The following is a 111,669-nucleotide window of genomic DNA, read 5'->3' as shown; positions in this document are numbered from 1 at the left end:
AGCAACCTATGGTCATCTGGGATAATGTTAACTTTACCTTTATCTATTATCCTTAATGGTCGCACTCTCAAATTCTTTCTGGAAATCCATTTAAGCGGCATGCATAATCCTGTCTAATACGTAATGGCAGTATGAAGGTCTGGTAAATTCGCCATAGTCCCAGATGATCATAGGCTGCTTTCTCCTTTGAGGGGGAGGGCTGATTGGTGATGATTTAACATGAGGATCACCACATCTCGGGTGAGGGGCAAGGTTGAGAAGGTGGAGCCTTCATGAATAACCTACACTGGTACAGGAAGTTAACCTGTGCAGTTGGCTTTGCTCTGCATCACGAACCAACTATAGCCAATGGAGCTACACTGGCCCCCAATAGGTATGCCATTTGATTCATTGTACCTGTTCTATATCAGTCAAAAAGATCATGACCCATCCGATTGTGTCCTTGACTCCCCTTTCTTGCCTACCTCCCAAAATCCTTGTCAAATCAAAAACCTAACCGAATATATTCAATGAGCACTCCATTTTCACCCTCAGAAATTTCTTTTAATTGGGAGATGACTTATTTTGAAACTCTCCTCGTTCTAGATTCTCCTCTAAAGGAAAATATCCTCTCGGTAACAACCCTGTCAAACCCCCTCAATCTTGTGTTTCAATAAGATCACCTCCAGTTCTTTTAGCAGGCCCAACCTGCTTAACCTTAGACAACCCAGGAATCGGACGAGTAAACCTCTGAACTTCTTCCAATGGAAGTATAACCCTCTTGTAAGAGGACCAAAACTAAACTGACCTTTTGTTGTGATTTCACCAATGCCCTGTACAGTTAGAGCCATGACTTACCTACTTTTATACTCCACTCTCTTTGCAATAAAGGTTAACGTTCCATCTCTTGCTATGACAACCTGGTCAATTGGTGATGAGTCTGCTCGGGAACAACTGTTCATCATCGCATCATAGTCAGACCTGAAACTAAAGTCAAGACTCGTCTGACTCTTCGTACCAGCACTCTTGCAACAGCTATTTATCAGTACCTCAAAATAACCGAAGTCAAGACCCTTGTCTAATTCCTCCTCCTTATGGCTACCTTCGGTCTGAAAATGCTCAGGGTCACTTGAAATGTGGGCAGTGGACAGGCAGGAGGAGGAGGACATTGAACTTTGGAGGAGGTGTTCTTTATTGTTCCTTTTTTCTTTTTCTCTGAGGGCCATTGTCCTGTGTTCCTCTGGGGGATGGGTGGTTGCTCTTTGGTTTTGGTTTTTGAATGTTGGTGTTTGCGCTGGGATAGTGTTTGGGCGGGGTGGGGAATCAGTGGGGGGTAGGATGCTAGGCAGCATAGGCGGGCTAGTCAACGGAAGCGCAGTGAGGGGTGAGCAGGTTAGTGTTGATGGGGGTTGCGATTGTTACTTTATGGGGGAGGAGGAGGACTGCTGACAGCCGAGGGGCGTTTGAAATGTGGTATGGGGAGGGTTGATGACGGTGGATATCTGAGGCAGGCCTGCGGGGTCCCCTGACCAGGCTGTTCACATGGAATGTGAGAGGGTTGAATGGGCCGGTCAAGAGCGTTTGCATGTTCGCACACTTGGAGTCTAAAGGTGGGCGTGGCACTTCTGCAAGAAAAGCATTTGAAGATTGGGGATCAAACTAGGCTTAGGAAAGGGTGGGTAGGGCAGGTATTTCATTCTGGATTGGACTTGAAGACGGGGGGTAGCAGTATTCATAAATAAATGGGTAGCTTTTGAAGTGGGGAGCATAATGGCAGACTCTGGAGGGAGGTAATTTATGGTGAGTGCGAAATGTTGGTGAATATTTATGCCCTGAACTGGGATGATGTAGAGTTCATGAGGGGGTGTTGTGGAAGATCCCAAACCTGGACTAGCTCCGGTTGATAATGGGAGGAGGGGAATTTTAACAGTTTTGGATCCAAAGTTGGATTGGTCGAGTCCAAGGTCGGTGGCGAAGGAACTGAGGGAGTTTATGGAGCGCATGGGAGGGGTGGATCCGTGAAGGTTTGACAGGCCAGGTGCAAAGGAATTTTTGTTTCTACCCCACGTGCACAGGGTGTACTCCCGAATTGACTATTTTGTGTTGGATTGGATGTTGCTGGCGGGGATGTTCGGTTCGGAGTACTCGGCTGGTGTACAGAGAAAAGAAGGGCGCTCTGCGGGACCTGCAACTTGTCGGGTCCCGGGGCACGTATGTGAGGTTGCGGATCCAGATCCTTATGTACGTGGACCGCAGCTCCCCCGTCTTCTACTCACTGGAAAAAAGGCGTGGGGTCTGTCAGCAGCTCCTTACACTGCTGACCGACGATGGGTCCCTTGTCTCGGATCCGGAGGAGGTTCGGGCCCAAATCCGAAGCTTCTATAGCGCCCTCTCCCCTCTGGATCCGTCCAGCGAGGATGCTTGCAGAGTTTTATGGGAGGACCTGCAGCAGGTCGGCCCGGAGGGCGCCTTGAGGCTTGATACCCCTATAAGCCTAGGGGAGCTGACCGGCGCCCTTGACGGCCTGTCAAGGGGCAAACCCCCAGGGCTGGACGGGCTGACTGTGGAATTCTTCAGGGCGTCCTGAGACATCCTGGAGAGCAACTATTCGGGGTCCAGGGGGAAGTATCGCGACCGGGGAGAAGCCCCTCTCATGGCGCAGAGCCACCATTACCTTGCTGCCAAAGAGGGGGGAATCTCCTGTTCATAGACCTGCAGGGTCTTTGTTAACCTCTGCAGGCACTGCCCGTATTTTACTATGGCCTGCTCAAAGTCTGGAACATTGTCGCCTCGCGCCGCAGCTCCCCCCCGTCAGGAGTGGTGGCTGCCGTCAGGAGTGGTGGCTGCCGTCAGGGAGCCGCTACTCATGAATCCGCACCTCCACCAATACCATTTCGAGTGGCTGGTAGAGGAGCGAGCTGTGGCTGTCGCGGGTGACCAGGATGGGGGACGTACTAGGTGGTGGAGGAGTGGGCTGGATGACACCCCACGGGTTAGCACAACATGCGGCGGTGGACGTCCGGCTCACGGCCAATGCCATCCGAGACCTCAAAACGGTTGTGCTCGGACCCGATGGCACTCGATGGCACTCGTGGTTTGGAGGACGCCCAGGCGTGTGATGGTATCCCATCTGGGCGAACCCCTGCCCGGACGGAATTCCACATTGGCCCCAGGCCTGAAATCTCCCTCGGAGGCTGGTGCCCTACAATCCTAGCCGCCTCGTGGAAATACCCTCGGTGCCTATTCGCACTGCGCAGAGGGGTTTCCTGTACAGGCTGCTGCTGCACGCCCTTCACCTCCTTACCCTCGCCCGTTGCCCGGACGTGCCTTGTTGCTGTCCGGCGGCAGAGGTCCCCAATAGAGGTCCCGCTATGGAGGAGTCCTCCCCCTCAATCTTGGAAACCTGAGATGGAGGCTGTTGCATGCAGCAGTGCCGTACAATCACCGATTGCACCGGTTGTCATGTGAGAGTACCTTTAAGAAATGGGTGTTTATAAATAGGTGTGTATATAAATATCTGTAGTGAGAGTACCTTTCAGAAATGGGTGTTTATAAATGGGTGTGTATATAAATATCTGTATACACAGATATTTAAGAAATGAGTGTTTACTACTGCAGTGATGTCAGAGAGTGGGTGGAGCTGAGCTGTCTGTCAGCTTTTTACTTTCGTTTTTGACATGCTGCAGGGTGTGTTTTAGTTTCGTTTTCAGAACTGGATAGCTGCAGTCACTGCCAGAAGGTGTATGAATCTCTCTCTGTAATCTAAAGACTAAATCGATTCTGGTGATTTAAAACTAATAACAATAGTGACTTTAACCTGACGTGCTTCTGGTAAAAGGTGTTTTAAGTCATATGAATGTTAATAGGAAAGCTTAAAGGATTACTTAGTGTTGTAGTCTTTGGGGCTTGTATTTGAATTAATGGTTGCTAAGATGTTCACTGTATGTTTTAAAAATGTTAACTTGAGTTCATAGAATAAACATTGTTTTGCTTTTAAAAAATACTTTTCCATTTCTGCTGTACCACACCTGTAGAGTGGGCCGTGTGCTCCCCATACCACAATCTATTAAAAGTTGTGAGTTAGGTGAACTCCATGATACACTTTGGGGTTCTCTAAACCCTGGCCCATAACAAACTGGGGGCTCGAGGGGGATAAAAGTCTATCTATTGGATTGGCTTAGTAAACTTAAAGACAGTGAGGGGTGAGCATACTGTGGTTGCTTTTCAGGTGCGGTATTCCAGTTTAAGTGGAGAGTGTGTTGTGGACAATGGCTCTTTCAGAGGCTCTGACGTTTTTGGGGGTGGAGACGGTCACACGCAGAACCTTACGGACAGAGACTAAAAGCAGACTGTCAGATTTGGCAAAAACATTACAGGCAACATTACCTGACAAAATGCGAAAAGATGAGGTAATAATGGCGGTGGCTAAGCATTAAAAGTTGCCTGAGATACAGTTTGACTCATTGGAAATGGCGAAAATTCAGTTACAACTTAAACAAATGGAACATGAGAAAGAATTAAAGCAGCTTGAATACGCAAGAGATAGAGAGGAAAAAGAAAGAGAGAGAGAAGAAAGAAGAAACAAAAGAAGAGCCCTAGCAGAACAAAAAGAAAGAGAAAGGGAGATACAGATCAGGGAGAAAGATAAAGAGAGAGAATTTGAACTTCAGAAAATGGCCATGAAACATGACAGTCAGTTAAAATTGGCGGACATAAAGGGAAACGTACAATTGGATGATAGTTGTTATAAGCGAGGCATTTTCAGAACCCCAAAATGTATCATGGAGTTCAACCAACCTCTCCCTTTAATGGATTTGTTGCTTTTCCGAGCACGCAGCTTTTCCCCTAGGTGTGGGATTACAATTATGGACATGTGGGGTTTTAAACACAAAACACTGTTTATTTCATGAACTCAACTTAACATCTTAAATAAACATTGGATCTCTTAACACCCCTTACTTCAAAGATAACTCAGAAAATATTGCAACAGTAAATACTTCCTTAAAATGTTCCTTCAAACTTCCAAGAGACTTAACACCTTTAAACAATAGCACATCAGGTTAAAGGATATATATAGTTTCTGTAGAATGGCAGAGATATATTAGCTTGGTTGATTTCAGCTCCAGCACCTTGCTTTTCTTCATTCAGCTCTCTGGAAACCCACAGACACACACAAACTGCTTTCTCAAACCTGGCTTTCTACTTTTTAATCAGCTCACAGCAAAACAGCCAGGCACTTTTAAACTGGCCTCAGCAAAACCAGCCAGGTTCTTTTTTTAGCTGCTCTCAGCAAAACTAGCCAGGTTCTTTTCAAAACTGAAACTAAAAACCTGCAAAACACAGACTGCAAAATGGCTGAATTGAGCTGAGTCCCACCCACTCTCTGACATTACTGTTTTCTTAAAGGTACATTGCTTAAACATCCATGTCTTAAAAGTACTCTCACATGACACCTCCCCCCAAGAAAAACCCTCCCAACTTCAAGATGGTTTCATTTTTCACATTTGCACCATTCACTAAGAAATGCACACAGTAACTATACATTTTCAATTAAAGAAAACAACACACGCAAACGGGTATAATAATATAGTCCATTTTTCTTTGTTCTTCTTCCTCCAACCGAAATACGTTTTGATTGATAACATTCGTGACAAAGCATCGGCTATCACATTTTCCCGTCCTGCCACATGTACTAATTTTAAATGAAATGGCTGTAACAACAAACTCCAGCGAAACAGCCTTGCATTGTTATTCCGGAATCGCTCCAAAAACGTCAAAGGATTATGATCCGTATATATAATGGTGTCAGATGGATTGCTGGTCACATAAATGTGAAAATGTTGTAAAGCCAGCACCAAACTCAAAGTCTCCTTTTCAATCGTCGAATATATTTTCTGGTGAGAATTCAATTTCTTTGAAAAATAACCAACAGGCCGCTCTAGCTCTTCGTCGTCGTCTTGTAGAAGCACCGCACCTACGCCCACATTGCTCGCATCAACAGCCACTTTGAAGGGTTTGGTATAATCTGGGATGACTAACACAGGAGCAGTGGTTAACACAGCCTTCAGGCCGTCAAATGCCTGTTGACACTCCGCTGTCCACTGGAATTTGTTACGCTTCTTGAGCAAGTCCGTCAGTGGAGCGACCACACTGCTAAAATTTGGCACAAATGTCCGGTAAAATCCACTCATACCAAGAAATTGCATTATTTCCCGTCGTGTCGAGGGTATCGGAAACTCACCAATAACTTTTGTTTTCACATCCCGTGTGGCCAGTCGACCCTGTCGATTGTATGGCCAAGGAAAGTGACTTGGGCTTTGCCAAATTCACTTTTGGCTAGGTTTATCACCAAACCCACCTCCTGAAGTCAATCGAATAACTCCCTCAGATGTTTTAAATGTTCTTTCCATGTCTGGCTGAAAACTACCAGATCGTCGATGTATACCGCACAATTGGGTAATCCTGAAACAACTGTATTAGTTAACCGTTGAAATTTTGCTGGGGCATTTTTCATGCCAAATGGCATAACTTTGGCCTGGTATATACCACCTGGAGTCACAAAAGCTGAAATCTCCTTCACCCTTTCCGATAAAGGTACTTGCCAGTAACCTTTCAGTAAATCCTATTTGGAAATAAAAGTGGATTGTCCCATTTTCTCCATGCAATCCTCCAAACGTGGGATTGGATAAAAGTCCGTTCTTGTAACTGCATTCACATTTCGATAGTCCACACACAACCATTGGGTACCATCTGGTTTAGGTACCATCACTATGGGTGAGCTCCATTGGCTGCAACCCACTTCAATTATGCCATTCTTCAGCATACTCTCAATCTCTCTGTTAACCTGTGCCAATTTTAAAGGATTAAGTCTGTATGGATGTTGTTTGATAGGAACAGCATAGCCCACATCTACATCATGTATAGCCATTTTAGTACTTCCCAATTTATCTCTACAAACTTGCCCATGTGATATCAATAACTCTTTCAGGTCAGTTTGTTTTTCGTCTGGAAGGTGACTTAACAATTCATCCCAACTTTTAAGAACATCCTCATTTACCAATTTAATTTGAGGTATGTCAAATTCACAGTCATCTGGATTTGATTCGTCACTTTGAGTTAGAATCATTAAAACCTCCTTTTTCTCTCCTTCCCTTTCAAAGTACCTTTTAAGCATATTCACGTGACACACTCGGTGAGTCTTCCTTCTATCTGGTGTTTTTACCACATAATTCACCTCACTTAATTTCCTTTCAATCTGATACGGTCCACAAAACCTCGCTTTTAAAGGCTCACCTACCACTGGTAAGAACACTAAAACTTTATCCCCACTGGCAAAACTACACACTTTGGATTTCTTGTCCGCTACCCGTTTCATCACATTTTGTGCAACTTTCAAATGTTGTCTAGCCAATTTGCCTGCTCTATTTAATCGTTCCCTAAAATTTGACACGTAATCCAATAGTGTAATTTCCGATTTCTCACCACCAATTTTTCCTTAATCAATTTAAGTGGTCCTCTTACCTCATGACCAAAAATTAGTTCAAAAGGACTAAATTTGGTAGATTCATTAGGTGCATCCCTAATTGCAAACAAGACAAATGGGATTCCTTTATCCCATTCCTCTGGATAATCTTGACAATACGCCCTCAACATTGTCTTTAATGTCTGATGCCACCTTTCTAACGCTCCCTGCGATTCTGGATGGTACGCAGTTGATTTAAATTGTTTTATTCCTAAGCTATCCATAACTTCTTTGAATAACTTTGAAGTAAAATTCGATCCTTGATCCGATTGTATTTCTGTGGGTAGTCCATATCTAGTAAAGAATTTAAGTAACTCCTCCACAATCCTTTTAGCTGTAATGTTATGTACTGGAATGGCCTCTGGAAACCTAGTAGACACATCCATTACAGTCAAAAGATATTGATTCCCACTTTTGGTTTTAGGAAGTGGTAACTCCTCCACAATCCTTTTAGCTGTAATGTTATGTACTGGAATGGCCTCTGGAAACCTAGTAGACACATCCATTACAGTCAAAAGATATTGATTCCCACTTTTGGTTTTAGGAAGTGGTCCTACACAATCAATTAGGACCCTCGTAAAAGGTTCCTGAAATGCTGGAATGGGTATTAAGGACGCTGGTTTTATCACTGCTTGAGGTTTCCCTATCACTTGTCATGTGTGACATGATTGACAATATTTAACTACATCTTTATGTACTCCAGGCCAATAAAAATGTTTCTGGATTTTAGCTTGAGTTTTCCTTATTCCCAAATGACCTGGTACCACATGTGCAAATCGCAACACCTCCTTTCTATACCCTACCAGCAATACGACTTGATGAACTTCCGCCCACTTTTCATCCGCCTGCATATGTACAGGTCTCCATTTTCTCATCAAGCCATCATTTTTACGGTAATAACACTCTGGTATACTCTCAGATTCCTCTTCCGTATATGCTTTCTGATATATCCGTTTTATTTCTACATCTTTCTGTTGTAACTCCGCCAATTTTCCTGAACTAAAAATATCCGCCTCATCCTCCACCTGTTCTTGTTCTTTTTCAACCATTTGATCAAAAATCGTTTCTGATAATTGCACTTCAACTTCACCTTCACTCTTTGATTTCTCCTCTTGTCTTAACTTGTGACTTTGCGACCTTGTTACTACACAATCCGGATAAATCCCAGGATATTTGTCCTTCAACACTTCAGTTGACTGATTTTCCACTGGCTTATCAACCACAGTAGGCATCACTCCCACCTGCGATCCAGCTATATCATTACCCAAGATAAACTGTATTCCTGGACAAGATAGTTTCTCTATTACTCATACTACCACTTCACCACTCTTCATTGGACTTTCCAACCTTACCTTATATAATGGAACGCTACTCCTCTCACCCTGAATTCCACATATCACCACCTTTTCTGGCAACATTCTTCCCAAACTACATAATTCCTCATCTCTTACCATTAAAGATTGACTAGCCCCTGTATCACTTAAAATTGTGACTTTATTACCTGCCACTCCTGATACACACGATTAAACGTTACCCACACAAGTAAATTCTTTAAATACATCTGGCACCTTCTTATCAATTACTTCTTGAACAGGCTGTACAATCGTTTGCACCTCCTTCGCTTCCCTTGGGCCTTCCTTTACCACTCTAACAATCCCCACTGTCTTTTCCTGTTTTACCACATCAGCCTTCCCAGTGCTTTTCTTCAACCACCAACACTGTGACTTTACATGGCCTAGTTCATTACAGTGAAAACATTTGAAACTTTTCATTTCTTTTCCACCCTCCTGGATTTCTTTTTTAATCTGAGGTACACTCTGTTTATTGTCTCCCATCAGATCACCTTTACCTTTACCACTTGAGTATTTCTCATGTCCAAAGTTTCTATCCCTCACCAGCTGAAACTGATGTCGGAAACCAATCTTTGATTTATGAACTAATTCATAATCATCTGCCATTTCCACTGCTAATCTCGCAGTTTTAACCCTTTGTTCTTCCACCTGAGTTCTCACTACATCAGGAATTGAATTTTTAAACTCATCCAAAAGTATAATTTCTCTGAGAGCTTCATATGTTTGGTCTATTTTCAAAGCCCTTATCCACCTATCAAAATTACTCTGTTTGAGCCTTTCAAACTCCATGTATGTTTGACCAAATTCTTTCCTTAAATTTCTAAACCTTTGTCTGTAAGCTTCAGGCACTAGCTCATATGCACTTAAGATGGATTTCTTCACCTCCTCATACGTTCCAGATACCTCCTCCAGTAGTGATGCAAACACTTCACTAGCTCTACCTACCAGCTTTGTTTGAATCAGTAACACCCACATGTACTGTGGCCATTTCATTTGTTTAGCTCCCTTCTCAAATGAAATGAAAAAGGCTTCCACTTCCTTCTCATCAAACCTTGGAAATGCTTGGACATATTTAAATAGATTCCCACCAAGCCTTCAACTATGATGCTCTTTCTCACTATCTCCCTTGCCGGTCTTTTGTGCCTTAGCCTTTTGATGTGATGCGTCCTGAAGACCGGTATCCTTGCTGTCACCTACTTCTTTCGTGTCTTTACGTAATGTTTTTTGCTACTGCGTCGTTGTGTATTCTCTGGCCTGTTGGCCACATTGTCATCAGTGGGACTCACTTGCTTGGTGTCATCAGTGGGACTCACTCTCCTTCTCTTCCTATTTTTTGTTATGAGATCGATTTTGTGATTGCTCCTTGTTTTTCGCTTGGGCTTGGTAGCACCCATCTTGCCACTGGCCTGCTCCACGGGAGCAGTAGTTTATGGATCATCTGCTGAGATGTCTCATGTTGGCGCGCTTCTGAGGGACTGTGCAGTGGTGGTCAAGTCTGCACCTTCAATGGGTTGCACTCTGGTGTCTGGGTTAGATCCACATCCCTAACGTTGGGTGCTGTCCCTACATCCTGTGTTTGAGCCCCACGTGATGGCTCCTTATCACTCAAAATTACAATGCTTATGTTGGCTGGTCCTGAATAACCAAGTAATGGCTCATCCTCATCTTGTGAAAAATACTTTTCACGGTACATGTGACAATAAATCAATTATTCAATCAATCAATATAGATATCATCAGTTGTCGTAGAACTACATAGCGATATAGCCATCTGCTCCTCGAACTCACCTTTCGGTGGAGTGGCCTCGCACACAGGGAAGTCCACTAGCGGAACCATTTCAGAGGCCTGAGACGACTCACCATATGCCTCTGGAGCCAGTTTCTCCAGAATTGGTGTTATATCTTCTGTTATAAGTTTGTTCGCAGCTGAGTCTTTTTTCTCCGAGGTGCCTGCCTCTGCAATCTCACTTTCCATCTCTGTGTACGCCATCTCAGAGCTTTCACACTTCTCAGTGTCCTGCGCAGACTGGGTATCCTTTGTGACCACATCGTCATTCCTGCCAAACCACAGAAGTAGTGCTTCAAGGGCTTCCTCATCTAGCTTACCATCACTAACATGAAACAACCTTACTAGCATTGCATTGTCGTCTTCATCTGGCTCACCCTCCGAGTCTTTACTTTCTTCATCATATTCATGGTCTTCGTAGATATCATCGTAGTATTCATCATCGGAGTCAGTATCACCTGCAAAGATTTCTCCTGCACAGGGAATTATGTGTTCGCACAGGAGGTGACCGATTTCAAAGTCAGCAGCAAGTTTTGCTGCAGAACTTTTATTTAACACTCCAATCCGTGGAACTCCAGGAGGACTGAAGAAATTGAAGAATTAGTCATTTGGTGCAGTTTTTGTAACTATTTTACGAGTACACCGACCCTTCTGCTTCGGCTTCATTTTAATGGTTTGTCAGTGTGGAATTTTTTCCTTTCTTCCAGGCGATGTGGCACCCTGTGCATCCTGTGATTTCTGGTTTGTCAAAGAATGAGAATTCACACTCATCAGGCCACGATTCCAGCTGGTACACTTTTGTAATGACCTCATACGTAAAGTACTCATTTTGCCCATACAAACTCCAGAGTGAAGTTCATTGGCTGTTCAAGCTCTGAACATTTAACGTTCACATCTTGTAGCTGCTTTAATATGGGCTCATTATGTTCCTGTATCATACCATTGAGCACATACACCTTTTTGAAGATTGTTAACCAGACGTCTGGAATTCCCTTTGGCTCTTCCATCTCTTCATCTGATTTGTTGTCCTCCGCCTGGACTTTCGTTTGTTTCTCATTGAATGACTGCACCAGCATATCTCGTTGAGATTTGTAGTATTTGTCTGGCCATTCGCTGTCTAGAATGTACAGTCGCTCAGCTACGTTCAGGGCCTCACACGCACCCGCTCCTGTGATGGACTTGATTTTCATGTCCACAATGGAAAATGGTAACATATACATTGTGTCGTGCACGCTTAATTCAAGCTCACATTCACCCAACATCTCAATCTCCTTCCTACCGTAGTGTATCGGCAGTCTCGGTTGACCGACAACTTTCAGCATAATGTGCAGCCTGTACAAATCGGACAAGCTGAGAAGGTTGTCCCTCGTTCCCATGTCCAGGTCGCATTTTACCAATGTGTTCATTCACACTAAAGTTTTCTATCTGGTTTCGATGGCATCAGGTTTGTCCACTATCATCACGACTTTTCAGAAGGCATTCTTCACTTTTATTGGTCGGACTCTTCTGGTCTTTGGTTGAAATGAGATCAGTGAAGAACTTTTCGCATCTCATCAACTGCGTTAACTGATCTGATTTGGTCCACTGTAGGATGTGAAAAATATTGTTTCGCAAAATGATTTATACGGTCAGACCTGGAACATACTTTTCCGTACGCTGAACATTGCCGTGGGCCATGTCGGTTGCCACATTTCTGGGATAGGATGGCAGCTCCTGTCGGCTGCTTAAAATGGCCGCCTGCACTGAGACCACGGTGAAGAGTGGGAGAAGGTGCTTTTTCCCGACTGTTTTGTTCTCTCTCTTTCTTCGGGCCTAATTTTGGAAGCCGTTCGGAGGAGGAGGAGCAGTCTCTGTGAGTATAAAAACCTAACGGTAACTTCCTGTTTTCCCCCAAAAGTGACGTCAAAGGGAAGCTGTGATCTGATTGGTTGATAGCAAATCTGCCCCAAATTTAGAAAAAACACAGCTAAACTCGTAAACTTAAATTAAACTAATTAATTAATTAGTGATGGCTGGTCAGGTGTTGTGCTTGAGCTGCTTGATGTGGGAGCTGGTAGATCCCATTGCGAGCTGCAGCGACCACATCTGCAGTAAGTGTTGGCTGCTCGAAGAGCTCCGGCTCAGAGTTGATGAGCTGGAGTCTGAGCTTCAAACACTGAGGCACATCCGGGAGGGGGAGACTTACCTGGACACTGTGTTTCAGGAGGCAGTCACACCTGTCAGAGTAAGCAGTTTAAATCCTGCCAGTGGCCAGGGACAGCAGGGTGTGACTGCAAGTCAGGCAGGTAAAGGGAACCAGCAGTCAGGAACTCAGGAGCCTCAGCCCTTGACCCTGTCCAACAGATATGAGGCACTTGCTCCCCGTGTGGATGGCGAACAGGGCTGCAGGAAGGATGAGTCAGCTGACCAAGGCACCATGGTTCAGCAGGCCATTCAAGGGGAGGGAGTAAATAGGCAAGTTGTAATTGTAGGGGATTCTATTATCAGGGGGATAGATAGTATCCTTTGTGAGCAGGATAAAGAGTCCCGCATGGTATGTTGCCTGCCCGGTGCTAGGGTGCGGGACATCTCTGACCGGCTTGAAAGGCTACTGGAGAGGGAGGGTGAGGATCCAGTTGTTGTGGTCCATGTCGGTACCAACAACATAGGCAAGTCTAGGAAAGAGGACCTGTTTAGAGATTATAAAGAGCTAGGATTCAAATTAAAAAACAGGTCCTCAAGGGTCATAATCTCCGGATTACTGCCCGAGCCACGTACAAATTGGCATAGGGAGGCAAGAATAAGTGAAGTTAACACGTGGCTGAAAGAGTGGTGTGGGAAAGAGGGGTTCCTTTTCATGGGACACTGGCATCAGTTTTGGGACAGGGGGGACCTATACCGTTGGGATGGTCTCCACCTGAACCGAGCTGGGACCAGTGTTCTGGTGAAAAGAGTAAATAGGGTGGTCAATAGGACTTGAAACTAGAGGTTGGGGGGAAGGGAAAGTCAGGGAACCAAGAGGTGAAGTAATCAGTGGGAAGCGTAGCTGCTTAGGAATATAAAAAAGCACGAAAAGACAGAACTCAGGAGAGGTTACGATAGTCCCCATCCCACAAAATATGACACAGTGTATGGAAAGGCTCAGTAAACCAAGGTCCACCACACTAAGAAATTCTTGGAAGTGCAGGGTTGGATTAGGACAAGTCAGCATGGATTTAGTAAGGGAGGTCGTGCCTGACAAACCTGTTAAAGTTCTTTGAAGAGATAACAAATAGGTTGGACCAAGGAGAGCCAATGGATGTTATCTATCTTGACTTCCAAAAGGCCTTTGATAAGGTACCTCACGGGAGACTGCTGAGTAAAATAAGGGCCCATGGTATTCGAGGCAAGGTACTAACATGGATTGACGATTGGCTATCAGGCAGAAGGCAGAGAGTTGGGATAAAAGGTTCTTTTTCGGAATGGCAACCGGTGACGAGTGGTGTCCCGCAGGGTTCAGTGTTGGGGCCACAGCTATTCTCTTTATATATTAACGATCTAGATGACGGGACTGGGGGCATTCTGGCTAAGTTTGCCGATGATACAAAGATAGGTGGAGGGGCAGGTAGTATGGAGGAGGTGGGGAGGCTGCAGAAAGATTTAGACAGTTTAGGAGAGTGGTCCAAGAAATGGCTGATGAAATTCAACGTGGGCAAGTGCGAGGTCTTGCACTTTGGAAAAAAGAATAGAGGCATGGACTATTTTCTAAACGGTGATGAAATTCATAATGCTGAAGTGCAAAGGGACTTGGGAGTCCTAGTCCAGGATTCTCTAAAGGTAAACTTGCAGGTTGAGTCCGTAATTAAGAAAGCAAATGCAATGTTGTCATTTATCTCAAGAGGCTTGGAATATAAAAGCAGGGATGTACTTCTGAAGCTTTATAAAGCATTAGTTAGGCCCCATTTAGAATACTGTGAGCAATTTTGGGCCCCACACCTCAGGAAGGACATACTGGCACTGGAGCGGGTCCAGCGGAGATTCACACGGATGATCCCAGGAATGGTAGGCCTAACATACGATGAACGTCTGAGGATCCTGGGATTATATTTATTGGAGTTTAGGAGGTTGAGGGGAGATCTAATAGAAACTTACAAGATAATGAATGGCTTAGATAGGGTGGATGTAGGGAAGTTGTTTCAATTAGCAGGGGAGACTAGGACCCGGGGGCACAGCCTTAGAATAAAAGGGAGTCACTTTAGAACAGAGATGTGGAGAACTTTCTTCAGCCAGAGAGTGGTGGGTCTGTGGAATTCATTGCCACAGAGGGCGGTGGAGGCCGGGACGTTGAGTGTCTTTAAGACAGAAGTTGATAAATTCTTGATTTCTCGAGGAATTAAGGGCTATGGAGAGAGAGCGGGTAAATGGAGTTGAAATCAGCCATGATTGAATGGTGGAGTGGACTCGATGGGCCGAATGGCCTTACTTCCGCTCCTATGTCTTATGGTCTTACGGTCTTATTGAACTGCGTCACAGTGCTGATGGTGCTGGTGTCTTCCTCCATGTTGGCGCCAAGATGTTTCAAAGTGAGTGTACTGATTTGCTGTGCAGCCAACTCACTCGAATGGCAAATCTTAATCGCAATCTCCAATTTCAGGTCTTATTCCCGTAACAATCTCTCACAGAGCTTATCATTCGATATGCCAAATACTATTTGGTCGCGAATCATCAATGATTTTAGATTACTGAAATTGCAAGACTGGGCCTCCAGTCGTTTCAAAACTGTCGAAAGATTCACTGGTTTCTGGGTACCTGTACGAAAAATCTATCTTTCAGATGTTTCATTTCTTTTCGGAGAGCAATGCTGATCAAAGTACTCTATCACTTGATCGTATCTCTTGCTTACCTCTTCGCTATCAAAAGCGAAGGTATTGTAGATTTCAATTGCTTGTGCAGGTGCCACCGTGAGCAGCAACACAATGCGCCTGCAGGTCAAGGGCTGAAACATAAAGCTTAAGCTGCTGTTTGAAAACCCACCAGTTTCCGTCTACGTTAGCCGAGACTTGAAGCTGGTGGGGTGCCTTTAAATCTTCCATCTCAAATTTCACCGTCATTTGTTGCATTGAGTCGCCAATGCCCGTAGTTCACCAGGTCGGTGGAAGAATAGTCTCTTTTTTGTTCTTCAGCAGGTTTCGCTTTGTCTTTTCTGCTGTTGTCTTTAAACGGTCAACACTCCTGGTGTACTGTGTGACCTTGCCGTTGCAATGATGTACACAGAACGGCTGGTTACTTAACTAGAATGATTATTCTTTAAAAAAACATATTTTTATTAGGGTATTTGCAATTTTTTATAACAATAACAATAACAGCGACATAAACATGGTACAATAAACATTTCCACCCCATCACAATCTTCACACCCGCCAACAATAAAACAACAGTCTGGCCTTCCCCGTTCCCCCCCCCACTTTTTTGAATTCTGCTTCTGCTGACATTTTAATTTTCCCCGAGAAAGTTGACGAACGGCTGCCACCTCGAGGTGAACCCAACCATTGACCTTCTTAAGGCGAACTTTATTTTCTCGAGACTGAGAAACCCAGCCATGTCACTAACCCAGGTCTCTACACTCGGGGGTTTTGAGTCCCTCCACATCAATAAGATTAGTCTCCGGGCTACCAGGGAGGCAAAGGCCAAAACATCAGCCTCTTTCACCCCCTAAACTCCCGGCTCTTCTAACATTCCAAAGATCGCCACCTCCGGACTCGGCACCACCCGTGTTTTGAGTACCGTGGACATTGTCTTAGCGAAACCCTGCCAAAACCCTCTAAGCTCCAGGCATGCCCAAAACATGTGGACATGATTTGCTGGACTTCCCACGCACCTCGCACACCTGTCCTCTACCCCGAAAAACTTGCTCATCCAGGCCACCGTCTTGTGTGCTCGGTGGACTACCTTGAATTGTATCAGGCTAAGCCTCGCACATGATGAGGATGTGTTAATCCTGCTTAGGGTATCCGCCCACAGACCCGCTTCTATCTCTCCCCCCAGCTCGTCTTCCCACTTGCCCTTTAGCTCCTCCACCGGAGTTTCCTCCGATTCCATAAGTGCTTGGTAAATATCTGATACCTTCCCCTCTCCCACCCAGGTATTGGAGACCACTCTGTCCTGTTTCCCCCCGCGGCGGCAGCAGAGGAAAGGCCGGAACCTGCCTTCTCAAAAAGTCTCGCACCTGCAGATACCTAAATCCATTCCCTGCTGGCAATTCAAATTCATCCTCCAAGGCTTTCAATCTGGGGAAGCTCCCGTCGATAAATAGATCCCCCATCCTCCTAATTCCTGCCGTTTGCCATCTCCGGAACCCACCATCCAAGCCGATGGTTATTATAAATCGGGGTCCAAACTGTTGCTCCTTCCACTCTCTTATATCTCCTCCACTGCCCCCAGTTTCTCAGAGCTGCCACCACCACCGGACTTGTGGAGTATCAGGCCGGCAAGAACGGGAGAGGTGCCGGTATCACAAACTTGTGTCTTTACATGACGCCGCCTCCATTCGCCCCCACACCGACCCCTCCCCCACTACCCACTTGCTAATCATGGCTATATTTGCCGCCCAGTAGTAATTACAAATGTTCGGCAGCGCCAACCCACCCTCCTCCCGACTGCGCTCCAGCAACACTTCCTTCACTCGTGGGGTTTTACCTAAAAAAAGACCCTCGGGATGAAGATGGGGAGGCACTGAAAGATAAACAGAAATCTGGTGAGGACCGTCATTTTCACGGTCTGTACCCTCCCCGCCAGTGATAGCAGGAGCATGACCCATCTCTTAAAGTCCTCTTCATTTGTTCTATAAGCTGGGATAGGTTTAACTTGTGCAGTGCCTCCCATTCCCTAGCCACCTGGATTCCCAAATATCGAAAGCTCCTTCCTACCATTCCAAACGGCAGCTCTCCCAGTCTCTTCTCCTGCCCTCTCGCCTGGATCACGAACATCTCGCTTTTCCCCATGTTCAATTTATACCCCGGAAAATTACCAAATTCCCCTAAGATCCACATAACTTCCCCCATCCCCTCCAACAGGTCTGAGATATACAAGAGCAGGTCATCTGCGTAAAGCAAAATCCGGTGCGCCACCACCCCCCACCACCCTCCCCCCGAACCAGCCCTTTCCAGTACCTAAAGGCTCTTAACGCCACGGCCAATGGCTCTAGGGCCCGCGCAAACAGTAGCGGGGAGAGGGGCCACCCTTGCCTCGTCCCTCGGTGTAGTTTAAAATAACCCGACCTCAACTGGTTCGTACGCACACTAGCTACTGCTGCCTGATAGAGCAACCGCACCCAGTGAATGTAGCCCTCACCAAACCCAAACCTTCCCAGCACCTCCCACAGGTAATCCCACTCCACCCAATCAAAAGCCTTCTCTGCATCCATTGCGACCACCACCTTCATCTCCCCTCCTTCTGAGGGCATCATAATAACATTTAGGAGCCTTCGAACATTGGCCGTGAGTTGCCTGCCCTTTACAAATCCCACCTGGTCTTCCTCTATCACCCCGGGACACAATCCTCTATCCTTGTGGCCAATATCTTAGCCAGCAGTTTGGCATCCACATTCAGTAGCGAAATTGGCCCGCATTGTTCCGAATCCTTCTCCCGTTTCAGGATCAATGAAATTGAGGCCTGCAACATTGTTGGGGGGAGGACTCCCTTCTCTCTTGCTTCATTAAATGCCCTCACCAGCAGTGGGCTCAATATCTCTGAAAACCTCTTATAGAATTCCACCGGGTAGCTGTCCAACCCCGGGGCCTTGCCAGATTTCATGCCCTCCATTATTTTTTCAATTTCAAGTGGGGCTCCCACCCGATCCTCATCCAATCCTCGGGAACCTCAACTGATCCAAGAACTGCCTCATCCCCTCTACCCCAGCCGGGGGTTCCGACTCATATAATTTGCTGTAAAGGTCCTTGAACACCTCATTCACCCCCACTGGGTCTAGGACCGTGATCCCACCTCTACTCTTTACTCTCCCTATCTCCCTGGCCGCCTCCCTTTTTCTGAGTTGGTGAGCTAACATTCTGCTTGCCTTTTTCCCATACTCATAGATCGCCCCCCTTGCCTTCCTCAGCTATTCCACCGCTTTCCCTGTATTCAACAGCTCAAACTCGGCCTGTAACCTTTGCCGCTCCTTTGGTAGTCCCGCGTCCGGGGCCTCCGAGTGTCTCCTGTCCGCCTGGAGTATCTCCCCAACTAACATATCCCTCTCAGCTCATTCCACCTTTTCTCTGTGGGCCCGTATCGAGATTAGTTCCCTCTGACCACTGCCTTCAAAGCTTCCCAAACCGTTGCTGCAGAGACCTCCCCGTATCATTTGTTTCCAGGTAGTTCTGGATGGACTTGTTCACCCGCCCACAGACCGCTTTGCCTGCTAACAACCGCACATCCAGCCTCCATAGCAGGTATTGCCCTCTCTCCAAACTAACCCGTAGATCCCAATGTGGGACATGATCCGATACTGCGATTGCCGAGTACTCAGTATCCGCCACCCCCGGTAGTAGAGCCCTGCTCAGAACAAAAAAAGTTGATCCGCGAGTATACCTTGTGGACATGGGAGAAAAAAGAAAACTCCCTCGCTCTTGGCCGTCCAAACCTCCATGGGTCTACTCCCCCCCTTCAATTCCTTTGCCGCGGCTGGCACCCTCCCTGTCCTGGATTTTGAGCAGTCCAATTCCGAATTAATGACTGTGTTAAAATCTCCTCCCATAATCAGGTTATGTGACTCTAAGTCTGGGATCTTACCCAACACCCGCCTCATAAATTCCACATCATCCCAATTCGCAGCAGATACGTTCACGAGTACCACCCGCACCCCCTTCAGCTTCCCACCCACCATTATGTACCTGCCCCCCATGTCTGATATGATTCTCCCTGCCTCGAATGCTACCCATTTATTAATCAGAATCGCTACCCCCCCTGGTCTTTGAGTCCAGCCCTGAGTGGAATACTTGGCCAACCCACCCCTTCCTCAATCTAGTCTGGTCTGTAACCTTTAGGTGTGTCTCTTGTAGCATTGCCACGTCCGCCTTCAGCCCCCTCAGATGCACGAACACGCGAGCCCACTTGACCAGCCCATTCAGCCCTCTAACGTTCCATGTAATCAGCTGGTCAGGGGACTCGATGCTCCCCCGCCCCTGCCGACCAGCCATCACTCTTTTTAGGCCAGCCTCCAGCTTGCGCCCCCGGCCTCCTCAAGCCCGCCCTCGGACATCCGCTGTCTCCAACCTCCCATTTGTCCCCTAGTAGTAGTTCCTCCCCTGTCAGCAAGGCAGCTCCCCCCCTTCCCACCCCCTGGTAACAGCACCAGAACCCCCCCCCCCCATATCAAGCTCCAGCTCATCACATGCTCGCCCCCACTGTGCTTCCGTGAGCCAGCTGACCTAGCTGACCTGATATCTCCCGCCCATGTCACCAACTGACTGTCTCTCCATTGTTCTCGCTCCTTCCCCCCCACTTGGACATACATATTCAAAGCATCACTTTCCCCAGTAAACAAACAGTAGAAAAAACAGTGGAAAAACAACCACAGAAACCTGCCCCCCCCACCTCCATCCAGCTCCCAGTAAAACAAAGTTAACTTTAGACCTCAAAACAGCCCCATATTGCACATGACACTACTTATTCAAACCAGTACAAAAGTGATTATCAACAAATCGCCACTGTAATACTCTCCCCAAGGCTCCAGTGTCTTTCGTTCACATCCAGTCTTTTTTCCCTGATGAAAGTCAATGCATCGTCCGGTGTTTCAAAGTAGAATTCCCGGTCCTCATATGTGACCCACAGACGCGCTGGGTACAGCATCCCGAACTTCACCCCTTTCTTAAAGAGGGACGGTTTTGCCCGATTAAACCCAGCTCGCCTCTTGGCCAAATCCGCGCCCAGGTCCTGATAAATGCGCAGCTCGCAATTCTCCCACCTGCTGCTCTGCTCTTTCTTGGCCCACCACAGAATGTATTCCGTGTCCAGGAACCGGTGCATACGTACCACCATCGCCCTCGGCGGCTCGTTCACTCAGGGCTTCTTCGCGAGGGCTCTGTGCGCTCTATCCCCCTTCAGGGGCTGAGGGAACGCCTCAGCCCCCATCAACTTCTCCAACATGTCCATCACATAGGCCCTCACATCCGATCCCTCATTGCCCTCTGGGAGGCCGACAATTCTCAGGTTCTGCCTCCTGGACCTGTTCTCCACGTCCTCCAGCTTCTCCTGCATTCTTTTCTGGCGGTCATTCATAATCTCCACCTTGGTTAAAACACGGTTATGTATTCCTCGGACACCTTTTTCTTCACCTCCTGGATCGCACGTCCATGAATTTCTTGATTTTGCACCACCTGATCAATCGAAGCCTTGATCGGTTCCAGCGTGTCCTTCTTAAGCTTGGCGAAACATTCTTCAAAAAACTTCACCTGCTGCTCCGTCGACCACTGTGCCACTCCCACGGCCCTGCTTCTCTGCCATGTCTTCCCGCGTTGCCGGCTCTGCTTGTGTCTTTCTTGTAAAACTTTGTCTTCTCACATGGCCATACACTGGAGGGGGATTTCTCCTCACTGTCTCACTCTCCACCAACTCATCCAATGAAATCCGGAAAAAAACGGGAGAAAATGGTCCAAAAGTCCATCACAGGCGGGAGCTATCAAATGTGCGACCTACTCCTCCATGACCGCCACCGGAAGTCTAGAATGATGATTCTTGATTAACACGTGGAAAGATAACAAACAGAATGCTATACAGACTTGGTTGCTATTTGAGTTTTGTGAACTCTACTGGAACTACCCTATGTGCGACTGACCTGTTGTACGCCTTACTACCAACTGGCTAGAGTGGATGTCACATAACCAATATCTGATGCCACCAGCTGGTTGGAGGTTGCATTGCTAACTATGTACAATATTATTCACAGGCATATCACCACAGATAGGACATAAGAAAATTGAGCAGTCAATATAAAGGAAATCATAATGAACTTTTACAAGCCCATAATTACCAGGATAGTCGAAGTGTGAGATCAATGACAGACAAAGGGCGATATTGCACATTTAAGAGTATTAGAATGGCAGAGATACTTTAAAAAAAATAATAATTTAGAGTACCCAATTCATTGTTTCCAATTCAGGGCAATTTAGCGTGGCCAATCCACCTGTCCTGCACATCTTTTGGGTTGTGGTGGAGAAACCCACCCAAACACGGGGAGCATGTGCAAACTGCATGCGGACAGTGACCCAGGGCCGGGATCGAACCTGGGACCTCAGCGCAGTGAGGCAGCAGTGCTAATCACTGCGCCACTGTGTTGCCCTAAATGGCAGAGATATTTAATATGCACTTTAACATTGTATACAGAGGAATGTGAGACAATTACACTATATGAGTGTTGTAGGTGTGTGGGACAATCATTACAGGAGATGAATACATCAAAGGTAGAAAAATCACTGAAAATAGAAGGTCTGATCCCAGAGTACTGAAGGAGAGTGATACGTCAGATTCCAGGGGAATTAAATCTATTTTTCTCCGTCTTTTGAAATGGAAATTTTGCAAATGTACAGTGACCTGACAGAAAGAGGAATAAACTTACAGCCATGAACTTACTTTTTATGGTGGTATACAATTCTGCTGTTGGTGGCTCACAGCAAGCACCTAATAAACGTCCACTTTTGGGCTGCTAGATCTGATTTTTCAAAAAAGTTTAGAGTACCCAATTTTTTCCAAAAAAGGGGCAATTTAGCATGGACAATCCACCTACCCGGCACATCTTTGGGTTGTGGGGGCTACACTCACGCACACATGGGGAGAATGTGAAAACTCCACACGGACAGTGATCCAGGGCCGGGATCGAACCTGGGACTCGGCGCTGTGAGGCAGCAGTGCTAATCACTGCTCCACCACCCTGGCCCTGGGGGCTGCTAGATCTGTCTGATGCACTCTACACGACAATCGTGCCATGTTGCACAATGTGGGGAGCCTTCACTGTGAAGAGGAGACTTTCTTTCACAAGGACTATGTGGTGCCACTCCTGTTAATGTTATCATGAACAGTTTTATCTTTAACAGGTGGGTTAGTGACACCATGTCCATTGTTGGTTTACACACCATCTGATGCAAAATTCATGTGAAGCTATGTCCATCAGGATTTGGCCACTGAGTATGCACATGAGCCACTAAAGTCCCCAAATAGAGAAAATGTTTTCCTCTTCCCTCTCTCAGTGCTTTTTCCCATATAGTGTGCAGCATAGTGAATACTACTTTAGTCAGTTGGGGAGAGGTTAGGAAGAGGAAGCAGTAGGTAGAAAGCATTTTGTGACCTTAAGTCATAAGAAATTGGAGAAAGCAGAGGTCACTTAGGATAACACTCACCTGACCTTTATATGGGGTCTACTTGACCGATGGGTCAGGACACACTCAAGGATGGTACTGGAGGAGGAGTCTTGGATGTTAGCTCAAATATAGTACAAGGGCATGTCTTTTCTGGTCTCTCAATTGGACATCAGACCCCAGAGATTCGTGAGGAGAACTAGCGAGGATCAACTCTGTCTAATCCCACCTCTGGGTCATTGAAGTTGTTTTACATTAGAGTGGGCTGGTAAGCCACCATGGAATACATTAAAAGTCAACCACATACCAGACCAGGTAAAGGTGGCAGAACATGCTAGCTTGCATGTTCACAGTTATTGACCCCTTCCTTTCTGAGGTACACTTGCCATGGGGGGAGTGCAGTGAAGGTTCACAAGACTGATTCCTGGAATGGCAGGGCTGTCATATAAGGAGAGATTTGGGTAAACTCAGCCTGCATTCCTAGGGTTTAGGAGATCGAGAGGGTGGATCTCATCAAAGCGCACACAATTTTGACGGCTGGACAGATTGGATGCAGGGATGATGTTTCCAATGGCTGGGGGTGGTGGGAGCGGGGTAGGTTTCAGGATACAGAGCAGGCCATTTAGGACTGAGATGAGGAGAAACCTCTTCACTCAAGAGGGTGGTGAGCCTGTGGAATTCTCTACCATGTAAGGCTGTGGAGCCCTAAGTCATTAAATGCATTTAAGAAACAAAGAGATATGTTTCAAGACTCTAAAGGTGTGAAAGGGTACCGGGAGAAAGCAGGTGTATGGTGTTGAGATAGAGGAGCAGTCGTGATCATACTGACTGGTGGAGCAGGCTCAATGGTCCGAATAGCCTCCTCCTGCTCTCTATGTTTCTATTGTTGCAAACTGCCGCCGCCCCCCCCATTAAACCCCCATCACTGACCTCCCTTTCCCCACCAAAGTCCTCAAACATATTGTGCTAAAAGGTCACTGACCTAAAATGTTAACTGTTTTTTCTTTCTTTCTACATCATCTTTCTATGACCATCATCCCTGTACCAAAAAAAAGTCAAGCAGCGTGCCTTAATGACTATCGTCCAGTGGCTCTGACATCCATCATTATGAAGTGCTTCAAAAGGTTAGTCATGGCACGAATCAAATCCAGCCTCCCGTATTGCCTTGATCCATTACAGTTCGCCTACCGCTGCAACCGGTCCACAGCAGACGCCATCTCCATGGCCCTGCATTCTACCCTGGAACACCTAGATAACAAAGACACCTATGTCAGACTCCTACTTATCGACTACAGCTCAGCCTTCAACACCATCATTCCTACGAAACTCATCTCCAAACTCTGAGGCCTTGGCCTCGGCTCCTCCCTCTGCGACTGGATCCTGAACTTTCTAAACCACAGGCCACAATCAGTAAGGATAGGCAACAACACCTCCTCCACGATCATCCTCAACACCGATGCCCCACAAGGCTGTGTCCTCAGCCCCCACCATACTCCTTATACACCTATGACTGTGTAGCCAAATTCCCCTCCAACTCAATTTTCAAATTTGCTGATGACACCACCATAGTGGGTTGGATTTCAAACAATGACGAGACAGAGTACAGGAATGAGATAGAGAATCTGGTGAACCGATGCGACGACAATAATCTCTCCCTCAATGTCAACAAAACGAAGGAGATTGTCATCGACTTCAGGAAGCGTAGTGGAGAACATGCCCATGTCTACATCAATGGTAATGAAGTAGAAAGGGTCGAGAGCTTCAGGTTTCTAGGTGTACAGATCACTAACAACCTGTCCTGGTCCCCCATGCCGACACTATAGTTCAGAAAGCCCACCAACAACTATTTTCTCAGAAGACTAAGGAAATTTGGCATGTCAGCTACGACTCTCACCAACTTCCACAGATGTACCATAGAAAGCATTATTTCTGGTTGTATCACAGCTTGGTATGGAGCCTGCTCTGCCCAAGGCCGCAGGTTGTGAATGTAGCCCAGTCCATCACACAAACCAGCCTCCCATCCATTGGCTCTATCTATAATTCCTGCTGCCTCGGAAAGGCATCCAGCATAATTAAGGACCCCACGCACCCCGGACATACTCTCTTCCACCTTCTTCCGTCTGGAAAAAGATACCAAAGTTTGAGGTCACGTACCAACCGACTCAAGAACAGCTTCTTCCCTGCTACCATCAGACTTTTGAATGGACCTACCTCGTATTAAGTTGATCTTTTCTCTACACCTTGCTACAACTCTAACATTATATTCTGCAGTCTCTCTTCCCTTCCCTATATACGGTATGCATTGTTTGTACAGCATGCAAGAAACAATACTTTTCACTGTATACTAGTACATGTGACAATAATAAATCAAATTAAAAAAACCCAAATCAAATACTGCCTGACTTCTGAAAGTTTTCAAATGTTCTGTTTTTCTTAATTAAACATGTTCCCAAATCTCTGCCTATCTTTGCTGCAACTATATTTGAATCTTTCCAATCACATTTCTGACTATGCTGCAGCACTGAAACAGACCGAGTTAAAGAAACAAATTATATCTTCCATGACAGATGTGGTGCCTCTTCATCATTCTGCAGCCTTTAACATTATCTTGTACTCCATTCTCTTCCAAACACTTCTCCCCCACTGTCCAATTCAGTCAGATTGCCCCTCAATTGATTCCACTCTTATTAAATCGTAGTTGAGCCCACTCCAGCAACGCATTCTCCGACCACTTCTGTATAATTCCCTCTGGAGTCCCAAACGACTCCCCTTCCCCTCATTTGGATGTTGACCCTTCAGAATATCATTCAAAGATATGCGGCCATCTTCCACTCTACACGCTCCAAACTTCAGTTTACTCAAAGCTCTACTGCCCACATCCATGAATTCATTGTTTATAGCCTTGCATGCAATGCCTGCATACTGAGCCCTCTACTATACTCCCTGTACACACACGACTGTGTGGCAAAATTTGGTTCCAACTCCATCTACAAGTTTGCTGCCGACACGACCATAGTGGGCCGGATCTCAAATAACGATGAGTCCGAATACAGGCAGGAGATAGAGAACCTAGTGGAGTGGTGCAACAACAAAAATCTATCCCTCAATGACTGCAAGACTAAAGAGTTGGTCATTGACTTCAGGAAGCAAGGAACTGTACACACCCTTGTCACCATCAACAGGGCCGAGGTGGAGATGGTTAATAGCTTCAAATTCCTAGGGGTGCACATCACCAAAAATCTGTCCTGGTCCACCCACGTCGACGCTCCCACCAAGAAAGCACAACAGCGCCTATACTTCCTCAGGAAAGTAAGGAAATTCAGCATGTCCACACTAACTCTTACCAACTTTTGCAGATGCATCATTGAAAGCATCCTATCTGGCTGCATCACAGCCTGGTATGGCAACTGCTCAGCCCAAGACCGCAAGAAACTTCAGAGAGTAGTGAATACAGCACCTGTCCATCACACGAATGTGCCTCTCATCCACTGACTCCATCTACACCTTCTGCTGCCTGGGGAAAGCGGGCAGCATAATCAAAGCCCCCTCCAAAGTGGCTGACTTATTCTTCCAACTTCTTCCATCGGGCAGGAGTTACAAAAGTCTGAGAATACGCATGAACAGACTCAAAAACAGCTTCTTTCCCGCTGTTACCAGACTCCTAAACGACCCTCTTATGGACTGACCTGATTCACACTACACTCCTGTATGCTTCAACCAATGCCGGTGTCTATGTATTTACATTGTGTACTGTTGTGTTATGTAATTTGGAATAACACAAGCTGCCACTTGATGCAGTTTTGAGTAAAAGATGCTCCAGACTTTGAAGTGAGTTCAATGTGTTTTAATGAACTATTAGCACAGTTCTCAATGAGTTCGACTCTCTGCTAATCTAAATGTAGTAACTCAGTCTAATTGAACCAGCCTTGCTCCAAGCCACGTGCTGTGGTGTGATGCTGAGGATAGATACACCCTGTCTCACTCTGTAGATGTTGGTCTGTGGAAAGAGGCGGGGTGTGAGTGCCTCATCCCTTTTATAGTGAGATACCACCCCTGAGTGTCCTGACTGCTCATTGGTCGTGTCCTATTCCATGTGTTCATTAGCTGCATGTTTGCATACCATGACATGTACCTTGTGTTGCCCTATTATGTATTTTCTTTTTGTTTTCTTTTCATGTACTTAATGATCTGTTTGAGCTGTTTGCAGAAAAATACTTTTCACTGTACCTCGGCACGCGTGACAATAAACAATCCAATCCAATTTAAAATTCTCAAACTCAAATGCAAATTCTTCTGTAAACCTTTGCTGAGTCTCCAACTTCCAGGATTCATGGCACCCTTTGAACTTCATTCTCTCTCCCTGTGTTACCCTGGGCTTCTGTTCTCTCTCTCTCCCTTTGTTACCGTAAACCTTCATTTCCCCCTCTCTGTCAGAGTGAGTTCCGATCCATTTGTCTCTCTAATTGTTTTTCGGGAGTCCTATCTCCGGAAATGAAAGCAATTGACCAGATTCAGTTCAAGTAACACCGGAAGTTTATTCCCGTTCCTAATCAAATCCACCGCCGTTGCTACCACACTCTGGTGTTGAGGAGCTGAGAGCGGACTTTAAACCGGCTGTCCTATCATTTGATGCAAGCTGGAGCTATGCCCGCCGTCTCTGCAGCTGCCTTAGGTAATGCGATGAGTTTTGAGACAAAACGGGGAACTTTAGACTTAAAGGGACCGAGTGTGATCGGCAATGGAGCTGAAGCGTTGAGGAAATATTCATTCACAAGGACTGGAACTTGTCTTGAATGTAGTTTTAGATCTGAAACATTATCTTTAGTTGGAGAAAAACAGAAAAAATGTTCTACAAATGAGAGCTTATATGCAGATTTGTTTTGTACATAAGATATTGTTCAGGTATTTTTAGTTAGAAATGATTGATCGAATCAATGTTTCTCAGTTACACTATACAATGGTTTTGCTTTGCACTGATGCTGCTGCTATCTGGAAAGGTTGTGGCTCAAATAAATACAAATACATGGAGTATAATAACATTGAATGAATTGCAGGCCCAAATTCCACCTGGAAGTTATGACATGGTAGCCACCAGTTCGCAAGGCTGCAGGATGGTCTGCACTGGGAGCTAAACACACCATAAAGTAAACAGGAAGGATTGGCAAAAGGGGAGGAGAAACATTCGTGATTAAAGAGGAAATTACTTCTCTGAGAGATTATGTAATAAGAAGGGGGTGGGGAGAAAAGTGAGACTGTGGTGTAGTGGTATTGTTTTTAAAAATTATTTTAAGAGTACCCAATTCTTTTTTTCCAATTAAGGGGCAATTTAGCATGGCCAATCCGCCTACCCTGCACATCTTTTTGGGTTGTGGGGTGAGATCCAAGCAGACATGGGAGAATGTGAAAACTCCACATGGACAGTGGCCTGGGGTGCACTGGTATTGTCACTGGGCTAGTATTTCATAGGTGCTCTGGGGACATGTTTAAATCTCACAGTGGCAAATGTTATAACTAGAATTTAATTAAATCAAGAATGGTGACCCTGCAAACCATCATCAATTGTTGTAAAAATAAATCTTGTTCACTATTGTGCTTTCGGGAAGGAAATCTGTCGTCCTTTACCTGATCGGCATGGTAGCACAGTGGTTAGCACTGTTGACTCATAAAGCCAGGGTCCCAGGTTCGATTCCCGGCTTGGGTCACTGTCTGTGCGGAGTCTGCACGTTCTCCCTGTGTCTGCGTGGGTTTCCTCCGGGTGCTCCGGTTTCCTCCCACAAGTCCCGAAAGACGTGCTGTTAGGTGAATTGGACACTGAATTCTCCCTCAGTGTACCTGAGCAGATGCTGGAGTGTGGCGACTAGGGGATTTTTAGAGTAACTTCATTGCAATGCTATTGTAAGCCTACTTGTAACAATAATAAAGATTATTATTGTTATATGATGACAAGGAATGGTGACCATGTTAAATAATGGACCTTGCATCAGTATTTACAGTTGGGAATTTAGCCTATTGGATTTACAAGAAAGCTTAGATTGAAACTCAGAGACAGGGACTCACCAAAAATAATGTAAGCAAATGAACAGTAATGAAGAAATACCAACAATATATAGAATCATAGAATTTACAGAGCAGAATTAGGTCATTCGGCCCATCGAGTCTGCACAGGCCCTTGGAAAGAGCACCCCATTTAAGCCCATGCCTCCACCCCGTCCCAGTAACCCCATCCAACCCTTTGGACAGTAAGGGGCAATTTAGCATGGCCAATCCACCTCACCTGCACATCTTTGGACTGTGGGATGAAACCAGAGCACCCGAAGGAAATCCAGGCAGACACTGAGAGGAAACCCAAACGCAGACAGTCACCTGAGGCCAGAATTGAGTCCAGGTCCCTGGAGCTGTGAGGCAGCAGTGTTAATCACTGTGCCACCGTGCTGCCCATTTATTTCTATAGCACCTTTAACATAAAACATCCTAAGGCATCTCACAAAAGTTTACAAAAGTAAACATTGATATTAATTATAATTCGTCAATATTAGGACAAAAGCATGGTCAAAGGTTTTATGGAGAGTCTTAAAGGGAAAAAGAGAGGCAGAGAGCCCAGAGGATTTTAGGAAGGAAAATTCAGGTAGCAGAAGGCTATGGCCATGAATGATGGAGCACCTAAAATCATGGATGTTCAAAAGGCAGTGATCAGTTGAGTACAGAGATGTTGAAGATTTAATGGAGGAGGCTACAATGGTAGGGGCAAGGCCATGGAGCGATTTGGAAAGAAGGAGGTGAATTTTAAAATCAAGAAATTTGATTGGGTGCCAATGCAAATCATTGAGAACATGGATGATGGGGATTGGGACTGGGCACATTTTAGGACATGGGCAGCAAATTTTTGGATTACTTTAAATTTACAGAGTGTAGAAAGTGGGAGGTCAGCCAGGAATTAGTTGGATTGGTCAAGCCTTGAGGTAGCGATCGCATAAATGAGGGATTCATCAGCAGGTAAGGGGCCCGATTTAATGGAAATGAAACCGAGTCCTGTGTTGAGTGTGTTTAGCCGAGTGTTTCCTGGTGCAGGCAGCGCTGAAAACGATCCTGTTATTAAACAGGACTCGGCTTCATTTTAGGGCCTTAGCGAGGAATGCTCCGTTGGGGCTGCACTTAGTTCCATTCGCTCACTATGCAGGCAGAGATTGGGACGCCATCACAAGGCTCCCACTGCAGCCTCCGAATCCAACGCACGTATAAGGGGGTCATCAAGCCCACCGCACAAACACCGTACCCCACCTCATAAGGGCAGGGCACCCCTCGGGCCCGATCCTCGATGCAGGCAAAATGCCACTTTGGCACTGCCAGGCAAGAAGCAGCTAGGGTGCCAGGCTGGCAGTGCGAGGCTGGCACCCTAGCAGTGTCAGGCTGGCACCCTGGTGGCACTGCCTGGATGCCAGACTGGTAGTGCCAATGTGCCCAGGTGGCATCAGCAGTGCCAGGGTGCTTGGCGCAGTGAGGCAACAGTGATAACCATTGCGCCACTATGCCTCCGATTGTCTGGGAGACCTCCCACCAAGTGCCATTCTGCCTAGTCCCGGTTTATGGGCAATTAAGGTGCAATTTAACGTGGCGATCTACTTACCCTGCACATCTTTGGGTTGTGGGGTTGAGACACGTGGAGAATGCGCAAACTTCACAGGGACAGTAACCCGGGGCCAGGATCGAACCCGGATCCTCGGCGCTGTAGGGCAACAGTGCCTAACTGCACACTTCCAATATGCAAATGTAGGTCCCACCTGTTGTGGGTGGGATCCAGATTGCAACATCTCGTGAGATCCTATTAGATCTCACGGCGAACCAGGTAAATCATCCTGAGTGAGGATCAACGCGGCCTTTAGATCGTGCCCAAGGTGAGGCATTGGCGAAATCAGGCGATGTTACCCCCCTCCCCCCATCGTCATTGCTGGCTAGGCCAGTATTTGTTGCCCATCCTGGACTGCCTTTGTGAAGGTGGTGGTGAGCTGCCTTCAGGGTTAAGGGGTTCAAAGGAAGCGATACAAGGTGTGAAAAAGAGGTGCCTAAAGTGAGTTTACATTGCTTTTAAACTCTAAAAGCTAAAATCAAAAGAAGAAGGTAATTAAGCCTACGGAACACAGTTAGGTCAGATGAGGGAAAGATCAAAGGGGTGGAAAGGTATTTAGGAAGATACTTATGTGGTAAATCACGTTATTGTTTCATATTCACTGTGCTGTATTGTACATGCCTGGGCTTGTCCAGGCTGGCTCCGCCTTTGGCTCCTCCCCTCAGGCTTCTGTATAAAAGTGGCAAGTCTCCGCCTCTGGACCCAGTTCAGGTCCAGAGGCAGGAGGTTTGCTGTTTAGTGTATTAAAGCCTCAGTTACGTTTATTACTCGTCATCCTTTATGGATGGTGTATCAATTTAATACACTAAACTTCTAAAGATGGACTCTTCACTCAAGATGAACTCCTCACTCAAGCCGCATCGCTTGCAACTGAACCCACAAGCAGCAGACGCTACAGAGACCTTTGAACACTGGTTAAGCTGCTTCGAGGCGTACCTCACATCTTTCAACGAAGACTTCAGACCTCCAGAAGAAGCCGGTCCTCCATGCACGGGTGAGCCCAAGAGTCTTTAACCTCATCAGGGACGCCCCATCGTACGCGAAGACAATAGTGCGGCTAAAGGGACATTACGTGAAATCCGTTAACCAGGTACATGCTAGGCACCTCCTCGCCATGAGATGCCAACGCCCTGGGGAATCACTCGCGGAATTCCTGTGTGCCTTGCGCATCCTCTGCCGGAACTGTGACTGCCGGGCGATATCGGCTACCCAGCACACGGAGCTGCTGATCAGGGACGCCTATGTCGCGGGCATGCATTCAAGCTATATCCGCCAATGATTATTAGAAGGGGGGACACTCGGCCTCCCAGAGACAGTACAACTCTCCAACTCACTGGAGGTGGCCTCCCAGAGCATGGGGGCCTACATCTCCGACCGCGCGACACCCTCGTGGGCCTCGTGGGCGCAGCCATCAACCGACCCGGGTGCAACGCAAGCCTGCGCCGCGCAGTGGCCTGCCAACGCCAGACCCGAAGTGCTACTTCTGCGGCCAGAGTAATCACCCCCGACAACGCTGCCCGGCACGGAATGTGACCTGTAACGGCTGTGGGAAGAAGGGACACTTAGCAAAGGTCTGCCAGGCCCGACCTCCCACTAAACCTTCTAGGCCCAGCAGCGCTGCCTGCTGCTTGTCGGGGCCGCCCCCAGCTGCCGCGCCACCCCCCATGTGCGCCATCTTTAATTTCGGCCGACACGTGCGACCCACGGGGGCCGCCATATTGGACGCCATCTTACACCCCACCTGCCACGTGCGACCCACGGGGGCCACCATCTTGGACGCCATCTTGGGACCACTCCACGGCCTCCCGGGAGCCCTGCTCACCCGACCGTACGCTGGCCGCCGCCACCTCTGACTGGCCTACCGACCGCCTTCCAACACTCGCCTCCGTCGCACTCGACCAGTCCCGGCCGCACCATCTTGCGAAGTCCACGATGACCGTCCGGATCAATGGGCACGAGACGGCCTGCCTTTTCGACTCCAGGAGCACAGACAGCTTCATACACCCAGATACGGTAAGGCGCTGCTCCCTCCCCACTCTACCCGTGACCCAGAAAATCTCCCTGGCTTCCGGATCCCTCGCAGTGGAAATCCGGGGGTAGTGTGTCACGACCCTCACTGTGCAAGGCATAGAGTACACTAACTTTAGGCTCTATGTCCTCCCACATCTCTGCGCTGCCCTATTACTGGGGCTTGACTTCCAGTGCCATCTCCAGAGCCTTACACTAAAGTTCAACGGACCCCTGCCCCCCCTCACTGTCTGTAGCCTCGCGATCCTTAAGGTCGCCCCACCCTCCCTCTTCGCAAACCTCGCCCCGGACTGTAAGCCCGTCACTATCCGAAGCAGACGCTACAGTGCCCAGGACAGGGCCTTCGTCAGGTCAGAGGTCCAGCACTCCTCCGAGAGGGGCGAGTAACAGCCCCTGGAGAGCCCAAGTGGTGGTCACCAAGACTGGGGAGAAGCACCGGATGGTCATCGATTATAGCCAGACCATCAACCGGTACACGCAGCTCGATGCGTACCCCCTCCCCCGCATATCTGACATGGTCAATCAGATTGCGCAGTATCAAGTCTTCTCTACAGTCGACTTTAAGTCCGTGTACCACCAGCTCCCTATCCGCCCAGAGGACCGCCAATACTCTGCCTTCGAGGCAGGCAGCTGCCTCTATCACTTCCTCAGGGTTCCCTTCGGCGTCACCAACGGGGTCTCGGTCTTCCAAAGGGAAATGGACCGAATGGTTGACAAGTACGAGCTGCGGGCCACGTTCCTGTACCTAGACAACATCACCATCTGCGGCCGTGACCAGCAAGACCATGACGAGAACCTCCGGCGTTTCTCCACATCGCAAAACTCCTGGACCTAATTTATAATAGAGAGAAATGCGCCTTTCGCACAACCCGCATGGCCATACTCGGCTACGTCGTGGAACACGGAGTCCTAGGGCCCGGGCCCGACCCCGACCGCATGTGTCCCCTCCTGGAACTCCCCCTCCCCACTGCCCTAAGGCCCTGAAGAGATGCCTGGGGTTCTTCTCTTACTATGCCCAATGGGTCCCCAACTACGCAGACAAGGCCCGCCCACTGATCAAGTCCATCACGTTTCCCCTGACGACTGAGGCCCAACTGGCTTTCAATCGCATCAAAGCAGACATTGCCAAAGCCGCAATGCATGCTGTGGATGAGCCCATCCCTTTCCAAGTGGAGTGCGATGCGTCGGACTTTGCTCTGGCCGCTGCCCTCAACCAGGTGGGCAGGCCAGTGGCTTTCTTCTCCCGTACCCTCCATGCCTCTGAAATTCGACACTCCTCCGTCGAAAAGGAGGCCCAAGCCATAGTACAAGCTGTGAGACATTGGAGGCATTACCTGGCCAGCAGGCGATTCACTCTCCTCACTGACCAACGGTCGATTGCCTTCATGTTCAATAATACACAGCGGGGCAAGATTAAGAATTACACGATTCTGAGGTGGAGGATCGAGCTCTCCACCTACATCTATGATATCTTGTATCTACCCGGGAAGCTCAATGAGCCCCCAGATGCCCTATCCCGCGGTACACGTGCCAACGCACAAATAGATTGACTCCGTACCCTCCACAACGACCTCTGTCACCAGGGGGTCACCCGCCTTTTCCACTTTATCAAAGCTCGCAACCTGCCCTACTCCATCGAGGAGGTCAGGTCCGTGACCAGGGACTGCCAGGTCTGCGCGGAGTGCAAACCGCACTTCTATTAGCCAGACAGAGCACATCTGGTAAAGGCCTCCCGCCCTTTTGAGCGCCTCAGCATGGACTTCAGAGGGCCCCTCCCCTCCACTGACCGTAACGTGTACTTCCTCGACATCGTTGACGAGTACTCCAGATTCCCCTTCGCCATCCCCTGCTTTGACATGACGTCTGCCTCCGTTATCAAAGCCCTGCACAGCCTTTTCACCCTGTTCGGGTTCCCCTCCTACATCCACAGTGATCAGGGCTCCTCTTTTATGAACGATGAGTTGCGCCAGTTCCTGCTCAGCAAGGGCATCGCCTCCAGCAGGACGACCAGCTATAACCCCCGGGGAAACGGACAGGTGGAGAGGGAGAACGCAACGGTCTGGAAGGCCGTCCTCCTGGCCCTACGGTCGAAAAGTCTCCCAGTCTTCTGCTGGCAGGAGGTCCTCCCCGATGCGCACCACTCCACCTGGTCACTCCTCTGTACAGCCACTAGCAAGACTCCACATGAACGTATGTTTGCCTTCTCCAGGAAGTCCACCTCCGGGGTCTCGCTTCCGTCCTGGCTGACAGTCCCGGGTCCCGTCCTTCTCCGCAAGTAGGCGAGGAGCCATAAAACCAACCCCCTCGTCGAGAAGGTCCTGCTGCTCCATGCAAACCCCCAATATGCCTACATGACATACCAAGACGGGCGGCAGGACATGGTCTCCCTTTGGGATTTGGCTCCTGCAGGCTCCCCGGCGACCATCACCACCACACCCCACCCTACACCTTCTTCCGCCACCTCCGCCCACCTCCCTCATGAACTGACTCCCGCAGGCCCACCGAGGACAGGCACCACCACCTCCGCCCATATACCGACCCCCCCCCCCCCCTTCGCCGACTCAACATCTGGGTGAAGAAGAAGAAGTCAACATGCTCCCGGACGCGCAGGTCTCGACGCCGGCGCACACACCACAGCTGGGACTGAGGCGGTCACAGCGGAAGGTCAAGGCCCCCGACAGACTGGACCCTTAAGACCACTTCAACCCCGCCGGACTTTTTTTAAAACGGGATGAATGTGGTAAACCACGTTATTGTCTTGTATTCACTGTGCTGTATTGTACATGCCTGGGCTTGTCCAGACTGGCTCCGCCTGTGGCTCCTCCCCTCAGGCTTCTATATAAAAGTGGCAAGTCTCCGCCTCTAGACCCAGTTTGGGTCCAGAGGCAGGAGGCTTGCTGTTTAGTGTATTAAAGCTTCAGTTACGTTTATCACTCGTCGTCTATTATTGATGGTGTATCAATTTAGATCTGTTTTTTTCAGACCTCAGCCAACAACTGGATTAACCTGCTTAACTTCCAACAAGCAGCGTGTCTGTGCAGAAAGCCTGTTTTGAAAAACAAGCTTGTGGTTTACCTCAGCAGCAACCACAAAGAGGCGGTACTACATTGTGTGGTAACAGTTACTGGATTGTTATAGATCTTAAAAATGTATATGGTGTTGTGGAACAGTTTGTGGAGAGTTAGCTCTGAAGGCAGTTAGGTTAAAATCATTTGGAACTGTTTAAAATAGCAATCCTGAGTAAATCTTAGTTAAGTGTACTTCTAGATTACTTTATTGTCATTTTATTCTGAATAAACATGTACTTTTATTAAAATCATCACAATATCTGGGACATGATTCTCTGGGTTTCAAACCTTTCATACTCTACCAAATTGCAAAAGTGCAGTTCAGGGCAGTTGATTCAAATTTCCCACCTGGGATTTGAAGAACTATGGGCAGCGCGGTAGCACAGTGGTTAGCACAATTGTTTCACAGCTCCAGGGTCCCAGGTTCTATTCCTGGCTTGGGTCACTGTCTGTGTGGAGTCTGCACGTTCTCCCCGTGTCCTCCGGGTGCTCCAGTTTCCTCCCACAGTCCAAAGATGTGCAGGTTAGGTGGATTGGCCTTGCTAAATTGCCCTTCGGGTCCAAAAAGGTTAGGTGGGGTGACTGGGATAGGGTGGAGGTGTGGGCTTAAGTGGAGTGCTCTTTCCAAGGGACGGTGCAGTCCCAATGGGTCGAATGCACTGTAAATCCTATGATTCTATGATTCTAACACGTTGTTTACCAGCCTTGTCCATAACAGTGGTTAGAATTCAAGAACCATAGAGAAAGGTTGCAGAATGTGTAGTACAGTGGAAAGGAGATACAGGAACAGGTTTTCAAACAAATTGCTAAATCTTTCAAAACTGCAGTGCAGTGAAAGTAGAAGAATTCGATTATCATACTACAGACTTTGAAAATAACAGTGCAAAAGTCAAATTCATAAAACAATACAGTGGAACGTCTTTGAACTGTACGTTTCCAACGCGATGAAAAAGGAAGCAGTGAGAAGAGTGAATGCTGGATATCTAAAATAAAACTGAAAATGCTGGCAATGATCAGCAGGACTATCCATAGAATCCCTACAGTGCAGAAAGAGGCCACTCGGCCCATTGAATCTGCACTGACTGTCTGAAAGAGCACCCTACCTATGCATATACCCCCACCGTATCCCCATAATCCAATAACCCCACTTAAACTTTTGGACACCAAGGGGCAATTTATCATGGCCAATCCAACTAACCTGCACTTCTCTGGACTGTGGGAGGAAACCGGCACCCGGAGGAAACCCACGCAGAGCAGGGCGAACGTGCAGACTCCACACAGATCGTCACTGAAGACCAAAATTGAACTTGGGTTCCTGACGCCGTTAAGCAACAGTGCTAACTACTGTGCCACTGTGCCGCCTAGCAGCAGCTGTGGGTAGAGAAACAAACAGAGTCAATGTTTTGGATTGATGACCTTTCATCAGGGCACAAGTTAATGCAAAGATTGTTTATGGAAAAAAATAGCAGTTGATATAAAACCTTTCATAAAATTAAATGTATATAGTGTTACAGACGCTTGGTCACCCCCCAACAATGGCTAAGATACTGAACCAGACAGCTGCTGCCTTCGATCTCGGCCCCAGGTCACTATCCGTGTGGAGTTTGTACATTCTCCCTATGTCTGCATGGGTCTCACCCCACAACCCAAAGATGGGCAGGGTATGTGGATTGGGCACACTAAGTTGCCCCTTAATTGGAAAAATGAAAATAACAGAAAGATGCTGAACCAGACACTTATGTTTTTTAAGCTTTAAGTCTGTGCAGAAAGATGAATTTGTCCCGGGAGTAATAATATAAGAAGTAGGGCTTGGTTATTTTATAAACAAACTTTATTAACTTTTACTTCAGCTAACACTAACAGATTACTTGCAGTTTCTGAACCTTAACACAGGAGTTCCCATTAAACCACATTGTGCATGAAAATGCAACTCTTGTTCCACTGTCACAGACAGAAAAAGACAATACTTGCATTTACGAAGCACTTATCTTCTGTTAAGGACATTTGTTCGAATATTTTTTCAAAGTCTGCCTCAGTGGCAGCTTTCATAACCTCCCTAGTCTATTTCCACAGCCTTCTCTGTAACAGTTCAAAACACCATTTTTCCCCTCTCTTTCTAAGCCATAAGGCTAGGGCTTTGGCACCACTCCCCGTGAAGAGTTGTGACTGATCTGAGACCCCGAAGATGGCTACCTTTGGGCATGGCTCCATTCTCACCCCCACAACCCTGGACATTGCATCAAAGAGGCAGGCCCTAATCATGTGGGTGTGGTTGACTGGGCCTCCTGGCATTGTTCATCTTTGTCCTCCATTTACAGGATGAACCTATTCATTCGGGATCATAGAATCATAGAATTTACAGTGCAGAAGGGGGCCATTTGGCCCCTTGAGTCTGCACTGGCCCTTGGAAAGGGCACCCTACTTAAGGCCATGCCTCCATCCTATCCTCATAACCCAGTAACTCTACCTAACCTTTCGGACTCTAAGGGGCAATTTAGCATGGCCAAGCCACCTAACCTGCACTTCTTTGGGCTGTGGAAGAAAACCAGAGCAACCGGAGGGAACCCACACAGACATGAGTTCTGGTTAGGTGTAGACTGTGTACCACCATTAGCTGCATTAGGCTTAGCCCTCAGCATGTGGAGGTGGAGTTTGCCCTGTTCAGTGCTTCGATCCAGAGTCTCCCACCCCACTTCTATCCCTAGTTCTTCCTCCCATTTTTCTTTCATCTCGTCCAAGGGGGAACGTGCCTCCTTCAGCAGTCGCCCATACAAGTCCCTGCAGTTCTCATTCCCTATGTCGCCCACGTCCAACAGATCCTCTACCAGTGAGTGTCTTGGCATCCGTGGGTACGTCATAGTTTATCTACGGAGGAAGTTTTTAAGTTGTATATGTCTTAACTCATTTCCTTTGGTCAGGTGAAACCTCTCCGTAAATTCTTCCAGAGTCATTAATCTGTCATTTGTCGCTAACTGTCAACGTCCCCCCGTCCTGTCTCCACCTTTTTAAAGGTGGCGTCCATTGTTGCTGGTGTAAACCTGTGGTTGTTGCAGATGAGGGCTATGGTGGAAATTTCGGTTAGGCCGAAGTGTTGTCTCAATTGGTACTATTTATATATTTTTTAAAAATTTTAAAAAATTATTTTTACCAATTGAGGGGCAACTTAGCGTGGCCAATCCACCTACCCTGCACATCTTTTGGGTTATGGGGGTGAAACTCACGCAGATACATGAAGAATGTGCAAACTCCACACAGACAGTGACCCAGAGCCGGGATCGAACCTGGGACCTCATCACCTTGGCAGCAATGCTAACCACTGTGCCACATGCCGCCCTCTCAATTGGTGCCATGTCCGGAGCATGGCTACCACCAGTGTGCTTTTTGAGTGTTTGGTTGGCGGGGCTGGGAGTGCTGTCGTGACTAGGGAAGCTGCTACTTTGTAATGGGCGAGGTTTTCCACGACGTATTCTGCAGCGGCGGAGGGCGGCTCACCAGTGGCCGGTGGTCGGATCTTCTGGTCCCGCCGTTATCAATGGGGTTTCCCGTTGAACACGCCCCTCACTGCCACGAAACCTGTGGCGGGGGTACGCCGTCAGCAGGACTGAAAGATTCTGCCAGTGTGAACAACCAGAAAACCCCATCCAATATATTCATTTAACAAGTCTGCTGCTACTTTATCATCTAGTATAGTCTTACCACCATCCATCTTTAATAAGCTCTACTTCACCCTTATCACTCAGATTCTCTTAGTAAATTCATAAACCTTTTGCTATTAGCTTTGACACCTTTTGCATGTATTTTTCATATTCCTTTGATCACCTCTTATTACTTCCTTTGTATTCCTTTGTTTCATTTATTAACTCTGACGGTTGGATTTCCACTTTTCCCTGCATTGTGTAAACCTTTGCATTCAGAATGACACTGTCACCTACCATGGTTGCTGAACTGTACAAGTGAAGTTTTTGCCTTCAATAGTATGTACTAGTTATTGGAACTAAATCTTCTTTGGATATTTCCTATTGTTTGTTTGGATAGCAGCAACCGGTTACTGTGGTCAGTTTACTTCTTAACCATTTTAGTTATTTTTAAGGCCCTGGTTTGTGATCCTGCAAATCCATTTCTTACACTGTATCAAACTCAGTCATATTACACTCCCAATTCCCTGACTGTCAAATTGTTAATTAACTCAGGTTCATTACGCCTCACTCTGTTGACTTTATGTTTTGTTGGTTTAAAAATACATTGTCTCAGGAAACCGTCTCAAATGCGTTCTGGAAAGTCATTACTGTTACTATTTGAACCATTCTGCTTTCCCCAGTTTATGAGAAAATTTAAATCTCCTATTGTAACCATGTTGTTTCTGTGCAATGTTTCCTGGATCTCTGTATTAATGAATCGTCAGCTACATCACAATTGCCAGAGAGCCTGTAAATGACTGCCAGCTGAGTCTTCCGTGAGTTAGGAATGGGACAGTAGTTTTCGAGTTAGGGTAGATGGGAGGCTGCCTGGGAGAAAGCTGCAATAGTCATGCTTAGAGGTAGCAAAGGCACAGATTGGGGTTTCAGTGTCAGATGAGCTGAAACATAGGCAGAGTTGGCCAATTTTTACGGAGACCGAGAAATGGCGGTCGTGCTGATGACGTGAAGATGTAGTCAGAAGCTCATCACAGGTTTCGATAAGATATCAAGGCTGCGAGCAGTCCAGTTTAGCTTCAGATAGTTCCCAGCGAAAGGGATGAAATCAGTGGCTAGAAGGTGGAGTTTGCGGCAGGGACTAAGCACGATTTTGGTCTTCTCGATATTCAGTTGGAAATTCTATGACCAAAACCAATATTTAAGGTGGCCTTTTAACCAGTTCCATTCGCTCCACCTTCTTCAAAAAAGATCTGCTTGTTAAATAGCACTGAGTAAATATGAAATCCCAATAAAATTATACATTATATAATCATAATGCAAAAAGGCTGCATGTAAAGCGTGTTTTAAAAAAATGTATTTATTGAGTTTTCTGTGGTTATACAAAACAAGGGTGAGTGTGAACAAACAGTAGCAGACACAGGTTAAAGAAAAATATTTACACATTTTTCGTTCCCCATTGGTTTTTTGGTTCTGGCAGCCCCCCCCCCCCCCAAACCACCTTTGGCCATTTGTCTTGCCTTCTACCCTCACGGTTTCGGCAGCACGGTAGCCTTGTGGGGGCAGCACGGTAGCCTTGTGGGGGCAGCACGGTAGCCTTGTGGATAGCACAATTGCTTCACAGCTCCAGGGTCCCAGGTTCGATTCCGGCTTGGGTCACTGTCTGTGCGGAGTCTGCACATCCTCCCCGTGTGTGCGTGGGTTTCCTCCGGGTGCTCCGGTTTCCTCCCACAGTCCAAAGATGTGCAGATTAGGTGGATTGGCCATGATAAATTGCCCTTAATGTCCAAAATTGCCCTTGGTGTTGGGTGGGGTTACTGGGTTATGGGGATAGGGTGGCAGTGTTGACCTTGGGTAGGGTGCTCTTTCCAAGAGCTGGTGCAGACTCGATGGGCCGAATGGCCTCCTTCTGCACTGCAAATTCTATGATTACCTGTACTTGTGCCCTGCTCCTGTTATGTGATACTGTGATACTACCTCTCATGCTCCTTTTTTTGGGCATGGTTGGGTTCCATGTCTCCCTGCGCCCCCCGAAGGGGCCGTGAAGAAGTGCTCCCTGCCTTGGAAAGTGACCTAGAGCTTGGCTGGGTACAGCATCTCAAACCTTGCGCCATATTTGTACGGCCTTCGCTCTATTAAATTCGGCTCCGCGCTTGGCCATGTTGGCTCCAATGTCCTGATAAATCCGAATCCGGTGGCCTTCCCAGTTACAGTTTTTGGCTTTTTCACTGGTCCTGGTACCGGTGTATCTTGCCGATTATCACCCTTGGCTGTTCCCCGGCGCTGAGCTTTGGGCGAAGCGGCTGGTGCGCACTGTCTATTTCTGGTGGGTTTGGGAAGCTGTCCCTTCCCACCAGGTTGCCCAGCATTTGGGCCACATAGTCTGTGGGGTTCCTACCTTCGATCCCCTCCAATAGGCCCATGATTCATGGTTTTGACAGCTCGGTTCTCCTGGCCCTGGATTTTATTCCCTTTCAAATTCCCCTGCATTGCAACCAGCTTTGCCACCTCCTTCTCCGGGGCGATGAGCCAGTCGCCCTGGTCTGTTGCAGCTTTTTCCAGCTCCATGATAGTTTCCCCTGGGCTTCCAAACACCTTTCTGCCTTATCCAGCGTCACCTGCATGGTCACCAAAGTTTCGGCAACCGCAACCTTCACCACAGCTTGAATGTCTGACTTTGTCTCTTCCCGATGCTCTCTCAGTTCTCTTGAGAGGAACATCCTCCACCCATCCCCTGATGTGGGGAGCTTCTCGTGCGGTGGGCCTGTCCCTCTTGCTCTGGAGAAGTCAGAGTTTTGCAGCCTCGTGTGTCTGCTTGTCCAGGCTTTTTCCGCTCCTGGTTTCCACTGTCCTCTGGAGTGGCTGCTGTTTGGCCTTTTTCTCTCCTCGTCATGTTGTGGTAGTGGTGTAGGGATGTTTTTTGATGTTAGTGGGTTCTTTTCAGGCAAAAGGAGCCTATTTTTCAGGTTCGTGGGAGGAGACCCACCTGATGTGCGACCTCAGCACATCCCCGTCACCGGAAGTGCATGTAAAGCGTGTTTTGATAATTCCTTCAAGTTGTGACGATTGGAAGATGTTAGGAAAATTGGATTATAAATGCAACGGGCAATTTAAGGGTTAAAAGCCTGGGGTTAGAATGTGTTTGTTTAAAAAGAATTTTGTTTTGCTTCTAAGAAGGGGCTGTTTAGCACAGGGCTAAATTGCTGGCTTTGAAGGCAGGCCAGCAGCACGGTTCGATTCCCGTAACAGCCCCCCCGAACAGGCGCCGGAATGTGGCGACTAGGGGCTTTTCACAGTAACTTCATTTGAAGCCTACTTGTGACAATAAGCGATTTTCATTTCCAGAAACAGCGCGGTGAAATTGACAAGGAATGTGTTCATCAGTCTGGGCAAATGCTTAGTGGATTGCCTGGGGAAGTTCCTGGGGAGTTAATGAGTCATGAAGCCTGCAGAGATAATGGACTGGATTCTCCACTGGTGGGATTCTCCATTGCGCTGGCTGCATACCCATGCCTGGGTATTTTTCGATGGCGTGGGGCTGCCCACAATGGGAAACCCCATTGACCGGCTGGTGGGATGGAGAATCCCGCTGCCAGCGGATGCACGCCGCACCAGAAAGCTGGTGCAACGGGGTGGAGAATCCCGTCCAATGTGTTTTCAGCTTGAGGAGATGAGGTCATTTCTGAATGGAGCTCAGAAAAGCAGAGAGACAGTGAGTTGAGAGAAGCTTTGAGAGAGCGAGGGGCTGAGTTCTGAACTGCATGACTCTGAGTCCACAATTCTTTCCAATAGGATAGTTTTAAAAAAAAGAGTAATATTTTAAATCAGAGCAATCTTGTCTGAAGACAAAAAGGCTGAAACAACCTAGTTGAAGCAGCTAATTGAAGACATTCAGCCAGAGTCTGAAGGAGTTCCAATCATAGCCAAATCGGTTTTATAAAATAAGCATTGCTCTATGCCCTACTAATTTTAAGCAGAATTAAGAGCTGTGTGTATATTTTCTTACTGTTTAATGAGAAATTGTATTGTGTTAAGGGTAATTGTAAGCTGTTCTTTTCGGGTGTTAAGTTAAAAGTTTACTATTGCGTTCATAATAAAGTTTTGGTTTAGAAATACCAAAGCCCTATTTTTTTCATGGTATCATTCCTGGTGTGAATCATTCTTTCTGCACAGTCTTAAAATAAATTAAAATATTGGGGTTTTGCTCCAATATCCTAGCCACTGTTGGAGTCTAGTCTGGGATCGTAATAAAGGAAACAGTTATTTATTTTATTTTAAGTTTGCCGTTATATCAGGTTTCCTGCTTTTTTCAATGCTCCTCTCCACTCTCTGCTGAATATGTGGCTGCCACACTCCACTGCCATCTCACTTCTGGCACCAATGTATCCTATGCTCGGTTCGAGCAGGAAACCAACGATCCGCTGTTGAGTGCCCCAGCAACCCATACCTACTATCAAAGCTTCCGAAGTCAGATCGGCTTTGCTGAAAGTGAGCCCTCAGAAGGCGACGGGTGCGGATGGGGTCCCTGGTCGTGCTCAGAGCCTGCGCGAACCCAGCTGGCAGATGAGTTCGCGGACATCTTTAACCTGTCCCTACTCCGCTCCGAGGTTCCCTCCTGCTTCAAGAAGACCACCACCATACCGAAAGAAAAACCAGGCAACGTGCCTCAATGACTACCATCCGGTGGCCCTGACTTCAGTCATAATGAAGTGCTTCGAGAGGTTGATCATGAAGCGCATCACCTCCATACTCCCAGAACGCCTTGATCCACTGCAATTCGCATAGCGCCGCAACCGGTCCACAGCAGAAGCCATCTCCCTGGCCCTACACTCATCCCTGGAGCATCTCGACAACAAGGGCTCCTACATCAGACTCTTATTTATTGACTACAGCTCTGCCTTCGACACACTGATCCCAGCCAAGCTCATATCAAAGCTCCAAATCCTAGTACTTGGCTGCTCACTCTGCAACTGGATCCTCGACTTTCTAACCTACAGACCACAATCAGTAAGAATAAATGACAACACCTCTTCCACAATAGTCTTCAATACCGGGGCCCCGCAAGGCTGCATTCTTAGCCCCCTACTCTACTCCCTGTACACACACGACTGCGTGGCAAAATTCGGTTCAAACTCCATCTACATGTTTGCTGACCATATGACCACAGTGGGCTGGATCTCGAATAACGGCGAGTCAGAATACAGGAGGGAGATTGAGAACCTAGTCGAGTGGTGCAGCGACAACAATCTCTCCCTCAATGCCAGCAAAACTAAAGAGCTGGTAATTGACTTCAGGAAGCAAAGTACTGCACACACCCCTGTCAGCATCAACGCGGCCGGAGTGGAGATGGTTAACAGCTTCAAATTCCTAGGGGTGCACATCTCAAAATCTGTCCTGGTCCACTCATGTCGACGCTCCCACCAAGAAAGCAATACAGTGCCTGTACTTCCTCAGGAAAGTAAGGAAATTCAGCATGTCCACACTAACTCTTACCAACTTTTGCAGATGCATCATAGAAAGCATCCTATCTGGCTGCATCACAGCCTGGTATGGCAACAGCTCGGCCCAAGACCGCAAGAAACTTCAGAGTCATAAACACAGCCCAGTCCATTACGTGAACCTGCCTCCCATCCATTGACTCCATCTACACCTCCCGCTGCCTGGGGAAAGCGACAGCATTATCAAAGACCCCTCACACCCGGCTTACTCACTCTTCCAACTTCTTCCATCGGACAGGAGATACAAAAGTCTGAGAACACGCACGAACAGATTCAAAAACAGCTTCTTCCCCGCTGTTACCAGACTCCTAAACGACCCTCTTATGGACTGACCTGATTGACACTACACCCTTGTATGCTTCACCCGATGCTGGTGTTCTGTAGTTACATTGTGTACCTAGTGTTGCCCTATTCTGTATTTTCTTTTATTTCCATTGCTTTTCATGTACTTAATGATGTGTTGAGCTGCTCGCAGAAAAATACTTTTCAGTGTACCTTGGTACACATGACAATAAACAAAATCCAAATCCAAGCCTGCTCTAGACACTGCTCATTCCCTTACTCTTGAGCACAGTGCACTCCAACCACAGCACCTTGGGCTGTCACCCTTGTCACCCATTCATAAGGCTACCTCTGCTCAGTAGGAACTTTCAGATTATTTTGCAGACCGCCCTGGAAAGTCTTCAGAGGCTCCAGCTCGAGAACCTCTGACTAGCATTAATTGGGGAAAATATGATTGCTGGGAAGTCCAATGGGATTAAAATGCTATTGTGATATTATTGCCAGTGCATTCACTTTTTTGAAATTGTTTTGTTTGACAGCTGCAAGGAAGAAGAAATCTTTTACAACTGTTCATGATGCAGTTAAAGCCAGTGATGTGGAGGAACTTGAGCTGATGGTGAAAAATGGAGCCAACATTAATGAAGTTGATCCCATTCATAAATTCACTCCATTGCAATGGGCAGTGCATTCCGATAGTTTAGAGGTGAAGGGCTATTTCCATCTGCAAAGTGAATAAACATTGATGATTTAAATGAGGAGCCATTGCACAGATTTTGTCAGTGGATTAGTGTAACAGCTGGGTTTTCCAGAGTTTCGGTAACCTGACAGACAGAGGAAAACAGGAGCTGCTGGATCCAGAAGGCACATGTCCAGCACTGCTAATGAGCTAGGACAAGCCCTGATTGGCCAACAGCCCATGATCACCATTCCAGCGGTCTCTTGCCAGCCAATCTCTTCCCTTCTTTTCCCATTCAGCCAATTGATCTCCCTCTCTTCGGGCCCCTGCCAACACCCATTTCCTCTGATCCCTGATGCTATATATCCAGGTTTTCCATGCAATTATTGGAGCCAAAGAGAAACAAAGTGCAATGCAGAGACTATAAAAGAAAATCTGTGAGAATTTGAAAGAATGGAGACATAAGAAAGACATGAGGGAGGTAGAAATAATTGGAGAGTGGGAGTTTAAATAGAGACCATTATAGGAAATGTTTATTTTTACTGCATAAGCATGCAGTTAAACTTGAACCAATCATCTTGCTATGCCTTACTCATTCCCAATCTCCTGAGTGTCTTCTGTTGTTTCCAGGTTTCTGACTAAAATGTGAAGGTAATTGCTAACTTTGCATTTACTAACACATATACACAGAGACACGGAAGAAGGTGAGGGAGAGAGGGGCAGGAATTAGACTTCTGGTCTGTTTACTTTGGGGGAAAAAAGTGCTATCTTTGAAATATGTTCAGGATTTTGAAGGTTTTCCAAAATTTTCAATCTCCATTTTGCCCACTGTTAATTGTTAAATTATACTAATTTAGGGCAACACAGTGGTGTGGTGATGTGCATTAATGTAAATGCATGTAGGCTAGCTAGACACTAGAGGGAGCACCAAAGACATCACACACACACACTCAACCAATAGATCAGATAGATAGGACACGACCAGTAGACATTCACGATACACACACAGGTGACACAATCACAGGAGGGCATTACACCAACCCATATATAAAGAACACCACACACATGATCTGCCTCTTTCCAGTGGAGACAGTCAGTGAGTAGAGACACAGGGTTGATAGTGAGTAGGGACACAGGGTTGATTCAATATCTCTCCCACCACGTGGATTGCAGCAACTGGTTAGTCAGTCTGGGTAGCTATAGTAGGATTAGCAGTAGTGTCGAACCCGAGTAATAGAAGTGTAAATAGTTTAATAAACGTGTTGAAGTTATCTCCACGTCTGAACCGTCCTTTGTCAAGTGCACCACAAGGAAGCCGCTTATGTTACACCTAGAACATAACAAATCATGGTACCAGCAGTGAACTGTTTCAATCCATATAGCCATACCTCAGCGTACAGTGACAACTAGCAACGATACTCAGGCAAGATGTTCGAGATCTGGGTTCCGCAGCAGCTCCAGTGCCACGGCGATCTCCGCGAAAACTGGTGGGTATTCCGGCAAATGTTTGAAATCTTCCTGGTAGCAGCCGACCTACAAGACATGGCCGATGCTGAAAAGACAGATCTTCGGCTCACCATCGCCGGTGCCAGAGCAGAAGAAATCTTTTAAAAATTCAAGTTCTCCAAAGGGCAAAACAGGTGCGACCTCCAGGCAGTCCTGGACAAATTCGGCAAATACTGTGAGGAAAACACACTCCAACCAGCAAGAAAAGGTAAGAGAAGCGCCAGTACTCACCACGAGGCCGAGATCCCAGAGCAGAGAACAATTTTGATCTGCGGCCATCTTTCTAAAGGGACTGCACTTGCGCAGTTGCTCGAGAAGCGCTCAGAACGGGAAGGTCCATTTGTGCGTGCACGAGACGCCGCGCATGCGCAATCACGAAAACGGCCATCGGTACAGGAACAACGACGTTTCCTACGTATGATGTCACATGCGTCATGACGTCAGAGGCCCCAGCCCACACCCATTTAAAGGGAAAACGTCCCAAATCAAAGAAAACATCTTTTAAAGCCGTAAAACAACCTTCCTTCACCTGGAATGACAGCACAATGCCTCAAATTGAACCAGGAAATGAAATTCACCTCCGATGAACCCTGCAACAAGCAGTTACCTACACCCAAACCGATGATTCCGACCTTGAATACTTTGAAACCGACCTTTACATTTTCTCTGGACCTTGCGAGCCCAATGCCAGCTCCGACGCAAACAGTGATGATATGGTCCTAGAAGACAACGACTCCGACGAACCTTTCACCTTGGGAGGCTACCCCAGTACCAAATCCGAACCGCAACTAGACGTGTTGCACATTGGCGACCCCGACGACGAATTCTTCGGATTTGAGGATCTTCAGCCCAGCAGATATGAGATCCCAACTCGTGAGTGCAGGATGATGCTGCAGCCTGAAACCAAGAGACAGAGAGCGGTACAAGCCCACAGAAAGCGGCCTGCTGCCACACAGATTGTGGTCCACACACCGCTCAGGGTTCCCGACTCTATGAAAGAAGACATGCAAGACTCCACACCGCAGTCCTTGCATGAACAAGAAATGCCTCCAGTGTCACAGGACTCCACAGCAAGCTCGTGGGCAGACTCCACGATAGAAGAAACGCAAGACTACAGAGCACAGTCGTTGCACACACAAGAAATGCCTCCAGAGTCACAAGCCTCCGCAGCGAGCTCGTGGACAGCCTCCACGATAGAAGCAACGCCAGACTCGGACGCGCAGTCCTTGCAAGAACAAGACCATGAGGGTCTAGCAACCTCCTCTGACCAACTAGCGGCAGACGAAGCAAGTCTGCCATGCTCAAGTAAACAGCAAGAAGACTATGACAGTCTACCACGCTCCAGTGCACAGCAGGACGACCATGATGGTCTATCATGCTACAGTGAAGAACAAAGCGACGATGACTGTCCAAGCCCAAATGAAGGACAACAGCAAGACAATGACAGTCCACCCACATTGTTTGCACCACCAGATGAAGACTCTGACAATTTACCCAACCCAAGTGAAGAACAAGCAGCTACTGAGGCTCTACCCACGGTATGTGAGACGAGTGACGACAGCATCCCACTTCCCATGCAAGATGTGCAAAGTGACAGACCTCAGCTAGTGTGTACAGAGGCACTTGACGATCACTGTGAGACCACTGGTGACTCCGGCGACACCACAATACTTCCACCCTCATTCGCTCGAACCTCTCCACAAGTCAATGCATTCCTGCATGTTCCGACTCCAGACGTGCAGCTTCAAGAAATCTCAGCTGACTCCAGTGAACCTGCTAAGACTCCGGATGGGGAGCATCAACAAACCAACACTGACTCAGTTAAAACAGACCAGACTCCAGATGGGGAGCAATCAAACGCCGACTCTGATTCACGTAAGCCGGACTTTACTCCAGACAGGGAATGCCGCAACCTGAGTGATGGCACGCTCAGGGTAACAGCAGATGCCACAACGACAGGAGATGGATCACTTAACAATTGCACTGGGTCAGTAATAACAAGCAGTGGCTACAGTCCAAGAGGAATACACCAATATTCACCACAGCTATATCCACACATTTTTTCCACACTAGCAGAGCAGCCAATGACAGCTCTTGCTGGACAAACCCAGTATTCAGGCATGCAGCAGCCAGCAGTCTATGCAGCATATTCTCAAACAGGCCAGAACTACGGATTGCCCACTAATGGAATCAAGACCGAAGGAGGACAATCGCAAGCGCAATCTGCACTACAGACTGGATGCCTTAGTTACAGCCCAGGATTTGCTGCACCTCAGCCTGGCCAGACGGCATATTCCTATCAGATGCAAGGTTCTAGTTTCACATCAACACCAGGTATTTATGCGAGCAGCAATTCTGTTTCCAATTCGACAAGTTTCAACGGTTCTCAGCAGGATCACCCTTCCTGCACAGCATGTGGCCAGGACCAGTATGTACAGTCTTATCCAACTTCAACATATAGCACATCCATGACCTCGAATGATGCTGTTCATGGTACCTCTTCAACGTCAACACCATATCAGCTACAAAATGCCATCCAACAGCACCATCACAAACATCCAAAAAAGAAAGGGACTCCAAATCAGATAGCGAAGTGATTTGACCAGTTCTTGGTTCATAGATTATCATAGAATTTACAGTGCAGAAGGAGGCCATTTGGCCCATCGAGTCTGCACCGGCTCTTGGAAAGAGCACCCTACCCAAGGTCAACACCTCCACCCTATCCCCATAACCCAGTAACCCCACCCAACACTGTGGCACAGGGACGTTGATGGCGTTCATAACCAAGAGAGACATTTGACCATGATGATTGATGGTTTTTGGACTCACACGAATGATTTGGACTTATTGTTTAATCACTGTTCCCATGACTTGTATATACCTTACCTTATCTTCTTTGTTCAATTTTCTCAAAGTGTACAGAAAATATGTAACATATAAAAAAGGGGGGATGTGGTGATGTGCATCAATGTAAATGCATGTAGGCTAGCTAGACACTAGAGGGAGCACCAAAGACATCACACACACACACACATACACACACACACACTCAACCAATAGATCAGTTAGATGGGACACGACCAATGGACATTCATGATGCACAAAGAGGTGACACGACCACAAGAGGGCATTACACCAACCCATATATAAAGGACGCCACACACATGATCTGCCTCTTTCCAGTGGAGACAGTCAGTGAGTAGAGACACAGGGTTGATTCAATATCACTCCCACCATGTGGATTGCAGCAACTGGTTAGTCAGTCTGGGTAACTAAAGTAGGATTAGCAGTAGTGTCGAACCCGAATAATAGAAGTGTAAATAGTTTAATAAACGTGTTGAAGTTATCTCCACATCTGAACCTTCCTTTGTCAAGTGCACCACAAGGAAGCCGCTTTTGTTACACCTACAACATAACAAATCAAGTGGTGCAGTGGTTAGCACTGCTGTCTCACAACGCCGAGGACCTGGGTTCGATCCCGGTCCCAGGTCACTGTCCGTGTGGAGTTTGCACATTCTTCCCGTGCCTGCGTGGGTCTCACCCCCACAACCCAAAGATGTACAGGATAGGTGAATTGGTCATGCTAAAATTGCCCCTTAATTGGAAAAAAGAATTGGGTACTTTAAATTTTAAAAAATATATACTAATTTTAATCATCCAGATATTTGAAAAGCAGCCTTAACATAAATTGAAAATGTAGCAATCCTAATCATATTTAATTTAAAAGAGCAACATATTGACAGTCCAGTTTCTTTGTTACAGTGCCTGCACTGGTTGCTATGGCATGGTGCTGATCTGACTGATGTTACCTCCAGGGGCTGGACAGCAGCACATATTGCAGCCATCAGGGGTCATGATGCCTGCATGCAGGTAAATTAACTTAATTGTTGATTTTTATGTACCAAAATAAATATTTAAATCCGTGCAAAGGTGTGAAGTAATTCAAGTAGTCTCTAGAATACGTGCATGTGTTTTTCTATTAAGTTATAATTTCAGAGAGGGGAGAAGGATGACTGAATAGGGAAGATGATGATAACCCCTGCTCACAACATTTAATTTTGGTTCTTGCCTGTAAGAATCATCATTGAGATCAACCATTTGGAGTGAAACTTTAGTCAATACAATGAAATCTCAATGAGCCAAACTCGGGTGATACGAAATTCCACTTGTGTCGAAGTTATCAACCATTCCTGCTGGCAGAATAACAAAAGCTATTGAACCTGAAGCCCACGATTAATCAGAACTCCACAGCAATCGATATGGGCTAGCTGAACTTTTGTTCGCCACAGAAAGAGGAATAATGCCAAAAGCAGAGGAAGTGACGGCACCAGCCAATCAGAGCGGAGTGGCTGGATGTAAGCACGCTCAAATTTCTCTGTGAAGCATCTTACAAAGCACGTGAAAATGGCCGAACCTGTGAGGAAGTTAAAAGCGCTGTCGATTGGAGAGAAGGTGAAGTTGATGGAGCAAGTTGGAAACTGGCATGAAGCAGAAAGCGGGCGTCGCAGGAGAGTGGTGGGAGATTTTTGCCTTCAGGTTTGTCCACCATTCGTTCACGTCAGGCCCAGCTGAGAATGGACCCATCTCCGGCCTAATTCTGCAGGAAAAGGGAGTCAACATGGTGCCGAAACGGAGTCACCAGGGCAACACGGCTGCGCAGTGGTTAGCACTGCTGCCTCATGGCACCGAGGTCCCAGGTTCGATCCCGGCCCTGGGTCACTGTCCGTGTGGAGTTTGCACATTCTCCCCATGTTTGCGTGGGTTTCGCCCCCACAACCCAAAAGATGTGCAGAGTAGGTGGATTGGCCACGCTAAATTGCCCCTTAATTGGAAAAAATGAATTGGGTACTCTAAACTTATTTAAAAAAGGGAGTTAAGAAAGCATGCAAGGTTTTTATCAGCCAAGACATAGATTATAAGAGTTGGAGAGTTTTACTAGAACTGTATAAAACATTAATTAGGCCACAACAGAATACAATTCGAGTCACCACATTGCGGAAAGGATATGTTTGCACTGGAGACTGCAAATCATAGAATTTACAGTGCAGAAGGAGGCCATTCGGCCCATCGAGTCTGCACCGCCCTTGGAAAGAGCAGCCTACCTAAGACCACACTTCCACCCTATCCCCGTAACCCAGTAACTCCACCTAACTTTTTTTTAATGAGATGAGATTCAGAAGGATGCTGCGAGGATTGGAGAATTTCAGGTTTGAAGAAAGATTGGATAGGATAAGTTTTTGTTTTCTTTGGAACAGAAAAGGCTGAAGGGGGATTTTGATGAAGGGCCTGGATAGCAGCACTGTAGCACAGCTCCAGGGTCCCAGTTTCGATTCCCGGCTTGGGTCACTGTCTGTATGGAGTCTGCATGTTCTCCCTGTGTCTGCGTGGGTTTCCTCCGGGTGCTCCGGTTTCCTCCCACAGTCCAAAGATATGCAGGTTAGGTGGATTGGTCACGCTAAATTGCCCTGTAGTGGCCAAACGTTAGGTGGGGTTGCGAGTTACATGCGGGTTACAGGGATAGGGTGGAGGTGTGGGCATTGGTAGGGTGTTATTTCAAGGGCCGGTGTAGACTCGATGTTCCGAATGGCCTCCTTCTGCACTGTAAATTCTATGATTCAAGATAGAGTGGAAACGAAGGACCTATTTCTGTTAACAAAGAGACAGAAATTTAAATTGGTAGATGGGTTAGCAGGAAGTAGGAGATGTTTTTGCCGAGAGAGTGTTCGAAGTCTGGAAACCATTGCGCCAAACGATGATAGAGGCAGAAAATATCAATGCATTTAAAAACACTTCTGGCCCGGCTGTGGCAGGGCCTGCTGTGGGAGGCGTGGCAGCCTAGCCAAAAGTATCATCCAGTACCACAGAAAGGCACTAGACATTTGACTGGGTTGCCAAGCCTATTGTGCGGGCAGAGCCAAAACATTCCATCCATGGTTTTGCAATTGAAGTACTGAAACATAATACGGAGTTATGGATCAAAAAGTAAAAAGTGAGTTTCTGCTGGGGAGCTGTTTCTTGGCCAGCACAAGGCACAATGGGTTGAATGGCCCCCTCTGTGTCAATACATTTTCCATGTCTCTATTTCACAAAGAGAAGCACCCTATAATGTCTTCATGTGTTGCTCCTCAGGCCCTGATAACAAATGGTGCCAATTTAACAGCAAAAGATGATAGAGGCTGCACTCCATCGCACCTGGCTGCTACTCATGGACACTCGTACACACTTCAAACTATTCTTCGCAGTGGTGTGGTAAGGGACTGTTAATTAACTAATAGGGTTTATTTTCTTCACAGTAAATGACATGGCTTCTAGGAAAGGGAGGACGGTCGTTCATGGATTAAATTGTAATAAAGATTGAAAATAACTTTCACTATTATCATTGGTCAGATAAGTCTTATTTTGTAAATTCAATTGATTTCATAATTTTAAACGCTAAGCAATGTGGAAATGATCTAATTACATTTTTTCAGGTATTTGGGCTCTATATGGATGTACCGATGCACAACATGCGTCCAATGTTTGCTGAAATATAATGTTGAACATCACCTTTCTTTTCTATTTGTTTTGCTCTAGGATACAAACCCAACAGATAAAAATGGTTGGAGGGGTGTCCATTACGCTGCCTTTCATGGCAGGCTGGGCTGCTTGCAGCTTCTGGTCAGATGGGGAGCAGACGTGAATGAAGTGGATCAGGATGGCAATTTACCAGGTATACTGTAAAGTAGGCTTGTCCGTGTGTGGGCACCACGTTTCAATTCGTTTTTCATTCAAAGGGCCGATGACCAAATTTCAGAAAGGAAGGGTTTGGCACAACATTGAGCACGTTTTTTTAATAAAAAGCTGACTTATGAAAAGAAACAACTTGCTGAGCAAAAAAAAATTTAAAGCAATAAATAGACAACGTTAAGAAATGAGTAATAAATAAAGTTAACAATTAATAATAATAATAATAATAATCGCTTATTGTGTGACAAGTAGGCTTCAATGAAGTTACTGTGAAAAGCCCCTAGTTGCCATATTCCAGCGCCTGTTCGGTGAGGCCGGTAGGGGAATTGAACCCGCTCTGCTGCCTTGTTCTGCATTACAAGCCAGCTGTTTAGCCCACTGTGCTAATTGGAGTGTGAGAGAGTGGGTGTTGAGTGGGGGTGAAGGTGAATGTGAATCCTGAGACTGGGAGGGTGCCAGACACAGACACACTCCCCTGTTTGACTCTCTTATATATATGTGTATATATATCCCACCTGGCACTCCCTACTCCCCCAATCTGGCACTCACTATACCACACACTCGAGTCTCCCTCCGCCAGCGCTCTCCCATTACCCTGTCCCTGCTGCTCTCCCAATTCCCTCGCCACGGCACTCTCTCATTACCCCATCCGGCGCTCTCCCATTACCCTGCCCCCGATGCTCTCACATAACCCCCCCTCCCTGGCACTCTCCCATAACCCCCTTCCCAACGCTCCTCTCACCTCCCCCACTCCCGCAGTGCTCTCCTTTTCACCTCCCTTCCCTCCCCCCCCCCCCCCCCCCCCCAGAACTTTCACTTCTCCCTCTTTTCCCTTTCCCCCTTTTCCCTTTCCCACTTTCCCTCTTTCCGCCACCCACCCAGGCAGAATCTTAACTGGATGATCCCTCCACTGGCTGATTGCATGCCCCCTTCGCCACCGGTAATTATACCGCGGTGGTCTGGAAAATCCCTCCCAGTGTCTCTTCAGAGGTTGCCGTTTAAGGGAAAGAACACCTTTTGGCCAATGGGAAAATGTTATGACAAGGAAAACATTCAAAGGGGTTTGACACTTGATCTGGTGTACCAGATTACTGGTCACAGTAGTTGTCAGGAAGCTCTTTCCAAAGGAGCTGAACAGGATTAAATAAATGTCCTTGGGATCTCTTTCTCACCTCCGGTTTCCAAATACAGTGTTATACTGATAGCCACACTGAATTTCAGACACGGCAGGGAGAGAGTGTGTTGGGCAACTTTCACCTTTTTGGTTTATTCCCAAACTCAGTTCAAAACTGAAAATCCTTTTGGTCAGAAAATCACCTGGGCCTCTGCATCTGAAAGCAGTAGTTTTATTTGCCTCCAGAAATTAAGGTTCAAGTAAACATCTTCTTAGGTGCCTTGTTGGTTATTTAGTTGAAGTCACATGACTTCTTGGAAACGGCAGCTTGTTCACAGTCCAGAGTGAACATATAACCTTAAAAAACAAATATCCAGGTTGGCTCCTCCGAAAGCATCCAAATAATTTAATGCCCTTCCAATTATTTTTTTAAAAATATATATTTTATTCAACTTTTTCGGCCATACAAAACAGTACAAAGTTTTTCCCCCTTTTTACAACAGCAAAACAATATAAATAACCGTGACCGTATTTTAACAAATAAATAAATAATATATAAACTAAATGGTAACTGCCATAACAAAAATAATAGCTCTCCCAAATAATAAAATCAGCAATTCAATATACATAACCAAGTACCAATATCTTTACAAAAACACCCCTGAGGACCCACCTGAGCACCCCCCCCCCCCCCCCCCCCCCGGGTTGCTGCTGCTACCTTCCCATTTCCTTTATCGTTCTGCGAGGTAGTTAATGAACGGTTGCCACCACCTGGTGAACCCCTGAGCCGAACCCCTTAGTGCAAACTTTATCCATTCCAGTTTTATAAACCCTGCCATGTCGTTTATCCAGGTCTCCAGGCCCGGAGGCCGGGCTTCCTTCCACAGAAACAGTATCCTTCGCCGGGCTACTAGGGACGCAAAGGCCAAAACATCAGCCTCTCTCGCCTCCTGCACTCCCGGCTCTTCTGCAACCCCAAATATAGCCAACCCCCGGACCCGGACCCGGACCCCCACCACCTTTGAAAGCACCTTCGCCACCCCCACCCAGAACCCCTGCAGTGCCGGGCATGACCAAAACATGTGAGTGTGGTTTGCTGGGCTTCTCGAGCGTCTCCCACACCTATCCTCTGCCCCGAAAAATTTACTGAGCCTTGCTCTGGTCATATGTGCCCTGTGCAAAACCTTAAATTGTATCAGGCTAAGCCTGGCGCACGAGGACGAAGAGTTTACCCTACGTAGGGCATCTGCCCACAGCCCCTCTTCAATCTCTTCCCCCAGCTCTTCCCTCCCATTTTCCCTTCAGCTCATCCACCATGTTCTCCCCCTCGTCTCTCATTTCCCTGTATATATCCGACACCCTACCATCCCCCACCCATGTCCCTGAGATCACTCTATCCTGAATCTCCTGCGTTGGGAGCTGCGGGAATTCCCTCACCTTTGCCTCGCAAAAACCCTCAGTTGCATGTATCGAAATTCATTCCTTGGGGCAACCCATATTTTTCCGTCAGCGCTCCCAGACTCACAAACGTCCCGTCCAAGAACAGATCCCTCCGTTGCACAATCCCAGCTCTCTGCCATGCTCCAAATCCCCCATCTATTCTCCCCGGGACAAACCTATGATTATTTCTTATCGGGACCGCACCGAGGCTCCCGTCATTCCCGTATGCCGTCTCCACTGCCCCCAAATTTTCAGTGTTGCCACCACCACTGGACTTGTGGTGTATTTCTTCGGGGAGAACGGCAGCGGTGCCGTCACCAGTGCTTGTAGGCTGGTTCCTTTGCAGGACGCCATCTCCAATCTCTTCCACGCCGCTCCCTCCCCTTCTCCCATCCACTTACATACCATTGAAATATTGGCGGCCCAATAGTACTCACTTAAGCTCGGTAGTGCCAGCCCCCCCCTATCCCTGCTACGCTGCAAGAACCCCCTCCTCACTCTCGGGGTCTTCCCAGCCCACACAAAACTCATAACGCTTTTCTCGATCTTCTTGAAAAAAGCCTTCGTGACCATCACCGGGAGGCACTGAAACACAAAAGGGAATCTCGGGAGGACTACCATTTTGACCGCCTGCACCCTCCCCACCAGTGACAGGGGAACCAGGTCCCATCTCTTAAAATCCTCCTCCATCTGTTCCACCAATCGTGTTAAATTAAGCCTATGTAAGGTTCCCCAACTCCTGGCTATCTGGATCCCCAAGTACCGGAAATCCCTTGTTACCCTCCTCAGCGGTAAATCCTCTATTCCCCTGCTCTGCTCCCCCGGATGTACCACAAACAATTCACTCTTCCCCATGTTCAATTTGTACCCCGAGAATGCCCCAAACTCCCCGAGCGTCTGCATTATCTCAGGCATCCCCTCCACCGGGTCCGCAACATACAGCAGTAAATCATCTGCATACAATGATACCCGGTGTTCTTCTCCTCCCCTGAGTACGCCCCTCCACTTCCTGGAGCCCCTCAGTGCTATGGCCAGGGGCTCAATTACCAATGCAAACAGTAACGGACACAGGGGACACCCCTGCCTCGTCCCTCTATAAAGACGGAAGTAGTCAGACCTCTGCCTGTTCGTGATCACACTTGCCACCGGGGCCCTATATAGCAGCTGTACCCATCCAATGAACCCTTCACCGAAACCAAATCTCCTCAACACTTCCCACAGGTAATCCCACTCGACCCTGTCAAATGCTTTCTCGGCATCCAGCGCCACCACTATCTCCGCCTCCCCCTCTGGTAGGGGCATCATCACCCCTAGCAGCCTCCGTATGTTCGTGTTCAGCTGTCTCCCCTTAACGAACCCAGTTTGATCCTCATGGACCACCCCCGGAACACAATCCTCTATCCTCGTCGCCATTACCTTGGCCAGGAACTTAGCATCTACATTCAAAAGGGAAATGGGCCTGTAGGACCCACACTGCAGCGGGTCTTTATCCTTCTTCAAAAGTTACGATATTGTCGCCTCCGACATAGTCGGGGGCAACTTCCCCCTTTCCCTGGCCTCATTAAAGGTTCTCGTCAAAAGCGGGGCCAGTAGGTCTATATATTTCCTATAAAATTCCACCGGGAACCCATCCGGTACCGGGGCCTTCCCCGCCTGCATGCTCCCAATCCCCTTTACCACCTCCTCCACATCAATCTGTGCTCCCAGTCCCGCCCTCTCCTGCTCCTCCACCTTCGGGAATTCCAGCTGATCCAGGAAATGCATCATTCCCTCCTTCCCTTCCGGGGGCTGAGCCTTATACAACCTCTCATAGAATGTCTTAAACACCCCATTCACTCTCTCCGCTCCCCGTTCCATCTCTCCCTCCTCATCCCTCACCCCACCTATCTCCCTCGCCGCTCCCCTCTTCCTCAATTGTTGGGCCAGTAACGGACTCGCCTTCTCTCCATACTCATACTGCAGTCCCTGTGCCCTCCTCCACTGTGCCTCTGCCTTACCCGTGGTCAGCAGGTCAAATTCCACATGTAACCTTTGTCTTTCCCTGTACAGTCCCTCCTCCGGTGCCTCTGCATATTGCCTGTCCACCCTCAGAAGTTCTCTCAGCAATCGCTCCCTTTCTTTATTCTCTTGCTTCCCTTTATGTGCCCTTATGGATATCAGTTCCCCTCTGACCACCGCCTTCAACGCCTCCCAGACCACTCCCACCTGAACCTCTCCATTGTCATTAAGCTCCAAGTACCTTTCGATACACCCCCTCACCCTTAGACATATCCCCTCATCCGCCAACAGGCCCATATCCATTCTCCAGAGTGGGTGCTGTTCCTTTTCCTCTCCTACCTCCAGATCTACCCAGTGTGGAACGTGGTCCGAGATGGCTATGGCCGTGTACTCCGTCCCTATCACCTTCGGAATCCGTGCCCTTCCCAGGACAAAAAAGTCTATCCGTGAATATACCTTGTGAACATGGGAGAAGAATGAGAACTCCTTACTACTAGGTCTGATAAATCTCCAAGGGTCTACTCCTCCCATCTGCTCCATGAAGTCCTTAAGCACCTTGGCCGCTGCCGGCCTCCTCCCGGTCCTGGACCTCGACCGGTCCAGCCCTGGATCAAGCACCGTATTGAAATCTCCCCCCATTACCAACTTTCCCGCCTCCAGGTCCGGGATACCCAACATACGCCTCATGAAGTTTGCATCATCCCAGTTCGGGGCATACACGTTCACCAGAACCACCGCCTCCCCTTGCAGTCTGCCACTCACCATCACGTATCTACCCCCACTATCCGCCACTATGGTCTTTGCCTCAAACAGTACCCGTTTCCCCACTAAAATAGCCACCCCCCTATTCTTCGCATCCAAACCCGAATGAAACACCTGTCCCACCCATCCTTTACGTAGTCTGACCTGATCTGTCAATTTCAGATGCGTCTCCTGCAGCATGACCACATCTGCCTTTAATTTCTTTAGGTGTGCGAGTACCCGTGCCCTTTTAATCGGCCCATTCAGCCCTCTCACGTTCCACGTGATCAACCGGGTTGGGGGGCTCTTTACCCCCCCCCCTTGTCGACTAGCCATCCCCTTTTTTACCCCAGCTCCTCACCCGGTTCCCACGTACCCGTATATCCCACCGACGGTGCCCTCCCGCCTCGACCACCCCGCCCCATAACAGCTCCCCCTTCCCCTTAGCAGCAGCAACCCAGTTAGCTCCCTCCCCCTCCCCCCCCCCCCTCCGCTAGATCCCCCTCTAGCGTAATTACACCCCCCATGTCGCTCCCAGAAGTCAGCGAACTCTGGCTGACCTCGGCTTCCCCGTTTGCCCTCGGCCTCTCACTGTGCGAGGCCCCAACCTTCCTGCGTCCCTGTTCCCGCCATAATTACCATAGCGCGGGAACGAGGCCCGCGTTTCCCACTCAGCCCCGCTTTCCTACCCACCGGCGCCCACAGTTCCTCATACTCCCTCCCCCCCCCCCGCCAAATGAGGGGAAGAGAGAAAATTTACAGGATTAAAGAGTTAACAATTGAAAAATCATCTCCCCCCCCGCCCCTCCTCGTCCCACATAGTCACCCCACCACTTTGTTCCAGAAGCTCTTTCTCTCGCCAGACTATTCCAGCTTCTCGTCCACTATGAATGTCCACGCCTCTTCTGCCGTCTCAAAGTAGTGGTGCTTCCCTTGGTATGTGACCCACAGTCTCGCCGGTTGCAGCATTCCAAATTTCACCTTCTTTTTGTGAAGCACCGCCTTAGCCCGATTGAAACTTGCCCTCCTTCTCGCCACCTCCGCACTCCAATCCTGGTATACGCGGATCACCGCGTTCTCCCACCTGCAGCTCCGAGTTTTCTTCGCCCATCTTAGGACCATCTCTCTGTCATTATAGCGGTGAAACCTCACCACTATGGCTCGAGGTATTTCTCCTGCCCTTGGTCTTCGCGCCATAACTCGATAAGCTCCCTCCACCTCCAAAGGGCCAGTCGGGGCCTCCGATCCCATTAGCGAGTGAAGCATCGTGCTCACATATGTCCCGACGTCCGCCCCTTCTGCGCCCTCGGGAAGACCCAAGACTCTTAGATTCTTCCTCCTCGAATTATTCTCCAGGGCTTCCAACCTCTCCACACACCTCATGTGCTGCGCCTCGTGCGTCTCTGTCTTCACCACCAGGCCCTGAATTTCATCTTCATTTTCAGCAGCCTTTGCCGTCACGACCCGAAGCTCCAGCTCCTGGGTCCTCTGCGCCTCCTTTAGCCCTTCAATCGCCTGTAGCATCGGGGCCAACACCTCCTTCTTCAGCTCTTCCACACAGCGCCGCAGGAACTCTTGTTGCTCCGGGCCCCATATCGAACGGCCACCTTCCGACGCCATCTTGCTTCGAGCTTCCCTTCCTTGCCGCTGCTCCGAAGGATCCACAGCAATCCTGCCGCTATCCTCTCCTTTTTCCATCAATATCTGGGGGGAATTCCCTTCTATTTCACCGCACAGTGATTTTGGCCGTTTAAAATTGCCGTTGGGGCTCTTATCAAGAGCCCAAAAGTCCGTTCCAACGGGAGCTGCCGAAACGTGCGACTTAGCTGGTCATCGCCGCACCCGGAAGTGCCCCCTTCCAATTATTTAAAAAGCATATTGCATTCATAATATCTCGCTGTCTCTTCATCTAAGTCTTTAATATTGATTATAAATAGTTGAGACCCCGACGCTGATCCTTGCGTTACTCCACAATTTACTGTTGCCAACTTGAAAAAACTCTATTTATGCCCACTTACCAGTCCATTAACCAGTCCTCTATCCATGCTAAAATATTACACCTAATTCCATGAGCCCTGATCTTGCCTATAAACCTTTTGTGTGGCACCTTATCAAATGCCTTTTGGAAATCCAGGTATACTGGGCGAGATTCTCCACTCCCGCACCTGGTTGGGAGAATCGCCTGGGCCGCCAAAATTTCCTGGGACGCCTGTCCGACGCCCTCCCATGATTCTCCCAAGCGGCGGGAACGGCCCGTCGAGTTCCGCGGGCCGCAGGCCGGAGAATCGCCGGAGACACCCAAAATGGCGATTCTCCGGCACCCCCGCTATTCTCAGGCCCGGATGGGCCGAGCGGTCAGGCCAAAACGGCGGGTTCCCCCCGGCGGCGTCCACACCTGGTCGCTGCCGTCGGGAACAGCGCGGGAACGCGGGAACGCTGGGGGGGCGGCCTGCGGGGGGGGGGATCCTGCACCGGGGGGTACCTCAAATGTGGCATGGCCCGCGATCGGTGCCCACCGATCGTCGGGCCGTTCTCTCTGAAGGAGGACCTCCTTCCTTCCGCGGCCCCGCAAGATCCGTCCGCCATCTTCTTGCGGGGCGGACTCAGAGAGGACGGCAACCACGCATGCGCGGGTGACGCTAGTTATGCGGCGCCGGCCGCGTCATCTATGTGGTGCTGGCTTTACGCGGCGACAAGGCCTAGCGCGTGTAGATGACGCTGCCCCGATTCTAGCCCATTGTCGGGGCCTGAATCGGTCGGGATAGGGGCCGTTTCATGCCGTCGTGAACCTCGATGGCGTTCACGACGGCGTGGGCACTTCGGCGCGGGAGTGGAGAATGCCGCCCACTGTTTCTACTGGTTGCCCTTTATCTACCCTACTAGTTACTTTCTCAAAAAGCTCTAATAAATTTGTCAAATGGGAATCCACTTTTTTAAAAACCATGGTGACTTGTTCTAACCAAAGTATATTTTCCTAAGTGCATTGTTAAGACTTTCTTCATAATGGGTTTGAGTATTTTCACAGTAATTGATGTTGGGCTAACTGTCCTGTGGTTCACTGTTTTCTCTCTTCGTCCTTTCTCGAAATGTGATGTCACATTTGCCAACTTCCAATCTGATGGGACCATTTCCGAATCTAAGGAATTTTGGAAAATCATAATGAGCACATCCACTGTCTCCACAGCTATCTCTTTTAGAACCCTAGGGTTTAGGCATCAGCTCCAGGGGATTTTTAAGATTTTAGTCTCTTAAGTTTGTCCAATACTTTTTCTCTGCTAATATTAATTTCCTTAATGCCATCACTTTTTAGCCCCTAGGCTACTGTCTATTTTTGGAATGAAATATATGTCTTCTACAGTGAAGTCAGCCACAAAATATTTGTTCAATGCCTCTGCCATTTCCTCATTCCTGAGGATAAGTTATCCTGTCTCTGCTTCTGAGGGACCACCATTTACTCTAGCTACTCTTTCCCTTTTATTTACATATGAAAACCGATTGTAAGAGCTTCTATATTTCTGGCTAGTTTGCTCTCGTTCTATTTTTTCCTTTTTTTATCACCTTTTTGGTGGCCCTCTGCTGGTTTCTAAAACATTTCTAATCCTCAGACTTACTGCTTTTCTTTCAACATCATTGGCGCGATTCTCCGACCCCCCCACCGGGTCGGAGAATCGCCGGGAGCTGGAGTGAATCCCGCCCCCGCCGTGTCCTGAATTCTCCGCCACCAGAGATTCGGCGAGGGCGGAAATCGCGCCGCGCTGGTCGGCGGGCTCCCCCGGCGATTCTCCGGCCTGCGATGGGCCGAAGTCCCGCAGCTGTCAACCCTCGCCAGCCGGCGTGGATTGAACCACCTACCTTACCGGCGGGAGCAGACGGCACGGGCGGGCTCCGGGGTCCTGGGGGAGCGTGCGGCGATCTGGCCCCGGGTGGTGCCCCCATGGTGGCCTGGCCCGCGATCGGGGCCCACCGATCGGCGCCCACCGATCGGCGGGCGGGCCTGTGCCGTGGGGCACACTTTTTCTTCCGCCTTCGCCATGGTCTTCACTATGGCAGAGGCGGAAGAGACCCCCTCCCCTGCGCATGCGCGGGGATGCCGTGAGCGGCTGCTGACGCTCCCGCGCATGCGCCGCCCGGCGAAGTCCTTTTGGCGCCGGCTGGCATGGCGCCATAGTCCTTTCCCACCAGCCGGCGGATTGGAAATCACTCCAGCGTGGGCCTAGCCCCTCAAGGTGAGGGCTTGGCCCCTAAAGGTGCGGAGTCCCTTTTGGGGCGGCCCGACGCCGGTGTGGTTCACGCCATTCCATTAAGCCGGATTCACCCGCCCTGCCGGGAAGGGGAGAATCCCGGCCAAAAGCTCTTCTTTTAATCTAATGCAATCCGTAACTCCTTGAGCGAGCCACCGGTGCATCTTTCTTGCTGAGATTTTGTTTTTGTTTTAAAAAAAAAATGAATACATTTAGAGTGCCCAATAATTTTTTTTTCCAATTAAGGGGCAATTTAGTGACCAATCCACCAACCCTGCACATCTTTTGGTTGTGGGGGTGAAACCCACACAGACATGGGGAGAATGTGAAAACTCCACACAGACAGTGACCTCGGGGCCGGGATCGAACCCGGGTCCATAGCCCCATGATTTTGTTTTTCAGTGTAATGTATTTCTGTTGAACATTCTGAATTCGGAAATCCGGCAGCTGAAGCCAGGGGACAAATGCTCAGCGAGACAGTAAGCACTTCTGCAGCACTGCTTGAACACCACTATGTTTTTCCCCATGCCCCATTGAACAATGACCCAGGGTTTAGATTCTGCCCCTACTGGTTGGGCCAGAAATCCAATTGACCTCGTAGTCTCCTCTGCAGTGGTCACTGCCTGACTGGAAGCCTGGCCTCAGTCAGGCTGACTCCAAGGCAGGGAATCTGTCAGGGCCAAACATGCACAGTGTGGAGTGGGATATGGGGAAACTCTGCCTAAGTGTCATTCAACCTTAGAGGGCACTCAAATCCTAAACTATTCAGTTCTTGAGTGACATCCATAAACATGAACTTTCCAGTAAAATTTATTGGATATGAAGCAACAGCAACTTAAATTGTTTTGTATACCATCAAAATACTGTTGAGTGATTTGCACTGGGTGCTATTAACAAATTGAGTCATTTTAAAGGGAAAAGTGGCATGTATCTTTAACGTGTCTTGTTATTTTTCATGCTAGCTCATCTTGCAGCAATGGAGGGTCACTTGCATTGCTTTAAGTTTCTTGTTTGCCAAGGAGCAAGTATGACCCATATTCTGGGAGCCAGGAATGATCAAGGCGAAACTCCAGAGGATCTTGCGAAGAGATTCTATAAGGACAACATAGTGCAGTACATTGCAGCTGTGGAATATGAACGGGATCATCCAGTCGATCAAGAAAGTAAGCAGACAAAGTGACGCCACATTTAGTTCAGTCAGCAGATGCTGCAAAATATGGTGCTTTTTAAGGAAGTGGTTTGTTAACATTGAATACTGAAACTGTGGCATTTGCAGAACACTAATCTCTTTATTTCAGTTTACAATAATGATATTTCTTAAGTTTGTGTTATAACCTGCCTACTTACCAATGGCTGGGGACTAATGACTATCCCACAATCCTGTGGGAGTATGAACTTCCCCAGTGAGGGGGGCGGAGAAACCACTAGTAAACTCCTAGTATAAATAAAGCTGGCCAGTTCAGGAACCAGCAGGAAGGAGTATGTAGCAAGGGAAGTTACTGCTACTGTTATGTATATATGTTATAGTAAATAAATGTTATTACTTTGTATCCTTAAAACTCGTGCTGGATTCTTTGTGGCCCTTACAAAACTGGCGACGAAGGTAAAAGTGAATAGCTGTTACTACTGAAGCCACCTCTCTGGATTTTTGTTGGATACAGGTTGGAAGTTGTTTTCTATTATACCATGCCTCTGTACGGACGTTTGGATGTTTTTGATGCTGCGCTGGAAAGCTGGAACCAGTACACACAACGGATGCGTTACTATTTCCGGGCAAACAATATCACTGAAAACGAGCGCCAGGTGGTCATATTGCTCACCGCCTGCGGCCCGCATACGTTTGGGGTGATTAGGAGCCTTACGTACCCAGCTGCGCCGGACACCAAAACGTTTGATGAACTTGTGAATATAGTAGGGCAACACTTTAACCCAACCCCGTCCACGATAGTCCAGCGTTACCGGTTTAATACCGCTGAGAGGACCCCTGGAGAATCCCTTGCCGATTTTCTATCCAGGCTACGCAGGATTGCGGAGTACTGTGACTATGGTGAGACCTTGTCAGAAATGTTACGCGACCGTTTGGTTTGCGGTATTAACAATGCGGCCACCCAGAGAAAGTTGTTAGCGGAGCCAACATTGACTTTTCAACAGGCCATTCAAATAGTATTGTCCCGAGAGAGCACAGAGCGAGGAGTACAGAAGCTACAGGGAATGGAAGTGCATGCCTTGGGGTGCAACCCCTTCCGTCCAAAAACGTCCCCCCGCACTCCTGCGGTACCTTGGGCGAGGCAACGTCCGGACCGACGCCAGTGGCCGTCGGACATTCCTCCCCGAAGGGAGCCTTCTCCAGAGCCAATGGATGAGGAGCCATGTCCGTGTCAGACTTGTAGGCGTCGACCCCGTCGTGGACGGCTGTCCTGGGGACGCCAGAGGCGCCGTCGTTCCGACCGAAACTAGGACCAGCCCAGGGGCCGTAACTGGGACCAGCCCAGAGGCCGTACCTTCCATGTGGATGAACCTGCGGCGACTACTCCTGAGGACATGGAGACAGAGGACGACTGCCTGCAGCCGCATTGTTGGCAGCTCCCCGTGTGGCCCCCATTAATGTGACAGTACGGGTCAATGGCCACCCGCTTGAGATGGAGTTGGATACTGGCGCAGCCGTCTCCGTGATCGCCCAGAGGACATTCGACCGCATCAAGCAGGGTATACAGACCCTTACATTAACCGACTCACAGGCCAGGTTGGCCACCTACAAGGGGGATCCACTGGACATTGCAGGAACTACAATGACCCCTGTTGTCTATGGACGCCAGGAGGGGTGTTTCCCACTTATCGTAGTGCGCGGCCATGGGCCCAGCCTGTTGGGTCGGGACTGGTTGCGCCATTTGCGGTTGCAATGGCAGCACATCCTCCAAACAGTTTCTGAAGGGTTGACTGAGGTGCTAGGACGATACCCAGATGTATTCCAGCCAGGTTTGGGGAAAATAAAAGGGGCCGTAGCCCGTATCCAAGTTGAACCAGGAGCCACGCCGCGCTATTTCCGGGTGCGCCCAGTGCCTTACGCCTTGCTCGAGAAGGTAGAAGGGGAGTTCACTCGTTTGGAGAGTTTGGGTATTATCAGGCCCATCCGTTTTGCTGACTGGGCAGCACCAATTGTACCTGTAATGAAGCCAGATGCCACAGTTCGCTTGTGTGGCGACTATAAACTTACAGTGAATACGGTTTCCCGACTCGACCGATATCCAATGCCTCGCATAGAGGATCTCTACGTGAAACTTGCAGGTGGACTCTCGTTCACAAAATTAGATATGAGTCACGCCTACCTGCAGTTGGAGCTGGACCCTGCCTCCTGACCATATGTAACGATTAATACACACCGGGGCCTGTATGAATATAGATGGTTGCCCTTTGGAGTATCCTCTGCCTGCGCAATTTTTCAACGTGTTATGGAGGGCATTTTGAGAAGTTTACCACGTGTGGCTGTCTACCTGGATGACGTTTTGATTACAGGGACGTCGGAGCAGGAACATTTGGAAAATCTGGAGGCTGTCCTTAGATGCCTTTTGGAGGCTGGAGTCCGTTTACGTCGCACAAAGTGCGTATTTCAGGCGAAGGAAGTAGTCTACCTGGGTTATTGGGTGGACCGCGAAGGTTTGCACCCCGTCACAGAGAAGGTGCGCGCGATTCAACAGGCCCTCGCCCCGACTGACACTTTGCACCTTCGTTCTTTTCTCGGCCTCGTAAACGTTACGGGAAGTTCCTCCCCAATCTGGCAACTACACTGGCCCCGTAGCACCTTCTGCTAAAGAAATATCACACCTGGGTTTGGGGTCAGCCGCAAGAAACCGCTTTCCGGCGGGTAAAGCAACAATTGTCGTCGTCTGGGTTACTAACCCACTATGATCCTGGAAAGCCTTTGCTCGTCACATGTGATGCATCCCCATATGGTATTGGGGCCGCCCTGTCCCACAAGATGGATAACGGGGCCGAGCGACCGATAGCTTTTGCCTCCCGCACATTGACTGCAGCGGAGAAAAAGTACACGCAAATCGAGAAGGAGGGCCTGGCAGTGGTCTTTGCGGTGAAACGCTTCCACCAGTACGTGTACGGCCGCCATTTCACTATCGTGACTGATCATAAGCCCCTGCTGGGACTTTTCAGAGAGGATAAGCCAATACCGCCCATTGCTTCTGCACGGATCCAGCGCTGGGCTTTGTTGCTTGCTGCATACGAGTATTCTCTGGAGCACAAACCAGGTACGCAGATAGCGAATGCCGACGCACTGAGCCGATTGCCTTTATCGACCGGCCCCATGTCGACCCCCACGACCGGTGAGGTGGTTGCAGCACTAAATTTTATGGACACCTTGCCTGTCACGGCATCACAGATCCGTGAGTGGACCCAGACAGAGCCAGTCCTGTCAAAGGTTCGGCACATAGTCCTGTATGGTGGGCAGCATAGACAGCTCCCAGGCGAGTTGCGGGCATTTTCCTCCAAGCTGTCAGAATTCAGCGTGGAAGACGGCATCCTCTTGTGGGGGACGCGTGTGATTGTCGCGGAAAAAGACCAGGAGCTGATACTAACACACTTGCACAATGGGCATCCAGGCGTGAGCAAAATGAAAATGTTGGCCCGGAGTTATGTCTGGTGGCCAGGCCTCAACACCGACATTGAGAAGGTGGCCCAAAACTGCTCCATTTGCCAGGAGCATCAGAAGCTTCCGCCGGCCGCGCCCCTACATCACTGGGAATGGCCAGGGCGGATTTGGGCACGCTTGCATGCAGATTTCACAGGCCTTTTTCAAGGATCCATGTTCCTTCTACTAATTGATGCCCAGTCCAAGTGGCTAGAGGTGCATAAAATGCAGGGGACAACGTCCTGCGCAACAATTGAAAAGATGCGTTTGTCGTTTAGTACGCATGGCCTCCCCGAGGTGCTGGTCACGGATAACGGCACTCCATTCACGAGTGAGGAGTTTGCGAGGTTCACGAAGATGAACGGCATCTGCCATATCCGCACTGCCCCTTACCACCCGGCTTCAAATGGGTTGGCAGAGCGCGCAGTGCAGACATTCAAAAGAGGCCTAAAGAAGCAGTCTTCCGGATCAATGGACACGAGACTGGCTCGCTTTTTGTTTACGTATAGGACCACCCCCCATGCAGTGACTGGGGTAGCTCCCGCAGAACTCCTAATGGGCCGGAGACTTCGCACCCGCCTTAGCATGGTTTTCACGGACATTGGCGCAAAAATACGCCGCACACACGAACGGCAGGGACAGGGATTTTCTCGGCATCGGCCGATTCGGCAGTTTGCCGAATTGACCCAGCGTTCGTTCGGAATTTTGCTGGTGGTGCCCAATGGGTTCCTGGTGTAATCTTTCACCAAACGGGCCCTATATCTTACCAAGTGCAAGCCCAGGGTCGTCTCCAGCGAAAACATGTGGACCACGTTCGGTCCAGAAGACTATCCCCTCAAAAGATTCCCCGCCCCCGGAGCTCATTTCTACAGCTGCAGAGACCAGACTCAAGGGAAGGTAGTCCTCACAATCTTCCACTGGTGCCTCACTCGAAGCCTGCGCAGGTCGTTACGGGACCGAATGGAGATAGAGACGCTGACATGACGGAGGCAGCAGACTCTGACTCCGAGATGGAGACACAGGATGCATCAGAGGGGGAATCCTCGGGTCCACGGGCCGTGGATGTACAACCGTTGCGCCGTTCATCTCGGAAGCGCCGGTCTCCATCTCGTTACACGCCGCCTGATCCAGCGCCGCGTGAAAATGGTATCCGGCCTGCGGCCAAACGAGTCCGACGTCCTCCTTCACCAGGGTCTTCGGTGGATTCCTTGGACTTTGGGGGGGGAGGGATGTTATAACCTGCCTACTTACCAATGGCTGGGGACTAATGACTATCCCACAATCCTGTGGGAGTATGAACTTCCCCAGTGAGGGGGGCGGAGAAACCACTAGTAAACTCCTTGTATAAATAAAGCTGGCCAGTTCAGGAACCAGCAGGAAAGAGTATGTAGCAAGGGAAGTTACTGCTACTGTTATATATATATATATATATATATATATGTTATTGTGAATAAATGTTATTACTTTGTATCCTTAAAACTCGTGCTGGATTCTTCGTGGCCCTTACAAAAGTTTGTTATTTAAATTTCTTACAATCGATTAGGGACCAATGATTTTTTGTTTAAAGTAGGCATGTTTGGAATCCCAGTTGCCCCCTTGGAGAAATAAGCCACAAGATTCCATGGTTTTAACCAAAGAAAATAAACTTTACTATACAAAGTCAGAAAATCGCAATAATTCACAATATCAATCTTATACTCTTTACATTCAGAATTAACATAAGGTAAATATTGTGAAGAATGGAGGATTTTTGGAATATTGGATTATAAACCCTTGGCAATTTAAGGGTTAAAAGCCTGGGGTTAGAGTGTGCTTGAATGCATTTGCCATATTTAAAAAAAAGATTTTGCTTTGGAGGGTCTAGGATATTTTAGTAGCTGGAAGGTGAAATTGACCAGAGGAATGTGTTTTCAGTCTGGGCTAATGCACTGTGATTTGACTGGGGAAAGTCCCTGTGGAGTTAATGTGCTTTCAGCCTGGAGAGTTAATTTGTTTTCCAGCTTGGGGCAGATGATGTCCTTGCTGGGTGGAGCTAAGGAATTCAGGGGGATTTTGAGGATGCTTTGGAGAGGAGGTGAAGTCGGATCTGGCGACCCTTGTTTTGACCTTGTAGGATAGTTAAAAAGGTGTAATAATATTTAAAGCAGAGCAGCCTTGTGTGAGGACAAGGAAGAAGCTGAAACAAACCAGTTGAAACAGCTTTTTGAAGACATCTAGCCAGAGACTGCACGTATTCTTACCGGAACCCAAATATGTCCTGTGAAGCAAGTATTACCCTGCGCCATGCAGATTTAAAAATGGATTAAGAGTTATATGCATCTTTTCTTGCTGTTTAATGGGGTATTGAGTAGGATTATTTAAGGGCTAATTGTAAGATGTTCTTTTCGGGTGTGAAGTTGAAGAGTTTAATATTGTATTCATGATAAAGTTTTGTTTTTAAAAAAAACAACACATTCCTATTTCGTCATGCAGTCACTTCTGGAGCGATATCATTCTTTCTGCACAGTCTTACAAAATAAAATAAAATATTGGGGTTTTGGTCCAATATCCTAGCCACTGTTGGGGTCTGGTTTGGGATCATAATAATATGAATTAACAGGCAAACTGCAGTCAAACAAGTCACACCGTATTAAATAGCAGATATAACCAAGACAGATGCCACGTATTTCTCAGCAACCCACCTAGACATCAGCCACTAATGTCGCAAAATCTCATTAAAATTCTTTCTCCCACACAGGGAATTTCAACTTCTCACTTTCAAAGATCTAACCTCTGAATTCCTCAAAAGCCAGTCTGTCTCAGACTACTGCAAATGGTTGCTCACCTCCAAGTTGTTCAATCTTCTCTGCTGAGACTGCATTCCATAGGATTCATGAAGCTGCACTCCCACCCCTAATTACTGGCACCCAATTCTTTCACAGAATGCCCGCTTGTATAATCTCACACTGCCGTGGATTTCTCCAGACTCCAGTCTCCTAACTGCATTAAACTATATCTTTGGCTCCCAGAGACCTAGAGTCCTAACCCTCTCCAGCACAGAATGAGTGAATTCCTGCCACCTTCTCAGACCCCCAGGACTTCTCATGTGCCCTAACTGCACCAAATGCCTTCCAAGAGCTGCAAACCACACAAGGTTCAAAGTGGAATCAACCCTCTCTCCTCACAAATTCACAGATAAATTGAAACCAAGAACCTTCTTAAGCTCCACCGTCTCCAAGGTGATGTAGCCTTTCAGGGTTCACTGAATTCTTTTCAAATAGTTTAGCTCAAATTCAAAACATCTCGCTGGATTGCAGTTATTTTCAAGCAGCATAGCATCACATCTCCAGTTCACCAACTAAAAGAAAGCCCCCTTGCTAGTTTATAACTCCATCTCTTCTATTTTGACTCTATTAAACATGGATAACCTTCTGATCTGCCATTTCGTGAGGTGTTTTGCCAATCTCTAAAGCCCAGTATTTTAATTACCTTTCCCTCGACAACTTTAATCTTCCCAGTTTAGAACACTTCCTCTAAAGTATCAACATGAACCATGAACTGGATATTTATAACAGTTTGTTTGTAATATTGGGCAGAAGGATTAATGAATAATATAGCTTTTTCATTGCAGAACACTTTGTAAAATCACATTGTTAAAAAGTCTTTGCAAGAAATTGAGATGGGTTTCTAATGTTATTGGTATAGTTAATCGGCAACCCAAGTGTCCAAGTGAGGCAGAATGAACCATGTGACTTTTTCTTTAGCCTTGTGACAATGTGATAAGACTGCACAAATGTCACCAAGTTGACCTGCATCTAAGAGAAAACATAACCCAGGAGCTCAATTGTCACAGTCGTGTTAAGAAATAAATAAAAAGGGAAGAAGGATAGAAAAGTTAGTTCTCCATAAATTGAGAAAATCATAAAATGACTCAAGTTGGTCTCACCCGTAAAACGTCCAAACAGTTGCTTCAAGAGCAGCATGATTGCCTGGAAACATGTTTTGATGGGGAGTGAGGGAGAAATGTGTGGAGGTACATAAATGGGTGGAGGGTAATTATCCACAGAATCATTGGTAAATGAGTACCTGCTATTATTAGTTTGACAATTTTAAAATGCCTATGAGTAATGATGCTATTCTGCTGCTTCCTGCTTATTTTTAGATCTCGCATTTCCAGCTCATGTAAGTGCTTTTAAAGGTGATCACGAGGCTCTGCGACAGTTAGTGGAATCTGGAGTAATTAACATCAATGAACGAGATGATAAGGGATCCACCCCCATGCATAAAGGTAACCCCCATCTTCTCTGCAATATTAGTTGTGATAAAAGTCATTAGCATATTGGTGTTTTATTTCGGCAACTTTTATTTAAAAGCTCAAGTGATAGAACATAGAACATAGAACATTACAGCGCAGTACAGGCCTTTTGACCCTCAATGTTGCGCCTGTTGCTTGTTTTAGCCTTAGTTTAATTGCTCTTATTCTGTCACCTTTGCTCTTGAGTTGCCAGGTATCTTTCTGATACCGCCACTTGGTTCAAGTCCGAGTAATGATTAATAATCCAACACACCGTAAGAGTTAAATCAACGCTCATTTATTATATACAGCAATTAATACTTCTACATTAATTCTACTTCTAAGCTACCTCCTACAACTAACAGGCCAATACTTAACTTTGGAAATGGCCCACCAGGTCAGGGAAACGAATGGCCTTTCGTATGGGTTCTGAGCATGCGTGATTCAAAGCTGGTACAGATCGATAGTCAGGAGTGTCTATCTTGTAGCGATCGTTGGAGTAAGACTTACGATTCTAGCGGCTGTTGTAGAAGGTCAGCAGAAGGGTCTCCAAGGGTGCGGAGAGGAGACGAAGGGAAGAAGGGTCGATTTGAACTTGGCCCCTATTCTTATAGTCCCCAGGGGCTTCCCGCCTCTCGGGGCGGACCTTGTACCTGGTTCCAAGTGATTGGACTTGGTCCCAATCACTTGGTTCGATATTCTCCAATGCTGGAGCGATTCCTTGATCGAGGGGTGGTCGTTTACCTCTCTTTGTGTCAGCTCCTGCTGGCGCCGAAAAGTCTGGGTCGGCTTTGTGTTACTAATTTGTAGCATATTGTTCCCAGGATTGCTACTTTATATGCAGATGGCTGGGGTGTTGTTATGTTGATGGCTGCAGGTATCGATTCGGTCTGGCTTCCCCAGAGGCGAATACACTGTTTACCTGCAGCTGTCTGTTTGAGTCCTGTTGGCTGATTTTCCCATCAGCCTCTTCCGTTCACCATTTTAAATCGGGGTTTGGCCATTCTAATCGGGTGTTTGACATTTTACATGGCTACATTCCCTCCTTGTGATCCTAACGCGAAGCGTGAAGGATCACATCATAATTGTTATTTTCCGTTCCCTGACCGGGGGGACACCTCCTACATGGCCTCCGCACTGACCATAGCTATGCTCAAAAAATTTTCACTAACAATTCTAAGGGCGCTATGTCAGACAAGGACATGCATTACAAAACAACAAACTTGGAACCTCTAACTTATCCTTAATATACTACACTCGCTAAACATTCCATTATCCTACCTTCGTCAATCATACAACAAAAATCACAGTATTTCATACAGTCATTCCTGGCTTGGCAGTCAAGCTCAGGATCATACAACTTTTTTTTTTGTTCATGAAAAAGTTTTTGTACATCTCTTTATTTACAACAACAATAAACGCAAGTGAATGCACTTTATTATTTTATAATAGATCGCGGGGGTCGGGGGTCTGGTCGTAACCGAACATAGGGGATCTGATCCTATATACCGGGGTTCGAGCGCGGTAGGCTCTCCTTCTCCATTTTCGTAGGCGCATAGTCTGCACTACACAGCAGAGTATCACCAACGCTAGTAGTGTTTCGATCACATAGGACAGGGAGTACCAGGTTATGACACTGGCACACCAAGAAGATGTAGTGTCGCTGGTGACTGGTCTCTGGGTTCTGCGGGGCAGTGAAACATTAACAGCTGGGGGGTTTGAAGTCATGGGGTTCGCGGTCACACGCAACCAAATGTCCAAAAACAGTATGTTGATCACGATGAAGGAAGTCCTCATGGCTGTTCTTGGTCCTTTTCTTTCTTTGTGTTCTCTTTATTTTCTCCGGTCGTGGAGCTTCTGGAGTTCTGTAGAAACAAGCATAGTATCTGTAACTATCTTTGTTTAATATCTGGTATGCTAGTGTGTCTGTCCTTTGGTGCCAATTATTCCCTTTATAATTGGTCACTATGTGTGACTCCCTCGTTTTTTTTTCAAAAAACAAATTTTAGGACACGGCACACTTCCCAATCATGAACCAGTGCTGATTTACCATCCAAATGTTCCAGGATGTAAATAGCAGATGGCCGGCAACCTAAAGGTTCCCTAAACAAACAAACAACTTTTAAAATGAAAAACGTAAAATGAGGTGCGTATGGTCCGCGACGGGTAAGTGATGGATGGAGTCCCCGGGTAGGACGGCTACCAATGCCGTATCTCCCCTACCCGGGCGTTGTTGACCAGGGGGGGGGGGGGGGTCCCCAGGCGGGGGGGGGGGGGGTCCCCAGGCAGGGCGGGTCTCAAGCCGTTTCTCCACTGCCTGAGCAACCGACAAGAACGGGCAAAAATGTAGTCATCGTGGTGGGGCTGCCATAGTGGTTCTATCCTTCGAACCAGAAGGGCAGTTGAAATTAAATGAAAATCGCTTATTGTCACAAGTAGGCTTCAAATGAAGTTACTGTGAAAAGCCCCTAGTCGCCACATTCCGGCGCCTGTTCGGGGAGGCTGGTACGGGAATCGAACCGTGCTGCTGGCCTGCCTTGGTCTGCTTTCAAAGCCAGCGATTTAGCCTTACGATCAGACGTCAGATACCCGAACAAGTATCAGCTGAAAAGCTAGTTCCTCTGAACAAGCGTGTGGTCTGTTGACCAGTATTTGCAGATAAGCTAGTTCCGCTGAACAAGCGTGTGGCAACGGTGGGTCTCTGAGGGCAAGTCCTCAGAGGTTTCGGCCGAATGGGCGTGTGGCAGTGAGAAAATTCTCCTGTCGGACATACAACATTGAACAAACCTACAAACAATATAAACATTCTGCAGGTTCCATCAGAAAGGACAACACTTTTCCCAAGCGGTTCATTTTGAAACATCATCTGGACACCTCCGTTCTCGGTTGCGAACAGGGTCGCAAAGGGGTTGGCGGCTTGGGAGTCAGACCCAAGGTCGTCCTCTTCTCCCGGGTGCCAAACTCTGGAGTGGATTAGGGCTGAAAGGGCTGCGTGGTGTGAGTTGGGGTTGCTCTCGTCGTTGCGGACAAGTCTGTATGAGTTGTCACGGTGCCAGTAATTGGTGTCTAGTTGTGTGGGGACAAAATCGGGGTCGTCAGTGTGGTTCGGTGGTCGGTGGTGGGGTTTATTTAGAAAAGTGATCAGGATGGGATCACTTGGATCGTAGTCGGAGTCATTGGGTGTGAGTCCGGTTGCATGGGGATAGTAGGGAGGCGTGCTGTGGCTATTGTCTGAGTCACAGTCGCTGTCTCTGCTGCTGCAGTCTGTGGGCGTTCTGGGGTGGAGTGTATATTTCGGGGGTGGAGTCGAGGTCGAGTCCGTGGCTGGGCTGGACGTGGTGGGGGTTGGTAGGGTTACGTTGGCTGTGGGCGGGGTGTGGTGTGCTGCGTCAAGCAAGACGTGGTGTGCGTGGTTCGACTGTGTTTCAAAAACCGTCAGCTGGTTTATATGAAACCACGCAGTCTTACCATTGGGGTACTTTATTTTGTAAACGGATGGGCTTACTTTATCCGCAATGGAATACGGACCCGAGTATTTAGGTGACAGGAATGTGCTGGGGTTATATACGGAAAGCATCACTTGCTGGCCGATACCGTACTCCGTTGCATGCACTGTCTTGTCGAAACAAGCCTTGCTCTGTTCTTTCTGGTGCCCAATTTTACAGCGGCTGCTAACTGAGCCGTTTTAACATTTGCAACTAATTGCCCCACGGCTTTCTCGTGTGTGAGGGCCGTTACTTCGGGGCTGGTCAGGTCTAAACCTAGCAAGTATTCTGTCCCTTTCATGGGACGTCCGGTCATGAGAGTGTGTGGGGTGTAACCTGTGGATGTAGAAATAGTGTTACGCAAAAACATCAGGGCAAAAGGGAGGACTGAGTCCCAAGTGGTGTTGTTCTGCTGGACCATTTTTCTGAGGGTGGTTTTTAGGGTCCGATTCATGCGCTCCACGATACCACTCGACTGTGGGTGGTATGCAATGTGGAATTTTTGGGTGATGCCAAATATCGTGAGGATGTTTTGCACGACACGTCCCGTAAAATGAGAACCTTGGTCCGATTCAATACTGCGGGGGAGTCCCCATCTTGTAAAGATGTGGTGGGTTAGAATCATGGCTGTGGTTTTTGCAGTGTTTCTGCGGGCTGGAAATGCTTCCACCCATTTTGTAAATGTGTCTATGACCGCAAGTACATATTTATAGCCATTCCTGCAAGGGGGCAATGGACCTATAAAATCAATCTGGAGGTTAGTCCAGGGGCCATTAAAGGGTCGGGTGTGGCTGAGTTGGGCCTTTTTGGCATATCTGTCGGGGTTATTCTGATAAGACAATTTTCTATGTAATGGCTTACATCTTCCTTCAAATTTGGCCACCAACAAAGCTGCTTGAGATGGGCTGTAGTGGGATCGATTCCCTGATGTCCATGACCGTCATGGAACAAACAAATTAATTGGTTCCTGTCCTGTTCAGGAACCACATAAAGGGTGTCCTTTAACACCACACTGTCATGTATGGTCAGTGTATTTCTAAACCTCTCGTAGGAGGCGGGATACTTTCCTTTTACAATCTCCGAGAGATTGCTGTCCTACTTCTGGGCCTCTACTAGATCCTCGATTCTAGTCTGTGTGACCTGAACTGCACTCACTGGCGCGCTTTCGGGGGGTTTCCAAAACCACCCATGTCTGGAACCTGCCTTAGCCAGTGCGTCGGCTTTTACATTTCCAGGGGGGGAGGAACGATGGTGGCTGCGGACTTTTATGATCCCAAAAGTCCTGTTCTGGGCCTTTTCTAAAATATGACGGAGCAATGGGGCTGAGGGGAGGGGTTTCCCATCTGCGGAAACAAATTCTCTTGCTTCCCACAGGGGCAGAAATTCCGTGAGGCTGTTATAGACATAGAGGCTGTCCAAGTATATGTCTGCTGGGCTGGGGAAGGAATCTGGGTGCTCAACTATGTATGCAATGGCTGCAAGCTCTGCTGCCTGCGCGTCTAAGTGTCCGGGTAGTTTTAACGCTATTTCCTCAAGGGCGCTTCCCTGCGCGTCCTCGACATAGATCCCGCAACATGTTATGTGCTTCCCATCCAAGACTGTGGAAGATCCATCCACGTAAATCTTTATTGGCTCACACGTGTCCGTGTGCGGGGTCTCTGAGTTGAATTTCCTATCTTTCTGGGGGGTGTTTTAGCGATAAAGGGGCCTGTGTTATGGTGTGGAGAGATGATCTCACATTCATGAGGGGGGTTCCGGGGTATTGTAAATTGTCGGCTAAGTAGGTGTGTGTCTCTGTCCTTTTTACTGTGATGTCCCGTCCCTGCAAGAGAAGGGTCCATCTCGCTGCTCTTATTTGGCTTACTGTACCGTCCTTGAGTCGTCCGTCCAGTAAAAGTTGGGTGGGAGTGTGTTCGGTCAGACTTGTGATGGGGTTCAGTCCGGTAATATATGAAAAGTACTGGACTACCCAGAAAACTGCGAGCAGGTGCCTCTCACAGGCTGAAAATCCCTGCTCCACAGCATCTAAAAGTCGGGAGGCGTAAGCCACGGGTCTTAATTGTCGTGCCGTTCCTGGAGGAGCACGGCTGAAAGGGTGCAGTCTGTGGTCGCTTCCTGTATGGCGTAAGGGGAAAGCTGGTCTGGAACTTGTAGTGCGGGGGCTGCTATGAGTGCCTGTTTCAAAGAGTCCACAGCCATTCCCAGGTGGCTCCTTTCTTTAGGAGGTCTGAGAGGGGTGCTGCCTTGCTGGCGAAACCGTCAATGTGGTTTCGGCAGTAGCCAACCAGTCCTAAAAACGACCGGAGGGCTGAAATGTTCTGGGGAAGGGGCAATTTAGCAATCGAGTCAATTCTTTTATGCTCGATCTCACGTTTACCGTGCGTGATAATTGTTCCCAAATATACCACTTTTTCTTCCAAAATCTGGGCCTTTTTGTGGTTGACTTTACAACCAATTGAATGTAATAGTTCCAGGAGTTCGGACAGAAGCTCAATGTGCTCTTCCTTTGTGTCTGTCTGCAGTAGTAGGTCGTCTACATACTGTACCAGACATTCGGGGCGAGAGAATTTTGCTAATCCATTTGCCAGCTGTCGGTGGAAGATGGAGGAGGAGTTGTGGAATCCTTGTGGCAGGCATGTCCACGTGTACTGCTGTGATTTAAAGGTGAAGGCAAATTTGTACTGGGATGCCTTTGCCAATGGAATGGACCAGAATCATTACTGATGTCCAAAACCGTGAAGTAGCGGGAATTGAGTCCCTGCTTGAGCATGGTCTCGGGTCTTGTTGCTACTGTGGGGGCTGCTGCGGGGTGACTTTGTTGAGCTCCTGATAATCGATGGTCAGTCGCCATGATCCATCGGGCTTTCTCACTGGCCAAATCGGTGCATTATTAGTGGAGGCTACTGATCTAAGTACGCCCTGCTCTAATAAGCTGTCGATTACTTTTGAGATTTCTCCCTCTGCCTCGTGGGGAAACCTGTACTGTTTTGGGGGTCTAGGGTCAGGTCCTGTTACTTGTACGGAGCCAGTCATCCGTCCACAGTCGTGCTTGTGGGTCGCGAATGCTGCCCTGCTTTTTTGCAGGACTGCCCTAACCTGCTTGTCCGTACTGAGCGTGGTCGGGTTGAACCAAAATTTGCCTATGGTGCTAATTTTGTTCATATATTCGCCTATGTTGAGTGTTGCGGGGGCTCTAGCGGATTTTGCCATCTTCCAGACACACTGGTTGACTGGATCGAATGAAAGGTGGTGGGAATTCATGACGCCAATTCCCAGAATGTGTTCTGCTGTGTGGGGCAGGTCTACTAAAACTATGGGGTGCTTGATGGTGATGGTTCTGATTTGAATGGGTACAGGGGCTGTGATGTGTCCCTGCTGTGAGTGGCCTGTAAAGCCGCTGAGGGTGATAGTGGCTGTAGTGGGCCACGTGTCTTTTTGAAATAGGGTGGAGGAATTTATGGTGGTGCGGGACCCTCCTGTGTCCCAAAGAAATTCGATAGGCTGTCCCCGAATCTTCGCTGCGACTATGGGTCGTCCTGACCTATCCCAAAGGGGGTTGCAGACCCAACTGGGGGAGCCCGTACACCGTCAGTCCGTTCCGGTCAAGTCCATCTGATCCGAACGGGCGCTAACACTATGGATGGGCTCTGTCCATCTCTCCTACTTCCAGCTCCCCTTTGGCCAATGCAGCAGCAACCCTACCCCTCTCCCTCCCCCCGCTAGATCCACATCTAGCCCTTTTGCTCCCCCCATAACACTCCCGTAAGTCAGCTGACTCCTGCTGACCCTGGCCTCTCCCGCCATTCCATCGACCCCCTCCAGTGTGAGAATCCCCCCCTCCCCCTCCCTGGCAGTCAGTATGCGCTCCTCTCCAGCACCGCTCATCCCCCCCCCCCGGCCCCCACCGCCGTCCTTCCCCAGCGCGGGAAAAAGCCCGCGCTTTCCTGAGCCAGCCCCGCCCCCTCTGGCGCAGCTCCTTTTGCGGCCTTACCCCAATTCCCCATCCCTAGGCCTCCACTCCCCCTCTCCCCTCGTGGGGGTCTGCCCCTCCAACACCGACGCCCACAGTCTCCCCATCAAATCCCTTCACCCATCCCCATCCAGCACCCAAACCAGAGGTACATTCCCTAAACGTAATAAACACCATATACACAGTAAACATCCCCCCACAACAGACCCTCAGTTTGAGTCCAACTTTTCAGTTTGTATAAAGTTCCATGCCTCATCAGGCGTTTCGAAATAGTGGTGCCGATCCTGGAACGTGACCCAAAATCGCGCTGGCTGCAGCATCCCGAACTTCACCCCCTTCCGATGGAGCACCGCCTTAGCCCGATTGAAACCAGCTCTCTTCTTAGCCACCTCTGCACTCCAGTCCTGGTAGATTCGGATCTCCGTGTTCTCCCACCTGCTGCTCCGCTCTTTCTTGGCCCATCTCAGGACACACACTCTGTCCATAAAGCGGTGAAACCTCACCACTACCGCCCTTGGCGGCTCGTTGGCCTTGGGTCTCCTTGCTAGGACCCGGTGAGCCCCATCTAGCTCCAGAGGCCTCGGGAAGGCTCCCGCGCCCATCAATGAATTGAGCATCGTGCTCACATATGCCCCAGTATCAGGCCCCTCAACTCCTTCGGGGAGACCCAGAATCCGAAGGTTCTTCCTCCTCGACCTATTCTCCAGGTCCCCAAATCTTTCCACCCACCTCTTGTGCAGCGCCTCGTGTGCCTCCACCTTCACCGTCAGGCCCAAGATCTCGTCCTCGTTCTCCGAGGCTTTTTGCCACACCTCCCGGATCGCCGCCCCTTGGGCCTTCTGGGTCTCCACTAGCTTCATTGGTGCCAGCATTTCGGTTTTCAGCTCCTCAAAGCAGCGTCTAAGAAACCCCTTCTGCTCCTGCGACCACTGCGCCCATGCTGCTTGGTCTCCACCCGCCGCCATCTTGTTTCTTCTCCCTCTCACTTTTCACCACTCCACTCCTTGTCCAATCCATATAATGTCGGGGGGACCTTGCTGTCACCTTCCCACACTGGAAACCTTCGAACAATTTCCGTTGGGGCCCCACTAGGGAGCCCAAAAGTCCGTTCCCGGCGGGAGCTGCTGAACGTGCGACCTACCTAGGCATAGCCGCAACCGGAAGTCCACGACAGACATGCCTTAATAATAATAATATTTACTGTCACAAGTAGGCTTAAATTAACACTGCAATGACGTTACCATGATGAGTCCCTAGTTGCCACATTCCGGCGACTGTTCGGTATACAGAGGGGGAATTCAGAATGTCCAAATTATCTAGCAGCACGTGTTTCAGGACTTGTGGAGGAAACTGGAGCACTCGGAGGAAACCCACGCAGACATGGAGAGAAAGTGCAGACTCCGCACAGTTGTTAGGTGAATTGGACATTCTGAATTCTCCCTAAGTGTACTCGAACAGGGGCCGTAGTGTGGCGACTAGGTGATTTTTACAGTCACTTCATTGCAGTGTTAATGTAAGCCTACTTGTGACACTAATAAAGATTATTATTTTTATGATCACTCTTCCCTAGCGGCTCATTTATCATTAGATAATTAATTAATCCTATCTTATTACCATTTCTAAAATAGTCTGTTCCCTGGTTGGTTCCACAATGTATTATTCTAAGAAACTGTTCTGAGTACACTCTAGTAACTCATCACTCAAGCTACTTTGGCAAATTTTGATTTGGTCAATCTATATGAAGGTTAATATCACCCACAATTTTTGCAGTATCTTTCTCACAAGTCCCCCATTATTTATTTATTTACACTTTGTCATACAGAGTAGCCACTGTTAGAGGCCTACTCCCACCAGTGACTTATTTCCCACTATTTTGTATCTCCACCCAAACTGATTTTACATCTTGATCTTCTGATCCAAGATCATTTCTCACTACTGTACTGATCTCATAGTTAATTAACAGAACTACCCCACCTCCTTTCCCCTACTTCCTATTCTTTTAAAATGTCAATTACCCTGGAATATTTGGTTCCCAGTCTTGGTCATCTTATAACCAAATTACTGTAATAATTATCATAGCATTTATTTCTATTTGTGTCATCAATTAATCTATCTTGTTACACATGCTGTGTGCATTCCGATAAAGAGCCTTTAATTCTGTGTTTTACCATTTTTCGCTACTCTGACCTTATTTGCTGGTGCACTCTTATATGTCCACTCTATCCCTCCCTGTCACACACTGGCTGTTATTTATTTGATTTACCAAGACTTTGATCTCTGCACAATTCAAGTGTAGCCAGTGCCCCACTAATTGAAACTCATTTACTCACAGCAATCTTTCAGCCATGCATTAAACTTTTCAATTTTTTTTTTTTTAATAAACAATTTTATTGAGGTATTTTTGGCATATAAAACCGCAACATTATACCGTAGTGTACAAAAAGCAAATAAGACATAATGTAAGCATCGGCACCCCTCTCGCAAGAACCTGCCTGAGCAACCCCCTATTCTACGCTACCCTAACCCCTCCCCCACTCCCCTGCTGATGATTGATTCTCCGCGAAGAAGTCAACGAATGGCTGCCACCTTCGGGCGAACCCTGACAGCGATCCTCTCAAGGCAAACTTAATTTTCGCCAGCCCGAGAAAGCGCGCCATGTCCAAAAGTCATACTTCAGAATTCGGGGGCTTTGAGTCCCTCCATGCCAACAGTATTCGTCGCCGGGCTACCAGGGAAGCAAAGGCCAAGACTTCGGCCTCTTTCTCCTTCTGGACTCCCGGGTCCTCCGAAACCCCAAAACGTGCCACCTCAGGACTCATTGTCACCCTAGTTTTCAATACCCGGGACATGCCCAGAACATGTGTACATGATTTGCTGGTCCTCCGGCACATCTAGCACATTTGTCCTCCAGCCCAAAGAATTTGCTCATCCGGGCCACCGTCATGTGGGCCCGATGTACGACCTTGAACTGGGTCAGACTGAGCCTGGCGCATGTTGCAGTCGTGTTTACTCTACTCAAAGCGTCTGCCCATATGCCGTCCTCTATCTCCCCCCCGAGCTCCTCCTCCCACTTAAGATTCAGTTCTTCGGTCTGTGCCTCCTCTGCTCCCATTAGTTCTTTATAAATGTCGGAGACTCTCCCCTCTCCTCTGGAAACTATCCTGTCCTGGATCCCCCTTGGTGGGAGGCGTGGGAAGGATGGTACCAATCTGCATACAAAATCCCACACCTGCAAGTATCTGAAATCATTCCCTCCCGCCAGCCCGAACTTCTCCTCCAACACCCTCATGCTCGGGAAGCTCCCTTCCAAGAACAGATCGCCCATCCTCGCAATCCCCGCCCTCTGCCATAATTGGAACCCACCGTCCATATTCCCCGTGGTTATCGCAGATTGGGGACCAAACCAATGCTCTCACTTCCCCTATATGCCTCCTCCACTGGCCCCAGATCCGTGGAGCCACCAGCACTATAGGGCTGGTGGAGTATCGTGCCGGCGGGAGCGGCAGAGCCACCGTAACCAAGGCTGCCACACTGGTGCCCCGGCACGAAGAAGCCTCCATCCGCTCCCAAACCGACCCCGTACCCACCATCCATTTCGTTACCATGGCTATGTTAGCTGCCCAGTAGTAGTTGCTAAAGTTCGGCAAAGCCAGCCCCCTATCCCCTCGGTTCCTCTCAAGCATCGCCTTCCTCACCCGTGGGGACGTCCCTGCCCAAACAAATACCCAGGATAATTTTATCGAGCCTCTTAAAGAAGGACCGCGGGATGAAGATGGGGAGACACGGAAATATGAACAAGAATCTCAGAAGAATCGACATCTTCACCCTCTGCACTCTCTCCGCCAATGACAGCGGGAGCGCATCCCATTTCCGGAACTCATCCCTCACTTGCTCCACCAACCAGGACAAGTTTAGCTTATGCAACATATCCCAGTCTCACGCTACTTGTATCCCTAAATATCTAAAGCTTTCCCCTACCAACCTGAACGGCAGTCCCCTCAGCCTACTCTCCTGACCTCTCGCCTGCACTACCCACATCTCGCTCTTTGTCATGTTCAATTTATATCCTGAGAACCGATCAAATTCCCTCAGGGTTTCCATGATTCTGTCCATCCCCGCCATTGGGTCTGATACGTACAACAGCAGGTCATCCGCGTATAACGAGACTTTATGTTCCACTCCGCCCTGGACCAGCCCTTTCCAGTCCCTTGAAGCCCTCAGAGCAATTGCCAGCGGCTCTATAGCCAGCGCAAACAGCAGTGGGGAGAGGGGGCATCTCTGTCTAGTCCCGGGGTGCAGTCTGAAGTAGTCAGATGTCGTCCTGTTCATCCTCACACTAGCCTCCGGGGCCTGATATAGCAGCCTAACCCAGTCAATGAATCCTACCCCGAACCCAAAACGTCCCAGCACCTCCCATAAATAGTCCCCCTCAACCCGGTCGAAAGCATTTTCTGCATCCATTGCTACCACTACCTCTGCCTCCCTGCTCTCCGCAATCACGTCCGGTACACAGTCCTCAATTCTAGATGCCAAGATCTTGGCTAGTAACTTAGCGTCTGCGTTAATCAAAGAGATCGGCCTATAGGACCCACATGCCTCCAGGTCTTTATCCCGTTTCAGTATAAGCGAGATAGTGGCCTGCGACATCGTTGGGGGTAAGATCTGTCTGCTTCTTGCCTCGTTGAACACTCTGACCAGCACCGGCCCCACTATCTCAGATAACTTTTTATAAAACTCCATCGGGTATCCATCCAGCCCCAGGGCTTTACCCGACTGCATGACCTTCAGGCCCCCCAGTACCTCTTCGGTCCTGGTCGGAGCCCCCAGCCCGTCTATCAACCCCTTACCTACTCTTGGGAAGGTCAGTCCGTCCAAAAAGTGCCTCATCCCCTCCGGTCCTGTGGGGGGTTCCGAGGTGTACAGCTTGCTATAGAAGTCCCTAAACACCTTGTTCAGTCCTACCGGGTCCCCCACCAGGTTTCCCTCCCCTTCAACTAAACTTTCCCATTTCCCTAGCCGCTTCCCTCTTTCTTAGTTGTTGTGCAAACATTCTGCTGGCCTTCTCCCCATGCTCGTATATTGCGCCCTTTGCCCTTCTAAGCTGCTCTACGGCCTTCCCTGTAGACAACACCCCAAACTCGGTTTGCAGCCTCTGTTGTTTCCTAAGTAACTCTGGCCTGAGGGACTCCGCATAGCTCCTGTCCGTCCGTAAAATTTCCTTAACCAGTCGGTCCGTTTCTGCCCTGCCTGTCCTGTCCCTATGTGCTCGGATTGAGATCAGCTCCCCTCTCACCACTGCCTTCAGCGCCTCCCAGAGCACTGCTGCTGAGACTTCTCCGGTATCATTTACCTGCAGGTAATTATGCATTTCCTCAGCCTCTCACACACCGCCTCGTCCACCAGCAGCCCAACTTCCAGCCTCCATTGTGGGCGCTGAAAGCTATCTTTGCAAATCTGCAGATCAACCCAGTGCGGAGCATGGTCCGAGCTGGTAATTGCCGAATATTCTGCACCCGTCATCCCTGTCAGTAAGTCCCTGCTTATGATAAAGAAATCGATTCGGGAATACACCTTGTGGACATGAGGATAGAACAAAAACTCCTTTGCCGAAGGCCGACTAAATCCCCATGGGTCATCACCCCCAATTTGCTTCATGAACCCTCTCAGTTCCTTTGCCATCGCTGGCACCCTACCCGTTTTTGAACACGACCGGTTCAGGCCAGGATTAAGAACTGTGTTAAAGTCCCCACCCACGATCGGTTTGCGTGAGTCAAAGTCCGGGATCTTCCCCAGCAACCTCTTAACAAAATCTACATCATCCCAATTAGGGGCATATACGTTGACCAGGACTACTCTCACCCCCTCGAGCTTACCCCTGACCATAACAAATCTGCCACCCCCGTCCGCAACTGTGCCCTCCACCTCAAATTGGACCTGCGTGTTGATTAAGATCGCATCCCCCCTGGTCTTAGTGTCGAGCCCCGAATGAAGACCTGACTAATCCAGCCCTTCCTTAATCTGACCTGGTCAGCCACTTTCAGATGAGTCTCCTGTAATATGACTACGTCTGCCTTCAAAACCCGTAAATGCGCGAACACAGGCGCCCTCTTGACTGGCCCGTTTAGCCCTCCAACATTCCAGGTGATCAGCCTGGTCGGGGGGCACCTCACCCCCCCCCCCTTTTGCTGATCAGCCATCTCCTTTCTTTGGCCAGCCCCCAAGCCATGTGTCGTGCTTCCTCTGGCCCGCCTCCTGGCCGCCTCCACCCCTGACCTTACTGTTACCATGCCCAATTTCCAACATCGGCAGCAAACCCACTCCCCCCAAGCAACATCACCCTATAACCTAACCCCTGACATAAACCAGCTAAATGAACACCCCCCACCTGGCTTCCGTTGACTAGCCCACCCAGCTAGCCTGGTGGCTCCCAACTCCGGCGCCAGCGAGTCTCCCACCTATTGTTCCCTAGCTCCCCTCCCCCCGGCCCATCCACACCACTTCCCCAAATCAGCCCTGCTTGAACAAATACTCTAAACAGGACAGAGACAGCCCCAACAATAGTGCAATTTAAGTCATACAAAACAAAATAGCAGGCACTGTCAACCATTCCTATCTGAACGCAGAAAGAGATCGCAAAAATTCCCCAAAAAACACCCCCCATATCCGAACCATTCTAACTATTCTCTTTTTCTAACAAAACTCGAACACAAAAGCGGAAAAGAGACATGAAGAGAAAAAAGACAAAAAACACATAAAAACCAAGATACAAAAGCATGAAAAAATAAGCAGGCATCTCCCAGAAACAAGAGAGAAAGAATTAAAAGTTCCAACATGAGTCCAAGAGTCCTCAGCTTGGGACCAGCCCTTGCCTCTTTGCAAAGTCCATCGCCTCCCCGGGTTCCTCAAAATAATGGTGCTGGCCCTCATGCGTAACCCACATGTGGCAGATATGTTCCAGAAGCTACTGGGGAATGAGGTGTTCCCTCGCCCGCCGGAGGGCCCGCTTGTTGATTAAGATCGCATCCCCTCTGCTCTTAGTGCTCTTGGCCCATTGAAGAACCCACTCCTTATCCAGGAACCGGACCAGCATCACTCGTGAGGGACCCCCTCGCCGCGGCTGCCTCACCTGCGCTCTATGTGCCCTGTCCACCTCCGGCGGGCGAGGGAACACCTCATTCCCCAGTAGCTTCTGGAACATATCTGCCACATACGCAGCAGCATCCAGCCCCTTGGCCCCCTCCGGGAGGTCAACAATTCTTAAATTCTGCCGCCGAGATCTGTTCTCCAGGTCCTCCAGCTTTTCCAGGAGCATTTTTTGTTGGTCTCTCAACCTTCGAATCTCCATGTCCGCTACCGTTTCAAAGTCCGCCTGCTCCTCCACCGTCTTCTCTAGCTCCTGGATCTTCTCAGCCTGGGCATCCAGCCTTTTCTCCTTTCGGTCAAACGATTTCTGGAGCGGTTCCACACGATCACTTTTCAGTGCTAGGAAGTTCTCCTGCATAACCTGCAACAGGTGCTCCATTGTCGGCTGAGCTGGCGGTGCCCAGGTCTGGACATTGGCCATATTGGTTTCACTCACAGCCTCCCCTTTGCCCTTGCTTGTCCACTTCTTCAGCTATTTACGATCCTTCCTACTACATAGTTCCATACACCTCTGTATGGATTCAGTGCCTGAGTGCTATTACTTTCCAATCCAGTGCTTAAAAGCGCAAAAAGGTCAGGGGAAAAGGTCCAAAAATCCCACTGGAGCGGGAGCCAAGTGTGCGACTTACTCCTTCATAGCCGCTACCGGAAGATAAACGTTTCAATTTTATTGACTCTGCGTCAATTTGCTTATGGCTCAAGAGTAATCGTGGGAGGGTGGAGACTAACAAGTAGTCACATCATTTATGAAGCCAGGGTTTGGTGGGCGGTGGGTGGACAACTCTGGCAATAGTCGCAAAAACTTTCTCTGTGGTACCCAGAGAAAAATTCTGTTTACCTGAGCTTTATGAAGATCGGTTTTACACACCAAACTGGTCCTCCATCAGGTGAATGTTAGGGTTAATGTGCCCCTCTCAATCGGCAGTTAATGATTTGTATATATTGTCAGGCGTCTCAACTGCTTGAAGAAAGTAGCAGTGTTAAAATAGTTGCTAGGCAACAATCAAGCAGTAAAGTACTTCTCGCATTTTAGCTCCTGTTCCACCAGACATTTGCTTTAAAGAGTCCACTTCCACAGGTTGTCAGCCTTGACTTGCAATACAATTGGTTCGAACGCCACTAATAAAATTCAAAATAGTTGCTGTAAAATAGGGCAAGTGGTAAACATTGGTACTGTGGACATAAATGGTATGTTAGCTTTTCTTAATGGCAAGATTGGATTATATAAGGGTGTCGCAGTGGTTAGCACTGCTGCCTCACGGCACCGAGGTCCCGGGTTCGATTCTGGCCCTGGGTCACTGTCTGTGTGGAGTTTGCACATTCTCCCCCTGTCTGCGTGGGTCTCATCCCCACAACCCAAAAATGTGCAGGGTAGGTGGATTGGCCAAGCTAAATTGCCCCTGAATTGGAAAAATTAAAAAAGATTGGATTATACGTGACTTATGTTCGTATGTATAATTCTCAGCTGCTGGACAAGGACACATTGGCTGCCTGCAATGGCTCATAGAAATGGGAGCAGACCATCACATCAGAAATGATGCTGGAGAGACACCAAAAGACGTGGCTAAGAGGTAATCAACATTAGCTGTTGAGGCTGTAATGCCATTAGCATTGAATGATCTTCTAACTTCGTCTACAATGATGAGCCAAGCTTTCAACTTGAGAGACCATATAGAAACATAGAAAATAGAAGTAGGAGGAGGCCATTCGGCCCTTCGAGCCTGCTCAGCCATTCATTATGATCATGGCTGATCATCAAGCTCAGTACCCTGATCCCACATTACCCCCCCCCCGCCCCCATATCCCTTGATCCCTTTAGCCCCAAGAGCTATATCTAATTCCTTCTTGAAATTATACAAAGTTTTGGCCTCAACTACATTTTGTGGTGGTGAACTCCACAGGTTCCCCACTCTCTGGGTGAAGAAATTTCTCCTCACCTCAATCCTAAAAGGTTTATCCCTTATCCTCAAACTATGGCCCCTCGTTCTGGACTCCCCCACCATCAGGAACATTCTTTCCGAATCTATCCTGTTTAATCCTGTTCGAATTTGTAAGTTTCTATGAGATCCCCTTTCACTCTTCTAAACTCCAATGAATATAATCCTAACAAATTTAGTCTCTCCTCATATGACAGTCCCGCCATTCCAAGAATTAGCCTGGTAAACCATCGCTACACTCCCTCCATAGCAAGAACATCCTTCCTCAGGTAAGGACACCAAAACCACACACAATACTCCAGGTGTGGCCTCACCAGTGCCCTATACGATTGAAGTAAAACATCCCTATTCCTATACTCAAATCCTCTCGTTATGAAGGCCAACATACCATTTGCCTTCTTTGTTGCCTGCTGTACCCGCGTGCTTACTTTCAGCGGCTGATGCACGAGAACACCAAGGTCTCAGTGAGTGTCCACCTCTCAATTTACACTCATTCAAATAATAATTTGCCTTACTATCTTTGCAACCGAAGCAGATAATCCCACATTTATCCACATTATACTGCATCTGCCAAGCATGTGCCCACTCACTCAGCCAGTCCAAATCCCGCCAAAGCATTTCTGCATCCTCCTCACAGCTCACCCTCCCACCCAACTTCGTATCATCTGCAAATTTGGAGATAATACATTTAGTTCACTCATCTGAATCATTATATAATGTGAACAGTTGGGATCCTAGCACAGATCCCTGAGGTACCCCACTAGCCACGGCCTGCAAATCAGAATTCAATCCTGTCATTCCAACTTTTTGCTTCCTGTCTGCTAACCAGCTTTATATCCATCTCCAGACACTACCCCTAATCCCATGTGCTATAATTTTACATATTAATCTGCCTTCTGAAAGTCTAAATAAACCACATCGACCGGTTCTCCCTGGTCAACTCTACTAGTTAAGGGGCTGGTTTAGCACAGTGGGCTAAAAGCTGGCTTGAAATGCAGAACAAGGCCAGCAGCGTGTGTTCAATTCCTGTACTGGCCTCCCCGAACGGGCACCGGAATGTGGCGACTCGGGATTTTTCACAGTAACTTCATTGAAGCCTTCTTGTGACAATAAGCGATTATTATTATTACATCTTCAAAGAATTCTAGTAAATTTGTCAAGCATAATTTTCCTTTCGTAAATCATGCTGACTTTGATTACACTACTGCTTTCCAAAAGCTGTGATATTAACTCCAGCAACTTCCCTACTACCTACGTCTGGCTCACTGGTCGATTGTTCCCTGTTTTCTCTCTACCTCCCTCTTTGAATAGCGGGGTTACATTCAGTGTTATTATCAGATACAGGCCCTTGATTTCTTCTGCCTATCACTTTTCTTACTCTCCTTTCTATCATTTTCTCTTGTTCTTGATTCCTCCTGCTCTAACGCCTTACAAAACTTCCCATTCCCCTGCCATATTAGTTTAAACCCTCCCCAACTGCTCTCGCAAGTAGCCCCCAAGGAAATCAGTCCCGGTCTTGCCCAGGTTTAACCCGTCCAGTTTGTACTGGTCCCATTGCCCCAGGAATCTGAAACCCTCGCCCTCACACCATCTCTTCAGCCACATATTCATCCAATACATCCTACTACTTCTACTCTGACTAGCATATGGCACTGGTAGTAATCTTGAGGTCACTGTCTTTGAGGTCCGACTTCTCAACTTTCTTCCTAACTCCCTATATTCTGATTTCAGGACCTCATTCCTTTTTTACCTATGACGTTAGTACCGATGTGCACCACAAACACTGGCTGTTCACAGCTTCCAGGATGTCCTGTAACCGCTGCGAGACATCCTTGACTCTAGAACCGGGAGGCAACATGCCATCCTGGAGTCTCATTTGCCACCACAGAAATGCCTATCTATTCCCCTTACAATCGAATCCCCTTTAACTATTGCATTCCCACACTTTTTACTCCTCCCCTCTGCAGCAGAACCAACCATGGTGCAACAAATTTGGCTGTTGCTGCTTCCCTCTGAGAGGTCATTCCGCTCAACAGTATCCAAAACGGTATATCTGTTTTGCAGGGGAATGGCCATTCCTGCACTGCCTTCCTAGATCTCTTGCTCTGTCTTGGTGGTCACACATTCCCTTCCTGCCTGTGGAGTCTGAGCTTGTGGTGTGACCACCTCTCTATATGTGCTATCGACTAAACTATCCGCCTCACAGATACTCCAGTGTCCCCAGCCGCCATTCCAGCTCCGAACTGTATCTAGAGATGCTTCCTGCACACATACTGGTCCCGGGCACTGGAAATGTTCCTGGCCTCCCACATTCAGCAAGAGGAAGAAACCAAGGCTTTTGAGTTCTCCTGCCATGAATTACCTTATTAAATTAAAGCTTTGGAAGATGTTTGATATTAGATGAAATCCAATTCTCTATGGCCCTTCTTTGCTTGTCCTTGATACTACCAGTCCCTTCCAGATTATAAACCACAAAACTTATTTTCAAACTATAATTGAAAGTTGTAAAGACTTACCGACCTTGCCCACTACTTACCAATCGGCCCTCTCCCTTGTTGCCTCAGCTGCAGCAGGGCAAGATCCCTCTCTGAAGATTTAAAAGTTACAAAGCAAGGAGAAAAAGCAAAGAGCAGCTCTTCCCGTTCTGCATCGAGACCCCACTCTGCTTCAAATTCCCAAGTTTAAAGCTCACTCTGGCCTCACTCCAGATGTGGCCTCTCTCACTGCTCGTGTGCAAAGCTCACTGAGTACCATGTGATACTGTGAGTACCTTGTATCATGTCCAGGAATATGAGAATCTTAAGACTTTCCTTAGTCTCTACCAAATATTTCATTTTAGGTTATTTTAATAATTTCAATAATTTGCATTTCAGAGTGCGCTGGAAAAAGAATTTTTTAGAAAATGTCAGATACCTTTTTCAAAAACTGAGAAATAGGAGATGGTGATCTTTTACAATTACAATGGTTGGGTAATTTGTGCAGATCAATGAAAGATCAAAGCTCTTGCAGTAACTTCATAGAATTCCAGAAATTGAGTATGTGTTGAATATTTTACTATGGTTCAAATTTCAAAGAAAGTGTGGTATACTCCTAAAATACTTTATTGGTTGCAGTTACACTGTAAGAATAACTTTGAACAAAATGACAGGGAATGAATAGTATACAAATGTTTTTGTTTTCTCAGACTACTTGTATTAAACTTGAGTTCTATTGACTGTTTCTGTTTATCATCTTAGACAGAGGCTGTTATGTTCCTGAAAGTTAATGAAAATCTGTTGTTCAATAAAAGTCATCACTTGTACAAAATGTCTATTGCTGGAGTTGACATAATACTACAAGAGTAAAATCTTGAAAAAACAGAATTGGAGATTTCACTTCAGGCCATATGTTTGTATAGACCAGATCCAACACAAACTGACCCTTGTATTACCACAATACAGATTTTCCCAGTTGGCAGCTGTTAATCTGCTGGGAGGAAGTATAGAGGACGATTCTGATGAAGAGCTGAATAGAGACAATCCCAGTTTCTTTGACCAACATGGTACAGAAGGAAGCACAGATAATCAGGACAACATGAACCTGAGTATTGGTCAGAAGAGGGACGCAAGGAGTAAGTTGATATTCTTTGTGTGCTCTACATTAAATGATATGTAATCCTGCAGAGTACATTGGAATACTAACAGGTTGAGCTCCTTCCATTCAGGATGTGCCAATTAATCTCACTTTATTCTGAAGTGGGCTGCAGGGATTGACTATGGCTGTCATTACATTTAAATGCTGTCCAGGGAGAAAAATGCAAAATGTGTAAGTAATCACTTTGTAACATAGACACAACTCCTTTATTTATTTTTATTTTTTGCATGAGTTGTGTTCCCCTCTTCTGTCTTCTCTCACCCTCCCTCTGGTTTCAAGTCCTGTAATGGGACCTGATGTTTTTGCCTTTCTAAGTACCCACCATAACTTTCAAATCTCCACTGTTATAGGAGAGGCGTTTTCAGAACCCCAAAATGTATCATGGAGTTCAACCAACCTCTCCCTTTAATGGATTTGTTGCTTTTCCGAGCACGCGGCTTTTTCCCTAGGTGTGGGATTACAATTATGGACACGTGGGTTTTTAAACACAAAACACTGTTTATTCCATGAACTCAACTTAACATCTTAAATAAACATTGGATCTCTTAACACCCCTTACTTCAAAGATAACTCAGAAAATATTGCAACAGTAAATAACTCCTTAAAATGTTCCTTCAAACTTCCAAGAGACTTAACAACTTTAAATAGTATCACATCAGGTTAAATGATATATATATTTTCTGTTTTATGGCAGAGATATATTATCTTGGGTGACTTCAGCTCCCGCACCTTGCTTTCTTCATGCAGCTCTCTGGAAACCCATAGACATGCCCACGCTGCTTTCGCAAACCTGGCTTTCTCCCTTCAAGTAGATCACAGCAAACCAGAACTTCTCAAGCTGCTGTCTCAAACTGGCTTTCTATTTTCAAACTGCTCTCAGCAAAACCAGCCAGGCACTTTTAAACTGCAAAACCAAAACTTCAAAATGGCTGAACTGAGCTGAGCTCCACCCACTCTATGACATCACTGTTTTCTTAAAGGTATATTGCTTAAACATCCAGTTCTTAAAGGTACCCTCACGTGACACCTCCCCCCAAGAAAAATAAATAAACCATCAACTTCAAGATGGTTTCATTTTTCACTTTTGCATCATCCACTAAGAAATGTACACAGTAAATATACCTTTCCGTTTTAAAAAAAAACAACACATGCAAACAGGTATAATAATATAGTCCATTTTTCTTTGTTCTTCTTCCTCAAACCAAAATCCTTCTCGATTGACAGTCTCTTTGAACAAAGTCTCTGCACGATCCATCCATTCATCCACTCCTCGACAATTCTCTTTAGAATCAGATACTTTAGTTCAATCTGACCACAGAGTCCCTTGCAATTCTCCAATACAGGAACATTGGTTACCACAGCTTTCAGGCAGTCAAATGCTTGTTGAAAGTCCGCTGTCCATTGAAATTTTTTTAGGTTTCTTTAGCAAGTCCATCAGTGGAGTAATCACACCACAAAACCTTTGCACAACTGTTTGATCAAATCCACTCATGCTAAGAAATCACATTATTTCCCTTTGTCTTGAGGGTATCGGAAACTCCGCAAGGAAAGTGATTTGGGCTTCTCCAAATTCACTTCCGGCTAGGTTCATCACCAAACCCGCCTCCTGAAGTCGATTGAAGGAGTCCATACGATGTTTTAAATGTTCTTTCCATGTCGGGAAGTTGGAAATAAAAGTAGATTGTCCCACTTTCTCAATGCAATCCCTCACACGTGGAATAGGATAAGAGTTCGTTCTTGTAACTACATTCACCTTTCGATAGTCCACACACAACCGTTGGGTACCATCTGGTATAGGTACCATCACTATGGGTGAGCTCCATTGGCTGCAACCCACTTCAATTATGCCATTCTTCAGCATACTCTCAATCTCTCTGTTAACCTGTGCCAATTTTAAAGGGTTAAGTCTATATGGATGTTGTTTGATAGGAACAGCATTTCCCACATCTACATCAGATATAGCCATTTTAGTACTTCCCAATTTATCTCTACAAACTTGCCCATGTGATATCAATAACTCTTTCAGGTCAGTTCGTTTTTCCTCTGGAAGGTAACTTAACAATTCATCCCAATTTTTAAGAACATCCTCATTTTCCAATTTAATTTGAGATATGTCAAATTCACAGTCATCTGGATTTGGTTCGTCACTTTGAGCTAGAATCATTAAAACCTCCTTTTTCTCTCCTTCCCTTTCAAAGTACCTTTTAAGCATATTCACATGACACACTCGGTGAGTCTTCCTTCTATCTGGTGTTTTTACCACATAATTCACCTCACTTAATTTTCCTTCAATCTGATACGGTCCACAAAACCTAGCTTTTAAAGGCTCCCCTACCATTGGTAACAACACTAAAACTTTATCCCCACTGGCGAAACTACGAACTTTGGATTTCTTGTCCGCTACCCGTTTCATCACATTTTGTGCAACTTTCAAATGTTGTCTAGCCAATTCACCTGCTCTATTTAATCATTCCCTAAAATTTGACCCGTAATCCAATAGTGTAATTTCCGATTTCTCACCCACCAATTTCTCCTTAATTAATTTAAGTGGTCCTCTTACCTCATGACCAAAAATTAGTTCAAAAGGACTAAATTTGATAGACTCATTAGGTGCATCCCTAATTGCAAACAATATGAATGGAATTCCTTTATCCCAATCCTCTGGATAATCTTGACAATACACCCTCAACATTGTCTTTAATATCTGATGCCACCTTTCTAACGCTCCCTGCGCTTCTGGATGGTACGCAGTTGATTTAAATTGTTTTAATCCTAAGCTACCCATAACTTCTTTGAATAACTTTGAAGTAAAATTTGTTCCTTGATCCGATTGAATTTCTGTGGGTAGTCCATATCTAGTAAAGAATTTAAGTAACTCCGCCACAATCCTTTTAGCTGTAATATTACGTACTGGAATGGCCTCTGGAAACCTAGTAGACACATCCATTACAGTCAAAAGATATTGATTCCCACTTTTTGTTTCAGGAAGCGGTCCTACACAATCGATTAAGTCCCTTGTAAAAGGTTCCTCAAATGCTGGAATGGGTATTAAGGACACTGGTTTTATCACTACTTGAGGTTTCCCCATCACTTGACATGTGTGACATGATTGACAAAATTTAACTACATCTTTATGTAGTCCAGGCCAATAAAAATGTTTTTGGATTTTAGCTTCCTTCCTTATTCCCAAATGACCTCCCACTGGTACCTCATGTGCAACTCGCAACACCCCCTTTCTATACCCTATCGGCAATATTACTTGATGAACTTCTGCCCACTTTTCATCCGCCTGCATATGTACAGGTCTCCATTTTCTCATCCAGACATCATATTTACGGTAATAACACTCTGGGATACTCTCAGATTCCTCTTCCGTATATGCTTTCTGATATATCCGTTTTATTTCTACATCTTTCTGTTGTAACTCCGCCAATTTTCCGGAACTAAAAATATCTGCCTCATCCTCCACCTGTTCATGTTCTTTTTCAACCATCTGATCAAAAATCGTTTCTGATAATTGCACTTCAACTTCATCTTCACTCTTTGATTTCTCCTCTTGTCTTAACCTGTGACTTTGCGACCTTGTTACTACACAATCCGGAAAAATCCCAGGATATTCGTCCTTCAACACTTCAGTTGACTGATTTTCCACTGGTTTATCAACCACAGTAGGCATCACTCCCACCTGCGATCCAGCTATATCATTACCCAAGATAAACTGTATTCCTGGACATGATAGTTTATCTATTACTCCTACTGCCACTTCACCACTCTTCACTGGACTTTCCAACCTTACCTTATATAATGGAACACTACTCCTCTCACCCTGAATTCCACATATCACCACCTTTTAGTTTAGTTTAGTTTAGGTCAAAGATAAAGGGGTTTTGTTACTTGTGTATTGTTAAAAATTTCTGTATTGTTATTGTTGCGTTTGCTTTGTAAGAGGGGAAAAATTGTTGTTTGGGAAAAAAAATTCAATAAAACATATTTTAAAAAAAAAAACAATTACTTCTTGAACAGGCTGTACAATTGTTTGCACCTCCTTCACTTCCCTTGTGCTTTCCTTTACCACTCTAACAAACCCCACTGTCTTATCCTGTTTTACCACATCAGCCTTTCCAGTGCTTTTCTTCAACCACCAACACTGTGACTTTACATGGCCTAGTTTATTACAGTGAAAACATCAGAAACTTTTCATTTCTTTTCCACCCTCCTGGACTTCTTTTTTAATCTGAGGTACACTCTCTTTATTGTCTCCCATCAGTTCACCTTTCCCTTTACCACTTGAGTATTTCTCATGTCCCCAGTTTCTATCCCTCACCGGCTGAAACTGATGTCGGAAACCAATCTTTGATTTATGAACTAATTCATATTCATCTGCCATTTCCGCTGCTAATCTCGCAGTTTTAACCCTCTGTTCTTCCACCTGAGTTCTCACTACATCAGGAATTGAATTTTTAAACTCCTCCAAAAGTATAATTTCTCTGAGAGCTTCATATGTTTAGTCTATTTTCAAAGCCCTTATCCACCTATCAAAATTACTCTGTTTGAGCCTTTCAAACTCCATGTATGTTTGACCAAATTCATTCCTTAAATTTCTAAACCTTTGTCTGTAAGCTTTAGGTACTAGCTCATACGCACTTAAGATGGATTTCTTCACCTCCTCATACGTTCCAGATACCTTCTCCGGTAGTGATGCAAACACTTCACTAGCTCTACCTCCCAGCTTTATTTGAATCAGTAACACCCACATGTCCTGTGGCAATTTAATTTGTTTAGCTACCTTCTCAAATGAAATGAAAAAGGGTTCCACTTTCTTCTCGTCAAACCTTGGCAATGCTTGGACATATTTAAATAGATTCCCACCAAGCCTTCGACTATGATGCTCTTTCTCACTATCCTCATCACTATCATCCAACTGTATGTTTCCCTTTACGTCTGCCAATTTTAACTGATTGTCATGTTTCATGGCCATTTTCTGAAGTTTAAACTCCCTCGCTTTATCTTTTTCCCTGATCTGTATCTCCCTTCCTTTTTCTTTTTGTTCTGCTAGGGCTATTCTTTCTTTTCTCCTTTCTTCTCTCTCCTTTTCTTTTTCCTTTCTCACTCTTTCTCTTTCTTTTTCCTCTCTCTCACTCTCGTAAGTCAGCCACTTTAATTCTTTCTGATGTTCCATTTGTTTAATTTGCAACTGAATTTTTGCCATTTCCAATGAGTCAAACGGTACCTCAGGCAACTTTAAATGCTTAACCACCACCATAATTACCTCATCTTTTCGCATTTTGTCAGGTAATGTTAACTGCAATGTTCTTGCCAAATCTAACAGTCTGCGTTTCGTTTCTGTCCGTAAGGTACTACGTGTAACATTCTCCACCCCCAAAAACTTCTGAGCCTCTGAAAGAGCCATTGTTCACAACACTCTCCCCACTTTAACTAAAATACCACACCGGAAAAGCAACAAACCTTCACTGTCTTTAAGTTCACAAAAGCCAATCCAATAGATAGACTTTTATCCCCCTCGAGCCCCCAATTGTTATGGGCGAGGCGTTTTCAGAACCCCAAAATGTATCATGGAGTTCAATCAACCTCTCCCTTTAATGGATTTGTTGCTTTTCCGAGCACGCGGCTTTTTCCCTAGGTGTGGGATTACAATTATGGACACGTGGGTTTTTAAACACAAAACACTGTTTATTCCATGAACTCAACTTAACATCTTAAATAAACATTGGATCTCTTCATACCCCTTACTTCAAAGATAACTCAGAAAATATTGCAACAGTAAATAACTCCTTTAAAATGTTCCTTCAAACTTCCAAGAGACTTAACACCTTTAAACAGTATCACATCAGGTTAAATGATATATATATTTTCTGTTTTATGGCAGAGATATATTATCTTGGGTGATTTCAGTTCCAGCACCTTGCTTTCTTCATGCAGCTCTCTGGAAACCCATAGATATACCCACGCTGCTTTCTCAAACCTGGCTTTTCCCCTTCAAGTAAATCACAGCAAACCAGAACTTTTCAAGCTGCTTTCTCAAGCTGGCTTTCTACTTTTAAACTGCTCTCCGCAAAACCAGCCAGGCACTTTTCAAACTGCAAAACCAAAACTTCAAAATGGCTGAACTGAGCTGAGCTCCACCCACTCTATGACATCACTGTTTTCTTCAAGGTACATTGCTTAAACATCCAGTTCTTAAAGGTACCCTCACGTGACACCTCTCCCCAAGAAAAAAAAACCCACCAACTTCAAGATGGTTTCATTTTTCACTTTACACTTCACACTGGCATACACAAATTATTTTTCTGCAGTAATATTTCCAAGTACTGTACATCAAATATATACTTCTTTGTCTTTCTTGAATAACTTATTTGTGTTTACCTTAAAATCTAATTCTAGCATGGTCCTACTTCCATATGGGGAAATATTCTGTAACTCAATATTTCCCTTATTCATGCAGTGAGGGCCTATGAAAAGATTGAAAAATTTGAACAGTTATTAGAAATTGCAAAAAGCAACTACAGACAACTTGGAGGTACGCTGAAAGAAGACCACTTCCGGCGGAAGGAAGGGAAAGAAGCAGAAAGGTATTTATCTAGTGCAACTTTTTATTACTATGAAAATATTCAGAATGCACACTGTCAGCAAAGGATCTCACTCGCCACACATGGCAGAATATAGTGGCTGTGCTGCCCATTGAAATAAACAGAAATCACAGACGAGGGTTCCCACCAACAGCATGAAAATATATGCTGAGATCGGCAAGGGGGGAGGGGGGGCGAGGTGCCCTCCGACCAGGCGGATCATATGGAGCGTCAGAGGGCTGAATGGGCTGGTCAAGAGGATTCATGTGTTTGCGCATCTGAAGAGCCTGAAGGCAGACGTGGCAATGTTACAGGAGACATACCTGGGGGTAGTGGATCAGACTAGGCTGAGGAAGGGTTGGATAGGGCAGGTATTTCATTCGGGGCTAGATTCTAAAACTAGGGGGGTTGCGATTTTGATTAATAAGCAGGTTTCATTTGAGGTAGGAAGCATAGTGGCGGATTCGGGGGGTAGGTATGTTATGGTGAGTGGGAAATTGGAGGGGATGCCGGTGGTCTTAGTAAATATTTATGCACCAAACTGGGATGATGCGGAGTTTATGAGGCGGGTGTTGGGGAAAATCCCAGACCTGGACTCACATGGGTTGATCATGGGAGGGGACTTTAGTATGGTCATTGATCCGAGGTTAGATCAGTCAAGATCAAAGACAGGGAGGGTGCCAGCCACGGTGAAGGAGCAAAAAAGGTTTATGGAACAGATGGGGGGGGGGGGTTAGATCCATGGAGGTTTGGTCGGCCAAGAGCGAATGAGTTCTTTTTTCTCCCAGGTTCACAAAGTATACTCCCGGATTGATCTTTTCGTTTTGAACAAGGCTTTGCTGGTGGGGGTGGTGGATGCCGAGTATTCGGCGATTGTTGTGTCAGCCCATGCTCCACACTGGGTGGACGTACGAGTGAGCAAGTGGGGGGGGAGTCAGCGCCCGCAATGGAGACTGGATGTAGGACTGTTAGCAGATGAGGGTGTGTGCAGATGGGTGGGGGAGGCCATTCAGAATTATTTGGAGATAAATGATACAGGGGAAGTTTCGGCAGCAACGGTGTGGGAAGCACTGAAGGCGGTGGTTAGCGGGGAGCTAATTTTGGTACGGGCTCATAGGGAGAAGGTGGAACGGGCAGAGGCGGATAGGTTGTTTAGGGAAATACTCCAGGTGGATAGAAGGTATTCTGAAGCCCAGGAGGCAGGGTTGTTGAAGGAGTGGCACAAGCTGCAGATGGAGTTTGGGCTGTTATCTACAGGGAAGGCGGTGGGGCAGTTGAGGAAGGCAAGAGGGGCGATATATGAGTATGGTGCGAAGGCCAGTAGAATGCTAGCACACCAGTTAAGGAAAAGGGAGGTGGCCAGGGAGATCGGAAGAGTAAAGGACAGAGGAGGAAGCATGGTACTGGACCCAGCGGGGGTGAATGGGGTGTTTAAGGAGTTTTACAGTCGGTCGTATGAGTCAGAGCCCCCAGCTGGGGTGGAGGGGACGAGGCAGTTCTTGGAAAGGTTGAAGTTTCCGAAGGTGGAGGAAGGGTTGGTGGATGGGCTGGGAGCCCTAATCGGGATTGAAGAAATACAAGAGGGATTGGAGGCCATGCAGTCGGGCAAGGCCCCGGGACCGGATGGCTACCCAGTGGAATTTTATAAGAAGTTCTCTGGGATGCTGGGCCCGCTGTTGGTGAGGACATTTAATGAGGCCAGGGAATGGGGTGTCCTTCCCCCAACAATGTCACAGGCCTCTATTTCATTGATCCTGAAGCGGGAGTGGGACCCAGCGCAATGTGGGTCAGACAGACCAATCTCCCGATTAAATGTTGATGCCAAATTGCTGGCCAAAATTCTGGCCTTGAGGATAGAGGACTGTGTTCCGAGGGTGATAGGGGAAGACCAGACGGGGTTTTTTAAGGGTAGGCAGTTAACGGCCAATGTTAGAAGACTCCTGAATGTGATCATGATGCACTCCCGAGGGGAGGGAGGCGGATGTGGTGATCACTATGGCCGTGGAGAAGACCTTCGACCGGGTGGAATGGAATTATTTGTGGGAGGTTCTCGGACGGTTAGGGTTTGGGCAGGGCTTAATTGACTGGGTCCGTTTGCTGTACCAGGCACCGATGGCGAGCGTGCGGATGAACCTGGGATGAAGTGGGTAGTCAGAGGCTTTTCCCCAGGGTAGAGGGGTCAATTACTAGGGGGCATAGGTTTAAGGTGTGAGGGGCAACGTTTAGAGTAGATGTACGAGGCAAGTTTTTTTACACAGAGGGTAGTGGGTGCCTGGAACTCGCTACCGGAGGAGGTGGTGGAAGCAGGGACATTTAAGCAGGAAGCAGGACGATAGTGACATTTAAGGGGCATCTTGACAAATACATGAATAGGATGGGAATAGAGGGATATGGACCCAGGAAGTGTAGAAGATTGTAGTTTAGTCGGGCAGCATGGTCGGCACGGGCTTGGAGGGCCGGAGGGCCTGTTCCTGTGCTGTACTTTTCTTTGTTCTTTGTTCTTTGAACCGGGTGAGCTCGGACTATTTTAGGCTGCACCAAGGGATGAGGCAGGGTTGTCCCCTCTCCCCACTGTTGTTTGCCTTGGCTATAGAGCCATTGGCGATGGCGCTGAGAGCGTCAAAGGACTGGAAGGGGCTAGTCCGGGGTGGGTTGGAACACAGGGTCTCGCTATATGCAGACAACCTACTCCTACATATTTCCGACCCGTTAGGGGGAATGGGGGAGATTATGTGGATCTTAGGGGAATTTGGCCGGTTCCCGGGGTACATATTGAATATGGGGAAAAGTGAGGTTTGTGTGATCCAAATGAGGGAGCAGGAGAGGAGATTGGAGGAGTTGCTGTTTAAGGTGGTGGGGGGTAGTTTTTGTTACCTGGGTATTCAGGTAGCAAGGAGATGGGAGCAGCTGCACAAATTGAATCTTGGTCGATTGTGGAACAGATGAAGGAGGATTTCTGGAGGTGCTCCTGCTGTCACTGGCAGGCAGGGTACAGACTGTAAAGGTGACGGTTGTCCCAAGATTTTTGTTTGTTTTTCAGTGTCTTCCTATTTTTATTCCAAAGGCCTTTTTTAAGCGGGTGAACAGGGTGATATCTGGGTTTGTGTGAGCGGGTAAAACCCCGCGAGTAAAGAACGTGTTGCTGGAGCGGAGCTGAGGGGAGGGAGGGCTGGCACTGCCGAACTTTAGGAACTATTATGGGGCGGCAAATATAGCCATGATTAGGAAGTAGGTAGATGGGGAGGGGTCAGTGTAGGAGCGGGTGGAGACGGCATCTTATAAGGGCACAAAAATGGGGGCATTGGTAACGACACCTCTTGCGTTCTCGCCGGCCCAGTACTCCACAAGCCCATTGGTAGTGGCGGCCCTGAGAGTCTGGGGGCAGTGGCGGAGGCATATGGTGTGGGCTCCAATCTGTGGTAATCACCGGTTTGTGCCGGGGATGATGGATGGGGGGTTTTGGAGGTGGCAGAGTGCGGGTATTGAGAGGCTGGGGGATCTGTTTATTGATGGGAGCTTTCCCGGTCTGGAGGATCTGGAAGTGAAGTTTGAATTGCCGGGAGGGAATGGGTTCCAATTTTGTGCGAAGGCAGGTTTTGCAGTCCTTCTGCCACAAGGGATACAGAACTCGTGGAGTGGGAGGGAACCCAGATAGGGGAGACAAAACGGAAATGGGAAGATGATTTGCGAAAGAAGTTAGAGGCGGGCCTGTGGGAGGATGCCCTGAGCAGAGTCAATACGTCCTCATCATGTGCCAGGCTCAGCCTGATACAATTTAAGGTGGTCCACCGGGCACACATGACGGTAGCCCGAATGAGCAGGTTTTTTGAGGTAGAGGACTAGTGTGGGCGATGTGCAGGAGGGCCTGCAAATCATGTCCAGATGTTTTGGGCCTGCCCGAAGCTCCAGAGGATTCTGGCAGGGATTTGCAGATGTCATGTTCAGGGTGTTAAAGGTGAGGGTTGCACCGAGTCCAGAGGTGGCGATTTTCCAAGTGTCGGAAGACCCGGGAGTCCAGGGGGCGAGAGAGGCTGATGTTTTGGCCTTTGCCTCCTTGGTAGCCCGGAGACGGATCTTACCAGCGTGGAGGGATTCAAAGCCCCCGAAAGCAGGGGTATGGGTTAGTGACATGGCTGGGTTTCTCAGGCTTGAGAAAATCAAGTTCGCCCTGAGATGTTCATTGTTAGGGTTCGTCCGGAGTGGCAGCCGTTTATCGACTTCTTCGGAGAAATTTGAACCGTCAGCTGATCCAATATGGGGGCAGGGTGGGGGGGTTGGTTAGGGAGCAAGGGGGAGGGGTAGGGGGAGGGAGTTAGACTATGTCGGCCTAGCTTAGGCGAAGACTGTGGGAGATGGAGGGGTGTGTTAAGTGTTGAACTATGTTTTTATCTGTACTAGAATCTTTTGTAATTATAAAACCATAAATGCCTCAATAAAATGTTTAAAAAAAAATATATATGCTGAGTAAAAATTGATTCAATCTCCTGTTAATATAGTAAGTTGTTTAGCAAGGAAATTTGAGAAAACAAATGGTCCCTTTCCTGGTACTAAAATGGCTGACTGTAATTTAGAAGATGAACTTTAATTTAAGCTGAATTAGACTTATATGAGGAAATGCTGCCTTTCTTCATTGTACTAACTCAAGCTGACTGAGTTAGATTGTACAAGGGCATAATGTGAGCTGCTGTGGTAGAATATGACCTCAGTTGTGCTGTCTGTCGCATACTTAGTTCTCCAACTCAGCTGTATTTTTCAGTTAGAGGACAAATATTTCTATTGCATAAATGTTGAAAGAGCTTTACCTCCCACTAAACCTGCTGAATGTCACTTGCCAGTATGTGAACCACCACCAGCTACGTTGCTATCAGAGTCTTTCTACAAGCCATCACAGTGGCACAGTGGTTAGCACTGCTCCCTCATAGCTCCAGGGACCAGGTTCAATTCTGGCCTCGGGTTTAAGTAGGGTGCTCTTTCCAAGGGCCAGTGCAGACTTGATGGGCTGAATGGTCTCCTTCTGCATTGTAAGGATTCTATGATTACAACACCTATAGAAAGAAAGTTCTAGAAATTTCTGGAGCAGCGGGTTGAATTTAGTTCCTTGTTGCTATCTAGATTGAAATAATGCACCTTATCAAGGTGAAGGGAATTACTTGGGAAACAAACTTGTTCTTATTTTAAAACATTTTTTAAAACAGTTTTAACATTCTAACATTTTATCCGTAAAACAAAACACAAAAAGGAATAACAAAATAACTCTCCCCCCATTCTACCAACCAACCAATCTACCTATGACTCGAAGAATAACCCTGCCCCACTTAGCTGCTAATGGCAACAAACTCTTCAGAGTATGAACAGACCCTATCTCTTCTGGAATCCCTAATAGCAGCCCCCCTGCCCCCCCAGGTGAACTTCACCATCTCAAGATAAAGGAACTCCATCAGGACCCCCAGCCAGACTGAGGCACAGGGTGGACAAGCTGACATCCACCCCGCTTCCTTGCAAAATCCCACACCTGCATGTACCTAAAGGCCTGCCCCCGTGGAATCCCAACCTTCTCGGTCAACTCCTCTAACCTCGCAAACCGCCCTTCCAAGAATAAGTCCTTCATTTCCATCACGCCTGCTCCTCCCAACCCTGAAACGTAGCACCAGCCTTGTCCTGCCCTTAACTTAAAATGTTGCTGGAATTACCTCCATGTCTTCAGCATGGCCTCCAGCACCGAACTACCCAAATATTTCCCTGGGTCAAAATGAAGCGGAGCTGTTGCCAGCACCCACAGCCCCCAATCCCTGGCATGAACCTACCTCCATCCTCACCCACATTGCCTCCGGCACCCGACCCCAAACCCACACCTTCTCGGCATTCGTTGCCCAATAATAATCCAAACTTGTTTTTAACTAAGGTTCATTAGTTTTTGCAAGGTGAGCAGATTGACTGACAGCTACCTGCCATAGTGTGTCTCTGGTATAAAAGATTCATGAATACTCCCCCCTTTGCTTCTGTATGAACCTGCTTGCTTCCTTCCCTGTAAGGAGACTGTTCGGCCTGAGTTAGATCTCAGGCAAGGTAGCAGTTTGGGTGCTGCAATTTACAGTGGCATCATTTGGCTAAGAAAAAGAAAATCAGCCAAGGTTTCCATCCCTGGCTATTGTACAAGTCCACAAACATTTTGTTCTTGCATAGGTTGTAAGTTTTGTTGGCAGGGACATTTATTGCCCATCCCTAATTGCCCTTGAGGAGGAGGAAGCTGGGTGAAGACTGGCCTGCTATTTGCTCAATAGTTATGTGAGCTTGCTGGCACATGTTGCCAAAGCTCACACAGAAAATTGTTTTATTGTGTGAGGAGCAGTATTTAGGAAATATTTCTCATGTGAGGAGGGGGATGATGTGGAATACCATTTTCCTTTGAACAGGATGCTGCAGGAGCTGCAGGCTCAACTGGAGTATGAGCGCTTACGCCGGGAGAAGCTGGAATGTCAGCTGGATGACTGTCGAGCAGAGATAGGCCACCTAAATCAGTGTCTGGAAAAACTGAAGACATCTGATGGCTGTGCGGTGAGTGCATTACACTATTTCAGCTGGTTTGAAGATTATTTGTATTTTAGGAGAATTTTAACAATGTATATGCACGTACTAGAAACCACCTTTTCAGCAGCCTAATTAATCTTTTGAAAGGGCAATTTCTCTCATCCCGCCTCTGGCATTCAGTGCCTGCATCCATGCTTAAGGCAAGTTGGTTATGAGGTTTGAAGCTGAGTGGTTCTGACAGACCCTAAACTAACATGTTGGAGTTTAGGTTATTGATGAGCAGATGTCATTTAGTGGCATTATTGGTGAATCTTGGTAATCATTGTATCAGAAATGTATGGCGCAGAAGGAATCCATTTGGCCCATGACATCTGTGCGGGTAGAGAAATATCTAATCCCACTTTGCAGCCTTTGGCCTTGTAAGTTACTGTACTTCAACTTCATTTTTAGCATCGCACAGTGTATTGTGTATATTTGTGCATCTTGTCTGCTCTTTTCAAATGCAGCACCCTCATGTTTCTCTGGATTGAATTCTGTTTTTCACTTTTCTTCCCACTTAACCAGTTTATTGATATCTTCCTACAGTTTGCAGCTTTCTTCCTCACTATCAACCATAAATCCAGTATTTGTAATACTTTCAAACTTCTTAATGATATCCCTACATTTAAGTCGAAATAATTGGTCGATGCCACAAACAGTACTGAGACTTGCCGATCCTCACTGGAAACAGCCTTCCAGTCACAAAAACCAACATTGAAAATTACACTTTCGTTCTCAGCCAATTTTGAGTCCAACGTGCCATTTTTCTTTGACTTTTCATTGGCTTTTACTTTTCTGACCAGCCTGCCACATAGAAACTTGTTGCAAAAGCCTTGCTAAAATCCATTTAAACAACATCAACACGCTACCCTCATTGTCCCTCCTTCCTTTGACAAATCCTTGCTAAATGTCCTTGATTAATCCATGCCTTTTTAAGTGACGACTTATACTGTACCTCAGAATTTCTTATGCTATTAGGTGGACTGGCCTGTAATGACTTGGTCTATCCCCTTCTCCGTTTTTTAAACAATGGTAAATCTTTTGCTGTCCTTCAGTCTACTGGCCTACCTGTAGCCTGAGAAAATTGGAAAATAATGGTCAGAGCTGAGAAAATTGGAAAATGATGGTCAGAGCTTCTGATATTTTCCTCCTCTTAAAAACCTGGGGATATATTTAATCCAGGCCTGGTAATTAACCTTTTCAATATTTATTCTTTCACTATTTTTAGAAGATCCAGTATTTTATTCTCCTCCTCAACTATAATATCTTTCTCCTTCATCTTGACCGTTTTTATATATCCAAAGCTTTTCCCAATGCAAACACGACCCCCCTCTCCCCTACAGGACCATCTGTCACTTGTTCTTTAGTTTTGCTTTCACTGAGCACCGACCCTTGTTCTCCCATTAACACATTCTGGGTGGGATTCTCCAGCCTCCTCGTGGTGTGTTTCATGGTGGTGGGAGACAGCCTGCCGTTGGCTATCAAACCTGCAGTGGGGGTGCGCTGTCAGTGGGACTAGAAGATCCCACTGGGGTGAAGGGTCGGAAGGTCTTGCCTCTTATCTTTATGCCACTACTAGCACTTTCTATAAACCTTCACACTGCCAGTAACGCTTCCTCTGTCTCGTGACAAACACATCTTTGTTGCGATCTCTCCTCGCTCCCACCAATCATTGACCTTCTACTCTTCAAAGTTGTTCCACCTCACTCATACAATGTAAAATCCATTGCATTTCTCATTCTGTTTAGCTCTGAAGAAGTCACACAGACTGGAAACATTAACTTTATTTCTCTTTCCACAGATGCTGCCAGACCTGCTGAGTATTTCTACCAGTTTCGATTTTTGTTTCAGATTTCCAGCATCCGCAGTGTTTTTCTTTTATTCTCAGTGTTTTGCCCAAGTAATCGATGGGACAGTTCTTTGTCCCTAAATTTTAATAAGGCTGAATTGGTTGGATTGGGATTTCCTGAGTTCTGTAGGGATTGCCTTGCTTGAAGATCTTGCTATGCCACTTTAAAAGACAACCATATTGTGTCAGATGTGAGACTGGTTAGGTGTGGCAGGATTTCTTACTTGAAGGGTACTCGCAAATCAATTGGATTTTTAAGACAATGGTGCAGTTTTCATGGTATTAACCTCTAATTTCTCAGATTTTCCATTGTATGGCACTGATCATGCAATGGCATTGGCACTTGTACGAGTGCAAAGCATCATTCTTGCAAGGCAGACAGTGTTTGCCAGAATTGAATAGCCTTGTTTCTTTTGTAGTCACTTCATTTATTTTTGGGTTGGATTCGTTTAAAAAATTTAAAATTTTGTCTTCGCAGGAAAAGAGTTTTGAAGAGCCAGTTAAAGAGAGGAAAAAAGGAAAGAAGAAACAGACGGCCATTTCTGGGGGGGTGTTTGTGCGGCGTGTTCCTGACAGGAACAATGCGAACCTCAGACCTCTCTGACACCTCAGAGTCCTTTGTCGTGAGCTTGTTCAAATTATAGTCATGTCTGCACATACTTTCGCATTTTACAACCTCTTATTAAACAAACAACTGACAGTCACTGTACTATTTTACAACACAGGTGTGAATTTTGCAAGTAATTCTATTGCCGGTTCCTAAGTTATTTTCCTGATCATTTTGTTTTATTATAAAATTGTTTTACGTATTTATTTTAGTGACTGTTCCAATTTTAAATTGACTAGGGAGCCATTAGCAAATGGCGGGTGACATCTGATTCTGGGATTCCTACCCCATTCCTGTTTCTGGCATTTTTAGCTGGTGGGGTTCAAGGGTGTGAGTAGTCCTTCCACATGCATTATTCACACTCTTGCCAGCTCCATTGTGACTGGTGGCAGCTTAAAACCTCCTACAACCTTTGTCGAATTGGGCCTCTTCTGTAGCTATATGTGGTTAATGGCACCTCCGAGGAGCCATGAACATTGGAGGAACCCCAGTTCTAAGTGGGCAATAATGAAACATCGTCACCTGCTCCTGGAATTTGTTCATTGACAAGCTCTGAAATACAAAGCAAAATTCTGTCCTTCCGTTTCAACAGTTAGATGCTGTATCATAAGGTAGATGTGTTTTTACTGCAATGATTGATTATAGGGCTCTGTCCTGCAAATGTAAGTTGGCAATTATATTGTGTATGTGTTGAGATGAGTGCTTTTCCCATTCAGAAAGAATGTTATGCATTCAAAACAAAATAAAATTTTGCTTGGGAACTCCGTGTCATGAATCTGAAGAATTTAAATCCTCAGCATTTCAAAATTGAAAAGAAATAGTCTGCAGCTTTAACTTAGTGAAAAAAGACAACTTCTGCTGGAGTACGGTGATTGGCAGGCCATTTGACTTGGCTTAATATAGACATCTCATTTTCAAATATTAATAGGTTTCATTGTTTGTGAACAACAATAGTTTTTTTTGTAGCTGAGCCCATTATGAATGCTTGGCTGTGTATCAAAGCTCCAGAATTACTTATCTCAGCAGGGGCTGTGTTCACATTTTGATTTTAAGAGATTAATAAAGTATTATATGTCTCTGTGGTTAGTGAAATAGATGAAATAGATTGACTTCTTGAGGGGACTTGCATTTTATTGATTGACTTTATAGAATGAGAGTTATTTTCTTCAGTATGAAGTGTAGTTAAATGGCAGCTTGATTAGATTGTTAGGAATGTATTTAAGTATGTATTTCAAATACATGATTCTCAAGCTCCGCCCACAGTGGATACTGGGTGAGTGGCAATGGAGATATGAGGAGGGGGTATGAGGGCATGAATGGGGGTGGTGAGGGATAAGAATTTGTGGCCCTGGCATTCATCAGTAAAATTAGGCTGGTGACCAGTGTAAGGAGACAGGCATGACTCCATCCTGCACCCATCTTTGTGGAGCAAGAACAAGATGTAAACAGGGGCCGTGTTAAAGCAGATTAGTTTGCCAGGTAGGGAGGTTTCCTGACTCGACCTTCCTGCCTCCTCTGCAAAAATCCAGCCCTTTATACTTAAGAACTTAAAGTATATTTGAAGTACTTCTACTTCAGGTCACTGGCATTTATCGTGTGAATCAGGAATGGCCTTTACTGCAACCTAATTTTAACCGTGCTGCATTAATTGTGCTTAACTTAGATGCAGAATTATATCATAGTTATAATTTGGTACTTGCATTTGTAGAAATATTAATACTTCCACTTAACAAGAAAAACACTTGAATATGTATTTATTTTTAAATTAAATGATCATATCTCCTTGTACCATGTTATGTTGTTTCTAATGCTTCAACAGTGCTATTATAAGTGTATCACTGACACACAACATGCCATGGTTAAGCTATAGATTTCTGATAGAGTCAAGACCTCTGGTTGGTTCGCAGTCTGTTCTATTTTGCTGACCATGATTGGAAGGTCTGTTCAAAGGAGGAGGACCGGAAGGGGAACAGGAGGAGAAGGAAGGATGATGAGGGGGGTAAGGAGGTTATGAGGGGGAGTGTATGGCGATGAGAAGCGAAAGGGGAAATTATTCTCTCCGTTGATGCAGCATGTAAATAAAAATAAAAATTCTACTTTGAACACAGGTGCCTTATACAGCAGTTGGAGGCAGCAGAGTGCCTGACTTGCCAACTACATCAGAAACTGGAGCTTGCGCACAAGCAGCTAGCTGAGAGCTAGGAGGAGATTGAGAGCAGCTGTGAAAGTTGCCACTGAACCGGGCTCAAAATGAACATTACCTGGGGTGGTCACAGAACGGTTAGTGATATGGTGGACAAAAGCAAATTTGAAATGTTTGTGGTAAACTACTGTGTTCCTATATTAAGGGTTGTATGGTTGAACCTGCACTACAGGTTCACCTGGGCCCCTGCATGCTAGCTCTGCCCAGGAACCGGTTTATAAATATGCATGGCCATCAGCTAGCAGCCATTTTGTCAGCTGCTGTAGGAGGCCACACTTCAGATACTAATAAAGTCTCAGTTTGAATTCAACTTCGTCTCCAGCCAAATTGATCATGCCTCAATTTATTAATACCTGATTCAGAAGATGGACCTCCGGATTAAACCAGATTGCCTGCAGCTGGATCCACACGCAAGTGACGCCAGAAAGGACTTTCAGCACTGGCCAGCTTGTTTTGAAGCGTATATCAACGCGGCGCCGACCCCTGTTCCAGAGGCTCAGAAGATTCAAATCTTGTACTCCAGACTCAACTCTAAAAACTTCCCGCTGATCCAGGATGTGCCGAATTACGCTGACGCTATGACTTGACTCAAAGAGAGTTATGAGCAGAAGACGAACACGCTCTTCGCCAGACACGCGCTCGCAACGCGTACTCAACTACCTGGTGAGTCAATCGAGGACTTCTGGAGGGCCCTGATCCCACTAGTTCGGGACTGTGACTGCCAGGACGTTACAGCTAAGGAGCACTCAGATCTCCTTATGAGGGACGCTTTTGTAACTGGGATTGGGCAGCGGCTCCTAGAAGGGGCCACGCGCGACCTCGCAGAGACTAAAACACTAGCGTTTTCCATGAGGGTCGCTCTGCGCAATGTACAGTCCTACGCCCTCAACCGCGCGGCCCACTCCTCCTACGCTTCATGGGCCCCACAGGCAGCTGCCCCAGCAGGGGCGCTATCCACCCAGTACGCCTGCACTACGTGCCAGCCGCTGATCTCCGGGGGGCCCCGATGCTATATTTGCGGCCAACAAAGACACCCCCGCCAATGCTGCCCGGCCTGCACTGCCCTTTGTAAGGCCTGCGGGAAGAAGGGTCACTACGCAGCAGTGTGCCAGGCCTGTTCAGCGACAGCGGTCGCCCGCACCCACCCACCCCGGTCATGGACAATGGGCGCCGCTATTCTCCGCTCCTCCCCAGGCCATGTGCGAGCAATGGGCGCCGCCATCTTCTCCCCTGCACCAGACCCGCTCAGCGGCAGCGGT

The 111,669-nt window shown here is 47.3% G+C and overlaps 1 protein-coding gene across 3 annotated transcripts; it reads left to right on the top strand.

The window, feature by feature from the left end:
• The first annotated feature begins 27,446 nt into the window (after positions 1 to 27,446).
• LOC140391734 (ankyrin repeat domain-containing protein 42-like) lies at positions 27,447 to 109,955 on the top strand. 3 transcript variants are annotated; one of them, XM_072476538.1, is made up of 13 exons: positions 27,447 to 27,615; positions 35,578 to 35,709; positions 45,615 to 45,778; positions 51,020 to 51,127; positions 53,387 to 53,506; positions 53,831 to 53,966; positions 64,480 to 64,680; positions 72,298 to 72,423; positions 88,493 to 88,598; positions 92,405 to 92,574; positions 99,061 to 99,187; positions 105,598 to 105,739; positions 108,079 to 109,955. In XM_072476538.1, exons 3-13 carry the CDS (start codon positions 45,689 to 45,691, stop codon positions 108,202 to 108,204), a joined length of 1,452 nt encoding a protein of 483 aa, XP_072332639.1. In that variant the 5' UTR covers positions 27,447 to 27,615; positions 35,578 to 35,709; positions 45,615 to 45,688; the 3' UTR covers positions 108,205 to 109,955. The 3 variants fall into 3 exon arrangements, with proteins under 3 accessions (XP_072332639.1, XP_072332638.1, XP_072332640.1); XM_072476537.1 differs by lacking the exon at positions 35,578 to 35,709; XM_072476539.1 differs by lacking the exons at positions 35,578 to 35,709; positions 45,615 to 45,778 and having other exon boundaries at positions 27,449 to 27,615.
• The last annotated feature ends 1,714 nt before the right edge of the window (positions 109,956 to 111,669 follow it).

Source organism: Scyliorhinus torazame, chromosome 15 (assembly GCF_047496885.1).
Source record: "Scyliorhinus torazame isolate Kashiwa2021f chromosome 15, sScyTor2.1, whole genome shotgun sequence".
In the NCBI taxonomy this organism is placed as follows: Eukaryota; Metazoa; Chordata; class Chondrichthyes; order Carcharhiniformes; family Scyliorhinidae; genus Scyliorhinus; species Scyliorhinus torazame.
This window is presented reverse-complemented; position numbering and strand designations above follow the sequence as displayed.

What these genes read in the sequence shown, in the direction of transcription:
- LOC140391734 (XM_072476537.1), top strand. Translation starts at nt 27,573, where the DNA reads ATGCAAGCTGGAGCTATGCCCGCCGTCTCTGCAGCTGCCTTAG. An exon ending in TCAGGATGGCAATTTACCAG is followed by an intron (nt 53,967 to 64,479) that starts GTATACTGTAAA and finishes TTTTCATGCTAG; the next exon opens with CTCATCTTGCAGCAATGGAG. An exon ending in TCAGAAGAGGGACGCAAGGA is followed by an intron (nt 92,575 to 99,060) that starts GTAAGTTGATAT and finishes TTATTCATGCAG; the next exon opens with TGAGGGCCTATGAAAAGATT.